Raw genomic sequence first — 131688 nt, 5'->3', positions numbered from 1 at the left:
GGGTTCTGGGCCCCCTGCCTGGGTTCTGGGTCTGCTGCCTGGGTTCTGGGTCCCTGCCTGGGTTCTGGGTCCCTGCCTGGGTTCTGTGTGCCCTTCCTGGGTTCGGGCCCCTTGCCTGGGTTCTGGGTCCCTGCCCGGGTTCTGGGCCTGCTGCCTAGGTTCTGGGCCCCTGCCTGGGTTCTGGGTCCGCTGCCTGGGTTCTGGGCCCCCTGCCTGGGTTTGGTTCTCTGCTTGGGTTCTGGGCCCGCTGCCCGGGTTCTGGGTCCGCTGCCTGGGTCCTGGCCCGCTGCCCGGGTTCTGGGCCCCTGCCCGGGTTCTGGGTCCGCTGCCTGGGTTCTGGGTCCCTGCCTGGGTTCTGGGTCCCTGCCCGGGTTCTGGGCCCGCTGCCTGGGTTCTGGGCAATTGGAATCATTGTGTCTGTGAGTGTCCAGCACCCAATCGATGCCAGACAAGGAGCCTTCCCCGCTCCTTGGAAGACCAGAGGCTCCTGGGGGCTCGCTCCTCCTCTGGGGCAGTCACGGCACTCTCAGGCCTCACGGTGGGTCAGACAGAGAGACCCGACTCAAGGGCCGGCAAGGAGGTGCTCCGGCTGGTGCTTGGCTGAGGCGTGGCAGAGATGGGAGGCCCAGCCAGGAGCAGGAGGAGCCAGACCGAATATGGTCTGAGGACTCTGGTGAAAGGGAGGAGCTGCCTCCAGAGCTGCCTGGCACCAGGGCCTGGCCTGTGCGCCCTCCTGGCAGCCCTGCGCACGGGCGCCCCCGTCTGACACACCTGTGACCCGGGTGGCTTTCCCTCCACCTCCCCCCCCCCCCCCCCCCGCTCCCCTCAATCTTTCCCCACAGCTTTTCACCATCTAACATACTCTGGTCTTAGTTTCATCAAGGGACACTCGAGGTACAATAAACTGTACGCACCTAAAGGGCACGAGGTGCTGGGCCGTCACGCATCACATGCCGTCAAAACCATCGCTGCACTCAAGGGAACGAGCGGGAGAACGGCTCCCCTCCACAGCTGCCCGCACCCCTGTACGGGCCCTCCAGCCTCCCCTGCGCACCCACCCCAGGCGGCCACGGATCTGCTGTGCTCCCGGGGGGTGGGGGTGTCTTTGTGACCGCTCACACCCGGAAATCCCCCAGCGCCGCGGGTCAGCCCCGAGCTTCCAGAATTTGACCAGATGGAATCCGACAGCAGGCATTCTGCGGTGGCCATCCTCTCTCACTCGGCAGGGTCCTGGGGTGCAGCCCCGCTCCAGCGCATCTGGGTCTCTCGCCCCTACTGGGCCGGGGACTGGCGGGCTGGCCACCGAGGGGTCCATCCACGCACCTGTGCCCGGGCAGCTGGGAGGTTCTGGGCCTGAGCTCTCAGGGTGACGTTGCTATGACCATTCATGTCCAGATGTTTCCTCTCCCTTGGATAAAACCCAGGAGTGGGGTGCACGGGGCAGATGACAGAGGGACCCTCCGCCCCCGAGCGACCACCAGACTCCTATTCTCCGCATGCCCCCGGCAGCGGAAGAGGGTTTCTGTCGCTTCACGTCCTCGCCGGCACTAGGCGTTGCCAGTCTTCAACTGGAGCCGTCCTGATTTCGGGGGTCCTGGGGTCTCACTGCGGGGTTCGTTTGCCCCTAACTAACACTGAGCATCTTCTCACATGCGTCTTCGCCGTCTGGGTATCTTCTTTGATAAACTGTTCAAATCCTCTTACTCCCTTGTTTCTTTTGGGTCGTTTGGCTGCTTATTATTTGTAAAAGTCATTCACACATTTTCATTCATACAACTTCTCAGATACATATTTTGCAGATATTTTCTCCCAATCTGGCTCGTCTGCTCATTTATATGACATTGTTTTGTAAGAGCAAAAGTTTTGCTGTGATGCAGTCCAGTTTATGGATTTCTTTTCGCATAGTCTGTTTCTAGAGAAATGTTTGCTGTACCCACGGTCACTAGGATTTCTTCTGGTGCCGCTCTTAGGTTAGGTCTGTGGCCCACTGTGAGCTCGTCTGTGCGTGCAGCGTGAGTCCCACACTGAGATTCCAGTGTGCTCGCGTCTGGCTCACTGGTGGAAAAAATTGTTCTCTCTCCATCGAAATGACTTAGCACCTTTGTCAAAAGTCAGCTGACCAAACACGTGGGGTCTGCTCTAGGCGCTAGTCCTGTGCATTGGGTCTGTATGTCCATGTGACAGCCCTACCACAGTCTTGTGAGTAAATTAAGGCCTAAAATCAGGTTGTGTGAGACCTCTACCTTTTACCTTCTTTTCCAAAATGGTCTTAGCTATTTTAGATCCTTTGCATTTCCATATAAATTTTAGACTTAGCCTGCTAACTTCTTTTTTTTTTAAGATTGTATTTATTTATTCATGAGAGACACAGAAAGAGAGAGGCAGAGACACAGGCAGAGAGAGAAGCAGGTTCCATGCAGGGAGCCCGATGTGGGACTCGATCCCAGGACCCTGGGGTCACACACTGGGCCAAAGACAGACGCTCAACCGCGGAGCCCCCGAGATGCCCCAAGCTGCTAATTTCTTCAAGAAAAATGCCCTTGGGCTTTGGGCTGGGAATGCATCTAATCCATAGTTGGGTTCTGGATGAGTTCTCTCTCATTATTAAGTCTGCCCATCAGTGAGTAGGACATTCCGCTCCATCTGGTGAAGCAATCTTTAAAAATTTATTTTAAAAATTTATTTCAGCAATGTTTGGTGGCTTTCATTGGTGTTCAATTTACTAACATACAGAATAACCCCCAGTGCCCGTCACCCATTCACTCCCACCCCCCGCCCTCCTCCCCTTCTACCACCCCTAGTTCGTTTCCCAGAGTTAGCAGTCTTTACGTTCTGTCTCCCTTTCTGATATTTCCCACACATTTCTTCCCCCTTCCCTTATATTCCCTTTCACTATTATTTATATTCCCCAAATGAATGAGAACATATAATGTTTGTCCTTCTCCGACTGACTTACTTCACTCAGCATAATACCCTCCAGTTCCATCCACGTTGAAGCAAATGGTGGGTATTTGTCATTTCTAATAGCTGAGTAATATTCCATTGTGTACATAGGTCACAGCTTCTTTATCCATTCATCTTTCGTTGGACACCGAGGCTCCTTCCACAGTTTGGCTATTGTGGACATTGCTGCTATAAACATCGGGGTGCAGGTGTCCTGGCGTTTCATTGCATTTGTATCTTTGGGGTAAATCCCCAACAGTGCAATTGCTGGGTCATAGGGCAGGTATATTTTTAACTGTTTGAGGAACCTCCACACAGTTTTCCAGAGTGGCTGCACCAGTTCACATTCCCACCAACAGTGTAAGAGGGTTCCCTTTTCTCCGCATCCTCTCCAACATTTGTTGTTTCCTGCCTTGTTAATTTTCCCCATTCTCACTGGTGTGAAGTGGTATCTCATTGTGGCTTTGATTTGTATTTCCCTGATGGCAAGTGATGCAGAGCATTTTCTCATGTGCATGTTGGCCATGTCTATGTCTTCCTCTGTGAGATTTCTGTTCATGTCTTTTGCCCATTTCATGATTGGATTGTTTGTTTCTTTGGTGTTGAGTTTAATAAGTTCTTTATAGATCTTGGAAACTAGCCCTTTATCTGATATGTCATTTGCAAATATCTTCTCCCATTCTGTAGGTTGTCTTTGAGTTTTGTTGACTGTATCCTTTGCTGTGCAGAAGCTTCTTATCTTGATGAAGTCCCAATAGTTCATTTTTGCTTTTGTTTCTTTTGCCTTCGTGGATGTATCTTGCAAGAAGTTACTGTGGCCGAGTTCAAAAAGGGTGTTGCCTGTGTTCTCCTCTAGGATTTTGATGGAATCTTGTCTCACATTTAGATCTTTCATCCATTTTGAGTTTATCTTTGTGTCTGCTGCAAGAGAGTGGTCTAGTTTCATTCTTCTGCATGTGGATGTCCAATTTTCCCAGCACCATTTATTGAAGAGACTGTCTTTCTTCCAATGGATAGTCTTTCCTCCTTTATCGAATATTAGTTGCCCATAAAGTTCAGGGTCCACTTCTGGATTCTCTATTCTGTTCCACTGATCTATGTGTCTGTTTTTGTGCCAGTACCACACTGTCTTGATGACCACAGCTTTGTAGTACAACCTGAAATCTGGCATTGTGATGCCCCCAGATATGGTTTTCTTTTTTAAAATTCCCCTGGCTATTCGGGGTCTTTTCTGATTCCACACAAATCTTAAAATAATTTGTTCTAACTCTCTGAAGAAAGTCCATGGTATTTTGATGGGGATTGCATTAAACGTGTATATTGCCCTGGGTAACATTGACATTTTCACAATATTAATTCTGCCAATCCATGAGCATGGAATATTTTTCCATCTCTTTGTGTCTTCCTCAATTTCTTTCAGAAGTGTTCTATAGTTTTGAGGGTATAGATCCTTTACATCTTTGGTTAGGTTTATTCCTAGGTATCTTATGCTTTTGGGTGCAATTGTAAATGGGATTGACTCCTTAATTTCTCTTTCTTCAGTCTCATTGTTAGTGTATAGAAATGCCACTGACTTCTGGGCATTGATTTTGTATCCTGCCACGCTACCGAATTGCTGTATGAGTTCTAGCAATCTTGGGGTGGAGATTTTTGGGTTTTCTATGTAGAGTATCATGTCATCGGCGAAGAGGGAGAGTTTGACTTCTTCTTTGCCAATTTGAATGCCTTTAATGTCTTTTTGTTGTCTGATTGCTGAGGCTAGGACTTCCAGTACTATGTTGAACAGCAGTGGTGAGAGTGGACATCCCTGTCTTGTTCCTGATCTTAGGGGAAAGGCTCCCAGTGCTTCCCCATTGAGAATGATATTTGCTGTGGGCTTTTCGTAGATGGCTTTGAAGATGTCGAGGAATGTTCCCTCTATCCCTACACTCTGAAGAGTTTTGATCAGGAATGGATGCTGTATTTTGTCAAATGCTTTCTCTGCATCCAATGAGAGGATCATATGGTTCTTGGTTTTTCTCTTGCTGATATGATGAATCACATTGATTGTTTTACGGGTGTTGAACCAGCCTTGTGTCCCAGGGATAAATCCTACTTGGTCATGGTGAATAATTTTTTTAATGTACTGTTGGATCCTATTGGCGAGTATCTTGTTGAGAATTTTTGCATCCATGTTCATCAGGGATATTGGTCTATAATTCTCCTTTTTGGTTGGGTCTTTGTCTGGTTTTGGAATTAAGGTGATGCTGGCCTCATAGAACGAATTTGGAAGGACTCCATCTCTTTCTATCTTTCCAAACAGCTTTAGGAGAATAGGTATGGTTTCTTCTTTAAACGTTTGATAAAATTCCCCTGGGAAGCCATCTGGCCCTGGACTCTTGTGTCTTGGGAGGTTTTTGATGACTGCTTCAATTTCCTCCCTGGTTATTTGTTTGGTGGCTTTCAAAGTGAAAGTTCTTGCATGTCTTTTGTCAACATCATCCCCAAGTATTGCATGAGATGTTTTTTATAAATGGTCTTTTCCATTTTCAATTATCAGTTGTTGGTTATAGGAATATAGAAATGCAATACATGTTTGCCAGTTAACCTTCTATCCTGCAACCTTGCTAAACCAACATAGTTCTAAGAGGCTTTCTTGAGGGCTTTTTTTTTTTTTTTTTTTGTACATTCCCTGAAATTTTCTTTGTGAACAGTCTTGTCATCTGAAACCCAGAGGCAGTTTTACTTCCCTTCCAATCTTTGTGTCTTTTATGTCCTTCTGTTCCTCGTTGCACAACGGGGCTTCCGGCAGGTGGCTGAGTAAGAACCATCAGAGCCTGCTCTGCTCCTGCTAGGGAGGGCCAGCGTTCAGGGTGTACCAATCGCCTGCATCCGCTGTAGGATTTCTGCAGATGCCTTCATCAGGCTCCTGTCCCTAGTCTGCTAAGAGATTGGTTGGTTGGTTGGTTGGTTGGATCAGAAATGGATGTGAGATTTTTGTCAAACATTTTTCCCAAATCTATGCAGATAGTCGGCTTGTGCTATGGTGAATCACACTCGTTGATCTTCAAATGTCAAACCAGCGTTGTGCTTTGTCGTTTTATATTTCCTTTTCTCCATCATTGGATTCATTTGCTGTATTTTTGTTCATGACTTTTACAGCTACGTCTGTGAGAGATGCCGGTCTGTCACGGTTCCCTGTAATGTCTGTGTCTGGTTCTGGTCATGGCGGGGAGGGCGGCCTCCCAACTTTAAATGCTTTGTAGGAGCGTCTGGGTGGCTCAGTCGGTTAAGCCGGTTAAGCCGCTGCCTTCTGCTCAAGTCACGATCTCTGGTTTGTGGGATGGAGCGTGGGGTCAGGCTCCCTGCTCAGCAGGGAGTCTGCTTCTCCCTCTTCCTCTGCCCCTACCCCTCCTCATGCACCCTCGCCCTCTCTCAAATATGTAAAGTCCTTAAAAATAAATACAATCAATCAATCAATGCTTTGTAGAATTCACTGGAGTTTTCTTTGTGGGCAGATTTTTAGCTACAAATTCAATTTCTTCGAAAGATGGAGGGATAATCACTTATGTATGTCCCGCAGAGTGAGCGCTGCTGGCCTGTCCCGTGGATGTGCAGGACCCGGCCCAAGTCATCTACGTTGTGGGACACATTGGTGTAATGTTGTCGCGACCTGTCCTGATGCCCCCTTTCTCACTCCTGCTTTGTGCTTTGTCCCAGCTCTTCTCTTTTGGATCAGTCTGCACAGGAGTTTAAAAATCGTATTGATGTTCTCAAAGAATCAGCTTTAGGTCTGATTGATCCTCCACGTTGTTTTTCTTTTGGTATTTCATGGCGGGGTGGTTTTGCTTTTATTTTTATCATTCTCTGTATTTTGCTTCCTTAGGGTTTGCTTTGATCCTGTTCTAGTCTCGCTGTGTTGAGAGCTTTCTGGTTTTCTAATGTGAGTATTAATGCAGACGCACCCCCCTTCCGAACACTGCTTTAGCTGTGCCCACTAACTTTGCTGTGCTGCGTTTTCACTTTCATTGGGCTGGGGGTTCTAAGTTCCTCTCAAATTTCTCCTTTGACTCATAGGTTATTTAGAAATGCATTGCTCTGTGTCTAAATATCTGGGGGAGCTTACAAATATTTTTCTGTTTCTGGTTTCTAATTTACTTCTGTTGTCGTCTAAGGAAACAATTCATATGATTTCCCTCCTTGTAAATGTACTGGGATTTGTCTTATGGCCCAGAGCACAGGCCATCTTGGGAAATGCTCTGCGCATTCAGACCCCTCCACTGCGGCTGCTGCACTGGGTGGCCCGGGTTCCGGGGTTCCAGCCCTGGCCTCTCTGCGCCGCTAGCTGGCCCTGGCCGAGGCGCACACCTGGCAAGCCCTCAGGGCCCCGTTTATGTCGCTGCTTCTCACACCTGCTGCGCAAGGTGCTCTGGCCCGGTTTTCTTCATATTTCTTGTTGTTAGGGTTCATTGAGTTTCTGGGTTCCGTGTGTTTGTAGTGCTCAACAAATTCAGAAAGATTTGGCAATTATTTCTTGGGACGATGTTTTCCCTTCCTCGCCTCTCCTGGGACTGCAGGGACACGGCTGCACTGCTTCCTGCAGCGCTGGAAGTCATCATCACGTCCTGGCTAGCTCTGCCTGATGTCTCGTCTTCAAGCCTGTGATCTTTGACCCGTGGCCTTGTGTGGCTCTGGGGACTGTCCTGTCCCATCCTTCTCTGCAGCTCCCTTTGCGTCTTCGGGTAGCTTCCCCAAATGCGTGCCCGGAACCCTCTGCCCACCTCCTAGCTCTGTCCTGGGCAGCCCTCCTCGATCTGAGCTCTGCCCTGTGCATTCTAGCTGCCCTGGCCTCCCCCACTCCCCACTTGCCTCCATCAGGGAGACCATGGGCTCTGTTTGGTCCCCCAGTACTAAGGCCTGCAGAGCCTCCTGTCAAGTCCCTTCGCCCAGAGCCACTGCCTCGGCTGACCTAAAAATGCTGCTTCCTCTATTCTCCCCTTTTTAGTTGTTTCAGGCAAGATAGCAAGCCCAGTTCTCTGTAATTCATCATAGCCTGATGCTGAAGCCTGTGACATGCTCTGGTTTTGATCTGTGTTTAGAGTGTGAGCTTCATGAGGATGAGAATATTGGGGGCACATGGAGCATCTCAGTGACTACCGGCAACAGGGTGACCAACCATCCCAGTCTGCCCAGAGAGAGTGCCTCCATGGCTCTAGAGGCTTGGTGCCTAGGGCCCCCCAAATGGTTCACCGCTTTTATTTTTTTTTAATTTTTATTTATTTATGATAGTCACAGAGAGAGAGAGAGAGAGGCAGAGACACAGGCAGAGGGAGAAGCAGGCTCCATGCACCGGGAGCCCGACGTGGGATTCGATCCCGGGTCTCCAGGATCGCACCCTGGGCCAAAGGCAGGCGCTAAACCGCTGCGCCACCCAGGGATCCCGGTTCACCTCTTTTAAAGAAAAAACAAAAACAAAAACCCTGTATGGTGAAATAAAATGTTTTTTCACATTAGAAAAAATGAAAAATGTAGGGCCCATGAATATCTTAAGTTTTGCCTAAAACAGAACAGAAGTCCCTCAGCAGCGAAGGCAGGGCCCGGTGGGGACCAGGCAGGCTGACGAAGGAGCCGGGGGCAGGGGTCACTGAGCCCTGGGGCTGCGCCTCTGCGGAACCAGGCTGAAGGCTCAGGGCTTGGGGGTGGCGTGGGCGAGGGGGCAAAGTGCACCTGGCAGAAGCAGGCGGACAGAGAGACAGAAGATTGCACCAGGGGACTGTGGCCAGACCCCGTGGTGACGCCCCGAATGGTGCGCGAGCATCTGAGGATCGCGTGGGGGTGGCTGTGCGGCACTTGGCGCTGCCGGAGCCAAGCCTGGGGTTCCAGTCCACGTGGGCGGCGGCAGGCTGACGTGACAGGCGGGGGATGGGGTGGCAGAGGAGCCCGGGCAGACCTGGGGCGGGGGCGGGGACAGAGCCGGGGCGGGGCGGAGCCGGGGCTGCGGCTGGGCGGGGCTGGGGAAGGGGCGGAGTCGGGGCTGCGAGGGGGCGGGGCTGGGAAGGGGCGGAGCCGGGGCTGCGAGGGGCGGGGCTGCGAGGGGGCGGAGTCGGGGCTGCGAGGGGGCGGGGCTGGGAAGGGGCGGAGCCGAGGCCGCGAGGGGGCGGGGCTGGGAAGGGAGCGGAGTCGGGGGTGCGAGGGGGCAGGGCTGGGGAAGGGGGGAGTCGGGCTGCGACTGCGGGGCTGGGAAGGGGGCGGAGTCGGGGGTGCGAGGGGGCAGGGCTGGGGAAGGGGGGAGTCGGGCTGCGACTGCGGGGCTGGGGAAGGGGGCGGAGTCGGGGCTGCGAGGGGGCGGGGCTGGGAAGGGGCGGAGCCGGGGCTGCGAGGGGGCGGGGCCGGGAAGGGGCGGGGCTGGGAAGGGGCGGAGCCGGGGCTGCGAGGGGGCGGGGCTGGGAAGGGGCGGAGCCGGGGCTGCGAGGGGCGGGGCTGCGAGGGGGCGGAGTCGGGGCTGCGAGGGGGCGGGGCTGGGAAGGGGCGGAGCCGGGGCTGCGAGGGGGCGGGGCCGGGAAGGGGCGGGGCTGGGAAGGGGCGGAGCCGGGGCTGCGAGGGGGCGGGGCTGGGAAGGGGCGGAGCCGGGGCTGCGAGGGGCGGGGCTGCGAGGGGGCGGAGTCGGGGCTGCGAGGGGGCGGGGCTGGGAAGGGAGCGGAGTCGGGGGTACGAGGGGGCAGGGCTGGGGAAGGGGGGAGTCGGGCTGCGACTGCGGGGCTGGGGAAGGGGGCGGAGTCGGGGCTGCGAGGGGGCGGGGCTGGGAAGGGGGCGGAGTCGGGGCTGAGACTGCGGGGCTGGGGAAGGGGCGGAGACGGGAGGGGCGGAGACTGGGCGGGACCGAGGTTAAATAGAGGGAGGGGCGTGAGCCTGGAAGCGGCGGGGGTGGGGCTGCGCCCAGGGGCGGGCTTGGGGCGGGGCGGGGGCGGGTCCAAAGCCGGGCGGGGGCGGGCCGGGGCGGGGCCTCCGCAGCGGCTCCCGCAGGGCTGCGGGCTCCTGGCCGCGGAGGCCGCAGAGGGTTATAGCGGAGTGGTCTCCGCGGGGCCCCCGGACGATCGCGCCGTCAGACCCAGGGGTCGGCGAGCGGCCGCGGTGAGTCCCGGGAGCAGCGGAGGTTCAGCGTGCTGAAGGTCACAGTTAAGGTCACCCCGAAACCTTCCCCCTGTGCTGGGACCGCAGTCTTTGGGGTGGGGCTGTGCGGGAGGGGGCGGGAGGCGCCGGAGCCGCAGGCCTGGCCTCACTCAGGCCTGTTAGATCCTGAAGTTGAGTGGGGGTGGGGGGGATGAGGCGGCTTGATGTTCCGGGGAAGGGCGAGTCTAATTAGTTCCCCTGGTGGGGACGCTGCGGCCCCACCCCCGCCGCCCCCGAGCATCCCCGCGGGCCCGAGGGCAGTGGTGGTCCAGATTCCCCCAGCCTCCGGCCGGACATTGGGCTCGGTCCCGACCCCCTCACCGAGGCCGAGCCGGGGAGCTGTGCGGGGGCCGTGCCCAAGTGCCCCCGGAATGCGCTCAGAGCGCACTTCCCCCGCCGCCTGCCCAGAGCTGCGGCTGCGGCCCTAGGAGGGCTGCGCCCCGGGCGGCTTCCTGGGAGAGCGAGCGGCGCCCCCGGACCCCGAAAGTAGCCGAAGTGGGGGACCCACTCAGGGATACCCCGGGAGCCAAGGGAAGGGGAAGCAGTGAGAGAGACCTAGCCCCGGGGCCAGTCCCTCACTCAGGGCCCCAGGTGGGGGTGCAGTGTGTCAGGCTCCCACAGGCCCCTGCATGAGCCCCCCCCCCTTCAGTCTGCACCACAGGCCTCCTGGGCTTGTAGATACCAGTCTCTCGTCTTGGAATGTCCCCCACCCTGCTCCCTTCTCTTTTTGTGTCCCCTCCTTCAGGAAACTGGACACCCAGGCTGAGTTGGGAGGCTCTCCTGCCCACCAGCTCCCCTGCCCAGGTCCCCTTGGGTCCCTCAGTCTCTGTGGTGACCAGCTGCCTTTTGTCCACCTCTGTGCAGGGCTGCAGTGCCTCCAGTACAGCAGGAGCTCTGGGAGGGGAGGGGGTTGTCAGACACCCCGCCCCCGCCCCTGGGCCCTGCCCCTGCCGGAGTTGAATCCAGGACCAACGGCTCTTCACCTCACCACGCCCACTCTCAGCTCTAGCCATGGGGCCCCTGCTAACCCTGTTCCTGGTGGCCCTGGTGGGCCTCCCACTGGGTAAGGCGGATGGAGAACAGAGAACAGGCGGCCCCATGTTGGGGGGTAGGAGGGGAGAGAAGCCAGATCTCCTAATCCCCTGTCCCTCCAGCTCTTCTGCTCTGGGGAAGGTGACGGGACCTATGGTCTGATGGGCTGGAGGAGGGGCCCCTCCCGGTTCTGGGACCCCCATCCAGCTCCCACCCCGTCCCCTGGCCCCCAGCCCAGGCTCTGGACTGCCACGTGTGCGCCTACAACGGAGAGAACTGCTTCAACCCCGTCCACTGCCCGGCCATGGTCACCTACTGCATGACCACGCGCACTTGTGAGTCGGCCGGTGCCCCAGTGGTCCCTGGGAGCATGAGGGGCTGCTCTTCCCCAGCCCTGGAGGGTGGGAGACTGAGCAGGGAGGCCCCCGCTTGCCCTAGGAGTCTCTTGGGGGAGCACCTGGGAGCACTTGGCTGCCCTAAAGGCCTGTGTGCCAGGGTTGGCCAACCTGAGTCCTGGCCCACCCCCGCTGTGCAGACTACACCCCGACCAGGATGAAGGTGAGCAAGTCCTGCGTGCCCAGCTGCTTCGAGACCGTGTACGATGGTTACTCCAAGCACGCCTCTACCACCTCCTGCTGCCAGTACGACCTCTGTAACGGCGCTGGCCTCGCCATCCCCGGAACCCTGGCCCTGACCCCCATACTCCTGGCTACCCTCTGGGGTCTGCTCTGAAGCCCTGCCCCCACCAGGACCCACGCAAGGACAAGTTCTGAGAAGCCCAGCCCTACCCTTTCACCCTTTCACCCTGCCCCCACCTTCTGTGCTCCCAGAGACCCCCGCCCCGCAACCGCTCCAGCCACCATCCAGAACTGCCTACTGGAGGGACTCGAGTGTCCACCACCATCCTGGGCCTCGCTCCCAGACCACCACCTTCCATTTTCCAAAGGTTGACGTGGGACCTTCCAAAAGTGTCTGGTCTTGGTGGGAGAGCTCGCCCCTCCTCTACATGAGGATGAGGGCATCTGGAGAAGTGTGCCGCTTAGTTGGGGTCCTCAGTTGGCTGAGGAACACTGATGGGAAGGGAGACTTGGCCCACCCTCCTGGCAGCTCTGGGGGTCTGCCCCAGTCTGCCTAGTCTGCCTAGTAAGTGTGTGGAGGCGCTGGGGAAAGCAGGGACCCAGGGTGGGTGGGGGGCAGTCTTGGGAAGAAGGGCTTTCTGGGGCCCCAGGAGGTCTGTCCCTGTGCATCTGACAGACCAGGAGCTGCCCAGGGTAGGCGTGGCATAGAGGGCCACGCTTCGTCCCTGTCAGCCATCCAGGTGGGAGTGCCAGGAAGGCCTGGGTGAGGGGTGGGGGTGGCTCATCCTAAAGAGCCCCTGAGGCCCCCAGCCCCAGGAGCCTGGCAAGAGGCTCTTCCCTTCTTGCTCTGCCCAATCCCTGACCTTCCCCCCTCCGCACCCTGCCTGAGGCTGGCAGGCACTTGGGGGCAGGGCAGGCAGGCCAGATGGCTATATTTGGTGGAGCATGAGAGCTGACCCCAGGGCTATTTTTGGCAGGGAGGGAAGGGAGCTGGGTGGGACCAGAACAGCCTGATCTTCAGCCCTGGCCTGGCCCTTAGTGGAGGGGAGTGAGCCACAGCAGGTGCCTGAGAGTGTGAGCACCCGAATCAGCGGGGGAGGGTGGAGGGCGGAGGATGGAGGGCGGAGGTCGGGGTGGGGGGGTGCGGGGAGGATCCTGGGAGGAAGGAGAGGAGTCGGAGAGATGCTGGGAGAGGCCGACTCTGGGATGCAATGCAGATGACCAGGCTCCCTCTGGACACGCACCCCAGGATTTCCTCTGCAACCCCCATCCCAATAAGCACTGCCCACAGCCGCTTCCGGCTGGCCTCCCTCCGCTCTGGCCTGCAGGCCCCGCTCAGTGAGTGCTGGCTGAACTGGCCTGGGCCCCAAAGCCTGAGCCCATCAGCCTGCGGGTCTCCAGGGAACCCTCTACCCTCCAACTGTGCTTGAGGAGAGAGAGAGGCCCACCGGGGCTGGAGAGCTTCCTCTCTGATCCGAGGAGTGGTCTGCAAGTGTCCCCAACCTAGTGGGGTATTGGGACCTTCAAAGGCCCAAGAATTGGCATTATTTAAAGGGTATAAGCCTAGGTGAACCCCACCCCTGGCCTGGTTTCAGAGATAAGAGTCTGCCCAGCACAGACCATGCTGGATCAGGGTGGCCCAGGAAACGCCGGTCCTCCTCCCACTGAGGCCAGATTGCATGCCACATGGTGCCCCAGGTCACACAGGGCCTGCCTGAGGCCTTAGCTGCCCAGTGTCCCCAGCCCGAGGGTCCGGGGAGGGGCCCAGGAGCACCTTCAGGCTGTCTGGACCTAAGGGGGCAGGATTGTGGCAAATGCCTGTGTGGTGGCATCGTCCCTGGAATGCAGAGGCTCTTGGCCCCCAAGCGTGGCCTCGTCAAGGGAGACTGTGCTGGAGATCCCGCCTTGAGAGCTTCACCCAGTGCTTCCAGAACCCAAGGGATTAGGATATCGTGGGAGAGCCTGGGGGAGCCTCAGCAGGTGACCTCGGGCAGACCTGGTTGGACCTCCCAGAAGGTCGGGGAAGATGAGTTTCTCATCCTGGGCGGGAAAGGAGCTGCACCCCACAGAGTGTCCGGTCAAGGGCTCAGTCCCCACAGGACACCTGGGTGCCTCCTCCTGAGGCCCGATCCGGTGTGAGCCCTTCCCTGGGGGAGGCGGGCAGCAAGCCAGACTCCAACTCTGAGCTCCCACAGGTCCTGCGGGACACCCCCCAGGAAGGGTTGGTCTCAGGAAGACCAAGCTCCCCACAAGGCTGCCTGGAGGGCCGGCGCAGGCCTCTACCTGCGGATGCCGGCTGGAAGAAAGGGTAGACAGAGTCCTCCAGCCCTAGCCGCCCTTGACCTGACTCAGTGGGAGAGGCTTGGAATCGGTTGTTAAAGTGCTTGTGTAAGACCTTTGTCCTGGGTCAGCAGGCATCCTAGGCCACGGCCTGGAGGAGCACAGGATCGGTCCTCCCTCCCCTCAGTGGCTGATGACGTTAGAGCCCTGCCTGGGCACCCATGGGCTCTGGGGTCACTGAGAGCAGGGATCCAGGGAGCTGGGCTTGCCGCCGTATGGGGTTGCTTCTTACACCTGCCTTCTGTGCCCCTCTGTCCACTGTGACCTGGTCCAAGCCCAACACCCACCGCATTGCACCAGGCCCGCAGGACCGTGCCGTCCACCCCACCGCCACAGGCCGGGCTCTGGCTGGCTGGGCTGTCCTCAGAACCCAGCCCGGAGCCCTCAGGAGGTCCTCGACCAATACAGGGGCCCCGGCCCCTGGTGGGACGCATGTGACGCTGACCTGGAAGGGCAGTGCCGGTGGGGACAAGCACAGCGACCATGGGAACTGACTGTCCGGCTGCCCTGTGCTGTGGCTGTAAGCACTCCACGACCACCCTGCGAGGTAGAAGGCATTACAGGTGAGGAGGCTGAGGCACGGGGCGCTGGCGTGGCTGCCCGACACCCCCCACCCTGCCCCCGCTGTGCAGTCTTCTCCCATCTGCTGGGAGGCTGCGTCCCAGAGCCTGGGACAGGGAAGGGAGCAGGTTATAAACTTAGAACTATTTTGGCCTGTGAGATAATGATAAGAGCTGAGGGTCAGGAAAGCTCTAGCAGGGGAAAAGTAGAAGCAGAGATTTGAGACACCGTGAGGCCCAGAGGCAGACGTCCAGCCCCGCGTCTGCGTCCCGCAAGCTGGGGTTGCAGAGGGGGGGCACAGGGGCACCAGGCCCGTGTCTCCAGCTGCCAGCGAGACAGGGGGCATTTCCACTGTGGGGGTCCCCCCAACAGAAATGAGTGTCCCGTCCATGTGAATCGATGCTCGGGCTCTTTAAAGCTCTCCGTGGCGTCCAAATCTCGAGTCTGGAAGCAGCCTGGGTGTCTCTGCTGTGCTGCTTCCTGTGGGCACCCTGGGAGCACAGCTGGGGAGCGGGGGCAGCAGGCGCCCACCCTGGGGACACAGGGTGGGCATCTGCAGCCAAAGGCACCCTCCAGACCTGTGTGCGGCCTGGCCCCGATGCATACAGAAGGCATCAGGAAGGTGCACTGGTGGTGGGTGGGCGGGCGGGGAGGGGGGGTCGACCAACCGCCCCATCTCCCTCCGCAGCTGCTGCTGATTTGTTTGATAAACATGTAACTCATTCATGCTTCTAGACCTCTTGAGTTCTGTTGGGTCCTACAGCTCTGGGCTGGCTCATTCATAAAATGGGCATGATGCCCACCAAGCCGAGGCCTCGGGGGGATGGACGAAGCTGGGGGTGTAAGTGCCCAGCCCAGGGCCCAGCACACAGGAGGCCTCAGATCCATGGGTGGTCCCTCCTCCCTTCCTGCCACTGCGAGCTCTGGACACTTCCAGGGCCATGCCCCTGCAGGCAGCTAATGCCAACCCCTGACCCTGACCCTGACCCTGACCTGCATGAGACTCCGCCTTTGGGCCTGGGCCTCCTTCTCTGTTCACACTATGCACTTCAGTATCTCCAGTGTGAATAAACAGATGAGGACACATGTCTGCCCTTCTCTCTGTCTTCACCAGCCAGCGGGGCCTGACCTCAGGTCCCCCCTTCCGGTCTGGTGCAGCTGGTCATGCCGGCTGCGTGGGTCCCAGACTCCAGCTCATCCAGTCGCCCTCGGAGCCGGAGCCGGGGCTTGCACAGGGCAAGGGGATGACCCATGGGAGGGGAGCGAGCAGGACAGGCAGGAGGATCCGTGGGTCCAGGGAAAGCGGCTGGCCACCCAGTCACCCAGCTGCCCCCTCTGAGCAGAGAAGGCTGGTGGGGGCTAGGGGAGGGAGGCGGCACCCAGGAACCCCCCTACCACCTCTGGCTCTCAGGCTCCTCACCCTGGCTCCCCATCCGGGAGCAAGGTCTGAGTCTACCCGGCCCCCAGCCCTAAGGAGCCCACCAGATAGAGCGGCTGACAGAGCCAACGCCCCGGGACAGCCACTGCTTGGCCCCTGTGGTGCCCCAGGCCTGCAGCTTTTGGCCCGCATGGCTGGCTTCTGCTCCCAGGTGTGCCCTTTTGGGCTCTCACCCATCATGGGACCTCAGATACCTGTCTGCTGCCCACTGGCCCCATCTGATGGGCAGGACAGCTGAGGACGCGCATGCTCTGGCTCTCAGAGGGGGGCTGGTCTTCTAGCCCGCAGGAGGCAGCGCTGCTGAAGGTTCCCAGGGGCCCTGAGCATCACTGGCACGGCCAGCGGGAAGACCTCCGGTTCAGCCCAGGAGAAACCAGAGGCTGTGCGCCGAGGGTCTGCCCCGTGCCAGGCGCTCTTCCGTGGTCCCCACCTACAAGCTGGGATCGCCCTTGATGGGCAAGGAAAGAGGTCTGTGCGGTACACCGGGCCTGTCCTCAGGCCTGGGCGCTGGGCGGCCCGGCCAGCTTCTCGGCTGAGTCAGCAGCCACTGAGTCACACGGAGCGGGTGCGGCGGGGACAGCAGGTATAAGATGGCAGCGGGGGCCCGGGACCAGCCTCTCCCCAGGACACCATGCGGCTGCTCCTCGGGCTCTTGCTGGCGGCCGCCTTGAGCCTGGAGCCGGGTGAGTCCAGGGACCACCTCCTCCCCAGCTCTAAGCCCTCCCTGACCTCAGCCACCGCCTCAGGGGCACCCAAGTCCTGCTCCTCCACCCCCTTTCCAGGGGCGCTGGGCCCTCCCCGCCGTCTGCTTCTGGAGCATTCAGGAGTTCTCCCCCGACCCCCTTCTGGGACCCGCAGGCCCCTCAGCCGAGCCCTCGAGGCTGTCCTCGTCCTGCAAGCGCTACCCCGAGCTTGATGCCTTTCTCCCCCCACCTCCCCCACAGCCCCACACTGAGAGTGGGGCTCCCTTCCAGCTTCCCAGGGCCTGCACCCCCTTCTGGGGCCTCCGAACTCTCCTCCGGCTGGGGCCCGGGTCTCTCCTCCCGTGCTCAGGCTCCCTCGTGGGGCCAGCTCCCCACTCTGGCCACCTCCATACTCGGCTGCACCCACGTCCGCTATCACTGGCCCCATCTGGTGCTGCTCCAGGCCCCTTGGACCCGATGCCTGCCTAAGGGCTGCTCGGGGGCATCTCCCTCGAATGGGACTGCCCACTCGTGGCCGCATCATCTTCCTGCCACACACGAGGTGGGATGGTATCTCCACCCCCACCCCCCAGAGGCCCGAACCAAACCAGCTGGGCCCTCGATCCAACCGCAACCAGCCCACTCCTCCTGCCCTCACCTGGCAAGGCCTCTGTCTCCCCATCTGGGTCGGCTCCTCACGGCCAGTGGCCCTGAATGAGATCAACAGAGAGTGTCTGGGCGGCCCCGGGCATGGGCACAGGGCTGCACCTGGCAGCGTCCGGGACCCGCCGCTCTCTCCCTGCAGGAACGCTCTGTGCAGGCTCTGTCTGGTGGGGAAGGTCTGGGAGGCTCAGGGCCCCGGGGCCATCAGTGTGGATAGACGGGGGTGGGGAGAGCCTCTGTCACCACCAGGGCTAGGTCACAGGGGTTGGGTGGCATCTGGGAGTGGCCCCCACAGGCCCCTCCTCCCTCCCCTGGCTCCCCTCCCCTCAGTGGATCACAGGAGCCCCGTCCCCCCATGCCATGGTGCTGCCTGTGTCCTCTCCCTGCTACCCATGGGAAGCACACTGTCCCCCAGCACACATGCCAGCCCTGCTTTAGAGGGAACAAACGGGGTCCAGAGCGGGAGGTGTCCGCCTGCTGCTCCATGAACCAGGATAGGACACGAGCCAGGTCAGCTGCACCTGCAGCCCTTCCACCTGACTCACTCCTCCCTCCCTCCCTCCCTTCCTTCCTTCCTTTCTCCCTCCCTCCCTCCCTCCCTCCCTCCCTTCCTCCCTTCCACAAAGCTCTCCTGAGCCCCACTGGGTACAGAGGAGGATGCTCTGGGGGCACAGAAGAGGGGGTGAAACACCCCACCCATGTCCTTCACATCAGAGGCAGTGGGGGTAGGGAGGGAGCCCTGAGCAAGATCAGGTGGGGTGTGATCTTGTGACATTGTCGCTAGGCTAGGGCCAGAGGTGCCAGCAGCTCGTGGTGGGCACGTCCAAGGAGGAGTCATCAACTCTGCCTGGAAATCCAGGAGGCGGCATTTGAGCTAGGGTCTGTTTTGCCTGGAAGGCAGAAGAAACAGTATGGGCAAAGCAGGAAGGCATTTGGGAGGCCGAGCAGAGGAGAGCGGGAGGCCCTGCTAAGTCTCAGGGCCACAGACACCCTGCCTTCCAGGTGACATTCCTTGTCTGTCCATGAGGTGGCACATGCAGCTTACCACACGGTCGTCAGGTTAGACGTGAAGGTGGCTTCAGGCAGCTTCCATGGGCTTTGTGACCTGAGCTGTCACCTCTCCTGGACACGCGTGGGGTCTCGGATGGCTCTGTGGGGCTGGCTGATGGCCGGTGGCACTCCCACCATGGAGACTTCCCGTCTCCATCGCCTGCTCTGTGGCTCAGGGAGGAGGCCACTCACAGCCCCAGGGGTGAGCAGAGGGCTCAGGGCCAGCCAGGAGGGTGCAGGTAGCCCTGCCCGGGCGTGTGTATGTGTGTGTGTGCACACGTGCGCCGTGCACACTACAGCCTGGTTAAAGGGTGTGGTTCATCATTGTGGCCAAAGGACCCGGGTCTGAAAGTGTGCTGCCCTGGGGCGGTGACGGCAGGGCTGGGGCAGCCCAGCAGAGGCCCAGAGGACTGACTGGGGCGTGGCCGGGGCGTGAGCACACGGCCTGGACTGCGGCACAAGCGTCCTGAGGCTCGGAGCCTGCACGCGGCGGGTGTGCGTGGCGCGGGCCAGCGGCTCCCCCGGCCCTTGGGCTGCGTGCGTGCTGGTGCCCGCAGGTGCACGCGGCCAGAGCAGGGCGACGCCGCGCTCAGACGGCACACAGCTCGGGTGCAGGAAGCACAGGAGAGGCAGGGAGGGAGGCAGGAAGTTCAAGGCGAGAAGCATGGGTGGCGAGAGGGGACAGGCGACCGAGAGCCAGGCGGGTCAACGGGCAGGTGTGCCAGACGTTTATGAAATGAACTTGCGTTTCAAAAGCCTCAGGGCCATCCTCAAAGAACACACGGGGCCGTGCCAGCCTCCTCCTGTCCCTTTTATTGCCCAGCGCTTCTGTCACCCTTGCCTCCCACTCCTCAGATCCGCAGACGTGTGGGCGAGGCCATGTCCTGGGGAGCCCTCGCCTGCTTCTCCCATCCCAAACTTCCCCCAACCCTCCACTCCCTCTGCTGCTCGTCCACTGCCGGCGGGGGGGCGGTGGGGGAGTCACACAGCGAGCCCGGGAAGACCCCATCCTGCCCCCCAGCCCAGTGCTGTCCTCATCAGAAGAGCTGCCTCCAGCTGCAGCCAACCCAGCTGTGGCCCTGGTCATCTCCCCCACCCCCCATCTGGGAGATCTTGAGGGGTTGGGCACCCTAGGACAAGGGGCTAAGGTCCTGAGGATGACAGGGGGCACCGGGTGGGGATAGAAGGGACTGTTAGGTGGGCGTTGCTCACACCTGTGTCCCTGTCTGTGTGTCCATCCACCCGTCCCTCCACCTGTGGCTGCAGCCCGAGCCTTGAGCTGTCACCAGTGCAAGGGCTTCGGAGGGTGCCTCCGTCCGTCCACATGCCCCTGGGGCTCCAACTACTGCGTCAGCATCGCCACCCGTGAGTAGGGCATGTGCGGGGTGGGCCAGCCTTCCCCTCCTTGCCCAGTAGAAGAGACCCAGGCCCAGAGGGTGCAGAGCTGATCCAGGCTCCCAGCTAGTCAGGAACAGGGCGGGGGTAGCATCCACCTGCCGCAGCTCAGGAAAGGACCCAAGGGAGGGGGCCAGTTACACCCACTCTGGGGACTGCCTCTGGGCTTGGTGGCAAGGGGCAGGGGGCACGGGCAGCTCAGAGCCTCAGAGAGCCTGCAGTTTATCTTCTGTCCACCCCAGGAGTCCCCTTCAGCGTCATTGACATGCCTCTGGTGACCAAATCCTGCTACAGTGGCTGCCCCGACATCTCTACCTTGGGCCTTGGCCCCCACGTGTCCATCGTCTGCTGCCAGTTCAGCCTCTGCAACACCGACTAACCGACTGACCGCCGCTTCCACCCCCCCGCGGCTCCCCCCACCTGCAGAGCTCAGAGCTGCACCCACACAGAGCAGGAGGGCGGAACACCTACAGGTGGCCCTGGGCGGGTCAGAGGAAGCAGGAGGGGCCCTCGCGGAGTGGGAGGGGAGCATGGAGGGAACAGAGCGGGCAGGTGGGTGGGTGAGGCTGGAGGCGGCTCTGCCCCCACCCACGCACAGGTGCATGCGCACGCACCCACCTGGGATCTTTGAAGCATGGCTCCAGCCAGCCTCCAGCTGTCAAGTGGACCAAGACCTCCCCAGTGACTCCCAGGCCCACCCCCCAGCCCTTTCCCTTTCCCCAGCCGCTCTCATGGAAGCCAGTGGAAAAGCCAGTGTGGTGGTGCAGCCCCCCAGGGGCGGTGGGGGGGAGCGTCCCAGCAGAGAGCAGCCCCACACAGGGGCACAAGGAGGGCCTCCGGGTGGCGGGGCTCAGGGTGCATGGGAGAGACTCAGACAACCCCAACCGCAGAACAGCTCTGTGCAGGCGCTAACGCGGCGCAGAGGGGCAGCGGGGGAAGCACGACTCGGGAGGTGGGTAGCTGACCACCCCAGGAGAAAACCAGGCTGGCTCGGGGCCTTCTCTCCCATTCCAGTTGAATCAGAGATTTAAACGTAAAAAAAAAAAAAAAAAAAAAAGGCGGGGGGGGGCACCCGGGTGGTTCAGCAGTTGAGAGCCTGCCTTCAGCCCAGGGCGTGACCCCGGGATCCTGGGATCGAGTCCCGCGATGGGCTCCCTGCGTGGAGCCTGCTTCTCCCTCTGCCTGTGTCTCGGCCTCTCTCTCTGGGTCTCTCATGAATAAATAGATAAGATCTTTAAAAAAACAAAAAGACTTAAAAAAATTGTTAAAATGACAGCTTGTCACAGAAAATCTAGTCACCCAGCCCTCCCACCCGCAGGCGCATACCCACGACAGGGGAACATGTGTTCGCACAAAAACCTCTCCGTGAACGCGCTGCCACGGGGCCTGGTGGCAACAACGTGCGAGGAGCGCAAAGGGCGGCAAAGGGCAGCGCTCGGAGGGACACAACAGTCCCCGCGGTGGGTCCCCGGCTCTGAGGCGCGTCCGCCCCCGGCTCTGAGTGTGGGAGTAGCAGGCGATGCAGAGCGCAGGAGGCCGAATCTGGGGGGCGGGGGGCCTACGACGGGCCAGGGCAGCTGGGGGGGGGTGCTGCTGCGCAGGGGGGGCCCGGGGGCAGGGGCTTCTCGCTGGGCCCCAGGGGATGGTTGCCCGAACCTGCGGGAAACACTTCCAGGGGGTGAATTGTGCGGAATGTGAGGGCCATCCAATAAAGGTGGTTAAAAACTAACAAGAAAAAAACAATGAGAAAAAAAAGAAAAACAAGATTGATAATCCACACTGAGAAAGATTCATGACCTCACAAAAAAATCTAAGAAATACATGAAAAAGTACAATACACAAAACGGAAACACAGAAGACAGGGTTGGAAATGCCTGCCACACGTGTGAAAAAAAGATGACCCCTTCCCCACTAGAGAATCCCAAAGAGGAGCAGAGAAGGGGGTGGGGACAGGCGGGAAGCAGCCCCCGTGCCGGTGTGGGGTGTGGGGTGTGGGGTGTGGGGTGTGGGGTGGTACTGCCCTGCAGGCGAGTCCGAAGCCTGCGCCAAACTCTAAGATGCCCCAAGAACTTTGTTGATGCCGCCCCCGAAATGTCACCACACACCTGTGGACGGGAGTGAGTGTCGGCTACTCGGGGCCTGCACCTCCCCGCTTAGGCTTGAGGACCAGGTGCATGGGGGGGGGCTCATGGGGGAGACGCAGCGCCCTGAGATCGCGGTTTGGCCTCTGAGGCCCCAGTTGTGGGCCTTGAGGCGTGAACAGCTGTCTAATGGTTTTTATCGAAGAGCGATTGCGTCTTTCACAAAGTTCCTGCAACGAATGGGAGTCATTTGTCAGCTTTGCCTTCCTGCAAACCTGCCGGAGGGTCAAGCGTGGTGGAGAGCGGGGAGGAGAAGCCCCGAGCCGGGACAAGGAGCCTGTGGCGCCGCGGGTTCAACGGGGGTTCCCGGGGGTCCCGGCTATGTGCCTCCCAGCGCTCGTCCCACTGGAAGATTCCGGCACGACACAGGGAGCAGCCTGATGCCTGCTAATACACAGGTGCCCGAACACTGGGGGTCCCTGTGTACATCCACCTGGGGGTCCCTCAGGAGGGGTCCAGCTAGAAGGCATTCGGGCCTGCCTTGGGGAGAACGTCACACCATACGCTGCTGTCACAGTGGAGGAAACACCTGCTTAGGAACCGTCACTCTACTCTGCTGGATGCCTCTGGGGGCAACGGGTGACTGGGGGCCTGCTGGAGCATGCGCCCTGCCTTCCTGGGGTCTGAGGACACCGCTCAGAAGAGGCCACCACAAGCAGCGGAGGAGGACCCTAGCCTGCAGATGGAGCGGGAGCACAGGAGCCCTCACCCTGGTCACACTCTGAGCCCCGATCCCGGTCACACCCTGAGCCCTGACCCCAGTCACTCTCTGAGCCCTGACCCTGGTCACACCCTGAGCCCTGGAGGCCCCTAGTAGAACTGAGGGGCGGCTGGAGGCCTCTCAGCGTGGAGGGGTCTTAGACAGCCCACGCAGACTGACTGAGCCACATTCCCACCGGCCCTCAGTAGACAGGTGCCACCTGGGGAGTTTCACTGGCTCCCCAGGGATGGGGCCGAAACTGCCAGAGCGGCCCGGGGTGTGTTCCCGAAGCACAGGTGGGGCCTGGTCTGCGGACGAGGCGTCGGCGGGCCTGGGCTGCAGCGAAGGCGGCGGGCTGGCCGAGGGGGACGCCGGGGCGTGTGTGGCGGGTGTCGGATCCTGTTAGCCGCTCCCAGCTCCCGGCCCGCCCGCAGCCCGTGGCTCAGTGGGCGTAAAATCGGACAAGCCCGGTTGCTTGTTGCCCAGCCCGAGCTCGTGCCCTGGCCAAGCCAGCCGGCTGCTAGGAGCATCTGACCCTGTGTCCGCGGGATAGCTGTTCGTGGCGTAGTGAGGAAAGCACCGTCCCGCGGGAGAGGTGGCTGATGCACGCTGGGTGACACGGGGAGGTGACACGGGGAACCACGCGCCACGCCCTCGGCCCTCCCCAGGGCCCTTCCAGCTCCCACATGGAGGCCACGGGATGGGGGTCGGGGTCAGGTCCCCAGACAGAGAACTTCAACCACAGGAGGGCGGTAGTGGGCAGGGGAGGGCCGGGGAGGGATGGGCATCCCTGGGGACAGGAAGAGCAGGAGCAAAGTCTAGGAGGAGTCAGATTTGGACCCACTGGGAAAAGACGGAGGGGCTGGGTGGGGTTGCAGTATGGCCCCCGCGAGGCCGGGCGCCGTGGCCTTGACTGCCCGGCAAGAGGCCCTGGGACCTGCCAACAATCCTCCCCACCCCAGGGCTCACCCTGGCAGCCGCGGGCTCGGTGGAGGGTGTGAGAGTCACAGACGGAGCACGTCCTGGGAGGCTGAAGTGCAGGCACTCTGGGGGGGGGGGGCACACGTGTGTGTGTAAGCATGTGCACACGTGTGGGTAGGGGAGTGGCTGGAGCCCCACTTCCATCCTGTCTGGGCCTTGGACAAGGACCTTCCTGCCACCTCCCTGCCTGACAGTGGGAGAGGACACTGGGGACACGGGGATTAGCATCCCCACAGCGACCCTGCCCCTCCCCTCCCCCGCCCTCCGTGTAGCACTTTTCTGTTGACCCAGCACTTCTCCTGTCCTTGTCCCCTTAAGCCTCTGAGTTCACTTTGGCTGGTTGTCCGGGCAGAAATCTGCCCCCATGTCACTGTGCCCCATGACACTGTCTCAGAGGAGCTGGGCGGGGGGGCATCAGGGCACCCTGGTAGCATTCAAACCCATAACCACCGGACCCAGACTCTGCCCTGGAGATAGGCATGGGGACCCAAGCGGGAAGGGTGCGGGGCAGAGGCAGGAACCAGGGTGGGGGGTAGGGGTGGAGGAGGAAGGAGACGGTGGGGAGCCCAGGAAAGGGAGTCACAGAGGGCAGTGAGGACCTCCAAACCACAGAGGGGGGCCCTCGGGGCCGAGGAGGGACCCGGGTTCTGGGAGGGAGAGAGAGTGATGGGAAGGGACAAGGAGGGCAGAGGAGTCCCCACAGAGGAACGGGGCACCCAGTGGAGGCGGGAGGGCCTCAGAGGGCGGGAAGGGCGGGCCTCCACATCTCTGCCACCCACAGGAAACCCAATCCCACTAATCCGCCTGGCTGACCGGTTGGGTGGCTGCACTGGGTGTCCGCTGGCCCGCAGGCAGGCCAGAGGTGAGCGTGCAGAGGTGCGGTGTGAGGACCTGACCATGATGGGGACTCGGCTGGTGCTACTGGTGCTGTTGCTGGCCTCCTGGGGCGAGCGTGGAGAGCGTGGTGAGGGGCGCTGGGCAGAGGGGTGGCGGAGGGGAAGCGGGGAGACCCAGGAGAGGCGGGGCGGGGAGCGGGCTGATTGGGAGGGAAGGGCCCAGCCCTGTGCTGAGCCCCGTGCCGAGCCCCGCGCCGAGGGAGAGGCCTGGGGCGGGCTGGGTGGGCTGGGTGGGCAGCACCAGCCCGGGGAGGGGGGCCGGCTGGGGAGCCCTGGGAGCAAGTCCCTGGGGCCACGGGCACGGGCAGGGCCGTCAGCTGGAGAGGGCATGGTCACCACCCTGCCCCCCGGCTCCGGCCTCGGGCGTGTCTTGGGGAGACCGGGAGGCTCTGCCAATGGGGGCTGCCGGGGGGTCTGAGAAAGCAACTGGGGGAGACGCCCCCGCCCCTCGGGGCCCCAGCCCAACCAGAAGGGGAGCTGGGCAGAGCGGGCCCCCGCCAGAGGGAAGCTGAGGTCAACTCGAGGGACACAGGGACACACAGAGGGGCAGAGGAGCCTGTGGCCTCCATGCGTGGATCAGCACGAGCCAGCCAGGCCCCCCGGGCTCCCATGGGGTGGGGTGGGGAAGAGAAACGCTCCCCGGGGCCCCACCCCTGCTGGCCCGCACCCCACCCTGCCTGGGGCCCTGGGCTGTGGCTCTGCCCGCCTGTGGAAGCTGGCACCTTGGGAGCCCTGGGCCGGCCTGCCCTGTACCCCACACACCTTCTCATCTGTGCCCGATGCACACTGCAGCCCTCTGGGTGCTGCTCTTTGCTGGTCAGGACCCGAGGGGCTGTCCGGCCACTCCGAGGCCACCCTGACCCTTCCTGACCCTGCAGGGCTGGCTGGCGCCCTGCAGGCACCTTCTCGATGCTTCCAGAGCGGTCCCCTCCCCACCCGGGCCCCGCAGGCCGAGCCCATCAGGGGCACCCTCTGTCTCTATGGACTGCAGCTCAGACCTCCCAAGTCCTCCCAGGGGCTGGGTTGGTGGGCAACCAGAACCTGGATGGCACTGTCCCCCTCAAACCCGGGCCTCCAGGACAGAGGGCGTGGGGAGGGGCAGGGTCGGCCTGATGCATCCTCCGTCCCTCCTTACCCAGTGGTGGCCCTACAATGCTACACCTGTCATGAGCCTACTGCTGTGTCCAGCTGTGCCACCATCGCCACCTGCGGTACCAACGAGACCATGTGCAAGACCACCCTCTACTCCCTGGAGACAGGTCAGCGGGTGCTGGGTGGGCGGGGCTGGGGTCCCAGGGCGGAGCTGCCTCCAGGACAGTCACCCCAGGCCAGCGATGCGCAGCAGGCAACCACCGCCTTAGCCATTTGCTAAAGGGTTTTTGGTCCAAGCAATTAGGCCTCCTTCCCTCCTCCCTTCTTTCCTTTAATGGAAAGGAATCCTCGCCTTGCCTGGGGGTCACCTGGAATGGGCTTGCCTCATCCAGCCAGGACCCCCTGTGCAAGTCGCTGTATCCTCAGAGCAGAGGCGGCACTCAGCCCACGGTGGCGGGAGAAAAGAGGAAGGGGGGACGGGTCACGGACGGCCTGAGAGGCAGTGCTGACCCGCCCTGGGGGTCACGGGGCAGGGCGCGGGGGCCCGAGGGCCGAGCTGACCAGGCCCCCAACATGGCCCACAGTGTACCCCTTCCTGGGGGACTCCACGGTGACCAAGTCCTGCGCCAGCAAGTGTGTGCCCTCGGACGTGGACAGCATCGGCCAGACCCGGCCCGTGTCCTGCTGCAACACGGAGCTCTGCAACCTGGACGGGGCTCCCGGCCTGGACGGCCGCCGCAGCCTGGCCTTGGCGCTGGCGCCCCTCCTGCTCTGGAGCCTCGGCCTGTAGCGCACCCCCGCCGGCCTGGGCAGCCGCCCGAGCGCCCCTGAAGAAGCCTTGTCCCTGCACCTGGCCTCCTGAATCTCCTTTCGGGCAGCTCTGCTGCTGGGACCCGGGGTGGGGGGCCTCCAGCTGCGCGTCTGGCTCTGTCAGCCTCGTGTCCCCCTCGGGCCCCGTCTGGCTTTGTCAGTCTCGTGTCCCCCTAGGGACCCTTCTCAGCCCCTCCTGGCCTCTGGGGTCTCTCTGGGGCCCTCTTGTCACCCACATGGCCGCCCTCGTCTGCTTCCTCCCCGTGTCCCAAGATGTGCTAAGCAGGGATGGTCACTAGGCCATCAAAGCGGGCAGGGCTCTGCTCCCTGGGCCCTGTGGGGGCAGAGAGTGGGTTCCCACAGGCGGGGGCAGCACCCCACCTGCCAGGCCCAGGTCACACATGGTGGCTTCTCGGTGACTGATTGGGAGAAGAGACAGGCCCAGCCGGGTGGAAGGAAGGTCCAGTGCACTGAGAGTGGTCTGGGTCTGGGGTTGCTCCATGAAGGCCCCCTGCCCACTCTCCCGGCCCCTAGTGACATGTCCCCTTATGTTGGGTGGCACCTCCACCGCCTGCCTTCTCCAGGCCCACCGAGCCCACTCCCTGGTGCCCTGGGCAGCCAGGCTCCAGTGCAGAGGGGACCTTCACTCTACCTTGGCCCTGGGCACACATCCTCCGGCTCATCTTCCTGGGAGTCACCTGCCCCGCAGGCCTCTCGTCCCGGAGGACCCCTTGCCGGCATCCAGGTTGGGCCTCAGCACTCGCACGCACACACGCTCACACACGTGGTCCTGGAAACACAGCGAGGGCTCGGCACTTGAGGAGGGACGGACCCCCCCAGTGCTCCCACCCAGCGCTGGCTCCTCCCCAGGACAACCTGAGGGAGGCGAGAGGGGAGGAGAGGCCAGAGCTTTCAGTCACCCTGGGGCCTGCCCCTCGTCTCTGGCCTCCTGCTCCAGCACCTTCTCCTGGCCCAGTCCTGGGAGGGGGCACAGCTCCTTCTAGCTCACCAGGGTGCTCCCGCCGGCCTCCGCCCTGAGTCCAGAGAGCCCTCGCCACCAGCCCTCACCCTCCTCCCGGGACTTCCTGCTCCGGGATGGGGAGGGCAGCAGCCTGGACCCGATGCAGCACTTTCCTGGCCCAGGAGACACCCCATGCCTCTGACAGAGACCAGTGGCCAGAAGGACCCCTCTCCCTGGGACCCCAGGAACCCCACACCTCTGCCTCCTGTGGCAAGACCTTCAGTCTCAGGGGCTCTGTGGTCCTGAGCCAGCTCCTGGGGGACAGAACCCCACTGCCCAGTGGGCCCCCCGTGTGTCCAGCACAGACTGGCCACACAGCATGGCCACCATGTGCCCCAGAGCCCCTCGCGCAGTCTCCAGGACTGGCAGGGAGCTCGGGAGGCTGGGCTCGGCCAAGTGCTGTCAGCGCGCCTGCGTTTGGGGTTGTGGCCCTGAGCTCTGACTGTCACAGGGGAGGCACCGTCCAGTAACTCATCACGCCTCTCCCCTGGCGTTTCTTGTGTCTCCCACAAAGGCAAGGAGAGTGGCGGGGCCACTTGAGCCCCACAGCCTGGTCTGAGACACACACAATCCACACACACACACACACACACACACACACACGTGCACGCACACGCACACACACGGCCCTCCAGGCAAACACGGGAAGCTGTGTGCCCCCCTCCCGGCCGCCGCTCCCACCTGGCCTTCCCTCCCCTCCAAAGCCAGAGCAGGGCCCTTCCAGGCAGCCCCAGCAGCCTGTGGGGTCTCTCGCCCTCCTGCCTAAGCCCGTCCCAGGTCCACGCCCCCCTCGTCTTTACGGCTGCCCTCAGGCGCTGAGGCCGCTCTGCCTGGCTGATAGGTGGAAGAAAGGGGGTCAAGGGCTCATGAGCACACTGGCCACGCAGGAGGTCAGGCGGGGCCAGGACCCACTGGATCCATCAGACTCCACACACTCCCTGGCTCCTTTTGCAACATCCTGGGCGCGATTGTGGACCCGGCCCCGGGGAGGGGCCGCCCCGGTGCTGTCTGTGCCTGCACCTGCCGTGTGAGGCCCAGTTGTCGGAGCTGCAGCAACCGCCGTCTCGTCCTTTGCAAGCAACGCCCTCCCTTTGTTTCCTCAGTCCACAGGACCAGGTCACGTCTGCCCTCGAAACTGCCCTAGGTTCCCAGTCCCATCCTACAGACAGGAATGCAGTCTGGAGGGGCAAGGGAGTCACCCCAAGGCCGCACGCAGAGCCAGTGGCAAAGCCAAGACCAAAACCCAGGCCTCTGGAGTGCCAGCCCAACCTCCTCCCAGCATGTCATCCTGCCTGGAGATTGGGGTCTGACTCCATACCTTGCAGCGGGGCCCACCCCCCCTCCACACACCCAGCCGGCAGCACGCTCGCATTCCTTCATCTGCCACCTACCCATCCACTTGCTCTTCCGTCTACTCATCTACCATCTCCCCCCATCTTTCCTCCCTCCATTCATGTACTCTCCAGCCATTCACTCTGCCCTCTACCCATCCACTCCCTCAAATACCACCCACTCACCCACCTGCCCACCCATCCATCTATTCACCCATCCATCCAACCATCCACCCATCTTCTCATCCATCCACCCGTCTACCCATCCATCTACTCACCCATTCACCAACCCACCCATCCATCCATCTGCTCACCCACCCACCCATCCCTCCACCATCCATCCACCCATCCATGTACTCACCCATCCATCCATCCATCCATCATCTACCCACCCATCCATCTACTCACTCACCCATCCACCCACCCAACTATCCATCTACTCACCCACCCACCCTCCATCCATCATCTACCCATCCATCCATCTACTCATCCATCCACTCATCTACCCGTCCATCCACTCACCCACCCATCCATCTATCATCCACCCTCCCAGCCACCCATTAGGCCCTCAGAGGACAGAGGAAACAGAGTCTGGAACACCAGGATGACCTCTGGATGAGGGGCACCTGGACTGGGCCATATAGCATGGGGAAGACTTGAGGCTAGGATGGGAGAGTAGAGACGGTGCCCACTGAGACGCAGAGGTGTGGGCACGGGAAAGCCTGCGGTGGGATATGGGCAGTGAACAAAGTCAGAGAAGGCTATCAGGCCGGGAGACGGGGTGGGCAGGATCCTGTTGTCTGGGGCCTAAAACCTGGAAGCTCAGGCTTGGTCTAAAGGTCATTTGTAGGGAAGGGGCTGGCAGTGATTGTGGGGCCTGCCTGGAGCCTCACACCCATCATCCCGAGAGGAGCCTGGGCTCCCACCCCACCCCACATGACACCATCCCCTTGCCTCAGCAGACACTCCCCCTCCTCCGCACCTGGCCTGACTCCCCACCTCCGGGCCTGTGCTTGGGTGGGCACCTGTGTCAGGGCAGGACATCCAGGTGTGAAGGACACCGGTCTTGGCCCTGGCTGGGTTTGAGATACACCAAGTCCAGACTAGGGCCTGATGAAGGGAGCTCAGTGCCTGTGCGGTGTCCATGTGGGCCACCACCAGGTGGGCTGGAGCCACGAGGGGTCCCACTGCCTGAGGGTCTGTGAGTGAGGCGGCCTGCCTGCCCACCATCCCGCCCGCTGCCTCCCATTCTGCCCTGTGCCACCCTGCTGACTCACAGCCACTTCCGCCACCACCCTGGCTTGCGCCGCAGAGGGGAGGGTATAAGTGCCCAGAGGGTGGCCCCGGCACTGCCTCTCCCAGCTTCCGAGCACAGCAGATGGCCCGGTGCGGGGCTGCACTCCCGCTGCTGCTCCTTGCAGCCGCCAGCTTGCGCACTGGTGAGTGGCCAGGTGGTGGTGTGGCTGGCGAGGGACCCGTCTCAAGGCCTCACTCGGGAGGGGGCCCTTCAGGGGCTTGGGCAGAAGGCCTCCTTCAGCCCCTACTGAGCTCATTTCCCTTGGCCTCAATGGGCTTTCTGGGCCCTAGAGCCTTCACCCGGGACAGGTTCCCAGGCCCCATTGTCTAGGCAGGGAGACCAAGGCTCAGAGAGGAACGCAGTGTCCAGGTCCACTGGTCAGAGCCCTGGGCCTGAAGGGCCTCAGCAAGGCGGGCTACCTCCCCAGGCAGGGGTGGGAGGGGAGACGGGCCAGGTGGGCACTGGGGGTATGCCCAGGGGCGAGACCCTACGGCCTCTGCTCTAGCTTCCGAGAGGGCTCTCAAGGCTAGGTGATGAGTTTGCCCATCCCTGCCCAGGTGAGGCCTTCAGATGCTTTACCTGTGAGCTGCCCACACCTGTTTCCTTATGCAAGAACATCTCTGTCTGCAAGCCAGAGGACACGGCCTGCAAGACCACGCTGCTGCAGATTGAGTCAGGTGAGTCTGGCCCACAGCGGTCTGGGGGGTCCACTGCAGTCACCTTCCCCACGTGGTCCTCAGGCCTGGAGGTGCAGGGAGCTGCGGTGGAAGGCCCACAGACGGGCTCTGTGCCGCAGAACCCCGGGCTCCTGCCCCCAGGCTACACCGCGGGCCCCAACAGGGGCCTGGAGGGAGCACGGACAACTTCCCAGGCCTGGCCATTAGTTTGGGGGTCACAGGGTATCACTGGAGGGGTCAGGAAGGATTAGATCAAGTGCATGGAGGTCGGGGCAGCTGGGCAGGCCCGGGGAGTAGAGGAGCAGGCCCTGACACCTGCCCACGGCCGGCAGAGTACCCGTTCCACCAGAGCCCCATGGTGACCCGGTCCTGCTCCAGCTCCTGCATAGCCACCGACCCCGACAGTATTGGGGCCGCCCACCTCGTCTTCTGCTGCTTCCATGACCTGTGCAATTCAGTGCAGGCCAGCAGGCTCCTTGGCCACCTTCCCTGAAGGTCCTGGCACCAGCGGAGGTCACCTCTACCCACTTCCGTGAGCTTCCCGAGCCTCAGGTTAATCATGGGACCCAAAGGGTGAGAGCCTTGCAGGGGGCACTCTCTGGCTCCCACCCTGGCAGAGAATAAAGCAAGCCAAGGCACAGGCGACCCCGTTCCTTCCTGGGTGCCGAGAGCCCATGGAGCCTGGCTGCAGGAGCACTGGGCTGAGTCGGGCCACTCTGGGCACTCGGGCTGTTTGGACTCATTTCATGGAAGGGGGAGTGGTGGCTTCGGGTGCGAAATGCATCCTGGGCTGGCCTTCGTGGAAACCAGTCCCAGGGCACCTCAGAGCACGACCAGCTCCTGAGCCCAAGGGAAATCTGCCCCTACTCCCGCCCCCCAGGTACGAGGGAAGCAGGAGTGAAGGGTGCGTATGTCCGCCCTGGGGCGGGGGGTGGGGGCTAGGAGCACAGCACATGGTCTCCCGGAGGGGGCACGGGGTGGGCTGCGTCTGGGCCAGGTGTCACCCACACACCTGGCCTCACTCACCTCCCCTGACCAGGGCCCACTGAGTCCTTGGCCCTGGGGACAGCCAAAGTGAGAAGAGATGGGGTGTAGGAGGCGCTAAGGACATGCCAGCTTGGCCCAGACACCAAGGGCCAGTGCCGGGCCCTGCACCACACTGGACATGCGGCACCCGGGGTGGGGACGGAGGGGCCAGACCTCGGACCCTGTTTCCCCTGCAAGCTGCCCACCATCCCCCCCCCCCGCCCCCGGCCCTGACCTGGCTCGGCAGCCCTGGGGGGAGGTGGGGCGGGAGCTACGCCCGGCGCACTGGCAGCCTCGGAGCCTGCTTGGCCCCAGCTGGCCGCCACCCCTCCCTAGGCCCCGATTCCCACTGGTGCCCTCTGGGCCGGGCAACTTCCAGGTTCTGCATCTTGGCCAGCCTTCCCCAGAGCTTCTGCAGCCAGGAGCTCCAGCATCCACTTGCCCACTCCCCGTGGTGAGATGGGGCCCTGGGCCCAGTCCTCCAAATCTGGGGTCCAGCAGCTTTCCTTGGGCTGGGGCCGCACAGCTGACAGAGGGTGCCCCTGCCCAGAGCCCGTGAGCTCGGGCGGCCACCAACGCAGCCGAGCGGCCTGAGCCCAAGGAAAGCCCCTGACGTCTGCAGGCCTGAGAACGCCTGCCAGCCCTGCATATCCCGCTCTCTCCTCGGGAGCTGGGGACGCCACGGAGGAGGCCTTGGGACGGCTGGCCCTGGCGTACCCACAGCGGGGACAGGAGCTGCTCACACAGCTGGGGGCACTTGTGGCCTTGGGATCCAGGAGTTGTCTGTGGGGTCACAGAGAACACAGGAGGGGAGATGCCCACGGGTGATCCGCTCCACAGGCAGGATGGCTGAGGCTGCTCAACGCCCTCTGCCCCCCGGCCCAGCCCTGGGCCCTCGTCAGGATCCTCCTCCCTGGTTGGAGCTCCTCCAAACAGAACGAGTGAGACAGCCTCCCCTCCCGTCCCCACTGGCTGGGGCGTCTCCCTTGAGTTGACAGAGAAACCCCGGTGCCCCTGGGACACACAATGTTCAGCCCAGATGCCCCCAACCATCCTGAACACCTCCTAACACAGACCCTGCCTCCCAGCCCCTGCCCTGCTCCAGGGTGCCAGCTGGCCGCCACCACTGCAGGGACCTGCTGGGACCCAGACCCACTGTGTGCACACCGCTTCCTGTCCCCAGTCCCACCGTGTGACACCTGGGGTGACCTCCACGCTCCCCCACCCCCCGTATGTGCCCCACAGGACCTGCACATACACCTGTTAGACGGGCAGACACAGACGTTCCACACGGATACCCAAGCACCCCTGTAGGCCAGGCACCGCTGCCCAGGGTGGGTGCGAGGCCCAGCCTGGCCAGCCCCAGGGCCCAAGGGCCAGGCGGGACGTGGGAAGAGCTGAGCTTCAGCCGACCTCCCTCGGCCTCAGCCAGGCCGCAGCCTTCCCTCCCCAGTGCCCACTTCGAATCCAACTGCCGGTTCTCTTCCAGGCCCTTGGAGCAGGTGGTCAGGGCACGACGTGGCCCATAGCGCCCCTCACCCGCCTTATGTGCCGGCCCCACCTCCTGCCCTCTTTGAGGGACTTACGGCACGGGACCTGGGGGACCCCACCTCCACCCGTTAAGGCCCACTGACCTCTGCCAACCTGCCGCCCCCACCTCACCCCAGGAAGCCCAGAGTCTGAGGCCTAACCTCCCAAACTCCTCTGGGGGATCCTGGGACCAAACCACAAACGTGCACCAGCCGCTGCAGCCTGGGAACGAGAGCATCAGGGCCCCGGGCCCACATTCTGTGAAACAGAAGCAAGTCGTGCCCTGCCCTCCTGGTCCCTGAGGTCACGGGATCCCGAGAAGCTCAAACAGCGCCCCACCCCGGAAGACACCACAGGGAGTGGCCCACGGCTTCCCCAAGGGACCAGGGCTTCGGGAATGAGGACTTCCTCCAGCACACGGACTTTAAAAACCCTTTAATCTCGGGTTTTCTTAAATAAAACAAACGTTGCAGCTTTCCCTTGCGGCTGTAAGGCAGACGTCAGCGAGGGGGGCAGGAGGGGGGCAGGAGGGGGCAGGCGGGACGTGGGTGGGCTGCGCTTCCAGCTCCAGCTGGCGGGGCCCGGCAGGGCGGGGAGGGGGGTGGCCCCAGCCACACCACGGGCTGGTGGGAGCAGGTGCGTGGTGGCGGCCGCCTCGTCCTGGGTGAGCAGCAGTGCCACCCCCGGGGCCTGAGCCGCGTCTCCAGCCACCCGGAGCGAAGGCTCCCGGCTCTGCCCACCCGGCCGGGCCGCTCTGCGCCGGGTTCTGCTCGTCCCCGGGCCTCCTCGGCAGGAAGGCGAGCGAGGCGGCGGGGACAGGCAGCTCGGCTGGTGTCCCAGCAGCTGGTGACCCTGACAGGGAGCCCCTCAAGCAAAGCCGTAAAGACCCTTCCCTGGCCCCAGCGCTTGGAGGGAGGGAGGAAGTCCCCAGAAGGCAGATGGGGATGACAACCCCAGGAGCGCAGGCCAATGAGGTGAAGGCCCAGAGAGGACAGGGCCCTCACCACGGTCAGAGCACAGCCCAGTGAGCACCCAGTGGTGTAGAGAAGCGAGGGCAAAGTGCAGAGGGCATGTGGGCACAACCCTGCTCCCTGCTCTGCTTCCTCGGCAGCAGCAGGCCCAGCTGGGACGGGAGGCTCACCACCAGTACAGCCACAGGAGACTCTGCACCCCCCGACCTGCACTGGGCCCCCGCACATGCTCCGACCACAGGTCCTGCCCCCACCCCAGGGGCGCCCCTGTGCCCTCTGGTGGGTCTGCCTGGCCCCGATTACCCAGACCCCACCCTGGGCCTGCCCCGCTGTCACCTGCGGCCAGAGGGATCTGCTGTTGTGATCAGGCCCCACCCGTGCCCCAGGGCTGCTCTGGCCTCACTCCTGCCACAACACTCCCCGCCCCACCCCCAGCAGCTCTGTCAAACTCAAACTCCAGACTCCGGGGCTCAGGGTGGTTCCAGCTGGTCCCTCTGGTCCCTCTGGCCCCAGCACTCTCCCGACTTGAGCCTACGGAAGCCTGGCTCCATCAGCAGGTGGGGCCAAACCCTCTTCCCCCCAACAGCCCACAGGCCGAGGGCCCTGGGCCTCCCACCTTCCTCGTCACCTCCACCCTGAGGGCAGAGCTGGAGCCGGGCACCTGTGTCGCCCTCGTCCGGTGCCCAGCGTCGTGTGGGGGCAGGGGAGGAGCTTCCAAGACCAGCAGGGGGAGGGAGGGCCAGAGCGTCGGAAGGGGGGCTGGGATGCAGGCCACTCCAGTGGGGAGACGACTCTGTGCCAGCCCACTCTGTGCTCTCTGCCCCTGACATGCAGGGGCGGGTGGGCAACTGCCCCAGGGCGAGGCCGGTGGGGGGCGTGGTGGTCACTGGTCCTTGACCACGTCACTGAGCCCGCTCTCAGCCCTGAGCAGCTGGCTGCTGGTCTCGTTGTAGGCGATCCAGTGCCGCAGGTCTTCTGGCAGCTCCGGGGGTTCCACCTGCAGGGGGAGAGAGTATGATGCCCACGGGCACCACTGCCAGTGCGGCCAGCAGGGGTGCGGGCAGAGTGCCCAGCCAGGGTGTTGCTTTCACACCACTGGGCCTCCCGCCGTGCTAGCTCTCAAGACACCATCCTCCTTCACCAGGCCCGTGTCCCCAAGAGGGCCACACCGGAGGCCACGCCCGCTGCAGGGAGAGAAGTGACAAGAGACAGGAGGCCCAGAGGGCTTCAGGAGTCGGGGGGGGGGGGGGGGGTGCGGGGGGGGGAGGATAGCAGGGCGGAGAGGAGGCCGTCAGAGCGCCTCTGCTGGCAGAGTGCTGGACAGGGGCCTGCCTGGGGCCCCTCTGTCCTCAGTGCATCAGGAGAGGCTGAGCCTGTGGCCCTGGGCCTGACTACTGTGTCCCCAACCCTGCACACTCAGCCACCAGCGCGATGGGGAGGCTGGCGAGACGCAGGGTGAGGGGAATGCCCGGGTGGCTCAGGGGCTGAGTGTCTGCCTTCAGCTCGGGGCATGACCCCGGGGTCCCAGGATTGAGTCCCGCATCAGGCTCCCTGCAGGGAGCCTGCTTCTCCCTCTGCCTGAGTCTCTGCCTCTCTCTCTCTCTCTCTCTCGTGAATAAATAAATAAAATCTTAAAAAAGAAAAAAAGATGTAGGGTGAAGCCTGAGCGGTCAGAGGCCTCGTGGACAGGCTGCGGGCGTTTCAGGGCCAAGGGCAGAAGCACGGGCAGAGGCACTTGGGGCTGCGGCCCTGGCTGGCCCTATAGACGGGGGAGCTCTGCTCAGCGTCCCTGCCAGGCTTTTGGGAGCACCGCCCTCCCAGCCCGCTGCAGCGACCAGCTGCAGTGCCTCTGTCGCCCCAAGGTCACCCTAATTTCAGCAGGCAGGATCACTGGGCACTGGACTTGGATGGCCTTGCGCTAAGCCTGGGGTTCTGTCTGGGGCCCCCCCAGGCCGTGGGACTCCTCCGGGGCCCCCCTCCTGCAGGAAGAGCTCTCTTCTCTCTTTTAACCCCAGCTCTTGGTCCCCGATTAAAATCCTTCATGGCCAGTGACTGCCCATGCCAGCCTCCTAACATGGGAAGGGACGTATGGAGCAACTCTGCCCCCACAGGGTGGGCAGCATCCAGGACCTCTGGGGGTGTGCTGAGGCAGAGAACCAGGGAGCTGTGCCCATGGCCCGAGGTGTAGCCTTGAGCAGTTCCCACGGCCTCTTTGAGCCCCAGTTTCCCCACTTCTGATACGGGGGAAAGGCTGGCCTGTCACAATGAAGGTGAGCTTGTGACCCTCCTTGCTCAGGAGGCGCCTGTCCAAAGCCAGAGAGGGCAGTGCCCTGGTTTAGGGCACTAGGGGTTGGGGCAGGCTCTGCCTTTGGCTTGGAGGCTCCAGGCAAGTTTATGGGAACCCGCCTGAGGCTGGGGCCTGCCTGGAAACGATCGCCGTGCTGGTGCCCTGGCTCGTCCCCAGGGCCCCTGTTGCCACGCTGCAGGAGCAGGCTGTGCTGAGCTGGGAGGAGCGGGCCCTGGGGAGGGTGCTCCGGCCCCACACAGGCGCTGCGGGACTCTCTGCAACTGGGAAGCAGAAAAGCTTCTCTGGGGCTTAATCCCCTGGGGCCCAAATCCAGGTGACGGGTGACCCGACCCCTCAGCTCCCAGCTGTGTGAAGGGCAGGGGGAGGGTGGGTGTCCTCAGGTCCTTGGAACTCCCCGTAACCTGCCCTCTCACTGACCCCACCACTCGCATTCTGAACCAGGGGCCGGAGACGGTGGCTCCAGAGTCCAAACCACACAGCAGCACCAGGCCTCAGGCTCGTCTGGGGCTCCCTGTTCTGGAAGAGGTGGAGGGGAGGGCGTGGAGTCCGAGGGGCAAGGCTCGGCCGCGGCAGGAGCGCATGGAGCCGATTCGGGGGCCCTGGGAGTTCCCGGGAAAGGGGCGTCAGTGGAGGGAGGCCCTGGGCCCGGAGGAAAGGCCGGAGGGGCGCTCAGAGGCAGGCGGGCACCCGGGGGGCTCAGGCAGCTGGCCTGGGCGAAGGGGCAGGGCCTGGAGCCCCGGGGCCGGCGGAGGGTGCTCACCCGGCGCTTGCACAGGTGCCGCACGACGCGCTCCGGCGAGGTGCCCAGCACGTGCTGGCGGGAGCGCAGCAGCGCGCACACGAAGCCGTCGCGCAGGCTCACGAAGCGCGCCTCCAGGTAGAAGGCGCGGGCGTCCCAGCCCAGCAGGCGGGTGCGCACCTCGAAGGGCTCCAGCAGGCGCAGCGAGCGGCGGTAGCGCGCGCACGAGGCGGCCAGCACGGCGCGGGCCCCGAGCGCGCGCAGGGCCCCCAGCACCCCGCAGCGGGCCAGGTGCGCGGCGCGCGCCACGTCGGCCTCGCGCAGGTAGCGCGCGTTGTTCATGTGCAGCAGCAGGTCCAGGTCCGAGGGCAGCACGCGGCCGGCGTAGCGCTGCTCCGCCAGGAGGTCGCGGACGCGCGGCTGCAGCAGGCGCGCACGGAGCACGGCGCACGGCACGCGCACCAGGTACCAGCCGTCCAGCAGCGCGAAGTAGGCGAGCGCCACGGCCAGCGACGCCACGGCCAGCCCCAGCATCGCGGCGGGGCGCGGGGGGCGCGGGGGCGCGGGGGCGCGGGGGCGCGGGGCGCTGCTCGCGGCGCTGCCGGGGTCCGCGCCCCGCCTGCCGGCTCTCCCGGAGCGCCGCCGGGCCCAACCACCTCGCGGGCCGGGCCGGGGAGGGACGCGCCGGAACCCGCCGGGGCCGCAGGCCGGAGCCCCGCCCCCCGCGCGCCGCCCCCCCGCGCCCGCAGTGGTGCGTCCCCCGCGCCCGCCCGCCCGCCCCGCCCCTTCCTCCGGGCCGCGCCACGGCGCCCTCTGGCGGTGGCTCCCCGCGCTGCAGGCGCAGGAGGTTCCGGGCTGGGCCGCCTGGCGGAGCCGGAACCCCGCCTGCCCGTGTCCCCCCCGCCCCCCCCCGCCTGCCTGTCCCCTCTCACCTGCCTGTCCTCCCCCGCCTGCCTGTGTCGCCCCCCGCCCGCCTGCCTGTCCCCCCTCCTGCCTATCCCCCGCCTGCCTATACCCCCTCCTGCCTGTCCCCTCGGCTGTCCCCCTGCCTGTCTCCTCGCCTACCTGTATCCCCCCCACCTGTCTCCCCCTTAGCCATTCCCCCTCCTGTCTGTCCCCCCACCTGCCTGTCCCCCCCGCCTGTCCCCTCGCCTACCTGTGTCTTCCCCCACCTGCCTGTCCCCCCCACCTGTCCCCCCTCCTGCCTGTCCCCACCTCACCTGCCTGTCCCCCCCACCTGCCTATCCCCTCGCCTACCTGTCCCGGCTCCTGCCTGTCCCAGAGACTCAGACCCTGGCCTGAGGGGGGTCACAGCGCTGGCGTTTCCTGGCCCAGGCGGCAGGGCCCTCCGAGAGCGTGGGTGCAGTGGTCCCCGGGGGCATGGCCTCGGGACTGCTGGAGACCGACCATCCCACGCCCCTCAAACATCCAGGGGCTGGCTCCCCACCCCCACCCCGCAGGGCCACGGCCCCCATGCCGGGCAGCGGTGCAGGGTGCGTCCCGGTCTGGCCCCTACGGTAACCCAGCTCATCACCCCCAGGTCATCTCAAACTCATTCCCGAGCGCTCCCATCCCTGGTGCTTTCAGAAAGGGAACCAGTGACGCCAGGGATGGAGGCTCAGAGTCGCAAATGTGCAGGACTCTGAGGTGTTGTAGCCCCTGGCGGTGGAGTGTGGACGAGCAGCCTGTAGCCCGCACTCCAGCCTCCATCCCCTTCTCTGCATCCCTGGGGAGGAAAGCCCAGAGGGGGTCTGTCCTGCTTCCCCTGCCCCCCACGGCTGGCCGGTCCCCGGGGAGGCCCCCTCCGCAGGTCTACCCTGGAGCCCTGGAGAGCACCGCCCATCCTGAGAGGCGGCTGAGCTTTCATCCAGGCCACAGCAGGCCTGGGCTCGGGTTAACTGCCCTCTGAAAGGGGGGGCTCCCGGGGCAGTCCCACCACAGCAGGTGGCTTCCCTTGCCCTGGGCACCCTCTGGGCAGAGGCCGAGGTCTTTACTTTTCTGGCCTTGCTTCCAGGGCCAGTGGTTGGTAGAAAGGGACCTGGGTTTCCTGGATCCTTGGATCTGCTTGGATGCTCCCGGGGACGGGAAGCTCATTCTCTATGGCCTAGGAACCGCTGGAGGTAAGACAGGCCTTCCCCACGTGGGGCTCACACTTGTCTCTGTCGTGCTGGAGCTGTCCCGGCTCAGCTCCAACCACCTGTCCCCGAGGTGGGTGGCAGCAGGATGGCAACGTCCTGAGCCCCCCCCCCCCCCCCCCCCCCCCCCGCCTGCAGCCGCTCTGTGAGTGCAGCCTGGTCACTCACCTGGTCTCATTCTCACAGGGGAGGGGCCGCCCCCAGAGGCCTGTTCTCAAAGCTTCCTTGGGAGCTTCTGCCAGCCACGCTGAGCCCCCCACCAGATGCACACCGCAGGTACCCTTCCCTCTGCCAGGGACCCTCCCCTCCCAAGGTTCCCCTCCCTGACCCCCAGACCATGAGGTTCCCAGAGTCCCGGGCTCACCCCGCTTTTGCACAGGCTCAATTATGTGAGCCGGGGGTGCACCTCCTGCTGGCCCCTGAGAGAGGAGGCCGGGCAGGGCCTTGTGGGCCTCTGATGGTGCAGGCCCAGGGCCAGCACGGTCCACAGCCCACTCGGGAATGCCGCACGAAGCAGTTCCTTCTCAGCTCCCACCATCCAGCTGCTTCGGTCCCACACAGCAGACACGGGTGTCCCGGGGTGGTCATCAGCACATTCCTGGGGGTCCCGGTCAGGCCAGGGACCATTGGGCATCGGACCTAGAAGCCCCTCCCTCTGCACTGGCTTGAGGTACGTGAGCCCTGGGAACCGCGCAGGGTGGAGGAGCTTCGGGGTGTACTCCTGGGTCCCCCGATTCCTCCAGAATTGTCCCATCTGGGTAGCGCCTGGCGTTGCTGACAGAGGTGGCTGCCGCCGGGGTTCAGGGCTCCCAGGGTGCAGGGAGAGGGGGAGTGCGGGCTCGTGGCGCCATGCAGCGGAATGGGAGCCACGGTGCCAGCATTTGGAGCGGCGCCCCCTCCAGCCCCATTCCCAGGCCGGCCCCAGGCCTTGGCCACTGTCACACTGCCCGTGAGGGAGTCACCCTGCGAGGCCAAGGGGGGTTGAGAGGGTCCAGAGCCGTTTGTCTAGGTTCCCCCCGGGGAAGGGGGGCGGGGGGCCCGTATCCAACTGGGGCCTCAGGTCCGCGGAAAGGGAGAGGTCGCGAGCTGGTGGTGGCTCCGCTGCAGCTCTGGGATGTGCTCCGGGGGACAGTCAGCCTGTTGCTCCTGCGGGGTCACCCGCTGGGGCTGTTTTCTGGGTGCCGTGTGCCCATGCCTGGGCTGGGGGCAGGAATGCTGCGCCGTGAGGCAGGCCGTGTGTTCCACGGGCTCATGGTGACGTCCAGGCAGCCGGCCAGCTCGGGGGCTCAGGGCTAGGGTAGCAGCACAGAGCCGGGCCTCGCACAGAAGGGCGCCTCCCCAGGGTGCCCCCCGCCACTGTGGCCTTTGTGGAGTGGGCAGATGGGGTCCCAGCTCTGTGCCCTGCAGCTCTGGGGACTTGGCGGGGGCGCCAAGCCTCTCCAGGACTGGCGAGGGGCGCCAGACACCCGTGCCCCCCCGTAGGGCCCCCGCGCCCCAGCCAGGGATGCAGGGCTCTTTCCTGTCTAGCTTGCCTCCTGGCTGCGGCTGTGTCCACCCTGCGTGGCCTCAGGATGGGAAAGAGGGGAGCCCTGAGGAGGTAGGTGGGCTCCCCGCAGCGGAGAGAAGGGGCTGCGGAGACCCAGGCCGAGGGGGAGGTGGGGCTTGGAGCCAGATGCCACAGACGGAGCCTCCCGAGGCAGCGGAAGTTCAGCTCTTTGCCCGCCCCCCGCTTCCTGGCCTCCAGAGGGGCTGCTGTGTCACCCCTCGGCAGCCGCCCTGCCCCCACTCAGCAGCCCTCCCCCTGCACCCCAAGTCCAGCCAGGGAGGGGTGGCACCTCGCAGAGCAGGGTCCGGGCTGCTGACCGACACAGTGACCTGTGCGCCCGGTCCTGGGCCAGGTGGGCCGGGTGCTCTACAAACACCTGAGTGATCGCAGGTGGAGGCCTCGCTGGCCCGGGGTGGGGCATCGATCCCGGCCCTGCAGCGGCCAGACAGGCCTGGGCAGATGGTCAGGCCGAGCCAGCAGGCCGGGGGCAGCACGGCACGGGAGGCTGGGCGTGACACCAGGGCCAGCGATGCCCACCCGGGGATGCCCCTGGAGGCCTGATTTGGGCTGAATGAGCCCACCGGGGAGGATAGCTAGGAGCCAGCCCTGTGCCCCTGGGTCGGCTCCTTCACATCCCTGCGCCTTGGGTTTTTCCCTGTTCAGGGTGGTTGGGAATCAAATGCTCGCACGGGAGGCCCGTGGGGGAGCCTGGGCCTGTGGCAAATGGTACACTTGCTACTGTTGTCACCTATTGTGATTGATGCCAAAGGCCCAGACGGCGTCCCCAACACCGTGACTACTCAGGAAATGGCATCGTATAAACGACCCCAGGTCTGTCCGGCCAGGGGAGCCCTCAGCCACCAGACGCAGCCGTGAGGGACCCCAGTGCTTGCTGTGCGAGGATCTATGTTTAGAAACTGGGAAGCGTGTGCATGGTGACCCCGGTGTGCACGTTGGCGTGCACCTGTGTGTGTGTGCACAGGAAGCACCCCGGGGATGGTGGGAGAAGCGAGCCTCGGGTGCAGGGATCTGCATCCTGCACCCCTTCTTTCTTGCTTTTCTGTAGCTCATAAAGATGAGACGGTGCAGGGAGAGGAGAGGAGGCCCCCCCCCCCCCCCGCCCTGGGCCAGCTGCTGAGGGGCGCAGCGCCACCGATGGGCTGCTCTGCAGGTGGTCAAGCCCCTGCTGACCCCACCCCCAGAGGAGGAGCCCCCGCAGAGGACCAGCGCCCGGTGTGTGCTGTGTTGGGAGGGGAGGGAGGAGGGGCAAGGCCAGCACCCGGGTTCTCCGCGTGAGGCAGCATGAGCCTGGGGACAGCCCAGGAGGTCAGAGGAGTCCGTGGCCTGTGGACACGGAGAACCCAGCTCTAGCTCCGTTGTCCCAGCGCCCGCCCTCTCTCCCCTCCTGCTGGAGCCCAGGTCGGAGAGGGGGGGGCAGGCGGGGAGGGGAGGGGCACCCCTGCCAAGGTGTGCCTGACGTGTGGGCTGCCGTGGGCGCGCCACTCTGCTCGGCAGGCTGTGGCCCGTCCCTCTGGGCTTCCAGGCCCGGCCACACTGCTCTTTGGGATCCTCTGTCCGTGCTGTGCTCTTTCTCGAGCTCACCTGCTGACCGCTACGTATTTCTATATTTGCCTGTTCACCAGGCCCCATTGTCCTGTAAGCTCCATGACCTCGGGTGGCTCCAGGGCTTCAAGAGAGGTCGGGGGGTGGGGGAATCCGTCCAAGCCCAGGCGACTGCAGTTTCTGGGTGCCTGGAACAGTGCCTGGAACAGAGTAGGTGCTCCGCAACTGTTTGCTGGGCAGATGCACCCAGTGTCCTCTGTGGTCACCGGGACAGAGTCAACAGGCCTGGGTCCCACAGGAGGGAGGCACAAAGTTCCACTGGAAGCCCCGTCCTTGGTGTCCACCAGTCCTCAATCTGCTGTCCGCCCAAGCTCCAGCCCGGGCCAGACCCCGATGGGCCTAAGGGTCTGCCCAGGGACCCCAGGTCTGTGGTGCCCTCCCAGGAAACAGAAGCCTGGCCCTGAACTCTGGGCCCTCGATCAGACCCCGGACCGGAGTCAGAGGGGCATCGTGGCAGAGGCCATGGCCCAGAACTCCCCAACAGGAGCTGGGCGCCTGGGCTGGGAAGGGCGCAGTGGGGAACTCTGCCCTCCCAACGGTGCGACCCTGGGACCTGGTGTCCTGCCTTGGGACACACTGGGGGAGACTCGGAGCCTCTGGCCCTGCCATGTTGGGCAGTGTGACCCTGCCCCGCCCCCACCCAGAGCTCCAGATCCCAAGTTCGAATCCTGCTGCAGCTACCACTTGGTGTGTGTCTTGGACCAGGACCAAAAGCACCTCGTGCAGGTCCCCGCCCTGGCCCGCGGCCCTCACGGCCCACCCCCCTCAGGTGGCCTCCCCCAGGCCACAGGTACTCTGAAGGGAGCCCCAAGAGGAGTGATGGGGGCTCCTAGAGCAGGGAAGGACAGGTGGTCGGGGGCGGGGAGGCCCGTCTGCTGGGGACCCTTCAGCGTAGTTTGACTTTTTCACTGTGGATTTGGAGAACTTACAACAGACAAAAAAAAATTTAAGAAGCAGACGGAAGGGCTCTCCTCAAATGAAGGGGAAGGACAGGGCGGGGCCGCCGTGGGGACCTCACTCAGCAGCAGCCCCTCCCACCCAGAAACCCGTGTCCTGTGAATCCTCAATTCTCACAGCACAGAGGGGTCACAGGTAAGTGTCTGAGGCTCAGAGAGGTCGAAGGACATGAGTGAGGCCACACTGCAAGAGCCGGGATCCCCAGGATGCTGCTTCCCTCCAGGCGCCCATCACGTGCTCCTGCCAGGCCAGAGCTCCACCCCACGTGGCTGGCCAAGGACGTGGCCACAGCCCATGGACACAGGGCCAGGTGGCACCCCAACACAGGCCTGCACCCCAGCCTTGACCCCACGCAGGGGCATGCAAGAATGGAGCTCTCTGCAGCTAAGTCAAGGGGACTTTATTAAGGGCCTACCCTGTGCTGGGGTTCCTGCCCCAGGACTCCCATGGCCATGTGGAGCTGGAACCCCTTCCACACCTCATCTTTTGGGACCTGTGGGACCTTACACCCCTCAGCCTTCATGGGGCCCTCCTGAGTGCCAGCGACTTGCTGGTGGTGGGGGACACCATGGGTGGGACATGGCTTAGCTGACGGAGGGGGTGGGCAGGGAAGGCTTCCTGGAGGAAGAGATGCCTGAGCGAGGGTTGTGGGGTAAGCTGGAGCCTGGGGGTTGGACAGACTGTGTACGGGCTGGGTTCTACTCATTTGGGACAGTGCCACAGCAATAGAACCCAGCCTGCTGAGCAGTAGGAGCTGGGCAGGGCTCGTGGGGGGAGCCACAGAAGGCTGGAGAAGGCAGAGGGGCACGGTCCAAGCTGAGTTAGGGTCTCGGAGGAGCCTCAACTGGGCCAGGTGTGTGTGAAGAGTGCTCTGGGCCCCTGGACATCAATGCCCAGCATGGGACAGCGGGGTCCTCCTGGATCTTACAGCCGGCCAGGGCCCCAGAGCAGCAGGCCACCGAGAGCAGTGAGCAGTGCCAGGGTGACAGTGGCTGGCTGCAGGGCATGGGCCCCACTGGCGTTGCACAGGTCAGTGGAGCAACACGTGATGTTCTTCTTGCCCACGTAGTAGTTCTGCGAGTCCTCCACACAGTGCGAGCTGCAGCCCTTGCTAATGAGGGTCAGGACGCCAACCGCACCTGGGAGTGAGGGCCGCTCAGCTAGGGCTGGGTCCTGGATGCTCACCCACCTGGCCTTGTCCCCATGCCCATGGCCCTCTTCCTGTCCCCACTCTAACTGAAACTCTAGAGTTGACTACCCCAGACTGCCAGCAGTGTCAGGGCAGGCACCTGGCCTCATCCATGTCCACATGCCCGGCCAGACCTGCTGGGCACTCAACATGCCTGATGAGTGAACAAATGCAGCGATGGGTGAATGAGTGATGGATGGGTGGATGGATGAAGGGGGATGGATGGATGAAGGAAGGATGGATGGGTGGATGAGGGAGGGGATGGATGGGTGGATGAGTGAGTGATGAGGGGATGGATGGATGGATGGATGGATGGGTAGATGAGTGATGGGAGGGATTGATAAGTGACAGAAGAGGGGATGGATGAGTGATGGAAGGGGGATAGATGGATGAAGGAGGGATGGATGGATGCATGGATGAGGGAGGGGGATGGATGAGTGATGGAAGGGGGGATGGATGGATGAAGGAGGGATGGAAGGGGGATGGACGGTAAAGGGTTGAGTGATGGACAGACAGACAAGGGACGGGGGGATGAATGGATGGGAAGCTAAGCACCTGTAACTGGGGGTGGATAGATGAAGTCAGCAGGTGGACAGGAGGTTTTTTGAGCCCCTACCACCGGGGGTGTGTGCAGGGAGTAGAAGGGATGGCGGGAGGCAGGGCAGAGCCACACCCAGCCCTGGGAGAGTCTGGGCAGGTCACGGGAGGACTGCGGGGGCGGCAGGGCCACTCACGGATGTGCTCGGTCCAGCACTGCGTCTCGGAGTGGGAGCAGTTCTGCACGCGCTGGCAGTCCTGGTTGCTGACGCGGGCCTTGCAGGAGTAGCACTCCAGGGCGGTGCCTGCGGGGCGGGGTGCTCAGAGGCTGCCCTCCCACAGAGTGCGGAAGCACCACCTTCCAGGTGCTGAGAGTGCGCAAGAGCACAAGAGCCCACTGCAAACCGGGACGGCCCCAGGGTGTCACCAGGGAGGCTTCTCTGCCCACTTGCTGCCATGGCGCCGGGAATCCACCCTTCGTGCCCCAGCCTGTGGTCTGAGAGGGAAGGGCGTACACGCCCCAGGGCGGGGACTGGCTCACCCCACTTGGCAGGAGGCCCAGCTGAGCGCTGGGCAGCTGAGGGCGGCGGGGTGGGCAGGACCCCTCCCAGGATCGCTCGTGCCACCATCCAGGCCCTTCCATCACGGTCTCTAACAGCCTGTGTGAATCCAGCCCAGCCCCCCAGCCCCCAACCCTTCCCAGGCGTCCCCGGTGCCAGGAGACCCTGCGTGGGCCCCTGGGTGCCGGTCATGATGCGGTCCCTTCCGGTCAGCACACTGATGGAGCTGGGATGCCAGCCCCGTGCAGCCAGCCCTGTGCCCACACACGAGCCGACCCCCAGCAGCCTTGGGGGCCATCGTCAATGATCCCCACTTCCCAGAGGAGGAAGCTAAGGCTCTAAGAGGTTTAGGGACGTCCCAAGGCGGGAAGAGCCCCAGCTGGGCCCGGTGTCGGGACCAGAGCAGCAGAGGCCTGCCGGGTTTCCATGGCCTGTGTCTGCTGTCCTGGCTCCCCGCAGCGGACCCGGGGCCGGGCCTGGGGAGAGGCCCCAGGTGCTCTTGGGATGCCCCCCAGGGCCCCCCCCCCACCCCATTCTGCCCTCCTTGCCTCTGTGGCACTTCTTACCTTGAGGCGTTTCCCCAGTGCCTCCCCCAACCCTGCAGGTTCCCTGCGCCGCTGTCTGGCGGTCTGGCCGTCGGAGAGCCAGGGCCCGCGCCACGGCGGGTAAAGGACTAGAAGCCCCGTGCCCTGCCTGCCTCTGGGTGAGTCCCTCCTGCACTTGCCCCGAGGGGGACACCGGCAAGGACCGAAGCCCCTTCATCCGGCTGCTGCCTCGCTTACCTGCCACCTGGCATCCTCCTCCCTGTCCCCCCACCTCCAGCTCCTCTCTCTGTCCTTCTGGGTGGGTCCTCTCTCTGGGTGCCCCTCTGGGCTCCCTGGCTTGCCCCTACCCATCCCAGCTCCCACGGCCCCGCCCCACGGTGGCGGAGGTCTCACCTGGCCGCAGGGCCAAGGCAGCTGCCAGCAGGGCGAGGAGGACGGCCTTCATGGTCACCAGCGGGCAGCGGTGGCCTGGACCTCAGGGTGGCTTTATATTGCTTTGACCAGCAAGGGGGAGGCTCCGCAGCCCACTGTCAACACGGACGGGCTCCCCACAGCCAGCAAGGCCTGCAGGGCGGGCAGATCCCAATCTCCGGCCACCCTGCCAGGCTGCACCCACCACTCCCTTTGTCCTCCTGTCTGCTTCCGGGAGGCAGGGCCTGCCACAGGGCAGGGGCACCCTCCCCACCCACGGCCGGATCCCAGCCACCCCAGGGGGCGCAGTGAGGCCCGAGGAGGGTGACTGCCTTCCTGAGAACCATTCATTCCCCTGGCCCTTCAGCCAAGGTCAAGGGCCAGCCTCCCTCGGAGCTGCTCTTGCTCCCAGGCCTCCTGGTCGCCCAGGGGCAACAGGCCTCGAATGGCTGCATCGAGAGGTGCCACGGGGCGGGGGGGGTGGCAGGGAGGCTGGTCGGGGAAGTGCCCGGAGGCTGGAGGGCGCCCGGCACAGCCTGAGTGCACAGATGTGGTGCGGGGAAACGTGTGCGGCCGGGTGCACGCTGCACCCTCCAGACCCTACTTAGTCCCCACACAACACGGAGCTTTAGCTGCAAGGGAGTCTGCGAAATCGAGCGTTGGCAGCCTCTGGAGGTGGAGGAGGAGGAGGAGGACGGGGGTCGGCACCAGGCTGGACGCTGTCTGCGCCCAGGCCCACTCTCCTCCTTGCTTGTGCCCTGGCGCCCAGAAAGGGGCGGGAAGGGCTCCCTCTGGCTGGAGACCCCGGCAGGACGTGCAGAGGCCGGGCCGTGTCTTCCGGCTGCAGGGGCCGTGAGTGGCCGTGTGCAAGGACCGGCCTCCTCCCTGCCCACCAGCCCTGGCCAGCCCGTGGTAACTGTTCCGTCCCTCCAAGCCCCGAGGTCGGTGGCTTCCTGCTGCTCTTGGCCTGGGGCCCCTCTAAACATGATCCTCCCTTTGTAAACAGCCTCCCCATGCACCCCAGAGTGTGCAGCTGGCTGCTGGCAGCTACGGGCCCGCCCACCACCGCTGACCCCACGCATCGGGGGGCTGGCAGGTCCCTCCCAGAGGTGGGGGCAGCACCTCTCCCTTCCCGATGCTCTTTTGGCTCTGGGGGGTGGGCATCTTGACCTCACTTTCTCATCTGACCTCGCTGTCCTGGGGTTGCCCCGGGACACAGCAAGGCCGAGCACATGTTGCTGGCAGGGCACTGGCTCGGGGAGCCGGCTCTGTGCCCCAGGTCCTGGCGGGGGGCAGCTCCCACCCCTTCACCGTGAGTCCCGGATCAGGATAACGCAGTGATGTGGGGCAAGGGTGAGACCCTGGGCTCCCTGGGATTCGCTGCGCCTCTAGAGCCTTTTCTGCACAGCGCCCCCCTCCAGCACCCATCGTGCTGGGCCCTCCTTGGGGGGGCTCTTTCCCTTGGCAGGTGAGGAGCTTGGGGCCCCAAGAGGGCCAGGACCTTGCTCAGGGTCACTGCGGGGTGGGGGAGCGTGGCCCCTCTGCCAGCCTCCTTCCTGGCCAGTCAGAACCTTCTCCCTGGACACCCCCACTGCAGCCCCAGTCCCATCACTCAGGTGCGGCACAGGGCACAACGTGTGTGACTTCACCGTTTTCATGTGTGGCAGTCTGCCTGTCTGCTCACCCCCAGCTCCCTCCCCGGGATTAGGGGTGCCCTGCCCTGGAGCCTTTCTTATCTGCCTTTTTATTCAAGGCACCCAGCACCTAGGACCAGCCCGAAACATTCATTCCTCAAATATTGACAGGTGCACAAATGTTTGTAAATCTGATTTGATATGCGGGGATTGCGGCCGAGGTTCTCAAGCAGGGTCCTTCTGTGCCCGGGGGACGTTTGGCGATGCCTGAAGATGTGCCGTGTCCCAGCAGGGGCTGCTAGTGGCTTCCCGGGGGTGCAGGCCGACAATGCTGCTCAGCACCCCGCACAGTACACCCTGCTACGGGGACGTGGCCAGCCTGTCGTGGGCAGACCCGCAGGGATGGGGGCCCGCCCAGAGCGGGTGGGTACGGAGGGCAGAGAATCAGACCAAACGGGGTTGCCTGGGGTCTGAGGAGCCAAAGAAGTCGGCCTGGCTGGCCCCGGGGCTTGTCTGGGATCCCCCACGGCCTCCTTCCTTCCCATTGCTCCCTTGGGGAACGGGAGGCGGTGGCCCTGCTGGCGTCTCCGCTGTCTTCTGGAAGCACACGACTTGTCTGCTCGCCCAGGTTTCCAGCTGGAGGATCCTAGTCTAGCCCAGACCTGATTCACATGGTCCCAGACGGACCTTCGAACTTTACTAGTCTGAGCTGGCGCTGAAATGAGTTAGGACTTCGGGGCTGTTGGGATGGAATGGGTGTACCTTGCTCCGGTCTGAGTTATGTCCCTCCCCGCGCCCAAAATTCCTATGTTGGAGGCCCAACCCCGAGGTGATGGTGTTTGGAGGTGGGGTCTCTGGGAGGTGATGGTTCCGATGAGGTCATGAGGGTGGGGGACCCCGCCATGGGGTTCGTGCCCTGATAAGATCAGACACGGAGCTCCCTCCACCACGCGAGGGCACCTCGAGAGCGGGGCCGTCTGCAGGCCAGGAAGTGGATCCTCGCCAGACCCCGACGCTGCTGGCACCCCGACCTCAGACCTGCAGCCTCCGGAGCCGTGGGAAACGAACCGTGTTGTTTATATCACCCGGTCTGGAGTGTTTTGTTACAACAGCCTGAGTTGACTGGGCCGCTGGCCTGGGAGCCTTGGCTCAAATATTGCAGCCACCGCAGGGACGCCCTAGACTCGGGTATTAAACTCCACCCCCGGTCGCAGGCTGACCTCTCACCTCAGCCCCAAACCAGGCCTGAACTAGGTTCAGTCTGAACTCTGACCTTGCTCACCATGTAAGCCCTGATCCGGTCACCCAGAGGACCTGCCCCGGTCCCTGACTGCGTCCTGGCCCACCATCCGTGCTTTGGGCACACACTGAGTGCAGCCCCTCAGCCTAGACCGAGCCTGGATCCCCCCGTGTCCCATTTCCTGGGAAGTTCTGTCGCTAAGGGGCACAACTCCCTGCAGCCCCTCCCGGCAGTGGACGGGGTCAGGGTGTGGCTCCTATGTGACTCATGCTTAGCCCCTGTCCTCTCCTCTGCTCTGCTGTCACCTTCTGGGCCCCAGATTTTCCTGTTCTCTCTTGGCTCTCCACCGACCCGCCCAACCCGTTGGGTTCTCTTGAGATCCCGCCCTCTCACATTCCCCTCTCCCCCGTTGCCAGGAGGGAAGGTGGGGGTGGGGGGTGGGGACTGGCATCAGGGCCAGGCCCTGGGAGGGGGCGGTCGCTGACCATGGCCCTGTCCCACACTTGAGTGGACACTATTTTGGGCGAATATTATATTTTATGCAGAATTATTTTTTTAAAGATTTTATTTATTCATGAGAGACATAGAGAGACACAGGTGGGGGCGGGGGGGGAGCAGGCTCCATGCTGGGAGCCTGATGTGGGACTTGATCCCGGGTCTCCAGGATCATTCCCTGGGCCAAAGGCAGGCGCTAAACCACTGAGCCCCCCAGGGACCTCATTTTATGCAGAATTAATTTAAAAAATAAAGATGGTATGTTAATGACAAAACCACCACTGACTTCACCTTCCACTTTTGTAGACCTTGCCTTTAGAAAAGCGCATTCGTAAAACCCAGAGGGGGATCGGCACGCTGCCAGACCACGGACAGTCGGGAGAAAGCGTGCTCAGGGCCTGGACTCCCAGTTTGGGTTCTTGGGATTAAGGCATCTAGCGAGCTGTGTGTGTGCGTACTGAGGTCCCACGGGGGGCCCTGGGGGCCTGCGTATGACCCGCCACCCACCGTGGCCAAGCCCCCACGGCCCACCCACTGCCAGCCCGGGTGCCCGTCCACCTGTAATCCTGCGAAGGGCTTTGGGCCCCTGGTTCTCCCAAGGCATCCTGGCACCGTCCGTGGCTCTGCCTCAACCTCCCCCCCGCCCTGCCTGTGGCCTTCAGTCCAGCCCCCTGCTCGTTCCCTGGTCCGTCTTCTCTGCCCCACTCCCCTCCCTCCTGGATGGGGGTCACTGAGCCCAGGACACCCCGCCTGCCTCAGGCAGCGCCGCCCCATGGCCACAGGGTATGGAATTCACAGGCACCCTCGCCTGGAGCCGAGGCCCCCCTCCTTGCCAGGAGAGACCTGTCACCCCAAGAGCCCCCTCCAGGGACTGGCTAGTGATGTGTCCCCACCTGAGGCCTCCAGAGTCTGGGTGAGAGGCTCTGCTCCTGGGGGAGGCCTGCGAGCTGAGGGACCACCCGTTGGGAAGGAACCCCTGTGGGCTTGGAGGGGACGGTGAGAGGCGGATGTGGTGCGGCCTGCTGGGGACCATTCTGGGGCCCGCTGGGAAGCCGGTCGGGGGACGGGGGCCCACTGATGCTCTCAAGGTCACTCTGGCTGTGAACAGGGATGGGGAGGCTGTTGTGGTGATCAGGTGTAGTCAGGGGGCTCAGTCCTGTGCATTGGGGGTGATGGGGGTGCCAGTTCCCAGGAGACACCAGTTCTTTCTCCTCCTCTTCCCTTTCTGCCCCCTTCTCCGCCAGAGCTGGTCCCCAGGTGACCATGGGAGCCCGTGCAGGGTCTGGGAGGTGCATGCAATCCCGTGTCCACGAGGTGGCAGCAGACTGTCACACACAGGATGGAGCCAGCCTTCCTGGGGGGGGCCACCTGGCTGCCCCAGGAGACCCTGCTCAGTCCCGTTTTCTCCTGTCAAACACATCTGATTCTAGCATCCCCAAATTCCTGACCCACAGAACCATATGCAGCAAAATGGTTACTGTTTGGAGCCACTGAGTTCTGGGGTGCTTCATCAATGGCTGATGGGGGGAATACAGAAGCGAGGCGACCTGGGCCGGCGCCAGGGACAGAGCAGCCGTGGGAGTGGGGAGGCCGGTGGGGAGGGTGGGGCTGGGCAGGGCTGCTGGTCAATCGGGCGGGCGGGGTGGGGACGGCTCGTGTGACCGCAGAGGTGGGGAGCGTGGGGCAGGGGCAAGTCTGGGCGGCGTCAGGACTTGGGTCTGGAAATGCGGACAGTGCACACGGAGGTATGGGGAGGGTTCCCCAGAGGGGTCCTGGCAGGGGGGGGAGCTGGGACATTGGTGCCCACTGGTACTGCCAGGTCACCTGGGGCGAGGGTGTGGGGAGGGCTGGCGGGGAATCCTGTGGGGGGGGGCCAGGGCAGAAAGTGAATGGGGGGGCTATGGAAGTCTCTCAGGCCCCGTGGCCGTGTGACAAACACTAGGCCTTCCGCTGGCTGAAGTACCGCACCCGGGGGCAGGGCCCTGCTCCTCCTGGAGGCTCCTTGGTCTGCAGCCCCTCCTCACCTGCAAAGCACACACTCCGACCTGTGTGTCTCGTGACATTTCCTCTTGTCCTCTGCTCCCGCCGACAGATGCTCCCCGACTGTCCCCCCACCCCGCCTCCACGAGACCCCGTGGTTACACTGCCTGCCCCCACCCCATAATCTGGATCATCTCCCCATCTCAAGACTCTTAAGTTAACCCTATCTGCAAAGCCCCTGCTGCCACCTGAGGTCACGGACCCCTAGGTTCTGGGGCGGGGGTGTGTGGGGGACACGGGTCGGCCTCCCGGGGCTCGCTGGGCTCCAAGGGCTCATCTGTCCCCGCCACGCAAGCCGCATTCGCCCCATCCCAGGGCCCCCAGCGGGCTCCGCTCACGACGGCGTCAGGCCCAGGGCAGGTGGCGCGAGCTCTGAAGTCGCACACGTCACCATCACGCGTGGATGCGGCGCCAGCTGAGGACGCGGCCCCGGGGCACGAAAGCCGCGCCGGCCGCCGCATTTCACGGAGGGAAGGGCCCGCCCCGCCGCGCCGCGCCCCTGCCCGCCGGGTGGGCAGGAGCCCCGGGTCCCGCAGCGCACAGCGGGCGCGGCTCCGGCAGGGGCGCCCGAGCGGCAGGTGCAGGGGGCGGGGCGCGGCCCGCGCGGACACCGAGAGGCCGGCCCAGTCCTCCCGCCGCCTAGAGCGTCCCGGAAGCGGCCGGGGAGGCGGGCGCGGGCCGGGGGCGGGGACAGCGGGGCACTTCCGGCGGCGGCGGCGGCGGCGGTGGGTCGGCAGGTGAGGGGGGCCGCGGCGGGGGCGGCGGGGGCGGCGGGCTCCCGGGCGGGCTCCTCTGTCCCGGCCCCGCGGCGCGGAGGGTGGGCCACGGAGTGCGCACCGTCTCCCTTGTTCCCTTCCCGGTGTGTCCCGTTGCCCCGGGCGGCCCCGCGGAGGAAACGCTGCCGGAGCACGGGCCCGGTTCCCGCCACGCCGCGGCCTGCGCTGCCCGCCGGGACCCCCAGGGCAGCCCCTCAGGACCCCCGCCCCGGGCAGCCCTCCAGGACCCCCCCGACAGCCCCCCAGGACCCCCGCCCCGGGCAGCCCCCCAGGACCCCCACCCCAGGCAGCCCTCCAGGACGCCCCCACAGCCCCCCAGGACCCCCACCCCGGGCAGCCCCCCAGGACCCCCCCACAGCCCTCCAGGACCTCCGCCCCGGGCAGCCCCCCTGGACCCTCCCACAGCCCTCCAGGACCCCCCCAGACAGCTCCCCAAGACACCCCCCCCCCCCCGACAGCCCTCCAGGACCCCCTCCTGCCCCATGTCCCCAGCAGGTGCCCCCAGCACTCCCTCCTCAGCCCTCCTGCCCCCTGGAGCCTTCCCATCTTCCTCGGTGGTATCCAGAGTACCTCTTCTCTTTAGTTTTTCTCCAGATGGCCCCCCCTGCCCCCACCGCTCCACTTCCTTCTCCTTAACTCCTCAGGCCGGGTCTAAGGTTCCCTCTTCCCTGGAAGGACAAGGGAGCTGTGCAGGGGTGCAGCTGTGAGGGGGTGCGCCCTCCTTGCCCTCCTGCCCCCTCTATGCCCCCCCCCCCCGCCACGCCCTGTGTTCTGTGGCCCGGCTTCAGTGCTGGCTTTGAATCCACACACGGACACCTCCTTCATTCTCTTGCTCTGCGAGGTTAGTTAGCTTTTGGTTTAAGAAGTTGTTTCAGAACATCAGAATATGTGGGTTTCAGCTTAAAAAGTATGTCTGGAGAGCTGGACCCGTCCCCCTGCACACCCCCCAGGGCAGGACGGGGAGGCATCCACAGGGAGCCTGCAGCCCCAGTTCCTCCCTCCCCCTCCCCCGCCCCCCCTGCTGTGCTCCGAGTTAGTCCCTGGTCCTCTTCCTGTGCTGCTGAGGCATTGCAAGGCAGTCGAGGCCTTTCCTTCTCCGCAGTTACTCGTGCCCAGTAAGTAGGATGCAGCTAGGATCCCTGAAGGAGCAGCGCGCTCACATGGCCAGGAGGCTGACTCGGGGAGGACGTGCCCAGAGCTGGCCTGGCTGGAGACGGGCCTACGGTCCATCTTTGGTGCTGTCCCTACATTTGAATAAACTTCATTTTTCTTGAGTTGTGGTCTCAAGGGGCTGCACGAGTGGTCCCGGGGCCTCAGCATCCCCACAGGTAGGACACAGCCACTGTAAGGGTCTGGGTGGCAGGCGGGGTGGGGAGTTGCTGGAAGCCCACCCATGAGTCCTGCACGCCCTTCGCTGCGGGACATGATGGCTGGCAGCGAGCTGGCTGTAGTGGGCGCCCTGGTGACCGACCATCCCTCCCGGGTGGGAGCAGAATGACAGGCGGGGGGTCAGGTCATGAAGGAAGTGAGGGGACACGCAGGCTGTGCGGCAGACGACCTTGCCAGCAAACTGCGCTGAGTAGGCCAGCGGGGCGGTCACTGTCAGGGCAACAGCCCTCTACTCCTCACGGGCTGGAGGACGGTGGCGTCTTAGCCGGCGAGGCGCAGCAGGGGCGGCTCTTGAAGGATCCAGCCAGGATGTCTCAACTCTGCTCCGCGCGTCTGCTCAGCAGCACAGGGAGGCGTCCAGCTGGAAGGAGCCGTGCTGACCGGGAGGTCGCTGCGCAGCTGGGCGGCCTCCCAGACATCACGCCCCTCGGCCGGCTCCCGTGTTGGTCACCCCTGCGACGCTCTGCTGCAGCTTCCCCGCGTGCCCGAGGTAGCGAGCACTTGCGTGCAGGTGGCCCAGGTACACGGTCCGTGACGTCCTTTCTTCCTCTGTTGTGCTTTCCAGTTCCTAAAGCACGTTGGGCGAGACAGCACTGTGAGCCCAGAAAGGCGTCCCCAGCACAGACCGCACAACCTTGTTCAACCAGAAACCAGTCCCCAGGACCCCGGTACTCGATGGTCCACGTTTGAAGGAAGGAGCTGCCACCGTCCGCCTCAGAGAAGGCCAGAGGTTCCAGCAGGTGGACAGGTCCCCCAGGAACCCCCCCGTGTGCCAGTGTCCCCTCCCGCAGAGAGGACGGGGAGCCCGGAAGACCAGCAACAGCCGGGGCGAGGGGCGGCTGACACTGGAGGGGGGAACGAAGGAGAGGCTGGAGAGGCTGTGCCCATGGTGACCCAGGCTCGGTGAGACGGGACAGGCAGGTGAGGGAGCAGAGGAGAGGGGGCAAGGAGTCTGCCAGGACCCCCCCCCCCCCGTGTGTGTCCCCCCAGCCGCTGGGGACAAGCCACCCCCAATGGCCTCCAAGCAGGCGGCCGGGAGGAGCCCGGGGGAGAAGCGCAAGAGGGTGGTGCTGACCCTGAAGGAGAAGATTGACATCTGCACGCGGCTGGAGAAGGGGGAGAGCAGGAAGGTGCTGATGCAGGAGTACAACGTGGGCATGTCCACCCTGTACGACATCAAGGCGCACAAGGCGCAGCTGCTCCGTTTCTTTGCCAACTCGGATTCCAACAAGGCCCTGGAGCAGCGGCGCACCCTGCACACGCCCAAGCTCGAGCACCTGGACCGCGTGCTGTACGAGTGGTTCCTGGGCAAGCGTGCTGAGGGCGTGCCCGTCTCCGGCCCCATGCTCATCGAAAAGGCCAAGGACTTCTATGAGCAGATGCAGCTGACAGAGCCCTGCGTGTTCTCTGGCGGGTGGCTGTGGCGGTTTAAGGCCAGACACGGCATTAAGAAGCTGGACGCATCCGGGGAAAGACAGGGGGCCGACCACCGAGCGGCCGAGCAGTTCTGTGGGTTTTTCCGGAGCCTGACCGCGGAGCACGGCCTGTCCCCTGAGCAGGTTTACAACGCTGATGAGACCGGCCTTTTCTGGCGGTGCTTGCCAAATCCTGGCCTGGAGGGCGGCCCGGCGCCCGGCGTCCGGCAGAACAAGGACAGGCTGACCGTCCTGATGTGCGCCAATGCCACCGGCTCCCACAAAATCAAACCCCTGGTGATTGGGAAATGTGGCGCCCCCCGGGCTTTCGGGGGCATCCAGCACCTGCCTGTGGCGTACAAGGCCCAGGGTAACGCGTGGGTGGACAAGGAGATTTTTTCTGACTGGTTCCATCATATCTTCGTCCCGTCCGTGAAGGAGCACTTCAGAGCGGCAGGTCTGCCCGAGGACGGCAAAGCCATCCTGCTGCTGGACCACGCCCGCGCCCGGCCACGGGAGGCCGAGTTGGTCTCCGGGAACATCTTCACCATCTTTCTGCCTGCCAGTGTCACCTCCTTGATTCAGCCCATGGACCAGGGCATTCGGAGGGATTTCATGAGGCACTTCCTCAACCCCCCCGGCTTGCTGCAGGGCTGCCACCCCCGCTACAGCACCAACGATGCCGTCTTCAACGTGGCCTGCGCCTGGAGTGCTGTGCCAGGCCACATCTTCAGCCGCGCCTGGAAGAAGCTGTGGCCCGCGGTCACATTTGCCGAAGGCTCGTCTTCTGACGAGGAGCCAGATGGCCTCCAGGTGAAGCCTCACAATCAGACTTTCGCGCACATCCTGGAGCTGGGCAGGGAGGCCCCCGGTTGCCCCAGCAGCCGGCTTCACCGTGGCACAGCCACTGAGCAGAGCGGGCCAGGCTGTGCGGCCGGGGAGGACCCAGCCCCGGCTGTGGGGAGCCTGGAGCTGGCCGAGAAGGACGGTGATGAGGCCGCCTGGGAGCAGGCGGCGGCGTCCTTTGACGCCGTGGTCCGCTTCGCCGAAGGGCAGCCCTGCTTCACGGCACAGGAGGTGGGGCAGCTGCGCACACTGCGCTCAGTGTTTGTCAGGCAGCGGCAGGTGAAGCAGCGGCGCGTGGCCCTCAGGGCCGTGGTCAAACTCGAGACCCCCCCGGAGGCCTCCCCTCTGCCCTGCTCGTCCATGGCCGGCGAGCACTGACGTCCGCACAGCCCACGCGGGTGGCCCGGAGCTGGCCCAGGAGGTCGGGGCACCCGGTGTGGGGTCTCGGCCGCTCAGGATGGCCCATCCCCGTGTGTCTGTGTCATCGCGGGCTTACTGTGCTTTCCGTCCTGGCACGGGAACGTGAGCCACCGTTCTGGAAGGGCCCCCCACACCCGAAGCTGACCAGAGCGTCCCGTGGCCAGAACCCAGGACCATGCCAGTAGATTCTGGCCCTGTGTTCTCCGGCCGAGCTGCGCGCGTGGGTGGAGGTGTCTGTCTGAGGGAGGAAAGCCTGCCCTTGAGCCACCTGATGGCAGTGCCTACAGCCAGATGACGGGCTGGCGTTCCTCCCTCGGGGCTCGGTTGCCGTGTGGCGGCCGTCCCTGCTTGTGGCTTTATGGGTGGTGCGTTGTCACCCTGCTGGTGACTGCCGTGGACTCGCTCAGCCTCATCAGGCTCCTGAGAGTTCCTCCACGTTACCAGGGTGTCTCACCCCTGGGGCTGGGCCCCGCAGGACGTGGGGGCTGCACGCGGGGTTGGCAGGGCGGGGCCGCGCCCCCTAACGCAAGCAGACTGCCCGGGCCTGCAGGTTGCCCCGAGGACAGGCTGGTGGCCCCCTGGGCGTGTGTGGGCTTGGTTCCAGGTCTGCGGCATAGTCTGACACCCGTGTGCCCCGGGAGTTTGCACTTACCACCTGTTTGTTCCTGAGTTTTGCTGAGGCGTCCAGAAGTTAGTCTTAGGTGTGTACGTGCGACCCAGCAGTAAGGGAGCCGGTCAGATCTCTAGCAGTGTCGGGCTTCTGTGTTCGGCTGCTCGCCCCTCAGTACTCCATGCGAGGAAGAGCAGGGTGCCTGGCTTGCCTGTGGGAAGACGTGAGCGTTTGTCCCGTGGCTGCCGGCAGGCTCCCCGCCACCCACGCTGAGGCTGGCAGGGACCGTAGGCGGAGGCGCGCACCCTCCCTGCGCACCTCTGGGCCGTGACTGTGTTTCATTGCTCTGCCTTCGGGTTCCAGCCTGGCCACCCTGCTGGCTCCTCCACCTGTTGGGGCCTCCCCCGGCGGCTGAGGGGACGCAGTGTCTGGTTCGTGCATTACGTCTCCGCAAATCCTGGGGGGACGGCCGTTGCTGCCGTGGTGCCGCCCTGGACATGGTGCTTCCTGCTTTAAATGCACGTGAGGATTGGGAACCTAGCAGGGCTGTTTTCATTGTGGAGTCTTGGGGGCACACGGCCTTGGGGCTAAGCCACTGTCCCTCGGCTTCCTTCCTGTGCCGGGGTGACATCTGCCCCTGTGTGCTTGGCTGCCACAGTGGACTCGTGTGGCCCGTGCTGTTGAATTGCGGCTGCTTGTGGTGCCACGGGAAGTGAGGTGTCAAGAGTCACGGGGGCGTCTGCCCTCACCTCGTGGTGGTGGCGGCAGTGGCAGCACGGGCAGGTGGACAGACGCTGAGAAGCTGTCTCCCCACAGCCTGTATGGCTCTTGAACAGCAAGGCTCTGCGGGGTGGTTGGAGCCGAGCAGGGGCAGGACAGGTGGGCTCCCGGGTCCCCTGGGGAGGCTTTGTCCAGACTGTAGATCCCAAGCTGTGGATTCTCATCCTGCCTCAGCACCTGCCCGGCAGTCTCATGGCCGGTCAGTAACTGCTTGTCACCAGACGGCCTGAGGGGTGTCTGTGCTCAGGGCGCTCCTTCCAGAAGCATCCACGGAGCCAGGTCGAAGCCTCAGGCTCCTCGGGAGGTTCTGGGGCCCAGCGGGCCTGGCCTCGCTTGCCTCCCTCTCTGACGGACAGCGTGCCTCCCCGCACGTGGGCCTCGGGCGGAGCCAGGTGCCCCGGGCTGCAGTCGGCTGCGGGGCCACGTGGAGGGCCGTCTGCAGAGCCGTGTGGCCCAGCGGCTGGTGAGCGCCTCCGCCCCCGTCCTGGTGCCCCGTGCTCCTGCCAGAGACCTCTGCACCCACCTGTCCTCCCAGGACCTTTCCCAGCTGCCTCGTTCAGCACTCTCAGGCACGGGTGGTCAGTGCTTTGGCCTCAGGATCCTTTTTCCGAGGCCTTTCTGGGAGTGAGACGGGAGCTGGGAGGGACCAGTCCCGTCCCTCCCTCTCCGGTCACTGTTGAAGCACCTCAGGAAGCCTGGGCGCTGCTCTCCCCCCCCCCCCCCCACCAAGTACTAGGCCCAGAGCCCCGGCGGTGGGGTCAGCGGGCATCTGGGGGCCTCTCTATCCTGTTGGGACGTGCTCGCACCCTCTGGCTCGTCTTACCTGGGCCAGAAGGAGATCTGTCGGAGGCAGCTCAGGGTTGGGATGGCCACGAGGCAGACCGCGTGCTTTCCTGGGAGCCCGTGTGCGCAGGAAGCAGAGTGTGTGGCAGACAGGGTCCAGCGATCTGCCCCGAGGCCCAGCCTGAGCTGCTCGGGGAGGCGCCGTCACAGGTGCCAGCTCCTGGGCTTTCTTGGCGTGTGAACATTGTCACGTTTCATCCATCGTGTAGCCTAGAGTGTGGCAGGTATCGAGTGCCTGCTGTGTGCCGGGCATTGTGCTCAGCCTGAGGCCAGGGGGTGGTCATCAAGGCCCTGTCCTGCCTCCAGGGAGCACGGGTTTACCGACAAGGGCAGGACACTGCTGAGGAGGCTGGGACACAGGTGAGGGGCTGAGGTGGCTTGGGTGTTAGTAGGTCCATGAGGGCAGGAGAGAGAAGCCAGATTCCCACCTGCCCCAGGTGTAGCCGGCAAGTCCAGGAGGCTGATCCGGGGTGCCGGGCTCCTGTGCCACCTGTCACCTGGGGCTCCCACTTCCCGTGTCAGGACAGTTCCAATAGACACCCTGCCATCTTCCTGCCTGGAGAAGCAGAAAGCACGCCGCTTCCCCTGAGCATCCCCTCAGCTGGCACGGGTGACTTATGCTCCTATGTCCCTGTCACACAGGTACCAGCAGCCACGAGGACGTCTGGGCAGTGTGGCTGCAGAAAGCCAAGGGAGCAGCCTGGGAGGGCCGGGCGGGGTCTCCTGGCTCCCTCCCTGCACCATGGCCTCGCCTGCAGCCACGTTCTGGCCTCAGCCCCCCTCTGCCAGGACACAGCTTGTAGAGGGAGGAGGCAGGCGATGCAGGGTGGCCTCGAGTCCTGGAGTGGGGGCTCCACACGGGGGCAAGCCCTGGGGGGCTAGGAGGGCGGCCCCCCACCCCCAGAGCTGTCAGAGAGGAGCAGCCCTGTGTCTGCGCCTGGTGCCAGGGCTGCAGCTCAGAGGTTCTTTCAGGGGAGAGGCGGCTGGGGCGCAGTCCCCCTCCCTCCACAAGAGGACTGACCACTTGCAGCAGAGCGTGAGGTTCAGTGGTGCTCGTGAAAGGGGGAGCTTGTAGAGAAAGCATGTGGGAGGAGCGGTGGGTTCATCAGTGACACAGGCTGAGCCGTAGGCCGGCTGTGGGTCAGGAAAAATCTCCAACGCGGATCTCAGGAGCTGTTCTTTCGAAGCCAAAGTTGTTGGATTAGGCTCCGAACCATTTACGCCGAGGGTGTGACTGCTGAAAACACAGCACTCAGCAACCAAGGAGCGGAGCCCAAGAGCTGGTGTGGGAGGGAGCAGGCCAGCAGCTTTGCCGGAGCCACTGTCCTCCCAGGGTGACTGTGGGCGAGCCCTGGGATGCAGGGGGGCTGCAGGGGGCGCGGGCGAGGCACAAGCAGCCCCCCCACCCCGTGCAGCACCAGCAAACAAGGTAAGCTGCAGGCTAGCAGTGACGCGACCCCGCAGAGTACCAGGATCCAAGACTGCTGCAGCGTGCGCCCTAACAGGACCAATTTCCCACCTGAACATGAAAAGAACAAGGAAGAATGGCCCAGACCCCAGGAGAAAGGTAGTCTGTTACAGAACCGGCTGTGTAGAGACTTGAACTTGGCCATTGTGCGCACGGTCAGAGGGTAGGAAGGCACAGACCACAGCATCCACGGGAAGATAGGAATTACCACCCTCCAGAAGAACCGAGTGGGGTTCTGGGGCCGAACGGTACAAGGTCCGAAGTGAGTTCCCGAGAAGGGCTCAGCAGCAGGAAGAACCAGCGACCTTGTCTGACCTGGAGACCCAGGTGACCACACGGTGCAGGGGCGCCCAGGTGCAGGCCGTCAGAGCCCTGGAGGAGAGGGCAGTAGGCAGGAATAGAAAAAACAGTGTCCCCCAAGCCCCTAGATTTATTGGGAAATGTTCATCTACAAATCAGTCTCGCTGAGGTCCGGTGGGACGAACAGTGGGTTGGAGAGGCGGGAACGTGGGGAAAGCTGCCCCGGGCCCGAGCGCGCCCAGCAAGGCTGGTGGCAGGGCGTGGGCAGGGCTGGCATGGTCTGCGTGCTCAGAGGAGACCATGGCCCCGAGCCCACGTCCACCCAAGATAAAGCGAGTGAACGATTTCTGGGTACACAGAAACACCTGCGGCTGCAAGGCCCACCTTTGCCCTCGGAGCAAGTGACCCAGACGGCAGATCAAGTCCACCCAGAACAAGGAGCCGCGGCGAAGGTAGTTCTGTCCTGAGAGGAGACGGCATGCGCTTGACCCCTGGACACCCCTGGGTTAGGGCACCGACCCCCTGCTACCCTTTCTTCTGGTTGCAGCTTTTTTTTTTTTTTTTTTTAAAGAATTATTTATTTGAGAGTGAGCACGAGCGGGAGGGGCAGAGGGAGAGAGAGAATCTGGAGCAGACTCCCCGCTGAGCACAGAGCCTGATGTGGGGCTCGTGCCCAGGACCCCGATCGCAACCCGAGCCAAAACCAAGAGTTGGACGCTTTACCGACTGAGCCCCCCGGTGCCCTGCGGCTCCTTCAGAGCTTACATAACGTTCCATGGTATGATCGTGTCGGCTTTGCCACGTTCACAGGTGCTGAGTGTCAGCTGCTCGAAGGGGGCTCCGGCAGGAGGGGAGCAGGCATGCGTCCCAGGGGCATTCCCGTCCGCCTGAGAGCAAGCACTCAGGAGATAACCCAAAAGCAGTGAACAAATCCATCCCGGAAGGAAGCGTAAGTGCTCAGTTAGACGAAACCATGTGAAAGCAGCAAGTGAACGGGGCAGGAAGGTGGGCGCACCTGCCCGCGGGGGCTGCGCAGCCTCCTGGCCCACACGGAGGGCAGCGGGGTGTCCCTGCCACACAGGGCAGGGGGCGGGGCCCTGAGCCGCTCTGCACCATGGCGCAGGCCCGGCTGCAGCCCTGGGACGCTGTGTCCCCCCTGCCGTTGCGGGCTGCACAGCACTTTGGGCACAGATTCATTTAAAATTGACCTTTTCTCAGTAAACTTGCCTCAGAGAACCTGTTCTGTATTTTGGCGCTGAGGCACATGTCATGGGCAGGGGGGAGACGCCGCTCCTCTGCGGGCACCCGTACGGGGCAGTGTGCACTTCTGTGCCCCCTACCCGCGGGGAATCCAGCCCCCGGCACCCAGAGCAATGCTCTTTCCCACCCCGGTAATTTCCAGGGAGCCTGGCCTGGCAGGTGGAGCACGATGAGCGTCTCTGGCCTCTGGGTCCCGGGGAAACCCGGGAAGGGGGCTGCGGGGGTGAGGGCCCGTCTAGGCGGGCAGGTGGGACCAAGAGGGGCGGGCTGCCCCCCCAGCCCAGCCCACGTTCTCCAGCCTCCTGCTCGGAGTGGAGACCCAGCCCCCGGGCCTCTACGCATGTGGACATCCGTCTAGACTGGGGGCCTCCGGAGGTCAGGACAGGCTGCATCGTGGGCCCCACACTGGCCGGCGCAGGAATGTCAGCAAGGCAAGGGCAGGCAGCGGTTTTTGCAGCCGAGGAGCATCTGCGGAAGCCCCGTGCTGGCTCCGTCCAGGCCTCGGGCTGTGCTGCACCCCGCCCTTCAGCCCCAGAGGCCCAGGGAGGCAGGAGGAGAGGGAGCCCAAGTTAGTGCCCCAGCTAAATGCTCGTGGGAGGAGCAGGGCAGCACCGTTCCATGGGAGCCAGCCTGGAGCCGGGAGCCAGCTGGAGCCCACGAGTCTCCTGTGCCGGGTGCCAAAAGGTGGCTCTCCCAGTGCCACCTGGGCCCAGAGTTGTGGGGTGGGGTCACTGACTGGACTTTTTGAAGGTTTTCAGGGTCTGGGGGCTGCCTGGCTGGTGGGACAGAGGTGACAGAATTAGTGTAGCCTGACAGCTATCCCTCAAGCCGCTGAGCAGAAGGTTGGGGTTGCAGGAGAGGCTTGTGGGAAACAGAGAGGGCTTCATGGAGGTGGTGAGCTTGGAAGTGGGCCTGGGAGGGCACGTTGGCGTTCTATGGCTGAAGCTGGGAATGGGGGCTTACGCACAGATGGGGGCTGGGGGGCTGTAGCAGGGCACACAGGACACGACACCCAGCAGGTGGGGTCGCGGTGGCCTGAGAGGGTGGCCTCGCTGCCTGTCACCCGCTGGCCTCTCTCTGGCTCTTCCCTAGCCTGTCTCCATAAGAGACGCCTCCTCACCTGTCTGCGGGGTGACTCCAGGACTAAGCGCCCCAGTCTACAGCAGGAAGCCCAGGAGAGAGAGAATCTGGGGGGGCTCCGGATGGCCTGTGCCCCTGGGACCTGAGCTCACTGGGTCTAGTGGCCTGGAGCAGCCTCGGACAGGCCAGGGGAACCCACCAAGGACACCATGTTGGAGTCTGGCCATGGAGCAGCCGTGCTGTTCCCAACCAGGGTCACCAGGCTGCCCACCCCGTGGAGACCCATGTAGTACCAGGGGCCAAGGGGCCTGAGTGTGTCGGAGATAATGGGGGGGCTGAAGGGGGGCTGGCCCTGGGCTGTTGGGCCGTGTCAGGAGGCTGCCCAGAGGCCAGTGCCCTCCCTGGGTGGCTGCCAGGTGGGCCCCCGCTGGGAGCCAGAGCCCCGTGCCAGGCACGGCTGTGTGGCCGGAGATGTCAGGTGCGGCTGCCTGCCGCGTTCCCTGCCGCTGGAGGTGCGTGCCTGGCCCCAGGGCTCTGGGTCTACTGGGTGGGGGGACCTGGCGGGTCCCCATTGCCTGGGCGCAGTCATGACTAGCATCCCTTCACTTTCCAGGGCCTGGGTGTGGCCAGTGCACCCCCTGGGGACACCCTGTGGGGCCCACTCCTCACCCTGCTCAAGCAGACAGGCCCCCAGATGCCACTGGAGCAAGCCTCAGCCCAGCCTATGTGTTGGGTTGGGAACCACTGTCATAGGGTCCATCCTGAAATGGGGACCGTGAGCTCGCTGGGCTGGGGGGGCCTCAGGTGGCGGGAGGGAGGCTGTGACCAGGTGGGGTGTGTGCACCTGCCCTGCAGGGTTGGAGTGCAGGGGAGTGTGTACTGGGGGCCCTTGACCTTGGGAGCCAGGGGCCTGCAGAGGCTGCAGGTGGCTCCCGGGCCCAGAGGGCCAGGCCACACACCCCGTTGCTGCCCCTGCCCCGGGCTCAGTGGGCTCATTACTCCAGTCGGCGGGGCGGGACCCTGCAGGGCTGGAGGCCCCCGTGTCCTATCCATGCCCCGACGGTCTGCATGTCTGCCCGCTGACAGATGTGTCCTGAGCCGGGCCCCAGGTCTCGGCCGGCAGCTGGACGCCGTGGGGGGTTGGGGTGGGGGTCCCTAAGCAGGGGTCGGCCTGTACCCTGAGGAGAGGAGCTCGGCTGCGCATCTGTCTGTGGCCTGGGTTTCTGGGCCAGGATCGGCTGGCACTGGGGGCCGCCCCTGCCCTCTACAGCCTCGCGGTCCCCACACACCTGTGGCGTGGCCCACGGCGCCTTCTCCCCAGGAGCCAGCCCTCCCTGCCCGCTCCCACTGGGCCCTGTGTCCCTGCCATCACCCTCTCTGGGGTCCTGGGCTGAACCCTGCGGTGGGACGGCCCTGCCCCAGCTCAGCCCCTCCCACCTGCCCCTCGCTGGCCGTCACTGCCCCTTGTCCCTCCCACTTCTCTGCCAGCCACTTGTTCTCCTCCCACTTGGGGTCTCAGAGGCCCTGCTGCTGCAGGGGGCAAGAGTGGGGGTCCTGGCCGGACCTGGGGGATGACAAACATGGAGAGACTGGTGGGGGCCTGTGGGGGAGCTCTGGCCACCCCGGCGGGCCTCTGGCAGGGGCAGGAGCCGTGGCAGCTCGGGCAGTGGTGGCCAAGGACACAGCCAGTGGGAGGAGGTGTGGGCCCTCGGTGGGGTTGGGGGGAAGAGAGGTTCTGGCTGGGGCCTGAGGCAGCGCGTGATGTGGGCGGTGCTGGGTCCCTGGGCCGGCCTCCTGCTTCTCTGGCAGACCCAGCCTCGTTCCTCTTTCTGCTTGAATAAGTCATCCTGCCCCTGTTCATGGGGCAATAATTTTAATAAAGTGCTTTTTTTCCTGTGAGCCCAGAGCGCAAGACTTCGTCTCAGCTCAGGAACATGCCCGTTGCCAGCAGCTCTATTGAGGGCACCCATGAATCTCTCTTATTTGTGGCTCCAAAAATGAGGCCATGGGCTATCGCTGTGCCTCGTTCTTTAATTAAGCAGATGTGAGAACAGCAGAGGGGCCAGGGCGCCAGGTAAGGGGAGGTGCCAGCGGGAGGGGCCCGGGGCTGGAGGGGACGGTTGGGCCAGCTGCCACTGCAGGAGCCTCCGGCCAGGCTCGCCCTCCTGCGCTGGGCAACTCTCACCCCCGGCCTGCCTCGTCTCCCCTCTTTCCTGAAACACTCTGTCATTCGTGCAAGACGCTGCCCTGCAGGGACGGCCACGTCCACCCCTTCCCAAGGATGGGAGGGGAGCGGCGCACGCACGCTTTACTGCGGCTCAAACAATTAAGTCAATAAAACAGCCTTTCTGTTTACTGAACTTAAAGTGTTCAATTAATTGAATTCTCTTCTCCAGCTCCCTGGCTGCCAGGTGATAAATACGTTACGGGCCTCTCTCTCGTTCGCATCCACGTTTTCTGTCCTCACTTTGGGCGCCATCTGGGCAGCCCTGGGTGATTCCGAGTCAGGAGTGGGGAGCAGGGTAGGGGCTGAGTTAGGATTTCTGGCCACTGTTTTGGGGGCAGGTGTGTGACCCTTGGGTCTCCGGTCCTCCTTGGAAGCCCCAGTGAGGCCCCGGGGCGTGTGGCCCTGCCAGGCACTCTATTGGGGCCTCTCCACGGAGCGCCAGGGCCAGTGGCCATGGGGAATTGGCACTTAATGCCACAGAGCGTCTGATTAGAGTGAAAAAAAAGTTCGGAAATGGTGGTGAGGGTTGCACAACGTGAATATAGTCAGTGCCGCTGAACGGCACTGAAATGCCAAGGAGCGTGTGTACGTTTTGCCACAATAAAAACACGGTTATAGGAAACAAACACAGGGACTTGATGGTCCAGGCCTGGGGCGTGGAGGAGCCTTCGCGGAGAGGTGAGGCCGCGGAGAGGTGAGGCCACCGAGAGGCTAGCAGTAGCAGGCGAGGCAGCTCAAGGGAGGCACCCAGGGCTGCGGGCGCCTGGGGACCGCAGCCAGAGGAGGCAATGCGGGGAGTGGGGTGTGGGGAGAGGTGCCCCAGCCTGACCTTCTCGTCCTGCCTCCTCATGCCCTCAGCCACCCAGCGCCCAGTCCACAGGGAGGCGAGCCTGGGAAAGACCGTGGCTGAGCTTACAGGAGGGACCGGCCAGGGGGCGGTGGGGCTGGCACGGTGGGAGGCACTGGGGTCTTTTGCTTGGTCCTGCTGTGAGCAGACGTTTACTGAACAACTACTGTGGGTGACCTAGGCCCAGAGAAACAGGCAAGAGGCCAGACGCCCCTCCTGCCCCACCCCTTGGGGGGCAGGCCTGGTCCGGGGAGGCAGCAAGCCCATCATCCCTCCTCTGTCCCTTTCATCACCCTAATAGAGCCCCACTGTGTGGTGACTCTCAGGATTCTGCTGTGTGACAGCGGCCCCTGTGGCACGGGACTCCCAGGCCAGAGGGAGACAGTGAGGGGAGAGGCCTTGGCTTTTCATCCTGTGTTTGCTGTGAGCCCAGGAGGGTAAGGGGCAACTCCAAAAGGACTGGTGTCAGCCCAGAGTGAGGACCAGGCTGTTCAGGGACATGGCACTCCTAGGCACGGCCCTGCTTTTTTGGGTTTGTGCCTGGATGTTTTGAGGCCTTGGCCTAATCTCACTGTGCAGCAAAGAGTACACAGCCTTTGCCATCACAGACCTGGCTCTCGTTCTTCACCATGCCAGTCTCCACCACCCATTCACCATCCGTCCACCCGTCCATCCATCCACCTGTCCATCCACCATTCATCCATCCATCCACCCACCCATCCATCCATCCGCCATCCATCCATCCACCCACCCACCCATCCATAAATCCACCATCCATCCATTCACCCGTCCATCCATCCATCCATCCATCCACCTACCCATCCATCCATCCATCCACCAACCATCCATTCACTCATCTATCCATCCATCCATCCACCCATCCACCATCCATCCATCCATTCATCCATCATCCACCCATCCACCCACCCATCCATCCCTTCATCCACCCACCCATCTATCCACCCATCCATCCATTCATCCACCCACCCATCCATTCATCCACCCACCCATCCATCCATCCATCCATCCATCCGTCATCCACCCATACACCCACCCATCCATCCACTCACCCATCCATCCATCCACCCATCCATCCATCCATCCATCCATCCATCCGTCCGTCCGTCATTCACCCATCCATCCACCCACCCACCCATCCATACATCCATCCATCCACCCACCCATCCATCTATCCATCCCTCATCCACCCATCTACCCACCCATCCATCCACCCACCCATCCATCCACCCACCCATCCATCCATCCATCCATCCACCCACCTATCCATCCGTCATCCACCCATCTACCCACCCATCCATCCACCCACCCATCCATCCATCGCCACCCACCATCCATCCATCCATCCATCATCTATCCACCCATCCACCCAGCCACCCACCCATCCATCCACCCACCCATCCATCCATCCATCCATCCGTCATCCACCCATCCACCCACCCATCCACCCATCCGTCCACCCATCCATCCACCCACCCACCCATCCATCCACCCACCCATCCATCCATCCATCCATCCATCCATCCATCCATCCATCATCCATCCACCCATCCACCCACCCACCCATCCATCCATCCATCCATCCATCATCCATCCACCCATCCACCAACCCTCCACCCACCCACCCATCCATCCACCCATCCATCCACCCATCCACCCATCCATCCACCCCCCCATCCATCCATCCATCCATCCATCCATCCACCCGTCCACCCATCCATCCATTCAACCATCCTCCCTCCATCCATTCACCCATCCACCCACCCATGGCCACTCCCAGGGACCTGCCCATTCCCTGGAATAGTTTGGGTTCCAGGAATGACAGGTAGGTCTCTCTCTGCCCACCTGGAGCCCACCAGCCATCCTGTGCTCTCTGGGTTTCTGGGTGGGGGACAGAGTGGGACCCTTCCACTCCTGCCTTCTGCCCAGGCATGGGCTTTTCAGCACAAGGTGCTGGACTATGCCACCAGGCCATGTGGTTACCAGTCACAACCTTCTTTGCCTTATTTGAGGTCCAGGCCACTTAGTGATGGGGACCTTGAGAGGAAGGCAGTGAGCAAGCAGGATCCCTGGGCCCAAAGAAGCTTGCAGGCCAGCCTTGTAAACGGCAGGTGTCCCTCAGTGCCGCCCAGCTGCCTGGCCCCCACCCAGGGAGCCCGCGTACAGAGAAGAGGGGACTTTGCCCCAGGGAAGGGACCCCTGGTTGTAACCAGGGAAGGAGTGCCAGGGAAAGGTGGATAATGGGCAGAAATACAAGGAGATGGGATTTTACTGTTGTGTTTGCTCCAGGGTTTGGGACAGTGCCTGGAACACAGTAGGTGCTCAGGGGTCCCACCTGCCTCCCTCCCTCTGCCTCAGCCACCTGCCTGACCACTGGCTGTTGCCACAGAGGAGGGAGGCCTGGGCTCCTGCCCCTCTGGCCCTGGGCCCTTCTGCGGGGACATCCGGTCTCAGGTGACAGGATGCCCAGGGAAGAAGGCAGCCTCCCCATCGTGGACCTCTAATCCATGGAGAAAAGAAGGGACGGTCAACTTGGGCCATGGCCCTGTAGCCCTCCCAAGCCCTGGCTCAGCCACCCTTCCCCCCCGATGGCTAGAGCACATCCTCACCTGCCCCCAGCCCATGGGCCTTCACAGCAGGACCTTGTACTGACCCCCCCCCACCTCCCGCCTGACATTCCAGGCCTCCCTGGGCTCTGTCCTTCTGTTTCTCCAACATGTCAAGCTCCTTTCTGCCTCAGGGCCTTTGCATGTGCTTTCCTCGGAGCCTGAGTCCATTCAGGTCCCTCCGCGGAGGCCTCCCTGGCCACCCCACAATGGTGGCTCTCCGGCTTCCAGCACCTGCTGGTGACAGGTTTCCTGGCGCAGGCATCCGTCTCACTGTCCGGCACGGAGGGCTGTCTCCTGGCTGGCCCCCAAGGCCCCAGAGCGAGGGTGGCCCAGCAGGAACCACACACGATGCAGGACCTTGGTCACCCTGGACTGGAGAAACCAAGTGGCCGGGGCTCAGATCCTAGCGGGGACTCGGCAAATGTTATTGGCATCCTGAGTGACATCCCTTTGTTTCCAAGAGGCTTCGTCTCACAGACGCATAACAACAGATTTACAGGCAGAAGGATGTGGGGTGTGGGGTTTGCTCTAAGATGCTCCAGGAGAAAGGGGAGACCGAGCCAGAAGTGGGGAATGTTGGGAAGGGCAGGGGGACCAGGCATGGGCCCTCCCCCACCCCACCCCACCCCCGCCGACGGCTTTCCCTGTGGCCCAAGGAGGGTCCCCCGAGCCTCCAGACTGGACCCCAGGCCCGGGCGCACAGGGGCCCTTCTGCTCCCCCTGCATACAGCTGGCGTCTCTGCCACGGGGCCGCTGGAGCGCTTTCCTCTGAGGCAGAAAGCAGGTGCCCGGAGATGCCCGGGGGGTGAGCCAGCCACCGCCCCGTAGGTGACTGCTCGTGGGTCACTGCTGTCACTCTGGATGCGGGGGGGGGGGGGTGCGGCGCAGGGGGCGCCCTCAGCCACAGACGGGCACAGCCTGCAGAGGGGCCCGTGCTGTGGGCTGGGCTGTGAGGTGTCCTGTCCTGCCGCCTCCTGACCCGTCCCCCCTACTGCCCGCACCACCCTGGCCGTGGCTTCCCCCAGTGCCCTTCGGAACCAGGACACACCTTGCCCGGGGTCACACAGGCCTAGAGGGTGGCTGCGGGTCAGGAGCCCTCTCAGCCGCAGGAAACCAGACATCAGACTCCCCACCTGGGACCGTGGCGCGGGGACAGCCCGCTTCTGCCCACGCAGGTCACACATGCACGGACCAGTCACAGGGCTTCTGTGTCCTCCTGACCTGCGCTGCTCCCTGCCACCTCTCTGGTCCCAACCAGACCTCGGATACAGGGGCCTTTGGAGGGGGCGAGGCCAGTCCAGGAAGGTATGTGTGGAGGAGCCCCGCAAGGGCCCGATTCACAGGGGTCCCGAGGCCGCCCTGACCACAGGCCTCCCCCTGTGTGATGCCCAGCCAGTGTGCCCACCTCTCTGGACCCTGTCATACCCTGAGCCCTGACCCCGGGCACTCTCTGCGCCCTGACCCAGGTCATACCCTGAGCCCTGACCCTGGTCACACTCTGAGCCCTGACCCAGGTCACCCACCCTGAGCCCTGACCCTGGTCACACTCTGAGCCCTGACCCAGGTCACCCACCCTGAGCCCTGACCCTGGTCACATGCTAATCCTTGAAGGTCATCACAGGCTGAGCTCCCACCCTGGCCCCTGTATTTTCTGAGCTTATAAAGAGGACAAGACCAGGGAGCCTGGAGCCCCTATATGTGTTTTACATTTAACCTAGAAAAACCAAGAGCCTGTGCTGACCTCCTGCCTCCTCCCCCACGTGTGACTCAGTGCTCTCCTTGGCCAAAACACTCCCCCCAGTCCGCCTCTGTCACAACTCTCACTTTGAGTGCTGTTCCAGGTCCTCTGGGTGACAGTAGCCGTCCCGGGTGTGGGGGTGGATGAGTGGTCATGGAGCTGACTCACTGAAGAGCCGGGGGAGGTGTCGGAGTCAGAGCTGGGCTCCCCACAAGTTCTGATCCCAGCCGTCCAGGTGGCTCCTGGAGGAGCTTCCCCGCAGGCTGGAGCACGTGCGGGGGTACAGTGGGCAGGGGCCTGCAGGGACCAGCTCCCTCTGTGCTCGCTCCACCCTCAGTGGCTACCTGCCCGCCTTCCCCCCCCACCTCATAGGGTCTTGGGCTCTGGCCTTTCCTGGTCACCAGCTGGAGTCAATGCCCTGTTGCTGGGGAGTCAGAAGGTTGTAGGTCCCAGGGTGAGGGAGAGGGGCCCCCTGCGGGGACAGGAGCTCTCTTCTCTCAGCGCCTTGCCTGGCCCTGTGCTCACAGGACTCAGCTCCCACCTGGAGGGGCCTGTGGAGAGACCTGCCTGAGCCCAGGGGCTGGGGGTGCAGAAAAGAGCCTGGACAAGCTTCCCAGGGGGACACTGAGGGCAAAAGATCTCGGTGAGGGCAAAAGGTCAGTTCCTGGGAGGGAACGGGGGGGTGCCTTTGTGTGTGGGGGCAGCGTCCAGGAGGGGGTAGGGCCGCATCTAGAGGAGCCCAGATCCCACTTAAGGGCTCTCTCCCTGACTCTCTCCTTTTCCTCCCCCCATAAGCAGCATGCCCTGCAGCCTGACCAACAACTAGGGAGAAGCTGGAGCCTCCTACTGGCAGCCATGCATGGGGCTCAGGAGCAGACGGGTCCTGGGTTCATCCCTCAGGTGATGCGGGCACCAGCCTCCTGGGGCCCTGAGCAGAGCCCCGTGTGAGCCCAGGCCCTCCACATTCCTGCCCCATGGACGCCGAGAGGAAATACAGGGATTGCTGCTTGAAGCTGCTGAGCTCTGGGCAGCTCGTGGCACCGCAGACATAAATAACATGCCCCATCTGTCGGGCCCACCCAGACCCCTTCACTTGGGGTGCCGCCCCAGCTGCTGTGAGTGCTGGCTGGGAACAATCACAAAGCCCCTCCTTTGGAGAACTGCCCTCGGTGGTGAGGGACCCCCTCTAGGCCGACAGAAGCCACTGACTGGCTCTGGGGAGCCACGTTCACCCTTTGGAGCTCTGCTGGGGCTGCTGAGGCTGGACTTGAGCTGTGCCCCCGCCCCCGCGCCCGGGCTCTGCTGAGAGCCCCCTCAGTGAACGGCTGGAACAGACGTTGGGAGCTGCTCCCAGGAAGCTGACCGGAGGCCATGGCCGCCCTCAGCCACTCCCAGAGGTGGGCCCTTGGTGTCCAAGCCCATGGGTGCCGAGACGGGCCCCCGACAGTGGTGGAGTGCTGTTGGGGGACAGGGCGGCTCCCTGGGCTGCTCACAGCTATGCGCGTGGCCAGGTTTGCTCTGCCCAGGGTTCGGCTGAAGGCCCCGTCACTCAGAGGGCGTAGGGGAGGTGGCCTCCAGCCAGGCCCTGGATGGAAAAACCTTGGCCAACATGCTTGAAGACCCTGGTTCAGCCTCCTTTTCCTGCTGGGGTTGGGCCAGGCCCTTCTGGGGAGGGGCTCAGGGGGAGAGAGAGAGAGAGAGAGAGAGAGAGAGAGAGAGAGGGAGAGAGTGCACACGGGGAGCTGGAGGTGGGAGCTTTGTCTCCCAACCTGGATTGCAGCTGGGCGCCGGGGCTCAGTGACATCTCTGCGGTGATTCAGCAGATAACCACCCCCAGGGCTCCTCTGTGCTGGCAGCCTCGCTGCGTAGGGAGCACAGATGCAGGCGCAGGGGCCAGGCCTACGGTTCTGGGTGCTGGAGCTGGTCTGGGGGAGCGGGGTGGCGCTGCGGGAGTGCTGCCGGCCAGGCAGAGGGATGCTTGGGCGGGTGGGGTTCGGCCCACTGTGGGGTACCTGCCAGACCTCAGTCCTTCTCCCCGTGAGGTGGCTGGGTGGCTCCCCACAGGCTTGGCCTTCCCTGAGATCCCTGTTCTTGGATGTTTGCCTGCCCCAGGGCCGAGCCATCTGAACCCCTGAACCTCTGCAGCCCTCAGCATTCCCACCACGGGTGAGAGCCACCTGTGAGCAAGCCCAGATCCCTCCAGAGCAGAGGTGATGAGTCACTTGCGCACTTTCCCAACGCCCTGTATGGCCAAAGCACGTCACCGATAAAGAATTGCTGAATAGAACAGATGGATAAATGGGGAGGCCCTTTGACACACAAAGGAGGAGTTGGTAAGGAGTCAGCTTGTCACTGAGGGCAGGACACAGGAGCTGTGCTCTCTGCGAACCTCAGACCTCCCAGGTCTGGGGCTCCCTGCAGAGCCTCTTGACCCTTGTGTGGATGGACAGACACTCCCAGGCTCACACAGATGCCCACACTCAGCCACATTCACCGTCCACCCACTCCTTAGTAGCTGTCCTGCGCTCTGCCCCAGAAGACCAATGGTTCTTCCTCTGGTCCCATGAGCCCTGATGCACACTTTTAGCCCCTCATGGGCTGTGCCCCAGAGGCCTGCATACTTTGGACTCTGTGGGGACTGTGGCTTGGTCTTAACCATCCTTGCACCTCAAAGCTTGAAGAGTTGGGTGGACAGAAGCTGGGTGGGGAAGGTCTTGGGAGATGGAAGACTGGAAGGTTAGATGGTAGATGGAAGGATGGAAGAAGGATTCACTATGATTGTGGGGTTCATAGTTACCTAGATAAGGCCAAAATGGATGAGCCGTTGGGTATCTGGAGTATTGGTGATGAAAGTGGTTGTCATGATGGTCATGATGGTGAAGGTGACAGTAAAGATGCAAGCGATGGCAATGAGGATGGTGTTACTGACAATAATGATCATGGGAAAGATAATCATAATAGGGCGATGATGATCACATCTTCATGATAGGAAGAATGTGGCCACAATGTGGGGAGGTTATTTGTGATATGATGATACTGTAGTAATGATAGTGATGATCATGATAGTGGTGGCGATGGTGATGGTCATGGTGGTGATGGTGATGGTGGCAGTGGTGATAGGGAGGTGGTGGTGATGGTGATGATGGTGGCGATGGTGATGGTCATGGTGGCGAAGGTGATGGTGAGGATGGTGGTGGTGGTGGTTGGGATGGCGATGGTCATGGTGATGATGGTGAGGATGGTGGTGGTGGTGGTAGTGGTGATGGTCATGGTGGTGATGGTGGTGGTGGTGATGATGGTGGTGGTGGTGATGGTGATAATGGTGATGATGATTGTGCTGTCACAGTGACATGGTGAAGGAGTGCTGGAACTGGTGATGATGGCATCGATGACTGGCATTTGGCGTTGGTGGAAGTGACAAGGACGTTGGCCAGGTGAATGCCAAGGGTGGTGCCAAGGATGGTAACAGTGAGATCAGGCTCTGGGGCTGAGCGGACTGAGAACTTTTTCCAGGGCTGGCCCAGATGACTGTCTGCAGATTTAAGCCTTGCCCTGCCCCGCACTCCTGCCCCGGATGTGGGCTGGCAGGGGAAGTTATTTTCATTCTCTTAAGTTTGTCCTCCAGGGAGGCTGCGACGCAGCCCTGGGCCCCGGTGGCAGCGGGTTTATGGGAGTGCCTCCTTGCTGAGCGCGACACCCGAAGCGGCCACACTGCTCCTACCAGGGGCAGCCTGAGCCTGGGGGCCGTGGGCTGGCTCTCCAGACCCCTCTCCTTCCTGTCGGGGTTCACTCTCAACAGGACACGTTGGTCTTTGTAGGCTCCTGTCATGGCATTTCATTCTTATGTAGAAAAAAGCAGCGTCTCTCAGGCCGGGACTGTGCTTCCCTCGTGGTGGTTGGGCCACGAAGGAGGGGCTCCCTTCGGCTGGGGGTGGCGGGGTGGGCAGGGGACTGGCAGCTCCGGAGCTGCGCCTGCTATGGAACCGGGGCAGTCCGCCGGAAGTCCCCGTCAAAGCCTCTGCCACCATCTCTGGCCTGGGTGGCGTCGAGGGGGCGCCTAGGGAGGGGAGCCCCTTGTCTGCCCTGTGCCCAGCCCGGCTGCCCCAGGTGTGGGGAACCTCCTTGCCGCTGAGGCCAGGGTCTGGGGTCCTGACTTCCTCCAGGAGGCTCCCCAGATTCCCGGCCCTGCCTGGATCCGGGTCTGAAGGAGCCAGGACCCCGAGCCCCACCTGTGGAGGCTCCTGGGGCCCTGAGGACAGCCCGAGGGGTCCGGCATCGGCGGGTGAGCATCCCTCGGTGGAGAAGGAGGCGAGGACCTGCCTGGCACCTCCCAGGGCTGCAGTGTCCCCCACCACTGTCCTTGGGTGGGAGGGGGAAGCTGCGGCTTCAGTTGAGGTTTTGAAGGTGAAGGGGTGTGTCCTGGGCCCTCACAGCACTGGGTCTGGGGGCCTAATGAGGGGAGGTCTGGGGGCCTGCTGGGCACAAGGGACCTCTTTCTCAGCTCCAGGGGGCACGTCCGGGTGTGGGTGTGGGGAGCTGAAGCTGCAGTGGGTCCGGCGCACCCTCAGGGGCCCTGTACTCTCGCCCTGAGCTCCAGGCTTGGGGGGCAGACAACTGCCCCCAGAGGCCAGATCCAGGACCCTCCCCCAAGCTGCTCCTCTCGTCTCTCACCTGGTGGTGTGTCCCCAGCCCCAGCCCCACACAGGGAGGGCCTGACCTCCTCCTGGGGGCAGCGAGGGAAGTGGCCACAGTGACCGCCATCTGCAGCGAGGGCGGAGGGGTCAGGGCAGGGGACATCAGGCCGGGACACAGGGAAATTGAAGCGGAGCAGAGGAGAGGGGGGCGGGAAGGGGGAGGAAGGAGGGAGGGAAGTGGGGAGAGGGGACGGGAGGCCAGAGAAAGTGCTAGGTGGGCACGCAGCCGGCAGGTGGCGCCCGGGCCTAAGATGGGCCTAGGAGGCCACCGGTGGGTCAGGGACAGAGGACAGAGCAGAGGGCAGGGCCACGGGTGCGGGAGAGAGCGCTGCGATGGGAGGAGCCCTGGAGCCCACCCCTACCTCCACGGGAGACCTGGTGGGTCCCAGAGCCCCCTCACCGCCAGGTAAGGGACAAGCACTACGCCCCGCCACGACACCTGCCATGGAGGGGAGGGGATAGTTGCTCTGCAGGTGGCGGTGGCCCTGACCCCACCCCCCCCACCCCCCCCCCATGGCTGGCGCCAGCTCTTCCTCACTCTGCGGCCTCACCCAGCCCAGTGCACAGCAGCCTGCCTGCTGCCCTGCTGCCCCCACCACCCTGGCCCTGTCTTGGGGGCCTGTCCCCTGAGATGCCACCCCCCCACCGCCCCCACCCTGGCCAGGGAGAGTGGCCATGCGTTGGAGGAGTCCACGGAGTGGGAGAAGCCCAGACAGGAGGCCGGGGTGCAGACAGTCTTTTGTTCTGTGCTGTGCCTCCATTCCTCAGCCACCTTGGGCAATTCCTGACCCTCGGGGTTTCAGGGTCTCAGGGGCCAGCCTGGAGCTCAGCTGGGCGGGGAGGAAGGGACAGAGGCCGGGTCCCGTCCAGGGACGGCGGCAGGAGCCCAGTGGTCACACCCTGGCCTTCCCACCCGAGCTCTGCCGTCCACACTGGCTTGCGGGGTACAGACAGGTGTCCCAGAACCAGGAGGAGGCATGTAGGGCGGGCAGCGCCACAGAGGCCATGTCCCACCTCGGAGCACCCCCAACAGTAGGGGTCACGTGCAGAGGTTGCTGTCACCCCCCACCCCAAACTCCCGGGTCAGGCGCTTGCCCCGGACACGGATCTGAAGACCAAGAATGCAGCATCAGGGATGTGGGGTGTGAGCCGGCCGAGCTGGTCAGGGGTCCTGCAGGCGCCGCGGAGCCACCACGGGGTCCGTCAGCCACGGTGAGCCTCTGCGGAGCAACACTCCCCGCAGCTAAAGAGGCCAAGGCTCAGGGGGCGTCTGGAGTGGCTCAGTCCCACGCTGCACAGCGGCGGACGGTAGTGGACAGGGTAGGACGGGGGCCGCCGGCTCCCTGGGCAGGATCCCCAGCATCCCCCACCGCCCAGCTAGCCCAAGCTTTGGGGAGATGCTCAGCATGCAGTGGGGTCCCCTTTCTCCTACGTGATCTGATCTCTGCGTCCACACTCTGTCCAGAGAGATCACAGGACAGCGGACCCCCACCCCCAGGACGGGGAAGGACCCCGGCAGGTGGCACTGGCTTGTGGGGTTCACAGCAAAACAGAAATGGGGGCCTTTTGTTCAAAGTTAGTAAGAACTATAGGCCGGCTGTGGTAGAGCGAGGCCTGGAGACCACAGAGAGGGGACGAGGCCCTAGGGACAGATGCCATCGAGGCACCCCTGTGGGGAGTGCCGCTGGGGACAATGAGCCCCATCTGGGAGACCGGTGGGGGGCGTGCGCCCAGCAGACACTGGGCCCCCGAGGACCCAGAATCATCACGGCTCATGCCCGGCACCCAAGAGGCCCGCAGCGGGCAGGGAGGCGCCCACGTCCGAGAAGTGGGAGCCGGGACGATGCCGGACGCCAGCGCGGGGCCGCTGCGGGGCCTACAGCCGAGCAGGGTGGCCGGGCTGGCGGCGGTGGGACATCCAGGTCCAGACCCCAGGACAGGGCCTCCCCTGGACAGGATGGCCCGGGGCATCGAGGGGCCCAGGCCCCAGCCCCAAGGGGCGAGCAGACACGGCGCACAAGGGACCCCTAGCCATTTCCGGCAGGGGGTGGTGCGGGGCCGGGGTCCCTCCAGGACGGCCCCTCTCGGGTGCAGGCGCAGTGCGGGCCTGCGTGCGTGGGGAAGCTCCGGGCTGCGTCACACTGAGCTATTCTCAGCCTCTCCTTCTACGGCTCCGGAAGTGTGCCTGGGAGCTGGTGCTCCGAGCCGGGAGCCGTGTAAATGGGGATGCAGAAGACAGCAGGAGAGTCGCCGCCACCCCCTCCCTGGACGTCCTGAACCCCCAGCTCTGGGGGTGTCCGGCCAGGGCCAGCTGGCAGTGTCCCCCCTCGTCCTGAGGGGCCGGCCACGCTGGGGGTTCCTGCTGCACCATCTGATCTGAGGGCCCTGGGCGTCCAGGGAGGCGGCGGGGGCGGCACAGCCTGGCCGGGGGCCCAGTGGGGCAGAGAGGAGGGGGTGGCCACGGGCTCCGGCCCCCACAGGCGGCTCCCCGGCTCCTGCCCCTGCCCGACTCACTGTCCCCCCTCCAGGCCACAGACCCAGGCTGGCAGCCCCGGTCCCTCCACCTTAGGACCTGCCGCCTCTCTCGTAATGCCTCCTCCAGGCCCTGCCCCTCCTGCTCCCCCTGCCGCCCCCCCCCCCCCCCCCGCGGCCAGCCCACCCCTGCCCACCCCCAGCTCTCCTCTGGGTGGCTGGCCCCAGAGCATTCGGGCTGTTGGGGGACCTGGGGGGCCAGGCTCCTCTGGGCAGGGACCAGGTGGGTGGGGGCCACTCCGCGTGCCCAGAGCCGGCTCAGAGGCTGGCACAGTCAGGGAGCCAGAGCCTGCCTGGGTTGGACAGATCGGGAGGGCGCCGATGCACACACGTACACACTCACCACACAAATGCGCGTGCGCACAGACACATTCATAAACGCTCGTAAACTGACACACACAGAGGAAGACGTGGTGCTCAGGGGCTCTGAGGCCACCGTGTAGGGGGAGGACAAGGTCACAAAGGACCCGGTTAACCTCTAACCTCCCGCTGGGAGGCCTTCCTGGAGGCGGTGACTATGGGCTCAGGTTTACACACCATGCAAACCCACGCTGAGCTTCTGTGCTTAGCTCTTCAAACCGGAGAGGCCTTGGCACCCGAACCAGGGGCGACGCGCAAGGGTGGGGTTGGGCACTCATGGTGGGGTGAGCAGGGAGGGCAGAGGTCCAGCCCACTCCTCACCACCCACCACTCGGTACAGCCTGCCTGTTTCGTGACGAGGATGACACCGGGGCCACAGCGGTCAAGGGATCCGCAGGAGGCCACACAGTGCCTAGGGGAGAAGCGGGCGGGGACGCAGGTGCCTGGAGAAGCAGGCGGGGACGCAGGTGCCCGATGCCCGTCGTGGTCTGCCGACGACGCTCACACTCAGCCAGGGGCACAGCCAAGCGGGGGTGCGTTTGGGATCCAGACACTGCGTGGGCGGCCCCACGGTGAGCAGTGAGCGTGGAATGTGGCTGGGTGCTGAGCCCGGGGATCCCCCCCTGCACACCTGCCCCAGGCCACAGTGGGATCCCTCCTGCTGGAGCAGCGGGGAGCCAGCCCGACTCCCTGGAGGCGAGGGGCTGCTCCATGAGGAGCCCGAACCTCTGAGCAGGGGTCCAGCCCGCAGCCCGTGTCCTCGGGGCCCTTCCTCAGGGCGCGCGGGGGTCCTGGTGAGGCCCCTCTGTCACGGGGCAATGTGCACCCCCTGCACCCACCATGCTTGGCGCCTGCCATGTCTGGCTCGGGAACTGTTCTCGCCTGACTGACCGACCGACCACCTCCCGGCCGAGCAGGACCAGGACTCTTTCCAGGGAGGGATGTGGATGCCCGGAAGGGGCAGGGCCGAGGGGCCCAGGCGCAGTTGCACAGGGCGCGGACTGAGCTCCCGGGTGCAGCAGGGGCCTGCAGGTCTCCGCACACACGGCCTGCATGCCTGCATGCGAGGGGTGCCTGGCTTGCCCCGCCCGGGTCTCAGTTTCCCCCTCTGCACTGGCTGAGGGTGGTGGCGAGGCTGGCCTCTGGGGGCCCGGGGCCCGGCCTCCCCGCCTGGCGGGGCCGCCTGCAGCGCCCAGGAGCAGCTGGCTCCAGCACCTCTGTGCCAGCCTCCTCGGAAAAAATACAAAACTTTCCTTGGAGGCCGGGTGGGGAGGGAGGCGCTGAGGCAGGAGGCAGGAAGGAGGGAGCGGGGAGAGGGTCTGGTGTGTGGGGGCCCAGAACGAACAGGCTGCCTGTTCCAGGGACAGGACGCAGCGCACTCCCTGTGCCAAGCCTGAGACAGAGGAAGTTCGGGGTGGGGGGAAGGACTGGGAAGATGTTGCCTCAGCTCAGGGTGCTCACTTGGAGCCCCCTCCCAGCACCTCTGCCTCCCAAGGGGCCCCCCACGCCATCGCTCAGCCCCCCATCTCAGGTGTCTCAACAATGTGCGCCCGGTGCTGACGGGGCTCCTGCTGCCCCTGCCTCCTTCCGCCCTGGCCGCTCAGGGGTCTCTGGCAGGTGCAGCAGGCAGGTGTGGCCCAGGGACCCCTTCCCTCTCACTTGCCGGCTGAAAGGCCCGGGGGAGGGGGGGGCCCACCTCTTGGAACCTCTGTAAAAACAGGGCGAGGGTGTCCCCTTGAGACATGAACGGGTGCCCTTGTCTCTCCCAACCTCCTGGCATCTCCAGCTCTCTGCCCCCCTCTCGCCCCACCCGTCCCTTCTTCCTCTTTGCCCTTGGGCCCAATGTCACCTCTAACCCACTGTATCCTGAGCTCGGCCCTGGCTCCCCGGGCTTCCTGTGGCCCAGGTCCCCCCACAGGAGGCCCCGAGGAGGGTGGGCAGCAGGGAGGCCCTGCGGGGGCGGGGGCGGACTGGGGCAGGGCCACCCTGAGGGCCCAGGGGTCCTCCAGCTGCCAGGGCTCAGATCCCAGGCCCTGTGCCAGCTGCTCTCCCCACATCACTGGGGCCTGTGCAGCCGCCCCAGGCAGCCACCCCAGCCCCACTGCTGCCTCCGAAGACAGAGCCAGCAAGTGGCAAAGCAGAGCCGTGGGGAGGGGACTAGGCCTGGGGGGGCACCGGGGATCGGGGTGGCCTTGCCCTCGGCTCCCAGCTCCAGCAGTGGTGGTGGCAGTGGCGTGGGGCCCCACAGGGTAGAGGCCGTGAGCAAGGGCTGATCCTGGGCAGGAAGGTCCAGGCGAGTCCCCGTGTCTGCGGTGGCCACGGAGCCCTGCACCTCCCCCCCCCCCCCCCCCCCCCCCCCCCCCCCCGCGAGGAGCCTGTGCTCACGCCCTGGGTGCTAAGTGGTGTTACGGGTGACAACCCCGGGAGATTTCCCGGGCGGTTAGCTGCGCGGGAAGCCCTGTGCCAACAGGGGAAGTCTGGAAAGCCCAAGGCCTGCGAGTCCACCGGGCACAGGCAGCCTGACCTGCCCGGGTGAGCATTACCCGCAGCACACCTGGGGGCCAGGCAGTGGGGCCAGGGAGCCTGCACCACGGGGTCCCCAGGGGCAGGTGCAAGGCTGCTGGAAGGGACGGGGTCACGGAGCAGCCAGGGGAAGGCAGGCCCTGAGCAGGCCCAGGGGTCTGTTTAGGGTGCGGTGGGGAGCGTGGATTGGGGAGGGAGGCCTCATCTCCAAACAGGCCTCTGAGCATCACAGATCAGCTCCTGGGGTCTGGGAGCCCGGCACCCTGGAGGGGATGGAACCGGATGGGGCGTGGGGTGTTGCTGCCTGGATCCTAGCGTTGGCCACACACGCCCCCCACCACCCGTGGTCACTCTGGCCTGCCCTCCCTGCCCACAGAGCCCCCTCCTCCCAAGGCAGGCCCAAGGAGCAGCTGAGCAGCTGGGCTCTAAGCTGGGAGAAACCCCCAGGCTCCCCCGCCCCTGCAGCCCTAAGCGGCCCTGCTCTGGGTGAGGCGGGGGAGGGCTGGGGGCAGGAGGCCAGCACTCTGCGCCTTCACTCCTGCTTGTGGGGACGGGCACAGCGGAGGGCGGGCCAGAACCCCCCCTCCCGGGGCCGCGGGGAGCCCGCCTGACCTCTTCTCCGGAGGCAGCAGAAGAATGGAGCCCAAGGCTCCAGTGCGGGGGGTTGCCGAGGGCTTCTGGGGCGATAATTGGGCAGCGATTAAGTGTTCTCGAGCAGAGGCTGTCGCCTGTCACCTGTGACGGCCAGCACTGCGCAGCCTCCGTGCTGGTCCTGCCAGGTCTCCGCGTGACCCACCAGCACCCCCTCCCGCTGGACCCTGCTCCCTCATGCCCACGTGAGGCTGGTCTGGCCACAGGGGATGGGGTCCCAAGGGGTTCGGGTCTGAGATCCTGTCCCCCAGCCGGGTCCCCCCACAAAGGGGATGCTCACGCGGCCCCAGCCCCTCTAGCGCTTCACTGCTTCTCGGGGTCTGGTCAACCCCTCCTGACCCTCTGGGTCCCGCCTGGGCTCCCTCCTCCAGGAAGCCCTGCAGGCTGCCACTGGCTGGCCGGGTGGAGTGGGGGGCTGGAGGTCACTGCGGGCCTGAGACCCGGAAGGGTGTGCGTGGGCCCCCAGCTGGTCGGGACCGGGCCTGAGGGTCACCCTCGGGGCTCACGTGGTCTTTGCAAGCCGCTGGTCACTCAAGTGCTGGCTCTCTGGCCCTCCCAGCACACACGCACACACAGAGGCACGTGTGGGGTCCCTGCACAGCGGGCTTATGAGGGGTCCTCCTTGACAACGGCCCTGACACAAGCCCGAGCTCACCCCAGACGTGGACACAGGACTCAGAGCTACACACGGCCCCAAGCTCCTCCACCACACAGACTCACACTCCTCACACCGGGCACAAGCAGGCCTTGTGCCGGCTGCCTCCTCCCGCTCTCAGGAACGCAGCCTGGGCTGGGCAGCTCCGGGATTCCTGTTCTCGCAGCTTCTCTGCCTGGCTCCCCCTCCCCTCCCTACTCCGTGCTGCCCCTCCGCCTCCCTTTCTGCCCACCCACTCGCCTTTAATTAGAAATGCCAGGAGAGCGATTTGGGGCAAGTTTTTGCCAGAAAGACATTTCCCCCCAAGTAGGGGTGGAAGCTTAGAGTGGGGGGAAAGAGACAGATTGGTTCTGGGGTGGGGAGGAGGGTTTCTAGGGGAGCAGGGAGCAGGGCCTGGTAGGGGAGCTGGGAGTGGGGATTCCAGAGACTGTGTGAATCAGACAGAGTGGGGCTGGACATGGATCGGGGACAGGTGGGGGTATGAGTGTGCCTGGGGGATGGCTGGGTGGGGGGGGATGAGTGTGCCTGGGGGTGGGGGTAGGAGAGGAGCCCATGAGTGTGCCTGGGGGTGGGGGTAGGAGAGGAGCCCATGAGTGTGCCGTGTGTGGCTGACAGAGGGGGTGGGAAGCTGACAGGAGGGGCTAGGGCGTCTTGGCTCATGGTTGCGGGTCTGTGTGCCCAGGGCTTTGGGCAGCGTGTGGTACCTGTGCCCCCATAACATCAGAGGACCCGGGGCCCTGAACCATCCATCCTGGGGTAACCCAGAAAGGATGTCCCTCCCCCACCACTGTTGCCAGGGAGGCAGAAGGGGCCTCCCTCCCGAGGGAATCTCAGCTTCCGGAGCCCCATTCCTTATATGGCATTTTGCTTTTCTCTGCCTCTCCTGACTGCATAAGGCTGCCAGCACCCCTTCCATCCGCCACCGCCTCCTCCTTCTCCTTCCTTCCCCCTCCCCCTCCTCCTCCCTCCCCTCCTCCTTCTCCTCCTTCCCCTCCTCCTTCCCCTCCTCCTCCCTTCCCCTCCTCCTTCCTTCCCCTCCTCCTTCCTTCCCCCTCCTCCTTCCTTCCCCCTCCTCCCTCCTTCCCCTCCTCCTCCTTCTCCTTCCTTCCTCCTCCTCCCTCTCCTCCTCCCCCCAACCCTCTTCCATCCTCTCAGAAGCCTTGGAGCTTCTTGGTTCCCTCTGTGACCTCGAGGTTCAGGGATCAGTACCCTTCATCTCCTCCCCATGCCCCCCCTCCACTGCCACCTTTCCCTGGAGGCATCACATGGAGAAATCTTGGGTCTCACCAAAGACGTGGGAGGGGGGCACCGGGCAGTCCTGTCCAGCCATCGCCACACTGGTGTCACACATCCGCACCCCTGTCGGGCCGGGGAGTCCGTCCCTCACACTCAGGAGGGGGGAGCGGCGCGGCGCCCGACCCGAGAGCCCCCAGGCAGCGGTGGGCAGGAGCCCGAGGCCACACCTGGGAACTCACACCTGACACCTGGGCGTGCTTGCACTCTCCGGGCACGGGGAAGCTCCCTGAAGCCTTCAGCTCCGGGGAGGGGTCTGCAGGGCCGTCGGGGGTCGCAGGGGCTCCTCCGTGGCTGAACGTCCGGCCACGCCGCCCGGGGCGGGCGCGGGGGCAGCGAGGGCCCCAGGAGGGCGGGGTCGAGGCCCCCCCCGCGGCCCGCAGCGAGGACGGCGGCCGCGGAGCGCGCAGGCCCTGCGGGAGGGGCTCGCTCTCGACCTCCCTGCGCGCCCCGGGCCCCGCCCCTGCGCCCCGCCGCCCGCCGCGCTTTGGGGGGTCGCTGGGTCCCGGCACCGTCCCTCGCCCCGCAGGCCGAGCGCGCCGGGGAGGGGGCGCGGGAGCCCGCAGGCGATTAGTCACCCGGGCCGCCGGCGCGTGCAGGGGGTGGGTCCTGCCCGGGCGCCGGGCGCGGGCGGGCGCGGGGGGCGGGGCGCGCGGGGCGGGGAGCCGGGCCGGGGCCAATGGGAGTGGGGGCTCGGCGAGGGGCCGCCCACGGCCGCGCTGCCGCATAAAGAGCCGGCGGCCGCGGCAGGGCGCAGAGCTCGGCGCCGCGGCTCTCGGCTCCTGCGGGCTGCTCCGCTCCTCCGCTCCTTCGCGCTGTTCCGCGCTGCTCCGCGCTGCTCCCCGCTCCCCGCTGCTCCCCGCTCCTCCGCGCTCCTCCGCGCCCCTCCGCTGCCGCAGCGCCGCGGGCACCGAAGGGACCGCCCCGGCTCCACCGCAGCCCGCCCGGGAGCCCTTCGCAGCCGTTTCCCGCCCGTCCGAGCGCCCGGCCACCTGCGCACAGATGGAGCTGGACCACATGACGAGCGGCGGCCTCCACGCCTACCCCGGGCCGCGGGGCGGGCCGGCGGCCAAGCCCAACGTGATCCTGCAGATCGGTAAGTGCCGGGCCGAGATGCTGGAGCACGTGCGCAGGACCCACCGGCACCTACTGACCGAGGTGTCCAAGCAGGTGGAGCGGGAGCTGAAGGGGTTGCACAGGTCGGTGGGGAAGCTGGAGAGCAACCTGGACGGCTACGTGCCCAGCGGCGACTCGCAGCGCTGGAGGAAGTCCATCAAGGCCTGCCTGTGCCGCTGCCAGGAGACCATCGCCAACCTGGAGCGCTGGGTCAAGCGGGAGATGCACGTGTGGCGGGAGGTCTTCTACCGGCTGGAGAGGTGGGCCGACCGCCTGGAGTCCATGGGCGGCAAGTACCCCGTGGGCAACGAGCCGGCCCGCCACACCGTCTCGGTGGGCGTCGGGGGGCCCGAGGGCTACTGCCAGGAGGCCGACGGCTACGACTACACCGTCAGCCCCTACGCCATCACCCCGCCTCCCGCCGCCGGGGAGCTGCCCGGCCAGGAGCCCTCCGAGGCCCAGCAGTACCCGCCCTGGGGGCCGGGTGAGGACGGGCAGCCGAGCCCCGGTGTGGACACGCAGATCTTCGAGGATCCCAGGGAGTTCCTCAGCCACCTGGAGGAGTACCTGCGACAGGTGGGCGGCTCCGAGGAGTACTGGCTGTCACAGATCCAGAACCACATGAACGGGCCGGCCAAGAAGTGGTGGGAGTTCAAGCAGGGCTCCGTGAAGAACTGGGTGGAGTTCAAGAAAGAGTTCCTGCAGTACAGCGAGGGCACGCTGTCCCGGGAGGCCATCCAGCGCGAGCTGGACCTGCCGCAGAAGCAGGGGGAGCCCCTGGACCAGTTCCTGTGGCGCAAGCGGGACCTGTACCAGACGCTCTACGTGGACGCCGAGGAGGAGGAGATCATCCAGTACGTGGTGGGCACCCTGCAGCCCAAACTCAAGCGCTTCCTGCGCCACCCGCTGCCCAAGACCCTGGAGCAGCTCATCCAGAGGGGCATGGAAGTGCAGGACGGCCTGGAGCAGGCGGCGGAGCCCGCGGGCCCCCGCCTCCCCGCCGAGGACGAGGCCGAGGCCCTCACGCCAGCCCTCACCAACGAGTCTGTAGCCAGTGACCGGACCCAGCCCGAATAGAGGCCAGCCCGGGCCCCAGCTGCCCACCACACCCCACCTGTGGCCTTTGCCGACCAGGACTTTGAAGCTGGGCTGACTCCTGCACGGGGGAGCCCCTCATCCTCATCCGGCTGGGCCCCCCACCTCAGCCTCCCAGCCTCACACAGACACATGTCATCCAGCTGTGGGCACAATCCCCCAAACGCCGAAGGGCCGCGGGCCCCCGGCCCCCTCCCTCTGTCTGTCTCTCCTGGCCTCTGACCCCACCCCGCACACCCTCAGGCCACGACCGGACCTCCCAGCTTCGTTATTCTGCTCAACGCCCAGGCCCTCTGGGCACTCAGGAATCAAGTGTGTCCAGATGGCGCAGGCCAGTGAGCACCACGCCCAGGGGACACCCCAGAACAGAAGCTGAGACAGCACCACGGGAACCTTGGCTTCGGGGCGCCGCCTCCTCCTGGCAGTTGCTGCCGCCGGCTGGCGCTCTATCGCCGCCGCCCAGGGCATCCGGCCAGCCTCAGGCAGCGCGGCTCCCTCCTGCTGGCCCCGAGCCGCAGCCTCGGCCGGAGCCGGAGCCGGAGCCGGAGCCGCAGACGCAGCAGCACCGCAGCCTCCACAGACCTGGCGTCCTGGTGCCTTCTGGCCCCTCAGGTGAGGCTCTGCCTGAGCACGGCCGCCAGGGGGCAATGCGGGGCAGGGAGGGCCCCGGGCCAGGTCCGCTCTCCAGGTGGAGAGCTCTTCCCCCCCCCGCCCAGAGGCATCCCCGGCAGGTTAGCTGCAGGGATGGGGGGGCTGCAGGGATGGGGAGTGGTGGGGGGAGCAAGACCCCAGGTTTCAGGGAGAAGGGCTGGGCTGGGTGCAGCTCTCACATGACCCCGTGCGCTCTCTCTCTCCTCAGCACCAGTGATTCACACCAGCCTGGAAAAGGATGGGCTGGGCGCGATGACTCACCCCCGGCAGGCGGAGGGTCCCACAGGGCCCCAGTCCTCAAACTCAGCTGAGGAGCCAGGAGGGTGACGACAGGTACGTGGCCGTCTCTCCACAGAGACCCTAACCCTCAGCTGGCCCCCCTGCTCCCCCAGGATCCCAGCCCCCCGCCAATGCACACAGCGCTCGGCCCGGGCAAGCCAAAAGGCGGCCCATCACGGGGGCCACAGCCCATCACGCCCGCCCCACAGCCTTCCCATGCGGCCCCTCCCGCCTCCGGCATGGCCCATGGCCCTGACCCCCCTGACCTCCTCGCGTCTTTCCCTCAGGTCTCAGGCTCCCACAGAGCCTTTGCTGCTGTGCCTGGAGCTGCCCCCCTCCTCCTGCGAGCTGCCTGCGCCGAGGAGACGAGGGGATGTTGAGGTCGGCGAGAGGGTGGGCCCGGCAGCGGGCTGCTGACGAAGACGGGCCAGCGTGAGGGCCGGGGCTGCCACGAGGCCTGCCCCGCTGGCCACCAGCCCGCCCGCCCGCCCCCAGGGCCACTGCAGCTGGCGTCGGGGTCTGCTCCTTGGGCCCCATCTCGCTCCAGCCCAGGACCCCCGCCACCGAATGGTGGCCGCCCCCTCCTGCCAGAGCTTTCCAGGAGCTCTGAGGCTGAGGCCACAGCTCCGGCCCCACCCGCAGCCCCAGGACCCCCGCCCCAGGAGATTGCAGGAGCCTCGCACCTGGGGCTTAGCAGGCTCTCTGCCAGGCCCCGCCGAGCCCCGGGCACGGACCCCCACCCCTCCCGGCACCCACACCCCGGTGCTGGCCGGCCACTCGTGTCTGCGGCCCGAGCAGGCCCTGGCTGGGGGTTCTCGTTTCTGCCTGCCCAGAGGGGGTTCCCAGATTCCGGGTGACTGTCAACCCCTCCATCCTGCACCCCTGCCAGCCTCCCCCCTAGATTTTATTTTTGCACATAAGCCATAACCCATACTCACAGGCTGGCATAGGCTGCAGGGAGGCCTCGGTTCCTTAAGACGGTGGCCGATTCCCCCCTCCCCCCCGGTCCCCAGCGGGTCAGGCCAGGCTGTGTGTACCCTTGCCACCTTACCTGAAGACAGACTCTTTTGTAAGATTTTGTTAATAAAACAATGAAACTTCTCGGCGTGTGCTGCTGTCTGTCTGCTGGTGTGGGGTGACTGGCATGGAGCTGCAGAGGGAGGCAGCTTGGGGTGGTGGGCCCCTGGAAGCCCCGTGAGTACTGACTGCAAGGTCTTGGGGGCCTGGGGAGCACAGCCCCATCACCCCACAGGCCAGTTGGTTGGGGTCCTGGATCCTCGGGGTAGAAGGGCCTTCGGGGCTCCCCTCATGGAAGCCAGTGCCCCGTGGCCTCCTGGCCTGAGCCAGGCGGCACTGGGAGAGACGGATGGAGACCTTCCGGCTGCGCTGAGGATGGCCCCCCAACATCTCCCACCCGCTGCCTGCTGGGGTGCAAGGGTGTCCTGAGAGCTCCGAGGGCTTCTGCCTGGGGGTCTTCTCTGGCCTTGAGCCCTGGAGACCCAGGCAAGGCAAGATCCCCGCTGGGAGGTGACCCTGACGAGTCCTGGGGCATAAGCTCGTTCTTCCCAAGACTGTTTCCTCATCTGCCAAATGAGCAAACCGTCACTAGTATAAATCCACGTGTGGGTCCAAGGACCGAGAGACGAGGGCCATCTCGTGCCCAGTGGGTGGCCGGCCTCATCTGCTTCCATGGGGCCGCAAGGGCCGGGAGAGGGGAGAGCTAGCCCGGAGGGGGCTCGAACCGCTGGACCAGCCAGTGTTCCAGGAGAAGCAGGCCCAGTGGAGACGGACAGTGAGCCGTTGGTCACAGGGAGCTTGCTTGCTCAGTGGCGGGGCAGTTCCCCTGGCGGGGAACCCCGGGGTCAGGAGGAGCTGCTGTGGGATCTCTTCTTCCCGGGCAAGGACGGCTCAGCTCCGCAGTTAGGCACATTGGCTGATTAAGCCAGGCCCACCCAAATGCCCTCGGGGATCTTCCTTACTGAAAGTCCACTGACTATGGGCTTCAGTGACACCTGCCAGAGGCCTTCCAAGCAATGTCTACATTAGGGTTCGACTGAATGCCTGGGGACGGTCCCCTAGCGAGGCCGACGTGTCCAACTGACCAATACAAGTGCCGCAGTCACGGGCAGTGCTCGTCACCTACCCAGCGCGGGTCCTCCCCTCCAGAGGGGCTGCCCTGCTCCATGGGGTGCGGGGCCAGGTGGCGAGGCCAGGTGTAGGCAGTGCGAGTCCAGCCCAGGCTGGGGAGGTGCTGCTCCTCCTGCTGGAGCCTCTCTGCAGGGTCACGGCGTAGGGCGGGGGCTGCGGGGCGCAGGAGGAGGCCTGCGGAGGCAGGAAGGGAGCCGGAGCAGAAAGAAACACCTGCCACGGGGAAATGTCGTCACCCTCCGCGTGGAGGGGGCTGGCGGCCCTGAGCCAGGGGCTCCGTGGTGAAAAGGAGCCTCTTCCCTATTCTTCCCTTTTATGTCTTTTCAATAATGGAAGCTTGGAAAGAATGGGGAAAGGAAGTTGACAGGAACTGGAGGCTGGGGCCCCGTGGCGATGCCTGAGAGGCAGTGATTCCTCCTGGAGAAATACTACAGCTCGCATCAAAGGCTGGAAGCTGTAGGAGCTTTTTCTTTTTAATAATAAAAAAGTTACTCCCTGTAATTGGATGATGGTGAGACAGGCTAACTGAGCACTTGGAGAATTGGAGACGCTGCCTCTGTGTCCTAGAGGAGGGCAGGGGCCGAGCGGGGCAGGGTGGGGTGGAGGGGCCCAGACCCAGCCAAGCCCCGAAACAGGATGCGCCCCCTCCCCCAGGCCACCTCACCCCTCCCCATCCCGCCCATGCGCATTGCGGACCACCCCGCCTCCTCTCTTGCCTAGTGCGTGGGGAAACTGAGGCACAGGGAGGGGCCCTGCTTGCCTCCCTTGGAAGCTGGACTGGAGATGGGGCGTCCGGAAGCCCGAGGGGCTCACCTTGCAGACCCAGCTGGGTGCAGGGCTGCCAAGGATGAGGCTCAAGCCCCAGGGCTGCCGCTTCTATAAAACCACATCTGCCCGAGAGCTGGCCCAGGGTCCGCGGGCAGGGCGCCAGGCTGGGTGGGCGCTCGGGCTGCTACTCCGGTCGTCCCTTGGAGGCTCGGCTGAGATGGAGGCCTTGCTTGTCCCACGAATGTGCTCTTGGGGGTGGGCCCTCAGCCTGGTGCTGGGGAGACTGCAGCACCCCGCAAGGGCCGGCCCGGAACCCAGCTTGGAAGTTGCGCGAATCAGCGCGGGGCCAAGCCGCGTGACAAAGAGGCCCACAAACATACACGTGTGGTGGGTGCCGGGCCCGTGTTTATCCAGACCTTCCAAAGCCCCTGGCTGTGTCCTCTGAGGCCAGAGGGAAGGCAAAGGACCAGGAAGGGCGTACCCCAGTCTTGGGCCCTGTAGGCCCAGGGAGGAGGCCCCACGCTGCCACGGGCACCTGCACAGGGACCGCAATCACAGCTCCACGTATGGCGGCGAGCAGGAGGGAGGCAGGGAGGGCTTCCGTGGACAGCCCGAGGGCAGAAGGCCACGTGGAAAATCGTTTGGAGGGATGTGAACTTCACCCTGCCCCAGGGAGGCCCGGCCTCCGCCCTTGGCTGCGGGGGTGCGGGGGGGCTCGCCGCCGAGCCCGTGGACACCCTGAGTCCGGTGTCTTTGCTTCCCTGGGGCTCTGGGCTGCACGGCATGGGCTCGGCCTCCCGAGGGGCTGGACGCTGAGGTCAGCCACGTGGGCAGCCAACCAGGTCCACGCAAGGGAAGCCCCATGAAGACCTGGGACACCGGGACTGGGGGCTCCCCGGGCGGCCACACTGGTGCGCGCTGCCACCGTGCCGCCAGGGGAACCCACGCTGCCCACGACTCCGTGGGGAGAGGGCGGTCCGGACCCTGCGGGGCCCTGCCTGGGGCGCCCTTCCCCTGGGTGCTGGGGGTCTGGGTCCTCTCCCTGCGGTATGCCGTCACCCTGAGCACGACGGCTCCGTGAGCTCCGGGGGCCCTTCTAGAGAATCAGCGAGCCCCACAGGGTCTCGGGGACCCCAGACTGCAGCTGGCATGACCAGTGAGGGTGGTCTCGAGGATTGTTCCCAGGTGATATAACGTCACAGGTGACACGACTCTTCCTAGCCTGTAAGAGACTAACTCCAGGGGCTTTAGGATTAACATAGACATTTAACAAAATCAAACTTAAAATATTACCATTTTTGTTAAGAATTTGTATGTGTTTCATATTTTGACCTTTTTCACACTGGAGAGAATTTGGCTGATTGAAGTAACGGAGAAGCTCATGATGCCGATGTGAAGTGTCTAACTGGTCCACTGGTGTGGGTTTGTGACTTTAGGTAGAAATCACGTAAAAATTTTATGTACAGTGTTGGAACATTGGAAAGAGCTTAAGAATCACCATATTTTTTTATCCTAATTTATTGAATTTATAAACATTTTTAAGTACTTGGAAATTTCACAAAGTTTGACAAAGTAGATTCCGTGCGGAATATGTTGATTTAATGAGTGTAGTTGAAAAGGCTTGAGGACATCAGTGGGACCAAACATTATTTTAAAGTCCCCTTCAACCGGCTACGGAGAGAGTGTAGAACCGCGGGTGTCCCTCAGAGTTTGAAGGGAAGGGTCCTCTGGGGGGCTCAGCGGTGGAGCGCCTGCCTCTGGCCGGGGGCGTGACCCCGGGGTCCTGGGATCGAGTCCCACATCGCGCTCCCTGAAGGGAGCCTGCTTCTCCCTCTGCATATGTCTCTGCCTCTCTCTGTGTCTCTCATGAATAAATAAATAAAATCTTAAAAAAAAAAAAAGAATCTGAAGAGACGAGGCCTGGGGACTTGTCATGTGGAGCTCCAGCACCCATTTAAAGGAGGAAGTGGCTTCTGAGCCCCTGGTCCTGGGCGCAGCCGAGCACAGCTGAGCTCCCTCCAAGGGTGCTGCCTCCCCTGAGCTCAGAGCTCCGGGTCCCTTGAGGGCCTGGGGACCCCGTCCAGCTGAGCTCTCCTGTCCCAATGCCCCGCCCCTGACTCGCCTCGCATTCTGCTCCCACCTAGGCTCCTCCTCCCCCTCCTCTCCTCTTCCCTTTGGCCTTTTGGGGGCAGTCTCTGGGTCCCTGTTGTCTCTGTCTCCACGCATCTCTGTCTCTCTCTCCTTCATGACAAGTTTCCCCATGACAGGCCCCCCCAGGAGGGATCCCCAGGACGGCCCCCCAGGATGAGCCCCCCAGGATGGCTCCCCCAGGACAGGCTCCCCCATGACAGGTTCCCCAGGAGGGCTCCCCCAGGATGGGCCCCCCAGGACGGCTCCCCTCAGGATAGGCTCCCCAAGGACGGCCCCCCCAGGACGGGCTTCCTTCCAGGGCCCCATCTTCCCAACCTGGGAGTGGAGGCACAGGGAGGTGCAAGGATGTGCCCAAGGTTGCGGGTGTACCAGCCAGATGCCTGGTCGCCTGCCTACTGCCTGGAAGATGCTGGAACTAATGGCCGCACTGCAGGGGTGCTTCTGAGACCCCCTCACTGCAGCTGCCTCGGAGGGCCTGCTGGGAACACGCTCTTCTCCACAACAGCAAAGGGAAAGGTGGGTGCTGAGGACGGTGGTTCTGCTGTGGGCGTGGCAGGCCTGCAGGACCAGTGTCCCCAGGGCCCCGCCTGCAGGGACCTCGAGTGCAGACCAGCCTGACCTTGAGGCTCCCATGCTTTTCTGTCCTCCCTGCCGGAGGCCCCAGAGCAGGAGCCCCAGACCCTCCTGCACACCCAGCACCCCACCACCACGCTGTGGCTCTCCCAGCCAGCACCCGACTTTCCGGTTCCGGAGGCCAGGCTGAACCAGCCTCCCAGGCTGGAGGCCCCACCTGGCCCTCGGGGAGCACTCGCCCCGCCATGCGCCTTGGAGTCTGGGCGCCCCCCTGGCCGCCTGTCCAGACGGGGGGGGCTGAGGTCCAGGGGCAGCGGTCATCAGGTGAGTCCAGGGCCAGCTCGGGCCCAGCCTCTCAGCAGGGTGGAAGCGGGCGGCAGCAGCCGATGTTCCTTCCTGGGTGGGCCCCACTCTTGCCCTCACGCCTCTCCTGCCCCCTTAGCCACGCCAAACCCTCCCTCCAGACGGCCAGATGCCCCAGGAGCTGGCGCGGGCCACCCTGGAGCACCCAGGTGATGTCGGCGCGGCCTGAGGGCGGGGCTGAAGCCGGATGCAGGCCGGGGTGGCCCTTCCAGCAGCACAGTCCCTGCAGGTGGGGTCCGCTCCCCTGAACCCCCCAGAGGCCCCGCGGCTGCCAGCCCATCCGCTCTTTTCTCTGTGCCCATGAGTCCCCGTCCATGGACGCTGCACGGAAGATACCCTGGGCCTGGCCCCCCAGTCCCGGCTCACAGTGGCCCCCAAGGCCCAGCTGGGAGCCCAGGAAGGGCCCGGACACCCCCACCCCAGCTCCCCGGCCCTGCCCAGCCTCCCCGCTCAGCCCCACTCCCGGCCAAGCTGGCTCAGGTGCCTGTTTCTTCTGTGACTACAGCCGCACTCCTAGAGCCGCCCCCCAGGAGCCGTCTCCCCACGCCCCCTCCCTGGAGCCGCCCCCCAGCTGCCCCCTCCTCTCCCCAGAGGCCAGCACCCCGCCTGAATCCCACACTCAGGGCGCACTCCTCCTCCAGGGTGGGGTCTGGGATGGCAGCTCCTTGCCTCTGTGTGGGTCTTCGCTCTTCCTGGGGTTTGGGTGGCTCCCTGCCCCTGCCCCTGTCCTGCCCTCTACTCCCTGCCCCTGCCTCGCCCCGCCCCTGCTCTCCTGCCAGCCCCCACCAATGTGTGAGCCACACTCCTGCCGCCGAGGCCCCGTCAGTCCTACACGCGGCCCACGGCCTCTGCTTCCATGTCCATGTCTGTTTGTGCTGATTCCCCCCAGACCCTCTTCCTGGAATCCAGACGTTTATGAAACAAAACTGCTGAGCAGGAAGGCCCTGCTCCCCGACTCCCGCGGCCTCCTCTGGCCTCCCCCGGGGGGCCTCAGCTCTGACCCCTCTCCCTGCCCCACGGGGTCCCAAGGTGCGGCTCACCCCACCCCCTGCCACCCCCGCCACTGGCCCTCCTCCTCTCCCTCCAGCCTCCTCTGGCCCCTCCAGTCCTGCGAGCCGCCCGCCCTGTCCTTCCAGAACCCCCTAGAAGCAGCCCTCCTCCCCCGTCCTCCCCACAGGCCCCACCCTCTGCCTGGCTCCTGGCTGTTTCCCGCTGCCCACCTCTGTCCACCTGGAAGTGCTCCAGGGTGCCTCCTCCCTCTGACCAGCCTGTGTGCAGGAGCCCTGGGCCCTGGCACCGGCTGCCTCGGTTCAGCCCTGGCAAGGGCAGGGGTGCCGGGTGTCCCTCCCCGACCCCCTTTCCCCAAGGGCCCGTCCCCCCAGCTGGGCTCAGACCATGGGAGGACCTGCGGAGGCCGCAGGGTGCCAGGCGCTGTCCCTCTGAGCCGCGGGCCCAGGCAGGGCAGGGTGGGGGGCCCGGGGGAGGGAGGCCTGGGCAGCGCTGTTCCCCCAGACAGCGGCACCCTGAGGAGGGGGTGTGCGCCCCCCGAGGGGTGGGGGAGGCCTGGAGGGGGGTCGGAGCAGGGCCCCGTGAGGGCCGCCTCCCTGCTTGCCTCTCCGCGGGTCTCACCAGGCGGGGAATGGCCATCGCCCCCCAGACCTCTCCTCCTCCCCTGATGCCCTGCTCTCTGGCCCCCCATGGACACCACCCTCCACCCCTACCCTTGCCATGGCCTCTGTGGGCCCCCGGCCCCCCAGTCCCTGCACCTGCTTGGTGCTTGCTGAACACAGACCCAGCCGCGCCCTCTGTGCCCGGCGGTGGGGGCTCCTGGGGGCTCTGGGCTCCCCTGCTCCTGCTGGCTCATCTGGCGTCCTCTGCGGCAGGAGTCTGGGCTGTGAAGGAGGCTATTTTTAGCCTGTTATCCCGTAACTATCTTGCCTCTGTTTCGCCCTGTGCTTGGTACGGCTCTGCCAGAGAGCGTCAGTCTGCGCCCGCTCGGGGGAGCCGTCCAAAGTATGCGAAGAATGAAGAGCCACCCTGGAGCAGGTGGGCGTCAGCCTGGTGGTAAGAGAACACCCCGGGGGCGTCCTGGCCACTGCAGAGACACCGGCCCCACCCACGGAGGCCGGGAGGGCCTAGGGCGCCAGCCGCAGGGTGGCTGGGGTTCTGGACCGTGGGCCCCGCCTGTGCCCCACCGTGCTCAGGAGAGGGCCTGGCCTCCTGGGGGGAGGGGGGAGGGGTCACCGAGAGAGCGCTGGTGCATGAGGTCTCGTCAGTGGGAACTCGGCCCCGGCTGTCCTCTGATCCCTGGATGAAGCAAGAGCTTGTGGTCCACTCAGACCCCCACATCTCCTGGGCAGCAGCCCGCTGTTCCGTCCTCGAAGCCTGAGGAGAGCCGACCTGGGCTTTGCTCCCCTGAGCAGCAACGTCACTGCTGTGCGGGCTCCCCTCTAGAAGGGCCAGGCTGGGCCGTGTGCACCGCTGCCCGGGCCCGGGGCCCGGGGACTGAGGGGGGGGAGGGGCCGCTTGGGGGGCTGGGTTCCTGGGTTCCAGGCCTCAGGGCCTCCCCTGACGGGGTCCAGCACCTCTGCTTCCTGGCGCCCTCTGCCCACCCTGCACCCCACCCCCACCTTCAGGCCCCCTCCACGCTCCCCTCCCCCTGGGGGCTCAGGTGTGGAAGGTGGGTTTGTATTTAGAGTCTGTCTGCATTTCTTCTCCCTGCCACCATCCGGGTGTTGCCATGGGAACCAGGCTGTGCTCCCAGTGGCATCCTTGACGGATGAGTGTCAGGGCCCACCTGTGCGAGTGTGTGTGATAGGGTGTGTGCAAGTGTGCGATGGGGAGCGTGCAAGTGTGTGACTGGTGGGGACTGTGAGTGTGTGTGTGATAGGGGGTGTGTGTCTGAGTGTGGGTGGTGGGCCATGTGCCCGTGTGGCACAGTGTGCACGAGCGTGGCAGGGGGTGCACGCGCGTGTGTGTGGAGGGGGCCAGGCCCTGAGAGGCGCCGTGGGGTCCGCGGTTGGAGCAGCGGGCAGAGGGCAGGTGGTTGTGGGAAAGCCACCCCGTGCTGGCCTGACCTCTGCGCGGGGCTGTGACCCGGTGGCCGCCAAGGTCCTGCTCCTGACCCACTGCCCACCCGCGGGGCAGCCCCTGCCCTCCCGCCTCCCCTTTGAGCACCAGGCCTGGGCTCAGGCCGTAGCCCGTCCTCTGGGGCAGGTGTCAGGGGGCTTCGGAGCCGCCCCCCGGCCCCCGCCCCCGCAGTCACGGGGTCCCCAGCCACAGGCCCTGCACACTCACTGGACACAAGTCCTTGCTGACTGGGGCTTCCTCCGCCCCCTCGGGCCGTCTGTGCAGTGGCCGGTCTCCAGGGCCCTCCCCTGCTCCTGGGACCCAGACCAGGGCAGGGGGAGGGAAGCAGCAGGGAGAGGGGCCCGCTGGGCGCCCGCTGACAGCAGCCCCCAGTCGCCTGTCATCGGCCTCCGCCCACCTGGGAGCTCCTACCAGGAGCCCCATGAGCCCCGTGGGTGGGAGAGGAGGGGAGGGGGCAGAGGGGAGGGAGAGCCCAGGGCAGCTGAGAGCTGCAGGCCTGGAGCTCCTCCCTGCCCCTGTGCCCGCCCCCACCCCTGCAGCCTCTCCCACCCCTGCGGGCCCAGCCAGTGGGGCTGCCTGGGTCTCCAGAGGGATGGGGGCGGGGCTCCTTCCCCTGCAGAGCAGCTCCCAGGGCAGGGCTGGCCTCAGATTGGTCCTGCCCCCTGCCGCTGCCCGTCCCCATCACCCCTGCCCTGACACTGGGTCAGGCTTTGGATATATTGGGTTAAACAAATTGCATAATTAACACAAATTTCTCTTTTTATTGTGGCTACTAGAAAATTTTCAGTCACATCTGCAGTTCCCTCTTCCTGTCGCCAGTGCTGCGTGCCTCACTGGGGGGTGGTGGTGGTGCAGGACAGGCATGCCCCTGTGGAGGGGCAGGGGCGGGGCTGGCTTGCTGATCCCGACCGCTGGGTGATGGGGGTCGCTGGAGCTCCTGCTTCCCCGGCTGCAGGACCATATCTGAGGCCAGAATCCCACGGGGGTGTTGTCCTAGAGCCGCGAGGCCCCAAACAATCACCTGGGGTGATCCAGGACCCCACGGGGGAGCTGGTCTGCTTCCAGCATCGCAGGCCAGCTCGGCGCTTATCCACCAAAAGGGGACCCTCTGGAAAAACACACAGCACCTGGGGCGCAGGGCTCGTGCCATGCCACCCACAGCCTGAGCCCCATGGCGTGCACCCCAGTCCTTCTCCGCCCGCAGCCCATCCTGCTACCTCTCGGGCTCTGGACACCCCCTGGCTGCACCCCACGCCCACCAGGCCCAAGCGCCCTGGGGTCGGCTTCCCAGCACCTCCCCGACCCAGGGGCCCCCTGGCACTTCAGCCCCTAGGACTTGGGTTGGAGACTCCTGGGCTGCTCCCCGCAGGGCAGGAGAGGGCAATGGGGATTTCTAACAGGCTTCCAAATGTGGCTAAAGTGATGCTGATGACAGCCAGGCCCTGCGGGGGGGGGGGGGGTCTTCTCTGTCCCCACCCCATTTTGCAGGCCACATGTCCCTGTGCCTCTGGCTTGGGCACCCAGTGTCAGGTCAGGGAAATGGCCCAGGGGCCCAGGGCTGGATCCTGCGGGACCCCCAACCAGCTGGTGACCCCTTAGTCCGAAGAACTAAGGGATCCAGAGCAGGGCGAGGTGGCCGCAGGGGTTTCTGGGCCCAACCTACAGACTGAACCCTTGCTCGTGGCCTCCGCTGACCCCCGGCCTTGGACACCAGACGTCTGTAGGGAGGGGCTCTGTCCCCGGGTGGTGGGGACTTAGTAGCTCAGATGTCTCGAGACCTGCCCCCAAGATGCCAGCTGTCTGTGCCCTGGACTCGGCTGTGCAGAGCACCCAGCCCCACAGCCCAGCCCCGCCCAGCAGGGACGCCCTCGGACACCGGCACTGCCCCGTAAGCGCCGCCGCCCTCCCGGGAGGTGTCGTGGAGAGTGGAAAGCCGTTGCCGTGCGGACCCTGCTCCCCCACAGAACGTCCCGAGGGTGGCGGCACGCGGCCGATGTCGCCGCGTCTGTTTCAAGCTTCCTTTCAGCAGTTCTCGGCCCGGGATCCGGGTGCTGCCCTGGGCGTCCCCCGACCTAGTCCCGACCTCCTCCTGGCTTTGACCGAGGCCTGGCGCAAGGAGCTGAACGCTGGCTCCAAAACCCGCGCGCGAGCAGGTGCTTCCCATCGCTCACCACACTAAGGGGCTTCGGGACAGAAGGGGCCGATCACATCCCTTGATGTGAGAAGAGAGTTGAGAAAAGGTAACGCTCGGGTTGCGGGTTACGATAAAAACTCAGCAAAGCAGGAGGAGAGGGGAGCTCCTCCAGCCCGAGCAGGGGAGTCTACAGGAACGGACACTGACTCGGTCACCAGCGCTAAGAGGCCAAAGGTTTTCCCGCTAAGATCGAGAGTAGTGGAAATCCTAGCTACTGAACGAAGGCGAGAAGCACACATGGACGCACACGCACACGTTGAAAAGGAGGAGGGGGTGGCCCAGGGGGCTCGGCTCAGCGCCACCTTCAGCCCAGGGCGGGATCCTGGAGACCCGGGATCGAGTCCCACGTCGGGCTCCCTGCAGGGAGCCTGCTTCCTCCTCTGCCTGGGTCTCTGCCTCGCTCTCTCTCTCTCTCTCTCTGTGTGTCTCTTATGAATAAATAAAATCTTTTTTTTTAATTTTTTTAAAATTTTTATTTATTTATGATAGTCAGAGAGAGAGAGAGAGAGAGAGAGAGAGAGAGGCAGAGACATAGGCAGAGGGAGAAGCAGGCTCCACGCACCAGGAGCCCGACGTGGGATTCGATCCCCGGTCTCCAGGATCGGGCCCTGGGCCAAAGGCAGGCGCTAAACCGCTGCGCCACCCAGGGATCCCAATAAAATCTTTTTAAAAAAATAAAAATTCTGACGTTTGCAGGGAAAGGAGAAGGAACAGGACTGGCGAACACAGTTTGGAACAGGAAGAATGAAGCGGGAGGAATCAGTCTCCCCGATATCAAGGCTTCTCTGCAGCTGCCGTGATCAAGACTGTGGGGTGCTGGCAGCGGGGTGGCCGCACGGGCAGGGGGAGCAGGGCGGAGCCCCCGGGACAGGGCCCCCCAAGCAGTCCGGCTTGTTCCACCTGCCCTGCACGGGGCCCCACTGCGAGCCTCCAGGTGGCTGGAAACCCCCTAACCCCGTGGCTGCCACGACCCCCATGACCCCCGCGACCCCACAAGTGTGCAGGAGGCCCCCCACCCCGGACTGACCGCCTCGGGGAAAGGGTGGGGACCGTGGGGTTGGCCCAGCGCCCTGGCTGCCAAGGGGGCCTGGGGTTGGCATCTTGTGGCCGGTGCTGCTCCGGGGTTTGAACACACCTGGGCTCAGATTCCTCCACCGGGTGGCGTGGAGGGCGGGTGGTCGCTGGGCCCACCCAACCACGTCCTTTGCGCCCGTGGCTGCCGGCTTCCGGAGAGCTCTGGCCTGTGCCCACCCAGCTGCACCCCGGGAGAGCGTGAGGACGGCTTCTTCGCCATCTGTGCGGCCCTGGGGGGACGGCGCGGCTTCGTTACCGCCGCCCTCGATGGGTGTCCGGGTGTGCGATGACCCGTGTCCCCCCTCCCTCCCTGCTGCCTTTGCAGGGGTCGTGAGGTCGCCGGCCTTGGAGGTCCCCGAGACGGTCTGGGGTGACCCGGGCCAGGGGTGCTGTGGAGGGGACTTCTGTTGGGGAGGCAGGAGGCTGGCCCTCTGGGCCCCAAGGTGGGGGACACCCAGGCAGCTTCACCCGAAGTGAGCTGGTCCTTTGGGAGGTGCCTGTGGATGGGGGGGGTCATGTCAGCCTCAGAGCGGTGGCCAGGGACACAGGGAAGGAATCGAGTGACTGTCAGGCCCCGGGGGGTGGGTATTTCATCAGCCCGGGCGTGGGGGGGGGGGTCGGCCATCACCTCCTGCTGCCACCAAGGGGCTCCTTGAGGGGACACACCACCTGCGACCCGAGGGCCACAAAGTTCACCCCCGGTTGGCAGAGGCGGGGGTGCCCGTGCGCTTGGCGTCAGGAGAGCCCTGTGGCCCAGGTGGGGGCGCCGCTGGGGACGGGTCCCTGTCCACCATCAGCCGCATCTGTGTCTCTGTGGGGCCCCAGGGGCCCTGAGGTGACTGCAGCGGGACTCGCAGGCAAGTGGGGGGATGGACTCCCGCCACCAGACGTGCGAAGTGGGTGACGTAGCGGCGGCGGGGACATGGGGTCGGTCTGCCGCCGAGTGGAGGTCGCAGGAGGACGCGGGAGGATGCGGACCCAAGGACTCACCGTGAGTAACCCGCGTCTCTCTATGGATCCTGCCGGTGGCTGGCTCGACATCCACGCCCCGTCCCTCCCATGGAAGCCCTGGTGTGTCCGATGTGGCCACGTGGCCCGTTTCCTGCCGACGCGGCATAAGGGTCCCTGTGTACAGCTGACAGGAGGGCTCTTGTTTCCAGCAGACTTGGAACTGTTCACCCCTTTGGCCACAGGGATGTGACCTCCTTTGTCTGATGTGATGGTCGGAGGCAGGCAGCCACCTTGGGGACAGGGAGGAACAAAGCTCCCGCAGGAAGAAGGCAGGAGGAGGGGGGTCCGGGGGACGGGGGGACATGCAGTGTCCAAGCTCACTTTGGGCCACCCGCCCCGACTTCGCGTCCGAGAGGAAGCCACTCATTTGAGGTGCGACTGTTGCACTGGGGTGAGCGTGGGCGGACCGGCAGTGTCAGGGGCACAGACACACTTGGGGCCCTTGACGTGAGCTCAGCCACCTCGAGTGCTGCTGCGGTGACGATGGAGTCGGGGGGGGGGGGGGGGCGGGGGGGGGCGGCCATGGCTGGTGACCCGCAGCTCCCAGGGAGCAGCTCCCGTTCCAGCGTCCCTCCTGTGCTCAGGGCCCTCCCTCACCTCCCTGCTCACCCTCTCGCTCACCCCTCACCTCCCTGCTCACCCCCTCACTCACCTCCTCACCCCCTTACCTCCCTGCTCACCTCCTTGCTCACCTCCTCACTCTCACCCCCTCACCTCCCCGCTCACCCCTTCAGCGCCCTGCTCACCTACTCACTCCCTCACTGAGCCCGGGGCTGCCAGAAAACTAGGGCAGAGCGTGTTATTCCAGGCGCCCAGAAATCTCCTGAGACGCTGAAGGGCCCAGACTGTGCAGATGGGCGGCGGCCGTGGGCAAGGACGCAAACGTGGGGGGCTCCGTGCTCGCTCGCTCGCCCACCTGCTCGTCCTCTGCTCCACTCGCTGGGCTCTGGGCTGTGCTTCCTCCTCCTTCTGTCCCAGCCGCTGTTTCCTGAGGACCCGGTGTGAGGACGAGGCCCAGCCCGCAGGCTCTCGCCCCTCCCCGCCCCCCCCAGGGCCCCTGAGTGTCCACCCCCCACTCCTCCCCGGGCGTCCTCGCACTTCCACTGTCCCTGCCCAGCACGCTTGCCCAGCGTTTTAGTCATCAACGCCCAGTAATCTGCCTCAAGCCCCGGGTGGCCGTGGCCGAGGCACAGGGAGGCCGAGGAATGTGCCCCGGCCACGCAGCACGCGGGGGAGGAGCAGGTGTTCGCCTGAGCCCGGAGCAGGGCTGACCACAGGGGGCGCAGGCCCGGCCCAGCCACTGGGCTGCAGGCATCTGGAAGCCGCCCACAGCCCTGTCCGGCCCCGGCCTCCCCCTCCCTGGCCCCACCGGACCCTGGAGAGTCAGGGTGGATGCCGCAGCAGCAGGGCTGTTGGCCGAGGCCCCCAAGGAGCAGGAGGGGGTCCGGGGGGAATCCGGGGATCTTGGATACCAGACGCTACCTTCCTGTGGCCGAGACCCTCTCCCCCGGCAGGTGCATCCCCCACCCCGGGCTGGGCCCTTGCACACCACCTCCTACCCTGACACTCGCTGGGGCTGTCCCCCATGTGGGCTGCGACACCTTTTCTTCCCTTGCCATCTGGCGAGCTCCTACCCATGCTGCAAGCCCCGGCTTGGATGCCCCTTCCTCCAGGAGGCCTGCCCTGATTCCCCCAGGCACACCTGGACGGTTTCCCCTTTCCTTCCAGTGAGTCTGTCTCCCTGCCAGGTGGAGCCCCTGGGCACAGCCCGTCCGCTCACACCGTCTTCCTCTCCCCAGCTGACGGGGGGACAGTACATTCTGGGCGTTCGATTATCATGTACTGAATAAGTGAGTGAGTCAGATGGTGACAGCCTGTCGCTGGGAGCCGTGGGCTGCAGCGGGACTCGGAGGAGCCCTGCCTTCCCCATCTCGCCGCTCCCTGCCAGGGAGGGATCCACTCAGCAGAAACTGCGCGCCCCCCCCCCCCCCGTCTCCCCCGTGCTGCCAGCCCGTGTGGACCTCGGGGGGCAGGAGCGAAGTCTCGAGCACAGCGTGGGCCCCGGGCCGAGCCAGCCCCTCTATGACGTGAGCAGCGTGGGCGCCCGGACTCCCTGGTGTTCACGGTCTTCCCGGGCCCAGGGGTCACTCCACATGGAGGTGCTGGCGCCCCGGGTCGCTCTGTCCAGCGGTCAATCTAGATTTCCATACACGGGGTTCTGGGTCTTCAAACTATAGCAGTGACAGGTGTGTGGGGGACAGCAGAGACCTGGGTCAGGGGGCAGGAGACCTCGGCGTGAGGCGCGCGCCCTTCTGCGTCCACGGAGCCTCACTGCTGGAGCGGGGATCCCTTGTCAGGCCGCACCCTGCTCCCCACTGCTGCCACCGTGAACCCCCATGATGGCCCTCCTCTCACGTGGTCCCCCCAAGAGCACCCAGGGGCCTCTGTCCCTCTCTGCCTTCTCCAAGAGGCCTTCCCAGGTTGCCCCTGACACCGCACCCACTCCGGGGTGAGGGCCACCCTCTCACTTCCTCAGGCCCTTGGTCGCCAACCCCAGGGCAAGGGCTGCACCACTGACACCTGCACCCTGTCTGGAAATTGCCCCTTGAGTCCTGGTCACTGCTTGGCTTCTGACCCCGGCTCGGATGGGCCTCACCAGCTCCACCCCAGGGCCCCCCGAGCCTTTGTCTCGTGCGAGGCCCTCGGCTGCTCCTGGGGAGGTGGGACGCCGCCTGCCCTGCACCATCCATCTCTAGCTATCCTCAGGCCTCAGTTTCCCCGGCCCTGCTCAGCTCCTCCTCCGGGATGCCTCCTCCAGGCTGGGTGAGGGCCCAGGGAAGGGCTGTCAGGAGTAGGACACCCTCTCCCAGGCCCCAGGCTAGGGTGGGCCTGCCCACTGAGCTCAGGGCCTGGGGGTTCCAAGCCCTTCAGCCGGGGGGCCCCTGCCAACAGGCACCTCTCAGGGCCCTGGCACCTGCCCACTTCTGCTCCGATCTGTCCCCAGGCGGCTGGCTTTGCCCTCAAGTGGCTGCCTGCCCAGCCCCGGCCTGCCTGGGGCCCCTGCCTGCAGCCTGCCCTTGTGCTCCGAGCTTCGAAGCCCCACGTGCAGGCCCGGCGCCCGCTCACCTCTTCCTCACGTGGCCCTCGTTGCCACGGAGATGGGCATGCCACCGGGGGCCAGGGACTGAGGGCCCCATTCAGATGTGCCTTCCGGAGTCCCATCACCCCGTGTGGCCGGAAGGTCCGGTTCCATCCCACGGTGCTCCAGGGTGTTGAGCATGTTTGGTAAGTCCCCACCGTGACACATCCCAGGGTGAACTCGGGCCCCTCTGCTCATGACAAATGACCCAGAGGGTTTGAAGGGATTGGGAACCCTCGATGTGACCCCACAGTGCCCCAGAGCCTGGCCTGGGCTGCGCTGGTGTCCCCCGCCCGGTCCCACCCACTCCGTGGGTTGTGTCAGGGGACAGGGGGCAGAGGGAGAAACACCCACGACCCGGAGGCACATGGTCCCTCTGGCTGCAGCTTCCAAAACGCCCCCCAAGGTGGTCACTGCCCGAACCAGGGAGGCCTCATCCGGGGCTTTCCCCTACACGCGGCCCTGACACCGGCCCTGACACGGGCCCTGACACCGGCCACAGCGGCCTGCAGCCCCCGGCTCCCCTTTCTGTCCGAGCCTGGGGTCCCCGTCTCCAGCTCCTGGGGGCCACACTCCTCATGGGCCCCTGCTGGTGGCCGCTTCACATCCTCTTGCCCACCCACTGCCCGCCTCCGACCTAGAGCGGCCTCGCCTCCTGGGGCCTCACCCGGGCTCGGCCGAGGCGGGGGACCTCTGTCTGTGGGCTCTGGGACTCTCTGCCTCAGGAACCGGGGAGCCCACTGTGCATCAGAGATGCCCCCGGGAGCGGCCCCACACCAGTGAGGGCCCCACAGCTGCCCCAGGGCGGCTGGCGGGCGCAGGTGTCTCTCAGGCCAGAAAGTTCCTCCAACAAGAACTCTCCGCGGGCAGAGGCTCCTCAGGGAAGCCACCCTGCAGACACCTGCTGGGGGAGGGAGTCCCGGGTGCAGGGTCAGCCCCAGGCCCCGTGTGACCTTGCCAGGCTGGGGACTGCTGGTCTGCCCAGGGATGGGGGTGTGCTGTCCCCGAAGTGGGGAGGTGGGAAGAGGATCCCTTGGGGGGCAGCACGGGAGGGGGCTGTCTCCCCAGAGGCCCCTCCAAGGGGCAGCTGGTTAGCCCCACCCCTGAGAGCCCCCCGGTCCCCGTGTGCGCCCGAAGGAGAGAATGTCACCGAATCCTCCTTGGGCAGCGGTGGGCGGCGGGGGTGGGGTGGGGCGGGCAAGACTGGACCCCTTTCATATTCTCGCGGTTTCCAGGGCACAGCCCTGGGCAGCAGGAGCTGAGACGCTCGACCCAGCGACCCCGTGAGCCCAAACCCGTCCGGTGGTCTCAGGCGGGTGGGCCCCGGATGCTGCGGGGGACAAGCGCCCCCGGAGGTCGTCAGGGTGCCCGTCAGGAGCAGGCCCGGGCCTGTCTCAGAGGAGAGCCCTGGAGCGAGGCCGCCAGGGGGCCACACTGTCCCCGGGACTGTCTGGGTCAGCACCCAGCCGGGGTCCCCCTGGGCCTCGGAGAACCGAGCCCACGGCCATACGCAGGGGGAAGGCCCCAACTGCCCGGGGGCGTCGGTTGGAGGCTGGAATTCTCAGGCCTGCGGGGCTGTTGGGGGCCACAGGGGAGCCCTGGTCTCTGGACTTGCTTCTCGGGAGACAGGACCTCGGGTCTCAGGGGTGTCTCTTGGGGGTGCCAGCCCCACGAGCCTCAGCTCAGCCCTGGTGAACCGCCTGGACCCCCTCCCCGCAGCAGTTTGCAGAAGGGGCTCAACTGTCTTCTGGGAACACACGGGCATCCTCCCCGCCAGAGCCTGGAGCCAGAGGGCAGGTCACAGGGGTCTTCTCCGCAGGGACCCACACCTGAGCGCGGGGTGCTGAGGGCGTCCTCAGGACTGGATTGCCAGGTCAGAGCAAAAGTGGGGCCGCTGAGGTAGGGCAGGAGCCACGGGGGCCCTGGACAGGAGACCGGCCAGCTCGGCCTGGGGTGGGCTGTGGTTGTCACTTGTCACATCCTCCAGGCCTGGGCAGAGGGACATGGGACATTGGTCAAGTGAGGGAAGAAAGGTGGCAAGAGGGATGGTGCAGGGAGACTCATGGTGTGCATGGGGCCCCGAGACCCAGGTCTGGCTGGTGAGCTCGTGCGAGAGGGGCTGAGTACCAGGCCGGCACCCACCTCTCCTGGTTCTGGGCCGGTGGGCGTAAGAGGCCAGGTGGACAGGGCTCCTGGCCCGGTGTCCCTGCCTAGGGAGGGGCCGGGTGCCTTCTCTGGCTCTCCCTTGGGTGCGTCCACTGGCGGGCACGTGCTCATGGATCCGCTTGCCTTCATCCGTCCCTGGATGCATTGGGGCCTTGGAGTGCAGACGCCCTCCCCAGAGGGGAGGGAACCGGATGGGGGTGGGGAGGTGCCAGGAGACGTGTGAGTCCCTTTGGGGCCCAGGCAGATGGGGGCAGTGAGAGGGTGAGAGGGTGAGTGCACAGTTTTGGGGAGTCACTAGGGGGCAAAGGGAAGCCAGAGCCCCAGCATGGCTGCGGGGCTCAGAGGTGCCCTCCCCCAGAGGAAGAGCCCGGTCAGGGCCTGAGGGAGGTCCCGTCTGCAGGCGTCCCAGGGTGCCCCTCACCCCAGACTGGCAGCCGATTCCGGCCTGTCCTGGACCCTCTGAACCAGAAGGTCCCCCAGAACCAGGCCCTTCGGGGGGTGGGCATGGATGGTCCAGGGGAGGTGAGGACCGGGGAGGGCCCAGGTTGCCACGGGGCCCCCAGGCCTCTCAGAGCACATGACCTCTCTACCCGGCCCAGGCCACAGGGGTCAAGCCCCTTTGGCCCCTCTGCAATGTCCCTGGGATGTGCTGGTACGGACAGTGTGGATACGGAATCCCAGAACCTCCAGGGAGGGGGGCCTGGTAAGGATGGGGGGCCCTGAACATCAGCTCACAGTAGGAACCTAATCTGTCCCTCCTTCCCTAGGTCACCTGGAGCTCGTGAGGCTGCATGCTCGAGGTAGGGGGCCCAGCCTGGGTTGGGGTGCCTGGCCGGGGTGGGGGGCCCAGCAGGGTTGAGGTATCTGACCGAGATGGGGGTCCAGCAAGGTTGGGGTGCCTGGTTGGGGTGGTGGGCCCAGCAGAGTTGGGATGCCTGACAGAGGTGGGGGGCCAGTGTGGTCCCGCCCCTGCCCCCCAGGACCTGTGCTCCCATCAGGAGAGCCTGTCCATGGTGGCTGCACCCAGCGACGGCTTCCATGGGTCCCAGTGGAGGTCCACCTGCCTGTTGCCCACAGAGGAACAGAAGCGGGATGTCGGTGAGCAGGGCGGGCTCGGGGCTGGGGGTGCGGGGTCCAGGGCCCTCAAGGGCCTGCTGGGCTGTCCCTGGATGGCACTGTCCTGGTCCTCCAGGCCTGGAGCACACCTCTTCCCTGGGGGCCTTGCTTCGGGTTGCCGTGTCTGCTGGGGGTGGAGGGACGGCTCCACTGGCACCTGACAGAAACTTCGGAAATGTCTGGAGCCATTGCAAGCGGGCGAGGGACACCGGGGTCTGCGGCCTCCTGGGAGCGGGTGCGGGTGGGGGTTGGGCGGGCACCACCTGCCGCCGGGCAGCAAGCTCCTGGCGTTCTCCTTCCAGCTGCCCCTCCTGCAGCCCCATGAGGCAGGGGTGGGGGGGGCTCCCACCTGCCCTGGAGGCACAGACCCCTCGAGAGTGTGGTAAACAGGAGCATTTTGGGTTTATTTGTGGTTCCCATGCCTGGTGAGTGGTAGATGCTCAAGAAGCTTCTACTGATTGAACCAAGGAACAAAAGGGTGGACGGACAGGTCCACGGGCCACGCCAGCAGGGAGGTCGCCTAACCAGCAGCTCAAGCCTGGGCCTGGCCCTCGCTCTGAGCAGTGACCCTGGCTCCGGGTGTCAGGGGGGTGGGGGTCCCTGAGTGGGACACACTGGGACACACCAGCAGGCCCGGGGGCCGTGGGGCGCGCGCGGCCGGGAGGGCGTGAGGTCCGGGGCGGACGGGCAGCGCGGGGCCCGCAGGCGCCCGACCCCAGACCTGACTTTGTGTCCGTTCCCGGCGGGTGCTGGCCGCGCGCCCGTCTCGGCTGATCAGAGAAGTATTGGTTACCTCAGGCCGCCGGAAGCCCGGACGCTCGGTTTTACCAAAGGCTCCAGGCTGCATTGAGTGTACGAGAGAGGAAGCCCGCCCGGCTGGCCTGAACACGATTGTTACTTATTTTTGAGACCTGTTGCTAAATTACCTTTCAAGATGAACCCTCTCCCCACCCCCCACCCCACCTCCCACCCCCTGCCCCGGCCCCAGGTGGGGAGACCAGCTTCCCCCTCGCTGGCTCGAGTCCTAGGTCCTTGTGCTTTTACTCTGGGTCTCCTTTATCACTGGTGGGCGGGAGGGGGGTGCACGCCTTCCCATTTCTCTGCTGGCCACGGGGTCTTCGGGGCGCCTCCACTGCCTCTCCCGACACCGAGTTGTTTCCCGGACAGTCAGTCTGAGCTGTTGTGCCCACGGCAGAGATCTCTTCAGGGGTCGCCGCGTGGCCGGCCGTGCAGACTGCGCCCCGGGTCGGGGCCACGAACCCTAAAACTCTTCTCCCTTTGTTTCTGCCCTGGTGTCCTATTTAGAAAGCCCTTCTCTACTCCGGGATTCCTAATAACAAAGCCCAGGGACGTCCGGGTGGCTCAGTGGTTGAGCCTCTGCCTTCGGCTCAGGGCCTGACCCCGGGGTCCCAGGATCGAGTCCGGCATCGGGCTCTCCGCAGGGAGCCTGCTTCTCCCTCTGCCTGGGTCTCAGCCTCTCTCTGTGTGTCTCATGAATTAAAAAAAAACAAAAACAACAACAACAACAAAAAAAAAACAAAGCCCAGTCTGCTCTGTATATTTAAGTTGTTGTTTGGAAATTCAAATATTGTAACAGCCTGCTCTTGATTTTGCTGTGAGTAGGGACCCTGGCTAGTCTTTTTTCTTCTTCTTCCTCCTCCTCCTCCTCCCCTTCCTCCTCCCTTTCCTCCTCCTCCTCCTCCTCCTCCTTCTTCTTCTTCTTCTTTCTCCTCTTCTTTCTTTTTCTTTTTCTTCTTTTTGTTTTGTTTTTTCTTCCAAACCATGAGCTTCGGGACTCCGTTGTCTTGGGCTGGAGTTTTGTGCTCCTGTCGTGAGCTGCGTTCCCTCCGCCTCCGCCAGGCTGGCTGGCATCTGCAGGCGGCTGTGCCCAGGGCCGTGTCCCAGCGCCCCAGTGGCCTCTGCCCTCCCCCGTCCCATGCTTGCAGCCTCCTGGCTGCTCTCCCACGGTTTCCCCGCAGATGCACTGCAAAGACAGTGGTGTGGAGCCCGGCCAGGGCAGGAGCTGAGAGGTGTAGGGGCGCCCCCAGCGCAGGGCTGCTTGTCTGTCCTCTGCAGGTCACCCGGGCAGGGCGACCTTGGACGAGTCCCTGGGTGACAGATCACCGTGGGAGGAAGAGCTCCTGGGTCAGATCAGGGCCATGTCAGACTCGCAGAGGAGCAGAGTGCTGGAGGCGATCCAGCACCGCATCGAGGAGCACACCCAGGTGGGGCCTGGCCCCCCCTCCCCCGCTCGTCCCAGCAGGATGCCACCCTCCACCACCCCGGGGCCCCGGGACCCACACTGCCTCTCAGCCTCCACTGGCCTCCGGGTCCCTGAGCCCCTGACCTTCCGGGACGTGTGGCAGAAGGTGCCAGAAGGCAGGAAGTCTCTGGGACACGAGTGGGGGGCAGGTGGGACCCAGGGACCATGCCAGGGGTGTTCAGTGCCCAGAGCCCCACGGAGCCACACATAGCCTGCCTCCACCTCTCGGCCTTGGGGGCTGCAGGGACAGGGTGACATCGCAGCCGGGGCCCTCCCAACCTGGGGGGATGCAGAGGGCTCTCCAGCTCAGGCCCCTGCAATTGTGGGGGCCAGGCCCTGCTCTGTCTTCTGAGGGCCTGAGCTACCCCAGGGTGGGGGGTGTGCGGGGCCACGGGGCTGGGTGGGGCAGGGCCATCCTGCCCCCGGTCCTCCCCATTCCTGCTCCAGATAATCCGGAGGGGGTGGGGTGGGGCTGCCAGATGGGATCGAGCAGGAGGGATCACGGCAGGACGTGTACCCCAGAGGGACCCCGGCTCCAAGGCCACAGAGCTCAGCTGCGGGGCCCTGGAAACTGGCCGAGGGTCAGCCCGTCCTCGGAGACCCTGGCTCAGACTGGGGAGGAAGGGAAACCCAGCCGGTGGGAAAGGCCCGTGCAAAGGCCCTGGGGCCAGCAGGACGGTGGCCGGGCAGGGTTGGGGAGCACTCTCAGGGTAGGCCGCAGGGCCAGGCATCATGGGCTCACCAGCCAGTTTAAGGGGTGCAACCTGTGTCTTGCAGGTAGGGGTCGCAGGTCGGCCTGGCCGGAATCACACTTTGAGTGAGCCCCCTGGTGGGGGGCACCCCCAAATCTCTCCTTAACCTCCCCGGGAGTAGCTTGTGTTCTCTGACACCCACAGGTGATCACCATCCCCGGGGGCTCCAGTGGACTCGGGCTCCAGCTCCCCCGGGCAGGTCACTGGGGCCCGAGCACTGTGTTCTGTCTGCAGCTCCTCTGGAAGGAGGTGGCCGACCCTGGCATCCGGGAGCTGCTGGCGCCCTTGAACCTGGAACCCCAGCAGCCTGTGGAGAAGGTCAGTGGCTGGGCGGCATGCCCGGGCGTCCCCACGAGTGCCCAGAGACGCCCACGAGCCTCTGCCGGCGGCGGAGCGTGTGGCTGCTGCGACCCGAAGCTCTGGGTGCGCGACCTGGCGGACAGGCAGCAGGGGTGCCTTTACCACAAGGGGACGGGGGCCCGGGGGCCACGTCACGCCTGCTGAGCGTGGGCTACCAGCCTGCTGGGTGAGGCCAGGGCGGCAGGGCCTGCGCGCAGTGGGCATCACGCTCCAGGAAACCCGCTCAGTATCCTCGAGAGAAAGCCAACGGGGATTCCTGGGTGACGCCGGGGGCACCTCCTGCACCCACACGACGTGGGGTCGGGACTCAAGGGCCTGTCCAGGGCACAGGGCCTGGGTGCTGCCCTATGGGAGCCGCAAAGCTTGGGGCCCAGGCCCAGCAAAGAAGCCACACGAGGTGGGCGGGGAGGGGCACGGCGGCCCAGGGCAGGGGCTGTGCAGGTCGGGAGGGGTTCCCCCTACACCCGCCGCGGGGCTGCCCCTTCCCTGGCCGCTGGGGACACCTGTCCTTGCTCCTCCTCCCAGGCCTTCCTCTTCCTGGTTTATGGGCTGATCCTCAGAGAGTGTGCCAGTAGCGACCTGGTGAGAAGGCACCTGATGCGCCTCCTGGAGCTGTCGCACCAGACGGCCGGCCAGCGGGAGGTGCGCCCGCAGCCCGCGCCCCCAGCCCCTCAGCCCAGCCCCCAGGACGCCCGAGCCCGCGGCGTGGACTTTGCTACTTGACGGTGGGGGCCCTTCCGCCCTTGATGCCACCACTTGGTGACTCCCTCAGCACCCAGCGCTGCCCTGATCACCGCGGGGCCGCATCCCGTCCTCAGCCACGTCCCAGCTGCATCCTGACCCGGTGGCCCCAGTGGGGTGCACGCCCTTCAGGGCTGGAGCGGGCCTCACCCGCCAACCTTTGTAGGGCTTTCAGGAGGAGGGGGCAGGGGATAGAGGCCACGTCCCCCACTGCCACCTGGGGCCCAGCTCACAGGCTCTTCTGGCCGGCAGGGCATGGCAGTGGCCAGCGGCATAGCGTCGTCCTCGCACCTGCAGGAGGTGTGGGCCACGCTGGAGCACCTGGGCCGCACCAGGGTCCTGAGGACTGCATGCACGTCCCCGGACTACCAGGTAGGGAGGGCGGCCTGGGACCTGGAGACTGTCGTCCAGGCACTCCGAGCCTCAGTTCGCTCCCTGGAACTGTGCGGGTGACCCCTGCCCTGCCCACCTCCCCAGGGGGCAGGCATCTGTGAGCCTGGTCCCTGGGGCCCCACACATGAGATCCACAGCCTCTGTAGGGGCTGATGGCCGGAACCGTGGGCCGGCTCGGCCTCAGGGTGCGGGGCGTGGCCTGCACCTCCAGCTCCCCACCTGGGCACCCGCCCTGGGGGGGATGCCGGGTGCCCTCGTTCTGCTAGTCGTAGGCACCGCGCTGGGAAGAGCGAGAGGCACTGCCTGCAGAAGCGGCGACTCCCGCTAGAGGGGCGGGGGAGGGGGGGCTTTCGGGACGGGGTGGGGGGCTGGCGCTGGGCCTGGGAACGGGATCCCAACCCAGGGCACAGGGCACAGTCCCCAGAGGCCGCCCGCCCCGTCGGCAGGAGCCGTACACCGACGTGCACTGGAGGTGGGTGAGCAGCACCTCCCTGCTCTGCTACGGGCACATGGCCCTGCACGCCGGGGAGCGCATCCTGCCCTGGGTGGACAACGTCATCTCCAGGATGGTCTACTACTTCTCCTGCAGCTGCTACGTGAGCCCTGCCCCGCCCGGCAGCAGGGGGTGCGGGCGTCCTCTGGTGGTGGTGGGGGGCGCCAGGCCGCGGGGCGGGATGCCAGGGACCCCCGCTAAGGCTGTCCTGATCTGCGCGGGCAGGACAACATCCTGGAAACCAGCTTCCTCTCGGCGGCCGTCATGCTTGTGAAAGCCCTGAAGCAGGAGCACAGCACCCGGAGATACAGATTCACACAGATACCAGAGCTTATCCAGTGTCTCCTGGTGAGGGGCTCGCACGGGGACCCGCCAGCAGGGGCGTCCAGGGCAGCCAGGGCGACGGGGAGACATCGAGCTGGGCCCGAGCTGCTGCCGAGCACCTCCTGCTCTGACCCCCCCAGGCCATCCTCCAGAAGGAGCCCAACTTCCTGGCCACGCTCTTCCGGCAGAAGATCATACTGGTCATCATGGAGCTCAGGTAACTCCCCTCTGGCTCCAGGAACAGACAGGCCAAGTCCTCTGTGTGTGCGGTGGGAGCCTATGCGTGCGGGGAAGGGGTGTGACAAAGGGGCCACAGTGTGGGGCAGGCCTGCTGAAGCCACGTCACATATGGTCAGGGACAGATGGCCTCGCTCCCATCTGAGACGGGCTGTTACCACGGGGACGCCGTGACCCTGACTCCAGTCACACCCTGAGCCCTGACCCTGGTCACACGCTGAGCCCTGACCTTTTTCACAGGCTGACCCCTGATCCCATTAACAGAGCTGACACTGACCACAGAATAATTCCTAAGTTTTCTCACAAATAAATGTCAGTAAACCCACGTGAATGGATTGGGGTGGCCTCCCCCAGCCCACACGAGCTCTGTTTTCCCTGTTGGGGACAACAGCATCCCCGCACCAAGCCAGGGTCTCAGTCCTGCCTGGAATCCAGACCCACTTCCACATATTAAGTTGTGAAACCGTCTCCCTGCAGGAGACCTGTTCGAGCCACGTCTCTCACTCCTGGACCTTGGGCTCTGTGACGAGTCCACAGTCTTCGTGTTTCTTCCAGCAAGCTGCGGCCCAGCCTCAAACCCGCGGTCAAGTCCAGGATCCTGCAGACCTGCCTGCAGAGCCTGTACATGCTCCCGCCCATGGAGATGCTGAAGAGCTGCTTACCCCCGCTGGACTTGGCCCCGGACGTCATGGTGACCGCCTGTTCTGGGCGTTGCTCTCCCGTCTCTGGGTGCTGGGTGCTGGGGGCTGGGGGCTGGGGGCTGGGGGCTGGGGGCTGGGAGCTGGGGGCTGGGGGCTGGGGGCTGGGGGCTGGGCTGGCTTGTCCAGCCCTTGTTGCGGGAGAGAATGAGGGAGCCCAGGAGAGAGGACCCTGGCCCAGCCCAGCTTTCACCCGACTTTACCACAGACCTGTCTTCACTCTGGAAAAGTCTGCGTCTTGAGTTCTGATGGGGTCTGGTGTCCACGCAGCCCACTGATGTTTTGTGGCTCAGATGGGACTAGGGCGCAAAAGCACTCCCCCAAGCCCCCCAAACGTGTGCAGCTTCCAGCTGCCTACTCACGGGCTCCTGCAGCCCTTAACAAACACGGCCTGCGAGGTGCGGACAGGGCGGCCCCAATCCCCACCCATCAGGCCCAGCGTGACCCAGCTCCCCGCCTGCACCACACACTGTCCCCCCGGGGTGGCAGAGACACACATCCACCCACGTGCCACCAGGCAGGCAGGTCACAAGGCCATGCCCAGAGTGCGGGCTTGAGGGCTCCCGTCCACGGGAACCCCGCCAGAGTCCTGGTGGCCTTCCAGTGCGCAGTGACAGGAGGCCTGGGTGACAGGGTCCCCCAAGAACCACTTTTCTCAAGGACTTTAGGTTAGGTCCCACGAACACAAAGCAGGGCAGGCAGGGAGCCGTCGTGCCCACCATGTGCTGCGCTGCGCTGAGCGGGGCGCTGACGAGCCACACACATTCCTGCTCGGGGTGGGGGGGTTCGTCAGGAGGACACGGAGACCCGCCTGGAGACAGGACGCAGCAGGGGCTGGGCTCCCAGGGAGCAGATTGTGAGCTCAGAGTCGGGGAGGCCGTGGGGAGCCGAGAGGGCAGGGTGGGGTCACCGCGGGGAAGTCTCGGCTGCCCGCTGGGGAGCTCTGGCGCCCAGGCCATTCCACGAGAGCATCACCCCGCCAGGCCCCCGGCCAGTCACTGGCCACGGGTGGCCCTCTGTGAGGGGACGGAAGCTTGGCGGCCGGGTCCTGAGTGGCCAGCAGCCGGGACTGGGTGCCTGGGGGTCCCCGAGTCTAACACGTCACGGGAGCACAGTCCCGGGAGGGACGGACCAGGGCAGGAGAAGTGAGGCCACAGGATGGATGAACCACGGGAAGCCGACCGCCACACACACAAAACCGCGCACAAAGTGGACGGTTCTAGACGTTGCAACCTCTACTGGTGAAAGTATCCCCCAAATCAAGACGATGAGCATGCTTATCACCCCCCAAAGCTTCCTCACGCCACCGTGGAACCCCTCTCCTCGCTGTTGTCGTCGTCACAGCCTGCGTCTCCTGGAACTCTGTATAAGTGCGATCACACGGGGACACGCTTGTTTTGCCCGGGTTCGTCGCACTCAGCACAATGGTTCGGAGACGCGCCTCCACCGCAGCTCGTGTGCACGGCGCGTCCCTCTTTGCTGCGGAGCCGTGTCTGTCCGGGTTCCCGCGTGTCCGGCGTCCTCACTGGACAAGGGGCGTCGTGATGCTCCCAGGCTGGGCTACTACGATACATACAGCCGCCGTGCATGTCTGTGTGCGGGTCCCTGTACTGACTGTGTTTTGATTTGGGGGGGAAATACCCAGGACTGGGTCGTCCGGGTCACAAGGCAGGCGCATGTTTAACCTGCCAAACCGCCGTCCAAACCAAGCTGGCCGCGCCGGTCGTATCGCCACCCGCTCGGCTGAGAGAGCCCCAGGTCGCTGGACGCCCTGGTCGCCCCGCAGTGTAGCGGCTCTTAGAGTCTGGCCACTCCAGTGGGTGCGTGGTGGTGTCTGGTGGCGGCTTAAAATGTCCTTTCTCGGGACGCCTGGGGGGCTCAGCGGTTGAGCACCTGCCCCGGGCCCAGGGCGGGATCTGCGGTCTCAGGATCGAGTCCCGCATCAGGCCCCCTGCCTGGAGCCTGTTTTTTCCTCTGCTTAGTAGTCTCTGCCTCTCTCTGTGTGTCTTTCATGAATAAATAAATAAAATCTTTAAAAAAAAAAGGTCCTTTCTCGGCTGAGATGTGGAACATCTTTGCACGTGCTTTTCACCATCTGTACATCCTCCCTGGGGAGGCGTCTGTTCAAACCTTGTTCCTAAACCGCATCACTCGTTTGGTTGAGTTTCTAGAACCCAACCACCCCCCATCCCCACCCCCACCCCCGCACAGTGATTTGAAACTACCTGCTTCCAATCAGTGGCTTAGGTTCCTATTGTCTTTATGAAGAAATAGCCTTTCCTGAGGAGGGGACGTTGGGGATCTCGAGGAAGTTCAATTTATCTATTTCTTTCTCATGGATCGTGTTTTTGGTGTCGAATCAAGGCGTTGTCTCCTTAAACCAAGGACACAAAGATTTGTCTCGTAGGTTTTACCCTTCAGTCCGTGACCTGTTCTGAGCTCCTAGGTGCTGAATGAAATGGACCAAAGTTTAGCTTCTTGCATGTGGACGCCGGGCTGTCCCAGGACCACCTTACAGGTGGTCCCAGCTTACAGGTCGCGAAGACCATCCCTTCTCTCCTGGGTCATCTTTGCACCTCTGGAAATTACTGGTCGTGTATCTGCTTCCGTTTCCGGCCTCTTTATTCTTTCCCGTGGGCCTATTGACATGTTTCTTGGTGTTTTTGTTTGTTTTTAATTTTTTTATTCATGAGAGACAGAGAGAGAGAGAGAGAGAGGCAGAGACACAGGCAGAGGGAGAAGCAGGCTCCATGCAGGGAGCCCGACGCAGGACTCGGGGTCACGACCTGAGCCAAAGGCAGATGGAGCCACCCAGGGATCCCTGTTTTTTCGTTTTGTGAGATGTATTCATTTATTTGAGAGAGAGAAAGAGTGCAGGAGGCAGGAGCAGCGGGAGAGAGAGTCTTGCTGTTGTAGGTTCTGTGCATTTCCACGTGAATGTCCGAACCAGCCAGTCACCCTCTGTTAAGCAGCACACTGGGATTTTGATTGGGGTCACACTGAATCTATGGGTCGATTTGGGGGAAACCGACATTCTGACATCATTGTGTCGCGTCATCCAGGAGCTCGCCGCACCGTTCGTCTCAGTGAGGTTCTCCGGGCCCCTCACAGGGCTCCCCCGCCGTCTGCGTACAGCGTAGGCACGTCTTTGGTCAAATTCTTCCCTACATGTTTTGTATTTTTTCTGATATTGCCAATAATGTTTAAAATTTTAGTTTCCGCCTGTCCGTTGCTAGCATACAGGAACACAGTTGACTTCCGTTGCGTGGATCTAGTACCTTCCCGAAACTTCGCTGAGCCTCTTAGTAGCTTTTTGGAGCCTTGTGTAGAGGCCCCAGGGTCTTAGACGTGACCTTAGTGAATCGTCTCCTTCCTTCTCCTCCGTGGGCAAAGCCGCTCTGTCTCCCCCAGCACCCAGCAGCGGGAGCTGACGACGCCCTTGGGCTGGTCCGGGGGGACGCACCCACCTTCACCGTCAGGAGGTCGGTCGCTGTGCTTGTCGTGGGTCCTTCCACCCTCCTGGTCAGGTTGAGAAAGTTCTCTTCCGTTTCCGGTTTGCTGAGCATGTTGATGAGGATGGATGTCGGACCTTGTCAAACGCTTTTGCTATGCACGGAGATGATCACGTCTGACCAGTGGTTTCACGGTCACTCAGTTCAAAGTGCTTTCTGGCTTCAGTTTCCGAGCTGGGAGGAACACCTAGGGGTGCGGCCCGAGGAGCCCAGGGTGGGGCAGTGTGCCCGCGGGAGCATCCAGAGCTCGGTCGGATCGTGAGGCTCCCGCCCCCCTGGGCTCGTGGGGACAGACCCGACGTCTGGGCCTGGCAGCATGAGGGTGCGGTCTGGGTGAGGACTGGGCCCTGCAGGGAGGAGTGGCCGAGCCCTCGCGGGGGACGGTTCCCCGGGCCCCTCGGGAGACGTGGACCATGTGCCGAGGCACCGCAGGCCAACCTGGTGGCATGACGCCAGGCCACTGTCTGTCCCGTCAGGTGCTGTACCAGAAGTCCATGCAGGCGCTAGATCTGCTCCTCCAGACCTTCATCTCTGAGAACAAGAGCATGGATGAGATGTGCTTCCTCTTGCAGGTGAGGGTTGGGGTGCCACGGGGTGCAGAATGGCCTCCCTGCGCCCCTTGACCCTGGCCTTGGACTCCCCTCAGGGTGGGCCCCACGTGTCCAGGGGTGGCAAGAGGGCAGCTTTGCCCCCACCGCCGACCCAGGTGCTCTGGGGGTGTCATCTCTTACAAAGGCAGCAGTGGGGGTGTCAGAAACGCTAAAGCGGCCCGCGGACCTCAGCTTCTGGCACCCCGAGGGCAGGGAGGAACAGACTCAGGGGGTCTGCGGGCTCTTCTTGCCGTCAAGCATCCTGGCTTCCCTCTGCTGGCTTCCACGGCTGCTGCGGCAAAGCCAGGGCGACCCGGGTCACTGAGGAGGCCTCACCCATGGTCCCAGACCGGGCCTCACCCGGGCCTCACCCTACCATCACTCACACCCAAGGGCCGCGTCCCAGGCTGCGTCTGAGCGGCGGGGATGGGTCCACGGGGCTGACGGGGCCTGGGCCTCCTCTCCCCGTCGCAGCACACGGAGCCCTGGCTGAAGTCGGACAAGAGCCACGAGTGCAAGCGGGTGGTGCAGACCATCTTCCTGCTTCTCAAGTACGTGGTGGACTACGTGAAACTCACTGTGAGTGGCCCCACGGCACCCCGGGGGGCAGGCGGGCCTGGGTGAGGACAGGAGCACAGAGCCGGCAGGGTGCCCCTGCCTCTGGGCCGCTGGGCCCCGTGCTGGGGGACAGGACGAGGGCCCTGGGGTGCCCCCGCTCCCGGGACGGAGGCCACCTTCAGTAGGGCGGGTGGTTGGGGAGATGGCGATGGTGAGGCCGCCGGGGAGCAGAGCCGCGAAGGGAGATGGGGACGGAGACCGGGTGGCAGGGTGTGGCTGAGGGTGAGCGCAGGCCGGGGCACAGGCCGGCGGGCAGCAGGGGCATGTGCAAGCACAGGCTTCCACCGCTGCCCGCCCGCCGCAGGACGAGGCCACCCCCTCCATGCTGGGCCACCAGATCGGCCTGCTGATGCTGCTGTGGCGGGACAGGGACCCGGTCACCCAGAGCCACTCTCGCCAATGCATCTACCTCCTCCTGCAGCTTCTGATCCAGCAGAAGGGTGAGCCAGGAGCCTCTCCTAGGGACGGGCAGCTGGGGGCTTGGGGCTTCTGACCTGGTGACCCCTCGGCAGGGAGCATGGGGCAGTTCATGCATTTGAATAAAATGAAGAACTTTGAAGCAAAGGCCCTCCGACGGTCAGAAATGAAGTTCTACAACCTGGTGAAGGTGGGCGCTCAGGGCCGAGCGGGGAGGGGCACATGGGAGACCAGGCTGCCAGCTGCTGCCAGAGGGCAGCCCGTCTGGCCCCCCATCGGCCAGCCCATCCTACAGCAGGCGCAGGGGAGCCGTCAGGTGGGGCCGGGGCACGGACGCTCCTTTCGGGGACTGTGCCCTGCTGCTCTGCCCCGTAAGGCCTGGGCCTGCACCCTTCCACCCATGACCAGAAGGCCAGAGTCTAAGGCTCTCATCCATGTCTCCCCCTTGGCAACCCCCCCACCCTGTGGCCTCTCCCCTGTGGCTCCTCACGGGGGTGACAAGCAGGCCTGCGGGACCGTCCCACGCTTACCACTTCTGCTCAGTCCCGTGCTTTCCCAGCGGGCCCTGCCCTCAAGGTGGACTCAGAGTCCAGGGTTTGGGTTCGAGTCTCAGCCCCGCCTGGAATAACGGGGTGGCTGCTCAACCCTTCCACACTTTGGTTGCCCTGCTGTTCCCAGTGAGAGTCACTGGGCCTGACCCCTAGCCCACCCGGGCCTGCCGGGACAGGTGCAGCAATACCTCACGACCTCTGTGCAGACGAACGTCCCCGGGGAGCCGCACCCAGGGACCTGGGGGCTCAGAAGCCCACTGTCCTGGTGGGTCCCCAGGAATAGAGCCCGAGACAGGAGTTCCAGGGCAGTTATGAGGACGAAGCTCTGTGCCTGGAAGAGGGAGTGAGGGGAGCCGGGCAGGGCAGGGAAGAGCCTGGGGCAGGGGGCGGGTCTCAGCCTGACCACAGGGGTGTGGAAGCACGAAGCGCACCCCTTCCTCGAGCAGGGGCTGGACCCTTGTACCCGCGTCATCACTGGCCCCTGGACAAAACTGCTGACTTCCCCCATCCCCAGGGCAATCTCCAGAGCAGGGCAGCTGGCAGCCTTTAGCCAAGGCAGCTGGGGGGGGGGGGCCCTCAGGGGTCCCTGCAAGTCTGTGCGCCTGGCATCCGTTCGACCTCTGGGTAAGAGCAGTGCCCCTGCCGCACCCCCGTCCTGGGCCCAACACTGCGGAGCCTGGGCAGCTGCAGAGCAGGGAAGGTGCCCCTCGGGCCCTCACCTGACCCCTCGGCACAGGCCTTGGACAGGAGCCTGACGCCGGCCCAGCACACACAGCTCATCCTCACCCTCCTGGGAGGGCTCTGCAGCCACGACCACCTGCAGTGTGACCTGGCCTCGCAGCTGCTTCTCATGATCTTCCAGAACCAAAGCATCAAGGTGGAGCAGGTGGGCAGCGGGCTGGCGGCGCGGTGAGGGGGCCCGTGTGCGCGCGGTTGCTCCTGTGTGTATGTGCGCCCGTGGCCCATGCAGACGGCACCCCGAGCCACGGAGGCGGTGGGGCCCCAGGGCGCCCCCAGCCCTCGACAGTGCACAGCCCTGCTCCTGCGCCTGAACCCCGCAGCCCCACTGTCGGGGGGCGGAGCCCCGGTGATGCCCCAGGGCCCTGCCAGGGGTGATCACGGCCACCCAGCTTGCTCCTTCAGCCTCACTCAGCCCCGTTCAGTGGGGGAGCCGATTCCGGCCCCGCCCAGCCCCCTGGGGATCTAATCGCGGGACCTGGCTTGGCTCACCTGGTCCACAGCCCACGCACACACTGCTGTCTCTCAGGGGCCGCCAGGCCCATCAACCCTCCTCGGGGCTACTTTTCATTTCCACTGGGACAAGGGGGTTGTGAGGCTGTGGCAGCGGCAGGCAGCACTAGCCATGAGCCGCTCCCACCTGCTGCCCCATCGGGTCCGGCAGTGTCCAGATGCCATGTCGTGGGGTGGGGATCACCGGCTCGAGAGACTCTTCGTGGGGGAGGCAGACTCCAGCCCCAGCAGGGGACAGAGCGGGAGCTGGGGTGCAGCTCCAAGGCCCTCTCCTGGCCTGCACTCCCATGGGCAGGTGGCCGAGATCCTGCAGGGCCTGTTCCAGGAGCTGCCCTCTATCGTCTTCAAGAACATCCTGCAGACCATGATGAAGGCTGTGACCGTGCTGGGGACTCAGCACACCCAGGAGACAGTCGAGGTGATGCTGTCCTTGTGCCACCCCTCTGAGAGGTAGGTCAACTGCACCACACCCCCGAGGTGGACACCTGTGCCTGGTCTGCGGTCTGCCCTCCCAGGCCACACACTGTCCCTGGGCAGGCAGCGGCGTGCACGAGACTGGCTCAACTCTCCTCTCCTTCCCAGACTCCAGGACCCAGGCCAGGCCGGGGGCGCGGGGGTGGTCCCCGGAGCTGTTCCAGGCTGAGGGGTTAGGGCGGAGGCTTCAGCAGTCCCAGGAAGGGGGCTTTCAGCATGGACGGGTTCCTCAGGCTCAGAGACCCTTAGAGGCCAAACAGTAGAGGGGCTGGAGGTCAGCTGGGTGACCTGAAATCCTAACTGGCCCCCAACAGCCCCCTCCAGCTGGCCCGGGCCCACACACGGCCCCTCAGGACATCAGATGAGGCCCAGTAGCCTGAGGCTGGAGCTCGTGACACACACGGACTGGCCCCGGGCTGCTGAGGACAAGTCACAGTTTAAGCACTCTGAAGTCTGAGAGGTGCTGGGGGACCAGCGTGCCCCCGGGAGCATCTTGGGGCACACTGGCCCGTGACAGGGAGCAGAGTTCCCAGGGGTGCAGGTCCATGAGCCCCTCCTTCCCCAGGGAGACACACCCAGTGAGGTTCCACTTTGCAGGGATCATCTGTTCATAGGCCGCCAGAGGGGTGAGCCCCATGTCCCCAGGAAGGAAGCAAGCTGGGGGGGGAACGAGGGTCACATGGCAGGGGATTGCGGCAAATTGGGAATAAGCACCAACATTAGGGGAAGCCAGCCTGTGCTCAGGGCTTCGAGCAGGAGGCTGAAGCTCAGTGCCATCGGACACAGCCTCCTGGACCCCCCGAGGAAGGGCAGGCTCCCTGCTCCCGTGGGGCCTGGGCATCTCCCCTTCCACATGCCTGGCAGGTCATCCTACTGCCCTGAGGGTTGCGTCCCACCAGTCCCCCACCCCGTGTGGCCAGCCAGCTGGTGGGCCTGGGCTCCCTGACTCCCCAGACAGGTGCTGCCCCTGTGGAAGGCCCTCGCCAGCAACAACCAGCTGGCCCGCAAGGTCCTCATGCTGCTCTACATGAAGCTAAAGCTGCGGCCCCCCAAGGAGCTCGTCAGGCTCAGCCAGCAGGCGGAGCTCATCTCCCTGCTGGTGAGCACCCTCCCCACCAAGGGCATTGTCATGGGGGCCCTGTGGGTGCCAGGGTAGTGCCAGGGTGACCTGGCAGGCAGAGGGTCCCAGCAGAAGCAGCCGAGGGCTCTGGATGCTGAGCCCCAGAGTGGGAGCCCCTGGGACTCTCCATGCCCCAGCCAGGCTTGGACAGCAGGGCCCTGGGCTCAGGGTGGGGGGTGGTGGAGGTCGGGGCGCCCTGTGGTTGCTGCTTCCAGCTCCTCTGCTCACTGGGGTCAGCCCCCGAGGGAGGCACCTGCCCCTCTGAGTCTGGCCCCGTTGCCCGCTGCAGGCCCTGGGTACCATTTATGAGCTCCTGTACACACGAGAGTACAAGGCCACGGTGCGCTGGGCCTTCGCGGGCATCCTGGTGGGCCTGCTCACACAGCTCCACTACCTGTTCGAGCTGGACGTGGTGGAGGGCATCTCGGACTACCAGGAGGACAGCCTGGAAGTGAAGCCTCTCAGCCCCTGCAGGTAGACTTCTGACCGGGCCTCGGGACTCTGCCCCCACGCCCCATAGGACCCCAAGCCATGCCCTGTCCTGGGTTCCTTCCACACACCCCTGGGACCCCCTGCTGGGGACCCGGACAGGAAGGAACTCCGGCCCCACCCGGACGCGTGTGGTTCACAGCGGGGAGCAGGGGCCCAGCAGCCCAAGGCCAGCAGGACCCGGAATCCCGGCACAGAGGGCGCTCAGCGGGCAGCAGCTCAGCCAGGCCCAGGCCCGAGAGTGGGCGCAGGGTAGGGGACCGGCCCTGAGCCCTGACTCACCTCCCCTAGACACCCCCATGTGTCCCCAGGACCTGCCTGGAGGCCCTCAAGGGTCTCTTCTGGACGACCAACTACTGGGAGGTGTTTGCCTATCTCCAGCTGCTGAGAGGCTGGGAGCTCTTCGAGCACCTGGAAACCTACACGGAGGGGGTGACCCTCTTGGCTCGGTGAGCACAGCCTGGAGGGGCCTGGCCCCAGACAGCATCCCCGAGGGGCCCCCACACCCCATAGTGGGCCCTGCACTCCAGACTCCCTCACCTGGGCCAGGTCCCTGAGCGAGCGAGGTCTGTGGGGGAGGGGGGCAGGGAGCTTGGGGGGAACTACTGGTCGAAGATGAAGGCCTCAGGCCCCTCCCGTCTGACAGGGCTATGGCCCACTACGACTGCGAGGTCAAGGCTGTCTTGGGGCAGGCCGTCATCTCCCTCAAGAGCTCCGAGGAACGGGACAACATCGTGGCCATCCTCGTCATCACCGAGGTCAGCCCCTCCTGGGCTCTGCCCTGGCCCTGCTCCTCACCACCGTCCTCTGGCCCTTGAGAAGGTCAGAGGCTGGGACTTCCACTCCTCCCTCCAGTAGTGCCCACTGCCTGGAGGTGCTCCCGTCGTCTAACCCGCTACCTCGTGCTGGGCCATGGGCCGGTTTCCCCCGCAGCTGACTGTGCCAACCCGACTCAGTTTCTCAACAGCCAAGAGCTCACGCAGTACATGTCCCGGAGAGCCATGGACAACTTCCTGAGCCTGGGCCTGAGCAGCCCCAACCAGCTGGTGCGCGCCATGAGCCTGAAGGGCCTCACCAGCATCCTGATGGACCCCAAGAAGGTGAGAGGAGGGGCTTCACGCTCCTGTGCCCGGAAGGCTTCAAGGAGGAGGCATGCGAGGAGAGCCTCCCGGCGGGTCCGGCTGGGAGGGGTGCACGGAGAAGGCAAGCCGGGCCAAGGCAGGAGAGGGTGGGCATGTGTGGGAAACCCTGCTGTTGTGCACAGGGCTGGAGGGGTCTGGGAAGGCTGGACTCTGGCCTCCTAGGTGGGCCCGTGCCTGCTCCAGCCGGCACATGGGGGACTCACACCTGGCTGGACAGGGACGTCCTTGGTCTTGCCCTTCAGGCCTGTAAGGATGCGTCCATGCCCCACAGTGCAGGTGGAGGGAGGCGGGTTGGGCCCGGAGCTGGGGAGGTGAGGGGGTGGAGCAGGTGCGGAAGGCAGAGGGCGTCCCAGAGGGGGGAGCAGGGCGGGCAGGGAGTGGCTGCGGCTCCCCCCCGCCCCCCCGCAGGTGGTCCTGCTCCGCAATCAGCTGGCCGGGCTGCTGGACAGCTTCATGGGGCCCGAGCCCCAGAACCTCATGGGCCTGATGGAGATCCTGGGTGATATCCTGCACAGCCTGGGCACCCAGGGCATCGGCGCCACCAGCATCAGGATGGCCCAGCACCTGCTGTCACTGTTTGAGGATGTGAGGGCTGGGGCAGCTGCTCGGGAGCCTGGAGCCTGGCCTGTGGGATGGAAGTTTCTGGGAGGCCTCTGGGCTGCCTCACTGTGACCTTGCCCAAGCCATGTGCTCCCCCACATGGGGGGCTGGAGTTGGGAGTTGGGGGGTGGGGTGCCCTGGAAGAGGGAGTGAGGGAGGGTGGGGGAGCTGGGGCTGCAGGGCACTGAGGCAGGGGTGGGGGTCAGGGCGGGGCCACGTGGAGGTGTCTGGGGCCAGAGCATCAGGGAGGCCAGCACAGGGTGGGTGGTGCAGGGGGTGGGGTGCAGCCCGCAAGCTGACAGCCGGTTGGGAGGCCCCATCATGACCCCCAGCTCGAAGCCCTGAAGCCCAAGGGTCCCTGGCCCACCCAGATGGCAGAGCTAGAAAGTGGCAGGTCCGGCGCAGGGCCTGCGCCCCAGCCCCCAGCGGGTGTGCCTGGGAGTGGACAGGTGGCTGCCGTGGTCCGAGGCCCCGCAGAGAACCCACTGAGGAGGGAAGCGGGGACCCACCGAGTAGGAGGCCTGCAGCCACTGAAGGGGGTAACCTGAGGCGCAGGGACAAGCCCCACTGGTGAGACAGGCCGGAGTGTCAGTGCCAAGGTGTGGGGGGCCCCGGGCATCAAGGTCAGCGCGGCACGGGGCGCAGGGGTGCAGTCCACCGCCCCCGAGCTGCAGAGGGCGGGCATGAGGGGCCAGGGAGGAAGATGGGAGGGGGCGGGGGCACGGGGGCGCCGAGCTGGAGCGGCTGCGGGTCCCCCTCTCGCAGGAGCAGGCCCCGGTGCGCGGCGGAGCCATCTCCCTGTTCGGGGACGTGGTGCACAGCGGCGGCAAGAAGTACCGGCCGGCGCTGAAGAGGCAGGCCTTCCAGGCGCTGGTGCCCCTGCTCTTCCACCTGGTGGACTCCTGCCCCGCGGTGGTCATGGCGAGTGCCCTCGCCCGCCCTCCAGGCCCTGCCCCTCCGATCCTCGCCCTCAATCTCTAGTGACTCCCCCCAGCGTCCCCCCCAGGCCACCCTGTCCCGTTTCTTTCTCCCAGAGGGGCTCCTGGGCCCCTTGCCTCCTCTCTGCCCCTGCCCCAGACCCGTGGGACCGGGAGCCAGCCCGCTGGACCCTCTGCCAGGCGGCTGCCGAGTGCCTGCCTATGTGGCTGAAGGGAGGGATGAGTGGTGGGGTGCACGGGAGACCAGGAGAAGGCAGGGGTGTCGCCGGGTGGGAGGTGGACAGGTGCAGCTGGAAGTTCCGAGGAGAGGGTCAAGGTCAGCAGGGGAAGCTGCCTGGAGGAGGCTGGCCTACAAATAAAGGCTCAGAAGCTGGGATCTTAGGCTGAGCGGCCCGAGGCCAAGGACCCCCGGGTAGCGGAGGACGGTCACTCTGAGCCAGCGGGAACGAGCGCAGGAAGGTGCCCGGCATGTGATGAGGCCCAGTCTCCTGGGGACGGAGCCCCGAGCACCCGGCAGGTGGACTTAGGAGGAAGCTGAGGGCCCTGGGGAGAGGACCAGGTGGGCCAGTCCCTGCTCAGCTCAGCAACCGGGGAGGCCGCTTGGGAACAGGCCTGTCTGAGCGCAGGCCTTGGGGTGTGGCAGGGCTGGTCCCCCGAGGCCTCCCTCCTGGGCGGGGCCCCTGCGCCCTCCTGTGCCCTCCGTGGTCCAGATTCCTGCTCCTTGGAAGGACCCCAGTCAGATGGCCCAGGGCCGCCTAGGAACCCCATTGCCTTGGTCCCTGTGGGGACCCCACCTCCAGACAGTCACCTGCTGAGGGCCTGGGTGTTATGTGGGGAGACACCATTCTGCTCGTCATGGGGGCACAGACACTTCCTAAAGGCTGTGGCTCTGGGACGGGTGAGCGAGGGGCCAGTGGTCCTTCCTTGGGTGCCCGCCCCCCAGCCCTTGATAGAGTCCCTCAGGCCAGGAAGGAGGCTGGGGTGCCAGAGGGACCCCGAGCAGAACACCCACGGAGCTTATGGGGTAAGGGCACTGTTGTGGGGCACCCCTTCCTTCCTCCCACGGGGGCAGCTCCCCCTGGCCTGGCCACAGCAGAGTGGGGCCCTTGCAGGGCCCGGGACCCTCCGTGCAGAAGGCCACTCCCTGGGGTGTCCCTGGGGAGGCGCTGGTGATGGGGCGCGCTGAGCCCCGCCTCTCGCTGCGTGGCTCCCACAGAAGACGAAGCTGACCTTCCTGCGCTGTGCCATCCTGCTCAAGTGGGAGTTCCGCAAGGAGCTGTTCGGGAAGTTGGCGTGGGGCCATGGCCTCGGTGCCGAGAACGACATTTTCATCTACATGGTAAGGCGCCAGCGCCCTCCCGGGCCGGGGGGCCAGGACACCAGGGAGGTGGACAGGGGCCGTGCATGCTCAGGGGCCTCCGGGACCTGGCTTGGCCTGACACCCTCGAAAGGGCACCTGGGTGGGACGGGTTTGATGCTGGAGGCCCCGCGGGCGGCATCGGACTCTGTCCAGCAGGTGTGGACTGCAGGCCGGCTTGGTGGGGGCCCCCGCAGCCCCTGGAGCGAGGCACGGAGCTCACGGCCAGCAGGTGCACCACGTGGGAACCCCCCCCCCACCGCCTGGACCCAGGAGCCCTGCCTGGAGGCGGGGGGTGGGGTGGGGTGCGGCTCGGTTCTGTCCCCCGATGTCCGCCCTCGGGGACGTGTGTGCCACTGGCTGCCGGCAGGAGTGCCTGCCGTCGGCATCTTACTACTTCCTCAACTAGTCTTATTGTGACTAAGTTACACTCGTGGATTTACCCGTTTCCGTGTGCGTGTGCTTCTGTGTCCACCACAGACTTCTTGACCCGCGTGGGGCCCTTCCCCAGCGGCCTCGGCGACCTGGGGGCGGCCTGGGCGCTGGGGGAGGGTCGTGGACGCAGTCCCGCCGCCGCCGCCCCCCAGGGCCCTCCTTCGGCTCCTCCCCGCGGAGGCGTCCTGGGTTTGCAGAGATTTTCCCATCTTCACACCTTCCAGGAATTCTGGAATTTTGCCCAAAAGGAAGCAGTTGCTGTCTGGGGCTGGCAGGGCTCCAGGACGTCGTCGTGTCGGGGGGCCCATGGTCGGGGGGCACGGCCTGAGTTAGCGCCCCTCAGGGAGCCTGGCCTGGGCCGCACAGCAGGGCCCGGGGCTCCCTGTGGCGGGGTGGCCTGGGGCGGAGGCACGCGCAGTGCGTGAGCGCGGGGGCATCCTCATCCTCCGAGCAGCCAATGGCACAAAAGCCAGGGGAAGCAGGCCTGGCCGCTGAAACAAAGCGGGTTCTACCCCTGAAAAGGCTCCGTGGACGCAGCCACAGAAGGGTTGGCCCAGCAGCCGGCTGCGTGCGTCCCCCGCGCCACCTCCCTCGGGGGTTTGTCCTGGGATCCAGAGGCAGCCCCTGTCGGGGAGCAGCTCTCTCTCCCCTGCTGGGAAGGGCAGCCCCACCCCCGAAGGGGCCCCAGCCCTGGCGCAGAGGATCCCCGACCCCCTGCCTCGCCTGGGCTCTGCTGCCCGAGCCCCCTGCTGAAGCTGGGAGGGGGACGGTGACTTCTGGAGCTCTGGGAGGGCGCCCGGGCACACTGTTGGGGGAGTGACCGTGGGGAAGGTCCCAGGTGCCTTGACGCAGTCCCCCCCTCCCCCCCCCCCCCCCCCCCCCCCCCCCCGCCCCAAGGTGCGCTGGGGGAGGAGCTGGTGATGCAGAGCCAGGGACCCAGGCGGGGGTCATGGCCTTGGGACTGCGGGGCGGCGGGGCCTGGGGCAGAGCCAGCTCGCGAGGCCAGGAGCCTCGGGCCATCTCTTCCCCTCCCCAGGTGGAGAGCAACTTCGGCAGCTACCACCAGTTTCTCATGCAGGCATTGATTTACCTGGGCAGCCCCCACAAAAACCTGAAGCGGATGGCCATGAAGTTCATCGGTAGGTGCGGCCCGGGGCCGTGTACCCCCTCCCTGGCGCCCCTCGCTGCCGCGCCCTGGGGTCAGCCCGGAAGGGCCCGTGGTGCAGCCCCGGTCGCTGGGCGGACGCAGCTCTGCGCCCCCCCACCCGCTGATGGCCCCCTCGCGCCGGGCTGGCTCCCTCGGGGCCGCAGGGGCAGCCGTACCCACCGCCTCCCTCACTGATCCAGGGGGCATCCTGCAGGACTACTTTACCGACCTCTGCTTTTCCCTGAAGAGGGGCGACCTGAAAATCTTCAAGAAATGTGAGCCCCCGGGGACCAAGGACACGGGACCTCTTTGTCTCCCGTCTCTTAAGGCCCCTCAACTAGTCTGTCCCAAGGGCGGGGCATCGTCTTCTCCTGGGGACTCAGTTCCAGGTCAGGGCTGTGTCCCCCCCTCACCCCACACAGCTCCCGGGTCAGGCCTCTGTCCCCCCACCTGTACCCTCCTCAGCACCCGCAGCAGGCTGCCCCCCCTGCCCCCCCCGGGGCCCATCCGTCAGCCCCGGGCTCTCTGCTGCAGACTTGGAGGTCCTGAAGAAGGACTCAGACTCCGTGAGCCGCAGATTCTACCAGAACTTTCTGGAAGACATCACTGAACTGTCGAAGTTCGTGAGGCAGTGACACCCGGCCACCGGCGCCCGGCTCCGCGTACAGGCTGTGAGATTTCTCTATTAAACGTGACCAAGGTCGCCGTGGCCTCCCGGGCTGTGCCGCCGCCGCCGCTCTGTGGGCCTGTGGCCTTGCGGGCCCAGGCTCTCAGTCCTGGGGTCGTCGGCCGGGGGCACCTTGGCCGTGTGAGCCAGAACCCTGCCTGCTGGTGCTGAGCCCCCCCAGTGCTCCCCAAGACCCAGCCGCTAGTCTCCCCTCATGCCCCGCCCTGGTCCAGACCCCCAGCCTCTCCTCCTACTCCCCCGTGGCCCTGGGACCCTTGGGACCTGGCCTCCACCTTCCTGGGCTGGCCGGCCCGCTGCCTCCTCTCTCCCCCAGCACTCCCCCACTGGGCCTAACCCCCTCCCGCCCCAGCCCCCGGTGAGGGGGCCCTCCAGCTGCGTCCTGCGGCCCCCCTCGTCCCTGTGGCTCTTCTGGGGATGGCATCCGCGGCTGCTCAGAAAGTTCTGGGCATGGGGTAAGCACCTGGTGGATGTGAGTCAGACCAGTGAGTAAGCCGGTGCCTGGGACGCGGCTCTCAGCCTCCTGAGGCGCCGCGGGCCCCCATGGGGAGGAGTGCAGATGCACCCCGGCAGCTGTTCGGAGGCCTGAGAACCAGCCGGAGACTCCAGCCGGGAACTTGAGGGCAGCGTGGTGGGGAGGGGCAAGCCAGAGGCCAGCCTGGAGGAGGCCGCTGGTGCGCACCCAGGGGCCGGAAGGCACTGAGCTGGAGCCTGTGGCGGCCAGAGGTCTGCAGGGGACGTGAAGCCAGTGAGGTGTCGGGCAGGGCGGGGGGTGGGGTGGCGTCCCCCCGCGGCCCTCCCTGGAGGTTCTTCCTCAGACGACCGGGAACGGCCGAAGGTAAAGACCACGAGGAATGGCCCGGCCAATTTGGAAAAGAAGCAAACAGGGCTTTGGGGGAAATAGAGTTGCTACGTTAGAATCTCAGAGGCTCCGTGGGTGGCACCTCGGACGGGGGCACAGCTGCGCAGGGAATCACTAGGGACTCCCCAGGTTTGGGGGGAGCCGCACGTCCACACCGATGGGGGGCACTGCGCGCATCACCGTGCGCATCAAGCGGAGCCCTGGGGCTCTTCCCTAGGGTTAAGACGTGCCGTCAGTCGTGGCTGCCGGTGGAGGAGGAAAAATAAAAAATAAAAAATAAACATAGTAAAATAAGAGTGAGTGTTGGCTTAGGGACAGGTGGACAGAGCAGCAGAGGCCTGGGGGGCAGGGGGCAGGGGCGCGGGAAGGACGGCAGGACAAACGAGCAGAGGAAGGACGAGTGGTTTCTGTGGTCACGTTGGAAAAAACCGGTCTTGGCTGAGAGGAGCTCAGCTGGCTTGGCACCACCCCCCGCAGCGCCTCCGGGTGCACAGGGCAGGCGTCGGCCACCGTCCGGGCCCTCAAGACGGAATCTCTCGGGGACCTGAGACAAGGAAGGGCCCTGAAAACCGGCGTCGGGTGGGTGCACCACGAGGCGGGGATGGACGCGGTTGATGCCACCGACAGGGGCCTGCAAACACGAGACGCAGCTGAAGAGAGAGGCGGGCAGCGCCCCCCGGGGGGCTCATGTGGGGTGAAGGGCGCTGCCCACGGCGGAGCAGACGGTGGGGGTCAGGAGGCAGCAGCCACCCCACAGAGGAACGGGGCCCAAAGACCAGTGGGCATTCCCACAGCGGGGGGACGCCCGGAGCCAACAGGTGTGCGCAAGGGCGCAGACGTTCACTAGCCATGTGGGAAATGCACAGTAAACGAAACGGTGCTCCGCGCTCTGCCATTCTGGCGTGCAGAGGCCGGTGAGCAGGTTGATGCCTGGTGGTGGCAGAGAGATTGGGACGGGGGTAGACCTGCCCCTGTGCACACGTGAGACAGAGCCCAATAGCCTGGACAAAGATTTCCTTTCTTTTTTAAAAAGATTTATTCATGAGAGACACGGAGAGGCAGAGACGCAGGCAGAGGAAGGAGCAGGCTCCATGGAGGGAGCCCAGCGTGGGACTCGATCCTGGGACCCTGGGGTCACGCCATGGGCCCAAGGCAGATGCTCAACCGCTGAGCCCCCCAGGCGCCCCATGGGGCAAGGATTTTCAGACGGAGCCAATGTTAGGACCACAGCTCACAGAAGGTGGGACGGGCAGCACGGCCTGACGCCCTGCAAAGACAGGCCCCCCGCCAAGATTCTCCGCGGAGCGTCAGTAGGACCCAGTCTCACAGCCAGGTGTCCACGCGTCCAGGATGCAGGCCAGACTGGCTTGATCCTCGAAGGAACACGGATGTCCCGTGGGGTGAGGACACAGGGACGGGAGGATGCACACCCGTCTCAATCCTCAGACAGTGAGCCAACGCCTGTGACCTCGAGACGCGGTGCGATGGCGCAAAACCAGAACCTCTCAGTAGAGAAATCAGGGACAGAAAAGGGACAGAGTGTCGAGACAGTGAGGTGTTAGCGGAAAAGGGCACCGACAGGTCAGGAGAACAGAGCAGGGGGCCCAGACGCACCTGCCCGATCACAGCGGCCGATCTTCGGCGGGGGGGTGGGGGGAGCCCGTCCTCTCATGGGGAGGTGGCCAGACCCCCGGCCGCCCGCCTTCAAAGAGGAAAAGGGGAATCCAGGGGGGGCCTCAGCAGTCACAGGCGCCAATCCCAGTGGGTCCTCAAGCTGAAGGCAAAACGCAGAACTAGGAAACATCTGGAAGGTCACACAGGAGACAGTAGGTGGTGTTGGGGTGGTGGGGGTGGGGGGGACGGCGAGTTTGGAGGTTTAGCACCGAAGGCACAATCTTTAGGGTTGACTTCTCTCCGGTTAAGAAGCTGTGCTTTGCCAAATCTGGGGGCGCGGGAGAGAGGTGCAGGGGGAGAAGGCCCCGCAGGCCCCAGAGGACTGGGCCCTGCACCCCGGCAGCTGCAGAGCCAATGACGCCCTGGCCACCCCACCCCCCTTGTCGCGGTCGGGGCTCTGCAGGTACTCGCATGCGCTTGGCAAAACTCAACCCCAGCAGTATTTTTTAAATTGAAATAAGTCATGTGAAGAAAAATAAAAGAAAAATAACAGGGACACCTGGGTGGCTCAGTGGTTGAGCATCTGCCTTCGGCTCAAGGCATGACCCTGGGGTCCTGGGGTCGAGTCCCGCATCGGGCTCCCCGCAGGGAGCCTGTGTCTCAGCCTCTCTCCCTGTGTCTCTAGGAAATCAATAAAACCTTTAAAAAAATAACAGATCAGACACATAGCAACCCAGACGAATCTTTTTTTTTTTTTTCTAACGTGCTTAGAGGGGAAAATTAAAAACAGAATGAGGCTATATAATCTAATTTCAATACATTTAAAAAATCTCTACGCTTTGATAAGATGTTCACGTTAGAGGAAGCTCGTGAAGGGCATACAGAACCTCTGTACTATTTTTGCAACTCTTCCATATGCCTGAAATTATTTAAAAAGTTAAAAAAAAACAAGCTTTTTTTTTTTTCCCCCGAAAGCACTTACAAACAAAAAGGACACATTAGCTAAATTAGAGTAGTCGTTTGTGGGCTGGTGGGAGGGTTATGGGTGCAAAAGGGGAGAAATAAACTAGGGATTGGGACTGCGGGCCAGGGT

The 131688-nt window shown here is 64.6% G+C and overlaps 10 protein-coding genes across 38 annotated transcripts; 7 read left to right on the top strand and 3 right to left on the bottom strand.

Annotated features, from left to right (window-relative positions):
- Positions 1–9905: 9905 nt before the first annotated feature.
- Positions 9906–15689, top strand: LYNX1 (Ly6/neurotoxin 1). Its single transcript, XM_077847500.1, has 4 exons — positions 9906–10053; positions 10957–11155; positions 11358–11459; positions 11660–15689. Exons 2-4 carry the CDS (start codon positions 11104–11106, stop codon positions 11854–11856), a joined length of 351 nt encoding a protein of 116 aa, XP_077703626.1. The 5' UTR covers positions 9906–10053; positions 10957–11103; the 3' UTR covers positions 11857–15689.
- Positions 15690–15846: 157 nt separating this feature from the next.
- Positions 15847–21081, top strand: SLURP2 (secreted LY6/PLAUR domain containing 2). The gene is made up of 3 exons (XM_077847501.1): positions 15847–16724; positions 19704–19802; positions 20075–21081. Exons 1-3 carry the CDS (start codon positions 16673–16675, stop codon positions 20209–20211), a joined length of 288 nt encoding a protein of 95 aa, XP_077703627.1. The 5' UTR covers positions 15847–16672; the 3' UTR covers positions 20212–21081.
- A 3366-nt stretch (positions 21082–24447) lies between these two features.
- Positions 24448–26491, top strand: LYPD2 (LY6/PLAUR domain containing 2). Its single transcript, XM_077846621.1, has 3 exons — positions 24448–24618; positions 25690–25809; positions 26227–26491. The coding sequence occupies exons 1-3, from the start codon at positions 24552–24554 to the stop codon at positions 26430–26432; spliced, it is 393 nt and encodes a 130-aa protein (XP_077702747.1). The 5' UTR covers positions 24448–24551; the 3' UTR covers positions 26433–26491.
- Positions 26492–30010: 3519 nt separating this feature from the next.
- Positions 30011–33465, top strand: SLURP1 (secreted LY6/PLAUR domain containing 1). The gene is made up of 3 exons (XM_077847499.1): positions 30011–30243; positions 30659–30778; positions 31111–33465. Exons 1-3 carry the CDS (start codon positions 30183–30185, stop codon positions 31269–31271), a joined length of 342 nt encoding a protein of 113 aa, XP_077703625.1. The 5' UTR covers positions 30011–30182; the 3' UTR covers positions 31272–33465.
- A 289-nt stretch (positions 33466–33754) lies between these two features.
- On the bottom strand, positions 33755–37907 carry THEM6 (thioesterase superfamily member 6). Its single transcript, XM_077847498.1, has 2 exons — positions 37374–37907; positions 33755–35302 (listed from the first exon to the last, which is right to left on the bottom strand). Exons 1-2 carry the CDS (start codon positions 37884–37886, stop codon positions 35189–35191), a joined length of 627 nt encoding a protein of 208 aa, XP_077703624.1. The 5' UTR covers positions 37887–37907; the 3' UTR covers positions 33755–35188.
- Positions 37908–43998: 6091 nt separating this feature from the next.
- PSCA (prostate stem cell antigen) lies at positions 43999–47048 on the bottom strand. The gene is made up of 3 exons (XM_077847497.1): positions 46838–47048; positions 45537–45644; positions 43999–44752 (listed from the first exon to the last, which is right to left on the bottom strand). Exons 1-3 carry the CDS (start codon positions 46887–46889, stop codon positions 44538–44540), a joined length of 375 nt encoding a protein of 124 aa, XP_077703623.1. The 5' UTR covers positions 46890–47048; the 3' UTR covers positions 43999–44537.
- A 5888-nt stretch (positions 47049–52936) lies between these two features.
- Positions 52937–65811, top strand: JRK (Jrk helix-turn-helix protein). 2 transcript variants are annotated; one of them, XM_077847494.1, is made up of 2 exons: positions 52937–53001; positions 54995–65811. In XM_077847494.1, exon 2 carries the CDS (start codon positions 55443–55445, stop codon positions 57066–57068), a length of 1626 nt encoding a protein of 541 aa, XP_077703620.1. In that variant the 5' UTR covers positions 52937–53001; positions 54995–55442; the 3' UTR covers positions 57069–65811. The 2 variants fall into 2 exon arrangements, with proteins under 2 accessions (XP_077703620.1, XP_077703621.1); XM_077847495.1 differs by lacking the exon at positions 52937–53001 and adding an exon at positions 53502–54368.
- An 18531-nt stretch (positions 65812–84342) lies between these two features.
- On the top strand, positions 84343–87840 carry ARC (activity regulated cytoskeleton associated protein). Its single transcript, XM_077847493.1, has 3 exons — positions 84343–86421; positions 86669–86793; positions 87027–87840. The coding sequence occupies exon 1, from the start codon at positions 84601–84603 to the stop codon at positions 85789–85791; it is 1191 nt and encodes a 396-aa protein (XP_077703619.1). The 5' UTR covers positions 84343–84600; the 3' UTR covers positions 85792–86421; positions 86669–86793; positions 87027–87840.
- A 10683-nt stretch (positions 87841–98523) lies between these two features.
- Positions 98524–105104, bottom strand: LOC144283410 (uncharacterized). Of its 6 annotated transcripts, none has more exons than XR_013351981.1 (4): positions 103238–105029; positions 100858–101099; positions 100091–100341; positions 98524–99597 (listed from the first exon to the last, which is right to left on the bottom strand). XR_013351981.1 is itself a non-coding variant. In XM_077847491.1 (4 exons), exons 2-4 carry the CDS (start codon positions 101251–101253, stop codon positions 98827–98829), a joined length of 981 nt encoding a protein of 326 aa, XP_077703617.1. In that variant the 5' UTR covers positions 101254–102379; positions 103238–105104; the 3' UTR covers positions 98524–98826. The 6 variants fall into 6 exon arrangements, 4 of the variants coding, with proteins under 4 accessions (XP_077703617.1, XP_077703618.1, XP_077703616.1 ...); XM_077847491.1 differs by having other exon boundaries at positions 98524–99330; positions 101028–102379; positions 103238–105104; XM_077847492.1 differs by having other exon boundaries at positions 98524–99330; positions 101028–101099; positions 103238–105086.
- LOC144283409 (maestro heat-like repeat family member 5) lies at positions 104599–131468 on the top strand. 23 transcript variants are annotated; one of them, XR_013351974.1, is made up of 30 exons: positions 104628–105123; positions 106184–106216; positions 106373–106514; positions 108609–108757; positions 109692–109865; positions 110433–110549; positions 110901–111020; positions 111488–111637; positions 111760–111882; positions 111999–112075; positions 112651–112786; positions 116782–116877; positions 117370–117474; positions 117818–117953; positions 118026–118120; positions 119218–119367; positions 120028–120182; positions 121161–121305; positions 121616–121800; positions 122127–122264; positions 122462–122573; positions 122772–122915; positions 123366–123542; positions 124323–124478; positions 125712–125834; positions 126012–126084; positions 127324–127426; positions 127635–127709; positions 127969–128105; positions 130015–131468. XR_013351974.1 is itself a non-coding variant. In XM_077847481.1 (29 exons), exons 2-29 carry the CDS (start codon positions 106208–106210, stop codon positions 128042–128044), a joined length of 3285 nt encoding a protein of 1094 aa, XP_077703607.1. In that variant the 5' UTR covers positions 104624–105123; positions 106184–106207; the 3' UTR covers positions 128045–128137. The 23 variants fall into 23 exon arrangements, 17 of the variants coding, with proteins under 17 accessions (XP_077703609.1, XP_077703611.1, XP_077703607.1 ...); XM_077847481.1 differs by lacking the exon at positions 130015–131468 and having other exon boundaries at positions 104624–105123; positions 119344–119367; positions 120058–120182; positions 127969–128137; XM_077847479.1 differs by lacking the exon at positions 130015–131468 and having other exon boundaries at positions 104624–105123; positions 119344–119367; positions 127969–128137.
- The last annotated feature ends 220 nt before the right edge of the window (positions 131469–131688 follow it).

The sequence above is a fragment of the Canis aureus genome, chromosome 14 (genome assembly GCF_053574225.1).
Source record: "Canis aureus isolate CA01 chromosome 14, VMU_Caureus_v.1.0, whole genome shotgun sequence".
NCBI classification, from domain to species: Eukaryota; Metazoa; Chordata; class Mammalia; order Carnivora; family Canidae; genus Canis; species Canis aureus.
The sequence above is the reverse complement of the archived record's forward strand: the minus strand, read 5'-3'. Positions and strand labels throughout refer to the sequence as shown.

Excerpts from the sequence above, each read along its gene's own strand:
- LYNX1 (XM_077847500.1), top strand. The coding sequence starts at position 11,104 with ATGGGGCCCCTGCTAACCCTGTTCCTGGTGGCCCTGGTGGGCCTCCCA. Across the intron at positions 11,156-11,357 it reads CCTGGTGGGCCTCCCACTGG|CCCAGGCTCTGGACTGCCAC; the intron begins GTAAGGCGGATG and ends CCTGGCCCCCAG. Across the intron at positions 11,460-11,659 it reads CTGCATGACCACGCGCACTT|ACTACACCCCGACCAGGATG; the intron begins GTGAGTCGGCCG and ends CCCGCTGTGCAG.
- LYPD2 (XM_077846621.1), top strand. The coding sequence starts at position 24,552 with ATGATGGGGACTCGGCTGGTGCTACTGGTGCTGTTGCTGGCCTCCTGG. Across the intron at positions 24,619-25,689 it reads GGGCGAGCGTGGAGAGCGTG|TGGTGGCCCTACAATGCTAC; the intron begins GTGAGGGGCGCT and ends CTCCTTACCCAG. Across the intron at positions 25,810-26,226 it reads CCTCTACTCCCTGGAGACAG|TGTACCCCTTCCTGGGGGAC; the intron begins GTCAGCGGGTGC and ends CATGGCCCACAG.
- ARC (XM_077847493.1), top strand. The coding sequence starts at position 84,601 with ATGGAGCTGGACCACATGACGAGCGGCGGCCTCCACGCCTACCCCGGG.
- THEM6 (XM_077847498.1), bottom strand. The coding sequence starts at position 37,886 with ATGCTGGGGCTGGCCGTGGCGTCGCTGGCCGTGGCGCTCGCCTACTTC. Across the intron at positions 35,303-37,373 it reads GGCACCTGTGCAAGCGCCGG|GTGGAACCCCCGGAGCTGCC; the intron begins GTGAGCACCCTC and ends CTCCCCCTGCAG.
- JRK (XM_077847494.1), top strand. The coding sequence starts at position 55,443 with ATGGCCTCCAAGCAGGCGGCCGGGAGGAGCCCGGGGGAGAAGCGCAAG.
- PSCA (XM_077847497.1), bottom strand. The coding sequence starts at position 46,889 with ATGAAGGCCGTCCTCCTCGCCCTGCTGGCAGCTGCCTTGGCCCTGCGG. Across the intron at positions 45,645-46,837 it reads TGCCTTGGCCCTGCGGCCAG|GCACCGCCCTGGAGTGCTAC; the intron begins GTGAGACCTCCG and ends CCCGCCCCGCAG. Across the intron at positions 44,753-45,536 it reads GTGCTGGACCGAGCACATCC|GTGCGGTTGGCGTCCTGACC; the intron begins GTGAGTGGCCCT and ends CCTCACTCCCAG.
- SLURP1 (XM_077847499.1), top strand. The coding sequence starts at position 30,183 with ATGGCCCGGTGCGGGGCTGCACTCCCGCTGCTGCTCCTTGCAGCCGCC. Across the intron at positions 30,244-30,658 it reads AGCCGCCAGCTTGCGCACTG|GTGAGGCCTTCAGATGCTTT; the intron begins GTGAGTGGCCAG and ends ATCCCTGCCCAG. Across the intron at positions 30,779-31,110 it reads GCTGCTGCAGATTGAGTCAG|AGTACCCGTTCCACCAGAGC; the intron begins GTGAGTCTGGCC and ends CACGGCCGGCAG.
- LOC144283410 (XM_077847489.1), bottom strand. The coding sequence starts at position 100,635 with ATGGCCGCCCCCCCCCGCCCCCCCCCCCCCCCCGACTCCATCGTCACC. Across the intron at positions 100,342-100,432 it reads GTCGGGGCGGGTGGCCCAAA|GTGGCTGCCTGCCTCCGACC; the intron begins GTGAGCTTGGAC and ends CCTGTCCCCAAG. Across the intron at positions 99,331-100,090 it reads AGAGACGCGGGTTACTCACG|GGCCGCACAGATGGCGAAGA; the intron begins GTGAGTCCTTGG and ends CCGTCCCCCCAG.
- LOC144283409 (XM_077847470.1), top strand. Across the intron at positions 121,306-121,615 it reads CGGAGCTCATCTCCCTGCTG|GCCCTGGGTACCATTTATGA; the intron begins GTGAGCACCCTC and ends TGCCCGCTGCAG. Across the intron at positions 127,427-127,634 it reads GATGGCCATGAAGTTCATCG|GGGGCATCCTGCAGGACTAC; the intron begins GTAGGTGCGGCC and ends TCACTGATCCAG.
- SLURP2 (XM_077847501.1), top strand. The coding sequence starts at position 16,673 with ATGCGGCTGCTCCTCGGGCTCTTGCTGGCGGCCGCCTTGAGCCTGGAG. Across the intron at positions 16,725-19,703 it reads CGCCTTGAGCCTGGAGCCGG|CCCGAGCCTTGAGCTGTCAC; the intron begins GTGAGTCCAGGG and ends CTGTGGCTGCAG. Across the intron at positions 19,803-20,074 it reads CTGCGTCAGCATCGCCACCC|GAGTCCCCTTCAGCGTCATT; the intron begins GTGAGTAGGGCA and ends TGTCCACCCCAG.